A 144,179-nucleotide genomic window follows, 5' to 3' on the forward strand; every position below is an offset into this window, starting at 1 on the left:
ACAAATTAGGCAACATTTCGGCAACAAAAAAATAAAAAGAAACCTGCAAAAAATTCTTTGCAGAAAATGTTTGTATACGCAGAATATTTATATTATTGTAGGAATTATTCATCTAAGAATATCATAAGACAATACCAAGGTAATGACTCATCTATTTCGATATGAAAATATATGTAACTTTATTAAGAAGGTGAATATATCAACACAATAATAAGTTTTTAAATTGATGTATTAAAGATATGGCAAACTGACTTTCATAATTTTGTCCAACTAAATAAGTTCAAAAGTTCAATATGGTACACAAAGGTACAGGGTAATATAATATTACTGTAAACTATACAATATGGCAGTCAAGACGTATATATATATATATAGTTTGGCATGTATACTATATAAAGTATACTAGTACCATTCTGTATTTATTGCACTTTGCATCTCAAGTTTCGTAAAAATAATTATGCGTGTGTTTATTTAGTAATTGATAAACGATCTAATATTTATTTGATAGCAACTGCACAATTATTTACAACATATATGATCAAACGAAAACTCTGTGTCTTAATTTAAGATCGCAAGGCAGTGTCTGTTAGAACATTTATAGTGAACAAATATCGATAAATGTGTTCTTTGAGTAACTTGGCTATAAATATCTGTTCGCAGCTGGAGTCTATTTTACAATGCCAGAATTGGAACGAGGCGCTATGGAATATTTGTAATTACTTCAATGGTTATAGGAAACCTCTTTATGAATTATTGGCTTTAATACAAGTTGATGTTATTACAACTCTCATACATGTTAATATTATTATAACTAAAAATATTAGGAAGATACTGTCCTTAGTTTATTTTCTATTTGTTTGTGAAAGTGTTTTGATAGAACTGAACTTACAACTTGTTTTGGGCTGTCGTGTACCTTCAGGGTTTCAAAATAAATATTTAAACAGAAAAATATCAGTATTTTTACTATTTTTGTGCTATCGTGAAGTGGCAGGAAAACATTTTGTTTCGAATATTTTGGATAAAACATGGACATATAGTATATTTTAATGAGGTAAGACAATAACTTGATTTTACTACAAATACCGGTCTAAGTCATTTCAGTAAGGAAATTTAGAATCATACATAGATAAATTTTCTAATGTTTTGATATGTAAACACGTAGTTTTTTAATTCCATTAAATCTTATCAACGTAAAAAACATGATGCTGGTTTTGTTTGTTTGTTTGTTTTGTTGTTTTTTTCTCTCTCTTTTTTTGTAGAAAATGAGAATGTGCATTCAAATTAAATAAGATTATTTGAACTCTATTATACTTTATACAACTTGATTAAATAATTTTCATGCCATTCTACCTCGATATATATTTTAATTATTATAACATCACTCCTTTCAGTTATTAAACATTATTTATCTTTGTTTTTATTATATCTTTATTTTCTGTCTTAGTTTTTTCTTCTTTTTTTCAGTTAATTATTATTATTATAACTCTAAAAATTATTATTCGGGTAAGAAAACGTTTTATCTAACTATCGTAAGGTCGGTGTATCTATTCGGGCTCTCGTTTATGATAGAAATAATTCGCAAAGGGACACCTTCTTCCCAAATCGCAATATTTGACCTTAACATTGCCGGTGTCAGCAAAAAATCACCAGTAAAACACGCACACGAATAAGCACGCACACAGACTATTAATGAATGTAATTTTCTTAGTTATTATTTAATTCATAACTTTCTTTTTTAAGTTAATATTCTGTTTTATGTACCTTTTCATCTTTGATTTATGTATATATGAAAATGGTTTAAACTCTTTATGTAATTCCCGAAACCTATATCATTCACAGACATCTTACATTATCGATCAAGCTACCGTAGACGATTCAACGGAGTAACTACGAACAAATCTTACTTTAACATACTGTAAAATTCACGTGAAACAAGACAATATCACGAAAGAGGCAATTATACTTTCTTATGTATAAGTAATAGCCCTGTTTTCAATGCTTATAAAAAGTTTTTCTCACGCATTCTATTCACCTAAAAAGCTTGCTGGAAATTAAGGAGTGGTGTTTTACATAGTTATTTTAATTATCTGTGAACAAAAAATAATACATTTTCAAAATAGGGAAGATAATTTAATTAATGTAAAAACAGTTATAATAAAAGAAATCTTAAGTCTATTTTAGTTAATTAATTTTCTTTTAACCTTTACGATGTATTGCAAGGAATGAGTAATTGATCTTTATAACAAACGCTATTTGTTGGATTTATTGTCTGTTAATTTGCTTTGCAATGAGCTTTAGAGTTTTGTTTGAAACATGTATTCAGTATGTTTTGACCGCCTATTGCATTGTTCATTGCTCACTGAACTTAAATTAAAAAGACTCACTGCGAAGATTGGCGTAAAAGTCGTAGCTGAGACCCAGTGGCTGCTATATCTGAGACTCAAAAGAAATATTATCGTAATGTGTTTCAAACAACTCTGCACTTTTTTCTATTTCAGCTATTGAGCCTGAAACAAAAGTTCTCTCAAAAAGTTGCATCTGGACTTTAATAAATAATGGTTTTAAAAGAAATGCATTGGCGTGACAAGTTGATTGACACCAGTATTGAACATTGTCTGTTAAATTTTGAAAATTTTACTTAATTTGTCATTTTGATTGGCTTTAAGCATGAGAAATATAGAAATAGTTCATTTAAATGAAATAGGTTACAAGTATCTGAAATTAAGCACAAATTTGAAGATAATTTAATGTTATGTTCAGCTTTGTGCACAATTGTATATAGGTAATCAATGACTGTTGTCTTTGACCTATGAATTATCTTTACATACACTTCATCATTACATGCACATGATGATAATTACATTTTAAAATAGAATTTGGAAATGCAATAGATGTAAAATAATTTAAATCTCATCTGAGAAAAAAGATTACATTTTACAATTAGTTACAAAACAAATAAACATTAATTCACTACTAGAACAATATACGAACACTTAGTTAACAAAATATACACAGCAGTCTTCTAGCGAAATAATTGAAATAGTATTAAAATTTTTCCAACCTAATTTGTAATTCAAAGCGTTTATTTGAAACTACTTTATGATTGTATGCAACATCGTATGTGTACTGTGAAATATACGATTTATTATACGCTTTTGAAAAATGTTCATTGGTTTTATCTTGTAGATCTGTTACAAGAGCAAATCAATTATTGTAATGTCTACTCTTCAGCGAGATTGAAGTGGAGATTTAGAGACTTGTTTCGTTTAATGATAGGGGTAACGTCGAATTTGTTTGCAATATCTTTCTGTGAGTAACTTGGCTCCAATTATTTACTCGCTCCAGGAGGTTTCTGCACAATGCCAAAATTTTGATTGAAAATCTATTGAAAAGTACTATCTGCATTAATATTTTGGATTAGGATACGAGAGAGATTTATAATACAAGTAATGAAGAAAATTTGGAACAAAATTCATCTATTTTAATACTCTGTTTACTACACATTTAGCAAACACTATCTACTAATCGACCTTATTGGAGGAAGGTGAATTTTAAATAAGTTATATTTTCTCCATTTTCTAACGGCGCGAAACACTATTTCTCCTAAAAGTGTTTTTAACTTGAAAGTATGGTTCTCTCAAATCTATTTTGTTCTGTCATAAGTACGTCTACATCTATGAAAACATAAACAACAGTTTGCAACAAAATAAATACAGTTTTGAATATAAATGTCTATAACAACCAGTAAGTTCGCTGTTTGTCTTTAAATTACGTAATCATACATTTATACAGAATATGTTATTGTATGTCTTGAAAAGAACAGAATTATCTTGAAAGAAGCGCCATGTTGCTATGTCTAGCCACCAACAATAAGAACTGGGGAGGTGAAATGTAAATGTACAAGTACTTGAAGTCAGAAACTGTCTGTCTTGATTATATAAATTCTACGGAATCTTCTAAGACACGAGGCTATTTGTGCAATTGAAACAAAATTGAATTGATTTCTGCAAATAGTTTTGAAACCAAAATATATTGTGTTAACAGGAATCAGGTTGTCAAGGAGATGAGCTGTTTGCTGCGCTACCGAGGGCGACACTTTAATTGTATCTTACGCATTTTTGTTTTTTTGTATTGTTTTTAGTTCTGAACTTGTCTTACCCATTTCAAATTGTCTTTGTTATATGAGCAAAGTAAATCATTTTTCCTTAAAATGTGCTAATACCAAATGTACATTTCTATCTAGAACTTAAAGACATTCAAATTTCGCCTTGACATAGATACTGAAAAAGGATTTGGAAGTGTCTAAACTCAGACTTGCTAGGACAATATTAATATTACTCTAGAAAGGGTTGTTCGATGGAAATAGTGTAAAGTTGTATACACATGGGAAACATGGTGTCGAAATAGTCTGAAGCATTCGTCAATAGGTCAATGAAAAGTAGGAAACGATAACAAAGTCTTTTGCGGTGAAAATTTCTTTCTATTGTCGGCAAAATGAAATAAGATGTAAATACATCTTCCTAGGTTAACAAGTTACATACATTGTAATTCACATTGTTTCTTATCCTGTTCAAACAAAACCTTTTGCAACCATTTTGCGACCGAAGGCCGTTCTAAAATCAGTTTGACTTCCCGTAAAATGTACACGGAAGAACTGAATACATGTACTCGTATAAGAAGAGTTTACATTACAAATCTCGAATAAATATTTCAACTGATTTATTGCTTGTAACTTCAAACTTGATAAAGGACGATGTATGTCCTTCATCATTTGTAAAAGCTTAAACTTATCTTTCGTGAGTTATTAGTAGGACAGTTTCTAAAATAGTATTCAATAACTTTAATGCAGTGCGCTCATATATTTCAATTTTAGTGTTAAGCACTCTACAAAGATAAATGATATTTAACAATGTCATTTATATCCAAGCAAAGTACAAAATGCGTCTCCTAAGCAACGTCGGTCTTGGTTTTATAAAATTATCAAACTGAAGGTTTCAGTATCGATATGGGCTTTGCTTTGACAGGACCGAAATCAATATATCTGTCTCCAGTACAAGTTTCATCGTTTATAAAATGTTGTAACATTATAAACAGTCAAACTACATCTTTTTTAAGGAAATATCGACGATAGCTCTCTCTCTCTCTCTCTCTCTCTCTCTCTCTCTCTCAAAATAGTTTGCTTTGCACGCTTAAAGAAAAAATTGTGGTACAGAAAATCATAAGACATAAAAACAAGAAAGGTACATCCTTTAATAACTACAAAGCATGTACATGATGGTCGCGTTCAATTGATTGTTCATTTGTTTTTATTTACTAATTACATTTATTCTTTTTTATGTATTAAATTTGAATCTCTAATTTTTCCTTACCACTTGAAAGCAATTACTAATACAATAAGAACAGGATAAACTGTGCTTGCATTGACAATAAGTGAAAAAGAACACTGGACAAAAAGTTATCTAGAACTGCAACAACGTATAAATTATAAACAGGCTCCAAGCATCTCAAGAATCATAAAAAGGAAAATAGCAGCATCCCTAGTTATGATATAAAGAGGTTATTTATTCAATTGTGTTTTTACTAATTAAAGTTATTATTTGCTGTAACTCACCGTGTTTAATGTTGTATGTAGGTTTTATTTAGTAAAGTAGCACTGCATTTAATTACAGATCAAAATATTTTTAATATTAAAGTTGTCATCAATTAATCAATTGTACAATTTCATTCAAACTCTTCACAACAGTTTACCTCAATCATTAAAATACCAATATGCACTATTGCTTTTCAAAGACGATGCATTTGTTTATTATACAAATATTCATATTTATTTTTAAAAAAAGATCACAATAATGTTGCAAACACGATTTATATAAATTGCTCAAGTAAAGGTCAGTATTTAAGAGTACTGGTAAATTGTCTAGTTTTATTGACATGTCGGTTAAATATACTATTGGTAATACAAGTTGCTGACGGAAATAGAGCCTGAATGAGATAAATATGAACCGAGGCGCTAGCTAGCTTGATCTATTAAAAAGGCCCTATTTTCCTAATATCTCGTCAGCAACTTGTATAACGAATTCATAATAATGCAAATTCTTATTGACCTCAATAACTTCATACTAAAGGAAGCGCTAGGAAAAGGCACATGAAAATCAGATATGAACATTGTAAGTCTTTCTAAAACTGATCTCGCTAAAACGGTATACAATTATGCCCCAGTCACATATTCACGGATAATGCCACGGAAGAGCTACGGTCTAATCGTTCACGGATTACTACGGAGATGTGAAATTCCGTAGTCCGCTACGGTTCCAGTACGGACACACAACAGTCCGATGGATTAACCACCAAAAGCCCCCGGAGAGACACGGATTGTTACGGACCGACACGGTTTGATACGGAGCGACACAAATCAGGACGGACGCACTACGGATACATTACGGTCTGCTACGGTATAAGCACAGGTTAGTACGAATAAGTACGGTCTGATACGGAGAAGAACGAATTGACACAGAGAAGAACGAATTGCCACGGATCTAAAAGGACCTATTATATACGTCCACAACCTCATGCATGCTCATTTTCAAAATGTCTCACAAGAAAAGAACACATAGAACACGAATTGCAGGGTTCAATGATTTTGGCGGAGAGGATCCGGCCTCATCGCGTCCAATCCCCGAGACATATCAGGTCCGATCAAAGTGAATTTCTTGAAGGACGCCGGATCCTCAACAAGTTCGGCCATGAGAGCCTCATACTAAACATGAAGGGGTATTCGTGCCCATCTCGTCTGTCTTCTCTTATCTGATTAAATATGGCCTAGTAATCATTAATGAAAAATGTCGATCAATACTGCTTCTCTTTTAATTTTAAAATTTACTGTTCATTTTACAATTACATTTATGATCGTGAATGTTTATGTTTTAAAAATATGTAAAAAGCTTGTTAATTTATCTTATTATCACTCAAGGGCCAGCGTCCGAGGCTTATGAGACACTTCAATTTATTTACATATTTCCTCCAATTTCACGATCCAATGTTTGTAAAATATGTAACATTAAATGTTATTCTATTACTTATGAATTGTAGTACGATATTAATATATTTTACCTCTATGCATGTCATCAAGCAGCTTGACCACTTCCTCCGCATTCTGAGCGATTTCAATATAAAATTGCAGCCAGTAAATGGCAAAAATATCATTTATTGAATGTTCCTGCAAATATGTCTGTTTTTAACAAGAAAGTAGTATTTATACCCTTGAAAAAGTACGTGATACTTAATTTATCCGTACTAAACAGTAGTGGACCGTACCATTCCGTACCGTTTCGTGTTGCAACGCAATAAACCGTATAAGACCGTGCTAATCCCTAGCTGCCTCTCCGTAGTACAACGTATTACGATCTTGGCTTTCCGTGACAATGCCGTATTAATCCGTATTAAAACCGCAGCGTATTCGTAGGGTAACCGTACAAATACGTAGTTCTCCGTACCAAACCGTGGAAATCCTTGACTAGTTGGTGGACTACGAATCAGTACGGACTAGTACGGTTTTCGTACGGACCAATACGTATCAGTACGGTTTAATACGGACTAGCAGGGATACGCTACGGTTGATTTTTCCGTAGCAAATTTTTGTGCATGTTCAAAAATTGTCAAGGATCGCTACGGATATACAAGGACTACTTCGATTGATTACGGTTACAATACGGAGAGCTACTGACCAGTACGGGTAGCTACGGACGATGCCGGAATTAATCCGTGGCTCTTCCGTGGGCGTATTCCGTGAATATGTGACCGGGGTATAAAGGAATTGAAAGGAAAATTGTTTCTTTCGAGTGAAAATTGTCTATATCTCACTATTAAAATTGGCTATATCTCACTATTAAAATGGACTATATCTCACTATAAAAATGAGCTGTATCTCACTGTTAAAATAGGCTATATCTCACCATTGAAATGGGCTATTTATCACTATTAAAATGGGTGTATATCTTATTATAAAACTTGGCTGTATCTCACTATTAAAATGGGCTGTATCTCACTGTTAAAATGGATTAATCTCACAATTAAAATGGGCTATATATCACTATTAAAATTTACTATATCTCACTATTAAAATGTGCTATATCTCACTATTAAAATGGGCTATATCTCACTTTTAAAATGGGCTATATCTCACTTTAAAATGTCATATATCTCACTTTTAAAATTGGCAATATCTCACTACTAAAATGGGCAATATCTCACTATTGAAATAGGAATATCCTCACATTTTCACACGTGCTACGTGCTCATGAAAATATTCAAATCAATATTTACTATAACAAACAAATATCCTCTATATAGTAAAGATACATATGAGATAAGGATAATATTAAATAAACTAGAAGATACATTTTATAATCTCAATTCCTGTCATATTGTCGCAATTATTTTTCCAAGATCGAAAACAATTATTTATTTGGAGTTGAAAATCAATACGTATGTGAAAAACAATGGCATTTGTCTGAAATTATTTGAATTTATTGCTATGGTTCTTTTATTATTGTTATTTGTAGAAAAGAATTGAAATAAACCTGAATAAAAACAATTTAACTCTATATATGGTAAATTTGGTCCACGCATATAAACTCTTGAGTTCTCAAACCTAATTTAGTTCATGAAATATCTTCTCTTATCACACACATTTTATCAAGTTGGCATTTAGAATGTATTCTAATAAAATAATCAGATGTTAAATGAAAGAAATTTATTGCTCTGGTTTTTATGCCAATGTTATTTCTAGAAAATAATTAAAGGTAAGCTGAATAAAATGTTCTTAATCTCTATTTATTGAAACTTCAGTACATACACAACTCCGAAACATCAAATGTAATTTGAAACAAAAATATTTCCTTGACAATGTTTTAAGCGTTACGTTAAGATAGCACCTCAAGGATGAAATAATCGGAGGTTAACCAATACCGCAGTTTTAAAACATGACATCAGCGTTTGATACTGTTGAATTTCGAACACAAATGCAATTAAACAGTAATATCATCGTATATGAAACCAGGAAGGAAAAAAAGTTATATGCATCAGTAAATTCATCTTAACTTTTCCGTCCCTGATTGTCCACAATCGACAATTTCCCAGACAAGAAAACAATTCTTCTTGTGAAAATGATGAAACCGTATGAATGCGAAAGAAATGACGTCAATCAAGAAGGAAATATATGGCTCTGTTATTACGTGTCAATGTTATTTTTTGAAACCAACTGTAGGTTGCTTAAATAAATGGTTGTAACATAATGACATGAACGTTTCCCACGTTTTTGACCATTTCTACGTTTTTTACGTAAACAAGTACTTCGAAATATACGCTAGTATTGTATTTATTTTTCTATGTAACATATTGGTATTTTTTTCTCTTATTCTTCTCTGATAATGTGAAAAAAAGAAAACCAACATTTATTTATTGTTTTTTGTTGTTTCACTTTATACCCTAGGCGGGATGCGTGTCTTGATATAATAAAAAAAGTTATATTTTCACATGTAAGGAGGCGTTTAGCTTTAAACTACGAACATCGAGTCTTTCTAGTAATATATTTATCTAATAATGGGACTGTATGTAGTTTGATAACACTTTTAAGCCATTTTACAAAACGAAATAGTTGAATTTAAGAAAAGAATTAAATTAAATATGTTGTAAACGTCATTGCAGAAAACATTAGTTCAAATTATTTATTTTAAAGTAGAAAGCAGACCTTTGAGAACAAATAAGACAGACAACAATACTTCATTAAATAGATTTGCTTTATAATTTTTTGTTTATATCAAAGAGTTTATTAATTTACACCACTAAATAAACAGACAAATTTTGCCCCCTCCCAATCTCTTTTTGTAGAAAATGGGATTATATTTTTAAACTGTCGGATTATCTGTCTGATGACATGTCTTCATTTGCACATAACAACTGGGTTACCACACAATCCGGACTCTTATTTTCAAAATTACATGTATATCTTTTCCTTTATGGGGTAAAAGAAGGTAGTATGTTAAAAGGTCACAGTGTTCTTGAAGATGAATTCGTTAACGCAGAATTATTGATATACCATGGGCCTGTAAAATTCAAAGCATTTATTGCTCTTAAAACTTGATTTTTATTCTCTTCTGCTTGTAAGAACAACGTTCAGGGTTACTATGTTCTTGGAGGTTTATCATTATCATCGAAACGAAACGACAAAAATATTTCGTTTAAAATTATGTGATTTAAATTTGATTAACATTTTGAGAAATGATAGAAAATTAAGAAGTGTGTCAACTTATATCCAAAAACTGATGACAGCTTGCTATGCAGTTATTATGAATTAATGGACTAATAACTTTATCTATATTGAGCACTAAACACCTCTATTTTTCAGTATTATCATTTTATTGTTCTTGTAACAGTAGACATTAATGATGTTAGTATTAGGTAGAAAAGAAATACAGAATAAAAATTACCCATAATTATTGTATACTTATATATCTCAGTCATTTTTAAAGAAATACATATCGAAATGAAGAACATTTGTCTATACTTTGATTTATGTTTTTTTCATGGAAGAACGATTGAAAGCAAACATCATCTGATCAATAGTTATGTTCTAATGAAAAAATCCTTTTCATATATAAGCACTAGAAAGATAAATCCAGATAGATAGATAGTAATTTCCTGAAAGTATTCCATTGATCGGCCATTTATTATCAAGCCAAAGTCATATTTCACTTGGTAATGATAGATATTTTATGCATTGTATAAATGCCAAACAAAGGTATACAAAACGTGAACTGTAGCGCTTCTGAGGGTGATGAAGTATTTTGTTAGGTTCTAGCATGAGTGTTAATCAAACGAAATGTAATATAATATAAGTGATACCAAGGATTTATAACAATATTATTATATGCTTTTGAAGAAAAATGTTTGTAGACAAGAAAATAAAATTCATTTCTTGTCTTATCTGAAAAGCCCATTTAACGTTCATTGTAATATAATAGAAGAACTAAATTTGCGTCAAAAGCATATTTCCTAGTTTTTATGTAGCTTTATTATGATGTAAGCAGCTCTAGAACTTTCTGAAAAGGATCAAAGCTGTTCAGAATACAACATCTTAGTTAACGAATTAAATAGATACATGACTGTAGGTTTATACAGTTAAATAAAGTTGAATAAAATTATGCGACGAGCAAAATATCATCTTATTGAACGAGTTCAATAAATAAAGTTATGAACCTACACGAATATGATATTCCATTTCTCACGTACCTACAACTATTTTTCAGTTAAAATAATTATTTGTTCATTGTTGTGCCTATATTGTAACGCTAACATTTATTGTGCTTAACCCTAGACGTCATGTCTAAATGTATACACGCCCATTCCATTTTTTATCAAATTATAATTATATCTGTCTGACTTAAAACACGTTGCATTATATTTCAGAATAATAAGATGATATAAATGTGAGGACTTGAAGTATGTGTTGAAGATTATGGTAGACTACAATAACTGCTATTTTCATTTTCAGAACAAAGATTTAAAAGGAAAGCAGGCATATTAAATAAAATATACAAATATACCGTTGATGACAATATATATTTGACTAATATTTACTTACAAATGTAATGTGGTTATTTTTCTAGTGTAGTTTGTCCTTTTTAAATTAGGCGTATGCATGTAAAAAGAATTGTATTTTGTTTGCAAGTTATATAAGATGCCTATAACTTTCTACAATATAAAATAAATAATCAAATAAGTGGAGGAATTCAAAGATCTCGTATAATAATTTTATCAATGTTGCCACTACTTTTGAACACCCCAGGCACAAAAGGTTAGGACAATATTTCTCTAAAAATAGTTGTCCCAGTATCTTTTTTACCTAATAAGAAGACATTCAAAATGGAAATAGTTCAAAAGCATACACATGGGAAATATTGTGCAAAAATAGACTGAGACTGTCATCAATAAGTCAAATGGAAAATATGGAAATGTAACATAGCACTATGACGTGAATTGTTCGTTTTCTTTTTCTTTTTATTAAATCAACGTAAGTAAGGAATAAAGCTATCTGTCATTGTTATCAAATTATATGGACTCCCTCAGTGAGGTTTTTTACCTGTTCAAACATTGGATCTTCTGTTACTCAGCTTAAAGATTTTTCTTTTTAGCAAACTCGTTGGCTTAAATTGATTAGATAAATAATTGAAACTGGTCATTTATGATAAAATACACATTTGTTTCACTTATACAAGATTCATACTTTTTAAGTTTCATCAACATATTTTGAAAATCTCATATCTAGTATAACATACTATTACTTGTTTTTCCCATCGATTAAAGCCAATTTATTCCACGGATTTTGGCAATATCATATTGCTATCAATAATTGAGGTAATATTTGTAAATGTTTATCCAAATGCTTTAATTCAAAATAATCATCCCTGATGTAAATTCTAAACTTAAAATCATTTTTGTTTTCTTCTTTTTCCTATAAAGTATATTTGGAGCCTTAGGCCCAAGGGTAAGTCCCCTTAGGATGTGAGAGGTCTGGAGTTTGAGTTCTGGTCGAGGCAACTGATTTTTTTTAGTTGCTTTTTTTCAGATATGGATATGCAAAGATGAAGATTTATATCAAAACATTAATATATTGTTAAACATAATATCATATGAATGTTCAACATGAATATTATTAAACAATGTCGTTGTTTTCTCTCATCAAAATACAGAAGGCGTCTTTCGACCATCGTTACTAAGTCTTGGCTATCTGGTATCTGGACATGACCGAATGTATATCTCCAAATCAATATATAGGTCTCCAGTACAAGTTACAGCGTTCATTATGCTGTAACATTGTGAACAAACCAGATATCTCTTTTCAAGGAAATATCGGTGATTCCTTGTTCTAAGTCTTATTATATCTGGCTCTTGTTTCTTGTAAGTCTGCTGGTTGGTTTCAGTTTTTTCTTTATAGGGACATTGCAGATATTGTGGCATCGTTTTTATTTGGCAAATAGCCACTATTTGCTTATTCACATATAAATAATATTTACATAACAGATAAATAAATGTGTAAAATAACAGTTTGTCAATTTAAATAATAAAAGTGTTCCAATAACATTAGGAGATACAGAAAATAAGTAACATTTAGCATTTTTCCAAACTGAGTTGTAACATCTTGGGATTAAAAAGCTCAATGAATTTAAAATTGAATATTAAAATCGGGATTTGTGAAAATTTACTGAATGAAATTGCTATATTTAGGAAAAGCTATCAGAACAAGAATCTATATATTTAAAGTCAAAAATATAAGTCTGTGTATGTGTGGAACATGTTGTGGATTTATTTTGTTGTCCAGATATTGCAGGAGGCATATGGTGATTGTGAACGTGATAAAGACTTTATTATTAATCTTTATTATTAATACATAGAAATGGAGTGTAATTTGTACCAATATATGCATATTCTGGTTAGTTGTTCATATATTTATTTAATGTAATGTTTTAATAGTTTGTGTTTTTGTATGAAAATCTTTGTGTTTTTTCATAAAGGATATACTAATGATATTGGGAAAGTTGTATGGTTATCTGTATAACATACAATGATAAAATGGTATTATAGAAAAGTTTTGATAGTTTGCTGACATTATTTGTGTTCAAATTTCAATTCAAATTTTTAAACCACTCCTAAGCAACCCCTTTTAAGCAATACATTTTGTATGAACTGGGCAAACTTTAGCAAGAAGCGAAAATAACACCGCGGAACAATATCAGAAACAGCAGTAATATATTGATTTTGTAACCCGGCTCCAAACTGCTCTAGAGAAATAAAAGGAAAGAAACATAAATTGGTAGTTTCCAAATAAAAATAATATTTTATTAAATGAATCCTAGTGTGTTTGAATCTTTTTTATAATTTTATTTCCTTGTACATACCCTGCCTGTTAAAGTTGCATCAATGATATGTTAATAACATAGTAAACTATCTTAATATATTAACTTCTTTAAAGAAAAAGCAGTGGCACTGTATCTCAAAGACGCCGCCAAATCATGTGAACAGTCACAGGTAATGTACAAAATCTGAATAGAAAATCGTTCTCTATTACAGTTGAATAGCCGAAGCACTAATAAATTTGTTCTCCATGTTCTTGTTATGTGTCTGAAAGATTTGAAATGGTTGTCTGTTGCGACAAAATAAATTTGAAAACAAGAAAATTTGAAATGATTGGTAAACTTAAAATGAATTCAAGACAATATGTGCCGAGAACGTGTCCATTTAAATATAAGTGCGAATTGCATATTGTTCGTTCGAATGAATTTGAGGACGAACTGTCTCTTATTTTACAAATAGCAAAAATATATCTGTAATATCAACTAATAGTTATGAATAAATTGATATATATATATATAATCAATTCGTAGTCACGGTTTGTTTCCTATTTATAAAAGGATTAAACTACATGATTAAACTAAAGATTGCATATTCGCCTAGAATCTAGGTATAGGACCACTTAATGTATTAAAAAATCAAGGTGAAAGAGAACAATCGTCAGTCACAGAATCCTTCAAAATAACCTATTGCAAATATTTGTGATACATTTTAAAATAAACGTACTTTTTTCAATCAGTTAATCTGTTTTATAACTTAAATGTTAATTATTTTCATGAATTACATGTCGAACACGTTTTGCCTGTTTTGCAAAAAATATTTCCGCTGTGTCCGTATCGCCAATAAAATCTCCGTTGCGTATTTTAATGATACCTCTTGTTCCCTGCCCGAATTTGGTTCCCGTCATTAGACTAGAACGATCGACTATAGACTGGCTCATTGGCACGTTATTTATTAGGTAGATAAAATTAGATAATTATAAAAAGAATATGATATTCAAACATGGCACTATCACTTCAGTTAAACGTTTATTTTAATCCCTTAAAGCTCTGTGACATGTTGTACATCAGAAAAGCTATTTTTATTAGAAAATTTAAAAACAATGTGATTTTGTTAAATCAAGAAAAAAATGCACAAAATCAAGTCTAAAATTTCCCCCATTGCTATATGAACAAATGCATATATACTAGACGGCGCGTGCAAATATACTAGACGGCGCGTGCACGCGCCGTCTAGTAATTGTAGATAAACTAAAAAAGAGACTTATAATAAATTGAAAAAAGACGGTTAGGGCCTTGATGATATATGAGGAACACTTCCATTTTCAATCAACGCAAGCAATATTATGCTATAATGATTATATTGTTACAAATAGATCATAAATGTCAAATGCAACAAGCATCTTGTGAAGAAAAACTCCACGAAATTACTCTACAATATTAAGGATAAATATTCAAGAAACAAATAATGCGATTAAGCGTGAACTCTTTCAAGTGCTAATGTGTTATTTGTATAAAAAACCAATCATGTTGGGATAATTTGATTTTAAAATTGTCTGTGATTATGTCACATAACAGCATGATTCGCCATTTTAAAATCGACAGAAATAGTAGTTGTTTACTTTTGATAAATAAAAAAATTGAGAGAAAAAATGTGTGATGAAAGGTTAATGTCTGTCACAAGTGATAAAGGGATTGAACAGTTAAAATTTTTGATAACCTAGCTGTGCAGTCTTACAGTTTAATCTAATATCTTGCATTATTGTAAAGATGGTGAAGTAGCCTAGGAATTAAAGGGCATGTCCTCTACTTATTAAACTATGGATTTTTGGTTGGAAACCTGTTTCTTTTGTATGGAACCAATGTTGGTTAATTCCAGCAAGTGAACTTGACATATTTAATTACAAAGGTGTTGATATCATTACAGCAATTCTATTCACTTAAAACAGTGTAACTGTTACCATAAAACAAAATGCTTCATCAAAGCAATTTTAGTTACTTGTGTTAACCTATTGCCATGAATTAGAGAACAAGATCATGAAAACAGATTTGAGCCAGCAGGAAATGTAATCAGTTGAACCACACGTAATATAATGTTCATTGTACTGGTACTCAAACGCTGATAAAATAACGTTTGCACTGAGCAATTATATATATTCATTAGTACAGTGGTATTATTTCACAAATTGTTCGTGCTTTGACTTCATTTCTGAGACACATTAAACCTCAACATAATTAAATATTGAATAGCTTTCACATTTCTAGATAACACTTGTGTAGAGGATAAAATATTTCTGGTTTTCCATATACATAGTTATGAAGTTAAAACAGTACATATTCATATATGTCATCTCTTGCATATACAATAAATAAGTAGATGCACATCAATTGATAATTATCACTCGGATGTTTGTGATTTTCAGAAAAAACATGAATTGAAAGAATTCCATAAAAAAACAATATTTCATCTTGTCTTAGAAGTTCTTCCCCATTACAACAAATATGTAATAAGCCCGTTTTTTAATTCATTATTAATCTTTATACCAAACTATGTAGAAGTTGACTTAATAGAAGAATACTTGGTTAGCAATTACACACAGAACTTGAAAAAAAATATTTAAAAAAAAAACACACTAACTTAGTAAAGGAAACTTTGAAATAAAAAAGATAAGGAATATTATAAAAATAAATTCCTCCGTTATGTCTTTGAGAAAAATTTTGTCTGATGAAATAAATCAAATGGAAAATAATACGGAAACTTAACAAATGACTCCACTCACTAATGTATTGGATACAGCAAATTACGAACTCTAGAGTAATAACAAAACAGTGATAGGAATTAATATGAGAACACCAAAGGAACTAATAAACTAGAACGTAGTTCATTACAACTATCCCGTTACTGATACTATATTATACCTGAACACTTTTCCGAGATGTGAAAACTATTATTTTCGTGATTATGAATTTAATATTCATTTAGACATTGTAAATTATTAAAAAGACAATCAAGTAAGATGGCGAAGAATGTTCGTGTGAAATTTTTAAGTGTTTTCTCATTAAGGATAATCAGTTTTTTAAACAACCAAACTAAGAGCAATGGTCCAAAAAAGTATTAAACATAAATAAAAAAAGGTAATTTAAGACAGAATGCCACATTTCTTCAAATGTGTATACTTTTATCAGATGATTTAAGTTGACAACATATCGATTTTTGTGAACTGATGTTTCTGTCGTTTGTTGAACTAGTGGTGTGTGTTTGCGTTTGTTTACCCTCGCCACCAGAAGGAAACCATATGGGCGAGCATAAACTTTTGAACTAGTGGCTGAGAAGTATCTAATAGTCTAATTTAGTCTAACGTGGTAACGCTAGTCTTCTTCCAACTTTAAACAAATTACAAGTATAATTAAATGAAGTCATTGACACCTCCAAGAAAACTAGAGAAAGCATTTCCCGAATATCGTTACTAAATCATAGCTCTCTGGTAATTTACAAAGAGGAAGGTTTCAATACCGATATGGGCTCTGCTTTGACAGGACCAAATTTATATCACCAAATCAATATATCTATCTCCAGTGCAAGTTTCAGCGTTTGTAATGTTGTAACATTGGGGACAGTCCAAGCAACATCTCTTTGAAAAGGAAATATCGACAATTTCTCACACACACTCTCCTTTTCTAGCTTTTGTGTGTTGTGTAGCTGCGCTGGTTTGTTTCAGTTGTGTGCAGCAGAAGTGTCGTTAAATTGTTCCGTCAATTATACTTCCGTATAGCCATCACTTTCATGAAGTAAGTATGCATAAATGATTTATAAGTATGTAAAAAACATATACAATTCAAGTTTCTTTTAATTACATAACTAAATGTTTTATTAAGAAATTTGATTATATATTATTTATTTAAACAACAACAGAAAGCTTTATTTTAAGTTAAGTTAAGAGAAAATCATATCATATTATCTTACGTTGAGTGCATTTAATTCACAATGAAAGTAAAGTAAAAAGCAATATTTGTGTCATATGCATGTGGATCATGTATATTTTCTAGCCGATAATGGCACGTGATTTAGTCATTTTATTCATAATTAAAATTATTATCAACAATCTGAAAGTGTATTAAGGATGGTTGTTCCTGCCATTATCTAGTAAGTTTTTATAGTTTTATTTTAAGAATTTTTAATAAATTTCATTGATAATTAAGGATTTGTAAGTGTATTTTAATGAAGGATATACCGCAGTGTAGCGATTTAGTTTTAATGTCTTATTAACTTAAATGGCAAATGTCAAATGCTATGTTTTCTGTTGAATGTACTTCTTAACAGCGTTCTGCCTTGCATTTCTTGCTATGTTTCATTTATTTTTATTTATCTATTTTACTTTATTACATTAAGCAGATTATGATTTATAACTTTTCTTCTGTTTTCTAAAGATATCTTATTCTCTGTTTGTGTTATTGGTGAGTATAGGAGGTTTAGACCATTTCTATATTCTTTATATATGTTTCTTTCTTACGATATGTTAAGTGATATTAGAATCTACCTTGCCTTGACTTGCAACTTATATATCTGTTAAAATAACTTTTGTAACAAAAGATAGATGTCTGTAATAAATAACATAATTTTTATGTCGCAACGTAATAACGTAATTTTAAATCTATAAAGTATATCAAGTCGAGAGGAGATGTCATGGTGATAATGGTGTCTGCCTAACAACTTAGGTTTCTATGTTTAAGCCTTTAGGGGTCACGAAAATGTCGCCTTATTAATAATAATTGGTTTTATAATTACCAAATAACATTTAATCTCTATTCACAAACAAGATAAAATGAAAATGTTTATTCTAATATTGTGGACTGACTTGCAGGAGTGGTTGATGTTAGTCTTGCAAATATAAAATAAGCAAATTGTAAGACAGTGTATTTATTACAATAATACGGAACAGATCATCATGTACTTTAAGAAAACAGTTTTAACCTTTAGCAAATGTCTTGACAAATTCAATTAGAAAACAAATAATGAAAACATATTAAGGCAAGCTGGTTATGTCATCAGTCTTAACACAAGCATTATAATATCCAATAAAGTTATGTTCTTTTGCTCATTGAATAACATGAGGCAATTGAGTTTATTTGTATTTAACTCATTAAAATGCACATATAAACAAAACAGCCTTCTTTCTCGTTTTTTTTACCTAGTTTGTGCATCGTGTAGCACTAAAATAGAAGAAACACAATCTTCGGCTTTTCATATACCTTTGGTTATTTAACCCTAATCTGCTTGCACAAACTACTTATACCGTTCACACCAGTGCAGACCTAGATCAGATGCCTGCTTTGTTCACCATTCAGTTAGTACATATTTTTAAAATTTTCCTGCAAAAAATCAATGGTTTGGACAAGCTAATTTAAGATATTTAGCAAGTTAAGGGTTAAGATAACAGAAAAACAGTCATTTAATGTCATTTTTAACATTTACACAAAGTGTTGTGATCTGTGTGGGTTTTAGAAAATGCATGAATATTGTGTACAACAAATCAATATTGTATCTTCTAGAAATACATACGAATTGCAATGTTTCTAAACGTGAATACACACAAACATAAGTTCACCTTTGAAAACAGCACATTTGCGGACTCAAAGGCAATAAAACAGTTATAACAATTTATATCTGAAAAAATGTATATATACCAAAAGGGAACAATAATGTTATGTAAACGAGAAGATTATTCATTTTAACTCGTCCGTTCCTGATCATATATTTCGCGCAATCGACAATTTTCCCAGACAAGAAAACAATTATTCTTGTGAACATGAGACTCGATATAAATGTGAAAAAGATAAGATCTATCTGAAAAAGAAATATATGGTTATGTTTCTTATGTCAATGTGATCGCTATTTGTTATGAATTTGTTATGGATTCTTATACCACAACTGAATCCTTTGTACACAAACATTCCAAATTTCAATGAACTATAATATCTATATAAAACTATACAAACTAAACAAATATTTTTGTTTTACGTTGCATTTTATATGGTATTTGACTTGTTATTTTTTGTTTGAATTGTATGATAAATTGGTGCAAGGGAAAGATAAAATGGCAATTGTAAATCGTAAAATATTATACCATAGGCAAGAGGCGTGTCCGTATAATCAAGTTAATTCTGTTTTCAGATGTAAGGAGTTATTTTGTTGTAGACAGATAATGTTTTAACCACGATAATCGAGTTGCTCTAAATAAATGACTTATAAAGCAGTTTGTACGTATGAACACCAGATGGTCTGCAATCAAAATGACGCAGCAGAGCTATATCAAGCTTCACTCTATATCCCGCTTGCGTTGTTCGTGACTTCATTTCCAATTATCAAATAAGTTTATCTCTATTTCAAAATGATCATATAAACACGAACTTGTAATCTTATTTATCTCAGTTATTTAAATTTTCTTTGTTGAGGAAGTACTTATCGAAATGGCATACATTCTTTGGTGCCTTAAAGCATATATTACTTGGAAAAATCTTTCATTGGCGAGTGCAAATCTGCTATTTGTTTGTTTCTATTGGAAGTATTTACTTTTAGAAATAAGCAAGCTAAAAACTTAAATATAGAGAAATAAGTAGCTATAGCTGTAGTTATAAATAGTTACTTCCTTACTTCCTGAAAGTATACTGCATTGCCTGGCAAATCATCGTCATTTAGAAGTAATATTTCACTTTGTAATAATATATTCTTTAACATCGTCTTAATGCCGAAAAAGCTCACAAAATGCGAAGTTTATCTCTTGAAGATAGTGAATTGAGTGAGTTTTATGATATTGTAGCATGATTGTACCCCTTATAATCAAAGGGCCGCAATCTCTGTGGTATTTTCTGATCTTTGCAATCTAATTCGTACTGTATATCTGTATGTATTTTCCTGTATAAGTTTATTTTTATATACTATAATTCATCTTACAGGGCATCGAGATGCAGCGACTGCGTTGAGATTTTTTTCTATAACAGTTTAAATTTGATACATACGGAATTTTGCATGACTATAGTTGTATCAAAAAATCATTTATGTTCATTTTTTATGACAGCCACACTTTATCCTTGCGTATCGTGGCTACCTCTTTAAAAAAAAGACACTTAAAAAATAAGTTGCCTCTACTGGGATTTGAACAAGTCCTCTCACATGTAACCCCTGCACCATAGGGAAGTTATACGAAAAAAAAGGCCTGAATAAAATCAAATGATTATAAATTTAGAATTTCCATTTCGGGTTTGTAATCCTTATTTTGTTCACGATAAACCTGTTGTTTAACACTGCTGTAAATAATTTAGCGAAAATCTTCTCTCAACTCGACAGTCAGATTTATTTGTGTACTACGCTCTATCGACATCGCTAAAATAACATTTTCATGGATTAAAATGATATTCATCCGCGTAATTTGTGATTGTGCAATTATTGACAATTCGATTACCAACGCTACTTTTAGACTCTGAGTTGGATACTTGTAACAAAATAAAACTATTTCTTTCTTTTACATCGCATGTTTTAAGCTGTTTTGAGAACTACTTGTTGTTAGGTTTGTCGTGAAATTCTGTGTCAGAGATTGAATGTCAGAATTGTATTTCCTGATCTGCGATCAAATAAAATACAAAAACGGATTGATAATGATATTGCCCTTATTTGATCTTAAGATTATTTTATGTTAAGCATTTGGATGAGATAAGCAATGAATACTTTCTTTGCTCATATTGTTAGTTGATTTCGATATTGTATATTTTTATGTGCAAAGTTGGTGTAAACTGTAAGCATTTTGAGTTGTTATGTAATATTTCAAAGTCAGAGCTGTCTTAGAAGGACAGGGAATCGGTTAAAGAGGGCATTTAGGACTGACGCACATTATTCATTGCCGCTCATTTCATTTCAGCCGAACCTATGACATTTTCAATTTTGCAGGGCGACCTTATTTTTTATTACCACTGTAAGCGATAAATCTTATATGCTCGCCGAAACATAATTCATTATTTTTGTTATGGACTACATAGTATCAATATGTTGATGACGTATCAATTGTTTAATAAACTTGCAGTTTTTAATGTACTTTACCTAGTAATATTCAACTAGTTTAAATGCTTGTTTATCTTGTCATACATCTGCCTTAGTAACAAATACATCCAGAATGAAAGCTGGCTTTATTATTACGCTGAAGTTGCAATTAAACAATACATGTATTTCCAAATGTTGTTATGGCATAACGTTAAATTGTTCTCCTTATTTTGTTCAAACAATACCAGCTGCAACTCTTTGGCCATTTTAATTAAACAAGGTTAAAAAACAATAGTCAGATTGAAGAGAACAACCATTGCAATGGTATTTTGGTTAAAAATTTTCTACAAAATACAAAGTAAATTATGCAAGTTCTTGAGTAAAACAAAAAAAATCTGGAAACAAAGTGATCCCTCGGAAGCATTAATCACAACAAAATTACATAAGAATTGCAGACTCGGTTTGATTGAGTCTGTACATGAGGGATAAAGAATAAGTGCAACATCCCTCACGCCCCCTAGTAAGTTTACTTTATTACATATCTAATGCATAAATACATTTGTATAACGAACAACAAATCAATCAATCAGTCATAACATAACCGAAATACATTTTTTTACTGATATCTTTACTTGATCATACTTCATATGAACAAATAAATTTGAAATCATTTAAGAAATCCATTATCGTCTTAAAACTATACAAAACGTCGTATTCGAATTTCCCTAATAAATATCTAAACATGTTCTTGTAATAAAATGTAAAATGAATACCATTAAATTCAGAAAGTTAAGTAAACGTCAAATCTTCCGTCACTATATTTACTAAAAGAAGTTTTTTGTTGTTTTGGGGGCTTTTTTGTGTTGTTTTTTTTTGTGTTTTTTTCTTCTTCTTCTTTTCAATTTCATAATTCAAAATGCATTTAAACATTGTAAATCATTAAATACACTATCTACAAAAAGCTTTCGTGTGAAATAACATTTTGTTAGTGAAAAATAAATTGTGTACCGTAATGTTAAGACTTTGAAGGTCTTGTATTGTAATTCTCTTGGGAACTGAGCACTTTCAACACATAGAAAATTGTTACTGTTGCCACTATTTCTAAAACACTCCTCGCACTATACACAATGAGAATATTACGTTGGAAAATGTGTTTAAAACGATTTTTTGAAAAAAAATACATTAGAGGGACGATTCAAACAGAAATAGTGCTAAAAATAATACTCACGGGAAATAGGGCGACAGAATAGTCTGAGCCATTTGTCAGAAAATCAAATGAAAAAGTATGAAATAATATCTAAGCGTCATGCCATGAAATGCTTCATTTCATAATGGGCTTAATCAAATAGACACGAATAGGATATGGAGTGATACTCCGTGTAAAATTGAATGAATTGAAAAACACGATGTCCCTCAGTGTGTTATTTTAACAACTGATTGTTTCACAGATCTTATGCTCCCAAGCTTGAAGCTTTTTCTTGTTTAGTGAATCTTTTTTAGGAAATCAAACTAAGAGCGTCTGGAATGACCAGAGGTTTTTACATTGAACACTTCTCAATGTCTTACTTAATTTATATGAATAAAAAAACTAAAAATAATAAATACATACGTTTTCTTGAGTTTTATTTTGATTTTTTAGTTTTAGTTAAATATTTGAAACAATCGGAATTACGTTTTAACAAATTTGATCCTAGACGGTATATTTCACCGATCTTTGTGAACTAATGTTATTTTCATATTTCAAGATTTTGGTTTTGCAAAATACTAGTAAATAAGACCGCATTTGATTAATTTGATTCAAAGTGAATCTATAATTCAGTGTAATTATTAAAACAAAACATTATTGCAATGTCCTTGTAAATCTACCAAGCAAAATACAGAGGTCGTCTCTCGAACATCGTAGTCTATTTGATATTAAACAAAGAGAATGGTTTTAGTACCTTACTTGCTTTGCTTTGACATGACCAAATGTACATCACCGAATCAATATATCTGTCTCCAGTACAGGTTTCAGCGTTTTGAATGCTGTATACAAACTAGATCTCTTTTAAAAGGAAATATCGGCGATTTCTCACACACTCTCTCTCGCTTTTCTGTCTTGTGCTTGCGTTGGTTGGTTTCAATTATTTGTTCACAGTTGGAGTGTCTTAAAGTTATTCTATTATTTTACTGGACGTATAATCATAACTTCCGTATTCATATAGAGTATTATGTGCATAAATACTTTATAAATATGTAAAATATCAATTTGATAATCAAAATCTTCATTGATAAAATATTTAGGCGGAGAAGATATATTATAATTTATAACAGTGTATAAGGCTTTGGTAATCAAAAAAGAAATCCAGAAATTAACAGATTATAGATTAACTATTTGTAAAAGGCAGCGAGGATGATGTAGTAATAAATTAATATAGTTAGAGGATATGTTTGCACCACAGGAAGCCGTACTATTGTACGCTTTGAGCATTTTTAATAATATGTAAGTTAAAGAATTACTGCTGGCGTTTTAACTGCAAAACATATAGTGTATTTATATATAAAGTGTTCTAGATATCGCCCAAAAAACAACAAGGTTATTCAGTACCAGCAAACATCATCAACAATAAAATATATTATATGAGTGGATATGTAATAACCGTAACATTTCTACTCGTATTCTGGTAAGTTGTTTATATATTTATACAATATTGTGTTTTATTGTTATTTGTATTATCACATTTCGAATCTAGTGTAATGATATGGAGTAAATCAATTTGTTATTATTATCACAAAAACTGACTGGGAATGATATTTAAGAAATAACATCGGCCTGAGAGGTGTATATCGGCTATTTAACACCGGTTTGGAGTTTTGATGCGTAGGAATTGACCACGAAGGCCGTAAGCCTGAGTGGTTAATTTTGTCGCATCAAAACGACAAAACCGGTGTTAAATAGCCGATATACACCTCTCAGGCCGATGTTATTTCGATTCTAACACGATAAAATAAGGAAAATCACTAATGTTATTTTTCAAGCGGAAATTAATCAACTTACGATGACGTCATTACGCTGCTTACGGATTGGCGCCGTTTTGTCAAAATATTTATTAACTGATATGGATCTAATATGTGGCGTTAGTGTATGTGAGATATTATTTCGGTATTGTATGAAAAGAAAACATTATACGAACTATGAAAAGAAAACATTATACGAACTGAAAATGTAACTAAAATTTTTTTTATTGTTGCTTTAAAATGCTTTGTAAACTATACAATCGAGGGTGAAAACATAACAGCGCATATACAAGTAGTCCCTAACCGGTGTTTATTGGCAGTTTAACACCAGTTTTTTTCCTTCTTTGTCTATAGTGACAAAATCACGTGAGTGTTAGAATATACTATTTCTTAATAGTAGGTTGTTTTAGATTTTAACATAGCTTTTGAAATATTATTTTTAGAAACAGGTAACTTATAAAATAAAAGAAATTACTAAATCAATACAGCAAGGAGCTTCCCTAAAGTTTATTTATGGTATTAACATTATAGTCTGTGTTCTTTAGTCTTTTTGTTCTTCTTATAATAATACTAAATTAAACTTTTATTACAGAGACTGACTTTGTATTTACATATTTATGTATGTATATAGCGTTCATAATGCTTTTCTTTTTTGATAGACGGGGAACTGCAGAAGAATTTTCCTTTATAAAAAACGGCCAAAAATTATAAATGTAAAAGGAAGAAATTACAATCATTATTTACCATATAAAAATACTTAAATTACTCTGTGTTTGGACCTTTTATAAAAGTCAAGTTCTTTGTATGCGTATTAATATTTCATGTTGCAGGACAGTTGTAAAATGATACGTTCCTAAATCATGAGATAAGGTTTTAAAGGATAACATGTGAGAGATAAATATACATTTTACATTATAAACATATAAACAAACAGTGGTGATATACTCTTCAACCTTATATGTCAGTCCGATTATTTTTACAAGCACTTCAAAACAAGGAGAGTTGGTTAAGAAATGAAAGCGTTAACCTCTTAATTCTGTGATAGTTGGTTTAAACCTTATTGCTGTCAGTACGTATAAAACAACTGTTTCCTGAATGGAGTTCAACTGTTGTTCAAAATTGTTCAAGATTTCACAGTCGAACTTAAATCAATATATTCCAACTAAATGCTCTTTGTTAATGCGCAGTCTCGATCATTACATGAATTGCCGGGGGAGTAGGGTTTGCATACTGCAGTGGCAAAGCAAATTGTTTAAAATGTAATACAGCGCATTTGTTTTCACTGAACCGCACCATCAAAGTAATTCTAGAAAATAGCGTTGAACAATGGCCTCGATGTTGACAGATCTAATAAGAGAAGGAATTATGAAAACAGATTTAATCTGGCTTGAAATGTAATCAGTCTGAACACACGTAATTGGATGCCCATTGTACTTGTATTAAAATACTAATGAAATAACGTTCCGGCAAAAAATGATAGTTAATTTAACTCATTCTTAGAGATGAAACATTTGATTCACCTGACATGTGTTCATTATTCTGGATTTTTTTTCAAGTCAAGTCAAATAATTAAATGGCTTAAACATTCTGCATGTCCATACTAAATATTATGATAGGCGGTTAGATTTAAACATAAACCACTAACACATGTACAAAACAATACTGTAACTATTGGTGTGTATGACATAGTTACACAATTACAAACTTATTTAATTTTGGCTATTTATATTAATACTAAAATAACGTTTTCGCTTAGCAATTATATTAAGTCATTAGAGGAGTTGTAGTTATTGTTTTACTTGACAAATATCCATTATTTTTCTGTTAAAATAACGTTTGCGCTAAGTATTTTATATTGACTCATTAGAAATGAAAAATGACAAAATAAGCAAATGATGAAAGCAAGTGTATGTTGTTTAGACATTGGTCGTGCCTTAACTTCATTTTCAGAGACGTAAATATCATCAGCATAATGAAATATGACAGACAACACGTGAATATAGGATACGATATTTCCTACAAAATGTGTACCGTATGTTTTATTACGATAGTGTTGAAACAATACCATTTAGAATAAATAGACAAGTTTTCTGTCTATTGTCAATACATTTAACAGTTATTATCTTAATGTGAATATCTTTATACGAGTTAAAGAAAATACATATTTTCTAGTTACCTAGCATTTCTATTAATTTCTAAAACAAATGACCAAACTGTATAAACTTAATGTTTGTATAAAATTAAATGTGATGGGCAAGTAAAAATATTTCATACTTTCCCCTAGTCGGAACCAGTATTTACTAAATTAATTGTATCCTATTTCTTTAAAAGATTCTCCTATCTGTACCAATGTACTAGCATTTATAAACTGAGAGTTATGGTATTTGGCAGAACATGTAAAACCGTATGTGTTACTATTTATTTATTGTAGGAAAACTATAATAAATTGAACGTTTGAACAATAAGAATGATGTAAGTATTACAACTCTAAATTTGTTTTTGAGAATATGTATGACTTCATGTCCAAAACTGCTGCAGTTTTACCAATAGTAATGCTTCTGACTTCATTCCTTGATACAGTGAAGTTACGAACACGAAGGCACTGGAACAATTTATATGAGAAACGTATAAACGAAACCAAAGGGAAAATAATGTTATATTTACTAGTAGGTAATTCATTTGAATTCAAACAGTCCTCCTGATCATATATTGTCCACAATCAACAATTTCCCAGACAAAAAAGAAACAAAACAATTATTTTCGTGAAGATGGAAAAAACAATATAAAATGTGAAAAAGATTAGATATATATGAGAAAGCGATATTTGGCTCTGTTTTATATGCCACTGTTTATCTTTTACCAGTTTCTGTTGGACGAAAACACCACTGTCAAAACTGGTTTGGCAGCTGTGTACGAGTCCGGTAGAATCAGTATTGTTCTCAAGAATATTTATGTAACCTCTTTATTTCACGCAAAATTTTCAAGTTTTTTTTGGACAAAACTCTGTAACTTCAAGTCCAATAAGGATTTGATATAAAATTCTGGACTCTTATAAATGATAACGAGGCTGTATGGGGTTCGATGTGCATTTGATTAGGATCTTTTGAACTCGTGAAATGAGAACGAGGCTAAATTGATATGATTGGATCCTATAATGATTTCTACTGAAACATCACGTTGTGCAAACGCTGAAAGTTTATTTGTTATAAATTATGTGTGAAATACAGATTGCTATCATATATTACTATCACCTTTAATTTGAACATGTATAGTCTCTGCCAGATGATATCTTAAGCTTTTCGTTGCATTTTGTATTTTGTTAACCTTTTAATTCACGTAATTATTGTATTGTACAATGAATAAAAGGGAATGTAAAAAATCTATTCTTGAGAAATATGTAAATATCTAAGAACTGTATAATCAAATTGACTCTGTTTAGAACCATGGTTATTACCTTTTTTCTGAAGATATAAGGAAGCGTTTTGCAGCCTGATTACATTATTCTGCCATTATACAAATAACCGCTTAACTATTTTAAAAGTTTACTTAAGTGAAACAAGTTGTAGATATCGTTCCTAGCAGAGTAATTTGAAGTCATAAATAAAATGTTAGTGTAACAATTTGAAGGGTTTGTCTGATTTTATTTATAAGAATGTGGTATGAAAACTAATGAGATAAAAAAAATAACGCTTTATATGCCAGAAATTATATAAATATGTAATGTATAAACATGGCCTAGTCCTAACAATAATAGGCATACTTATCCGTTCGGAATTTTTTTTGCTATTACTTTTTACTTCCTTTTTTCTAGGAATTATTTCTCGATATGATATACAAAGCTTTTCTTTATTTGCTGCTAAGAAAACCTATTTATTTACCAACGAAAGTCTGCTCGAAAGTCTTGTTCTAATAAAAGATTTCGTTTTTATATGTAAGCACTACAATGATAAATTAATCCGTAGAAATAAGTAGATATAATTGTTATCATAAATAGTTATTTCCTGGAAGAAATGCAGTCTTTATCGAGCCAACGTCGTATTTCACTTTGTAATGATAGATACTTCAGCATTGTATAAATGCCAGAAAGCTCACAAAATCCGAAATGTAACTTCTGAAGATGATTAAATATTTGTGTCTGATTCCAGAATAAGTGTGCGTTTCTTTTTAATCAAACAAGTTGTTGTAATAGAAATAACAATAACAATGAAGTTATTTTATTATTAGAATATATAGTATGTTTGTATATGTATTCTATTATATATACTTGATTAGCTGATAAGCATGTGGCTCAGAAAACAACGAACACTTTCTTCTTTTATCTAGAAAGTAAATTGTAACATAAAAATTATTTCTTTTAATTATACGATGTAATGCACAATGTTCTTCATAAATTCCAGCAAATAAAACTAAGGTTTTAATCGAAAAAAAATTTGCATTTAGTTGCTGTCACATTTTTGTATATTCTTACTGTGAACAATACAATTTCATGTCATGATAAAAAGTTTTATTCCATGATAACTTTTTTGTCAACTTGTAGTTTTAAAATCATACATACGTAACCTTTTTATTGTTTATTTGTATTCAGTTTTTTTTTCAATATTGTTTTTACTCTCTATAAAAAAAATGAGCATGTCTGTTGTTAATTAGCAGTTCATACAAATGAAGTCTTACTACCATTTTAACGCTATGAACGTGTGGATTACTGTTAATTCGTCGTCTTCTTTCTTGCACTATTCAAGCTGATAACATGTTTAGCTAAGAAAAAAAATACATGTGATAAATAGTGTGTGTAATGTTAACGCAATTTCCGATCTTGTTGCGAAATGATACTTGCATGATAACATGCTATTCTTCACTTATTTTCTTATTTTGTACTTGTCTAGTTATTTATCTTATCATGCACGTTACAAAGTAAACTGTAAAATCATTTATGAACTCAGTTAACTAACATAATTAGAACGGTGGTCAATATTACCAGCTGTTTCTATATTAGATATTATAACTAGTGTAATGTCAGTTTGTAAAGCAGTAATAACTGCAGCGACATGATGGCGCTAAATTCATTACATAAATTGATATAATGTCCTAGAATCGGGTTTATTTTGGTGCTTTTTAATTTTATGATATCGATCTAAAATATTATTGAGAACAAATGTATTATTGTAACTAGTATAAATGCATAGTATACCTAATGGGAACAATCCTGATAAAACATTCTGTAATTTTAACATAATCATAAAAATCAACATGACTCCATTTCAAACATTATAATAAAGCAGTTGGCAATTTAATTATTACAGTAGTAGAACAAGCGTTTTACACGCTCTTTGTAGATCCCAGCATTTAAGGTAGTACACCCCTAATGGGCACTATAAGGAATTGTAAATTTGACAACATAGGACAGTTATATGCCTTAAATGTCACCTGTATGCAAAATTTAAAGAAAATTTACCGTGTGGTTTATGAGTTATGGACATTTTTATGAACTAAAACTTTGCCATTAGAAGGGATTTTTTCAGAAATAAGGAAACTCTAAATAATCTATAATATCATCATTATGCAAAACGGTTTCCTTTTGCTCATTGATAAGAAATAAATAATGACATTTAGGTAACAAATTAAACAAGCAAAATGATTGTTTTTAAACGAAATGTTTTTAATATGTATAAAAATGTAACCCTACCCCACCCACTTTTAACACTAATTTGACCATTTCCCTATGTAAAAAGCCTCATTTAAAATATCCCTTAAATTTTCCAAAATGAGGGGCTATTTTCATAGTTTGCCTAAATTTTCTTTAATGTATATTGGTTGGTCTTGCAAAATATAAAATACTTTTACCGTTTAGTTTTTATTTTATTAAACTTTGAAAATATCTGGTATCATATTTGCTATTAAATTTGGCATTATTTAGTATATAAATACCTACAATAATTATATAATTAAAATAAAACACTTTTTTCTTCCATAGGGGGCCTGAGAGATTAATAAAAAATGTTAAAAAGAAAAAAAAAGAAAGAAAAAAAAATGCCCCTTCTGGGGTTTGAACCCACGCCCCCTCAGTTTCAATACACTTTACAGTGATATTAGCCTATTTGAATACTCTTCAAAGTGGAGACAGTGCATTAGGGGTGTACTACCTTAACCAAAGTGTGCGTATTTTGCACAAAGATCGTGTCCCACACGACATTTACTTTAGATTATTGAATGCCGAGTAAGATGTGAATCTGAATTAAAATAGATTTTTAGATTTTTTTTAGGTGAAGATGACATAGTATTTAAAACGACTTTCATTATCAATATCATGTTGAAGGTTTTGCTTATTATTGCCATTTTTTTTTCAAATTTTAACACTGAATACTTCTTCTCCGACAGTAACAGATGATTTATATCAAATGTGTATCATTGATTACAACTTTAAATGCATATTATAACTCTAGTAATGACATCTGCCTATCAACCCCGGGTCCGTGTGTTCAAACTCCTACTTGTACCACGACTATATATATAAGACAACGGTAAAGGTTTTTCAGGAAACAGGCACTAGCTTATTACATTCACAACACAGCACAAATAAACATGTTAAGATGTTGTTAACCAGATTTTGGTTTTCTCACATTTCCAATTTGTTCAGTAGACAATTATTTTAATGAAAACACTTAGCTCTGGTTGATATTGAAATAGAACAGATGAAATAATAAGGTCGCACGAATACATGCGTGATTGTATCGGTTAAAACAGATTTATTTTCTCCGTATATACATTAAATGCCAATCAAAAATTAAAAACACGTACATGATGACACATTGAACACAAATACAAATGTAAAATAATTAAATTATAATATTGCACAATAAACTTTAAGGAGGAAATACTCTTGAGTACTAAAATAGTCAACTTGTATTTTATTTTGATAATCTATCAATTCAAAAGAGTGATCGGTACGAACTGTTACATTTATACAGATAATATATTAACTATACATAATATAATTATACTTAATATTTTCTTCATTCGAGCAACTTACTGCATGTATGTATAGACTGTGCAATAATGTTTGCCGTCGGGAACATACATTTTTAAACTTGTTTGAATTACTATAGAAAGTATTTCGATATCAACCTGAGATTTATTTAAAAAAACTAAAACATACTGTACTATACGAAACATTTATTTTTGTGACTTTTAAGTTGTTATATGTATATTTATTGATCTTGGTTATACGACGTAAATACATGAAGATGGTTTTTTTATCTATTAACAAATCCGCGAGGAGTTTCCTCTGACAGAAACTGTCAAATGGAATACTGATTCTTTTCTTTAATCAATAAGTTTAATAAGCGTTGTTCTCCCTTGGCGATCTTTACTCTCATGGTTTGTGTTTCCTTGAAACAATATTTTTTTATTTAAACACAATTATTCATCTTAACTTAATGAGCAAACACTGTAGGAAAATAGTTTATTCATTTGTCTGAGAGCAAAATAGAAGGAAATGTTTGAGGCTTTTGTCAATATTGGGGGTCACTTAGACAAGTAATAACTTTCACAAACAGCACAATAATTGCAAAATGAACTAAATCATTTGATGGAGGTCCGATATTTGTTTTCTTGTTGTCTTAAAGTACGAATATGAAGAGGGGTTCCGTGATTTTTCTAAACTTATTTCCTGCCAGACTTAATAAAAAAACAACTCAAGTTAGGCATTGAAACTTCATTTTATTTATTCTTTGTCTGCGACTTGTTTAAGCAACAGTGTTGGTATAATTTTTGCTTTCTTCTAAGCTAGTGATGCTACAAACGTATTAAATTTACTTTTTTCATTGTCACACATAAACAAAGTAAATCAACCCGTATAAAAACTTTTCTTAATATCTCTTTTGATTCTTTTCGTATATTTTTCTTTTTTAAGAAATCTTTACGGCTTACACAGTATAATGATTAAACCTGTCAATACCAGTGCCAAAAACATGCAAATGAGTAATTTGTAATAAAAGTATCTAAAGAATATTTTTTTGATATTCTTCATTTCAATGAATTTTGAACAATACAAAGCTTGAAAAGGAATAATCTTATTGTTTTATGCAATACATTTTTATAATAATCTTCATTCGTTGATTTACTACATGAAATGATCTAATTGACATAAAATCTCTTCGTAAAATATTGACTAATCTTGTATACAATGACGATCCTTTGAATTTCAGGAAAGTAGTGCCCTTATATGTGTCAAAAATATTTTACGACATCAGTAGGTATTTAATCGTGTCCATCGTGTGCTATATAATGATTTATATCATGACATTTTCATTTTAATTCAAGCTAGGTAAAATCTTGATTGTACGATTCTATGAAAAGATATCAGTTCAATATCCCCTACTACAACATTGTTTCTAATGTCATTCATTTTATAACGATTCGTGAACCATCGTAAATGTAAACTAGAAAGGATCATTCCATAATATTTGAGGCTATTTATTACTGGTGCATTGTTTTGTGCCTTTATTGCCATTTCAAGTCGTAGTTTCACACGCCTGACAAGCTTGTATTAAACTTATATATTAACACCCAATTATGAAAACAAATCTTTCTTTAGTTTCCTAATGTGTAATGCGCGTTTGAAATTCAAAAGCAATTCTTTATTATAATGATCTGTCTTGCACGTTCTGTTAGTTTTGTCTGTGTAAAACACTGGGAGAAGTAAGGCATTTTGTCGCATCTTGGATTGTCTAGCTGGAAATGCCTCGTAGACGAATTACAACGAAATAAAATTGATATTTTCTGCATCAAAGCATTATTCTAAGAAAAAAAAAACAGACCATCACTGAAGGTCTGTTATAAAATCAATAAAAACCCTTAGAAGTCTTGAATTATAGTAAAGTTATGTATTCATATAACATTCTTGTCGGTTACAAACGCAATACAAGTAAAATACTAACTATAGTATGCATATATTTAAAGTTTTCATCAATTCCAGTTTTATTGTCAATTGTAAGTATGCAGTAATAAGATGGATAAAATAATAGTAGCATTTGCAAGTTTATATTAACTGATTAATTTTGCACCTTCCACGATCAGATAGATTTATTCTGTTGCCAACTTTGGATTGTTTGCCGCTTATCGTCCAGTATTCTGTAAAGTACCCTTTAAGGTGTTTGGACAAACCTCCTCCCAAATGAATTTAAGTTAAGAAGCAGAGGCAGAATGGAAACCGTTTTATCTAATAAAATGCCCGTTTAACACGTTGCAATATCAGACAATGGCAAAATAATAATGCAGGCAGTACTGTGTGAGAATATTATAATGGTCTAATATTGGAATAGAATTGAATTATACAATCTATATTGTTTATTAGCAAAAATGAGCTTGTTATCCTTGAAATATATCTTAGTTTTGAGCTGAAAGGTGTCTCACGATACTATTGGTGTAATATTTTTATATAAAATGTTTATATAAAAATATATATTATAATATGTAAAAGGTGTGCTAGTTAAGTCACAATATGCACCAGTCAAATTATTAATGTTTCGTGTGTTATGTCAACATGTTTTAATTTCCATGTTCAGTGGTCATATCATTGCAATATTTAGTTTTATTTTTTTCATTTTTTATGAAGGTTATACTATTTATTAAAAAGCTGATCAATTAACACTGGTTCAAAATCTTCTTTGGTATTTATAAAAGTAGTAGACTAGCAAGGAAAAAGACCAACTTTTAATAATTTGTGATTGATGCTGATTCTGTAAACAATCTTTAACCATTAACATGAATAGCCGTCTTAACCCTAAACCTTATGTATTTCTTCAAGATAATGAAATTGTGCTGCTTCCATGTTTGGACTGCCGAGCATAAATCAATTGAGGATATTAAGAAGAAAATAAAAAGTTATTCAGCCAATAGTGGTGGTAGAGAGTGGTTTTAATTTCCGTTTATATTTGGAGTTGTCTGGTCACTTCTGGATTTTGAGTTTAAATTGAAAATTATAAAAAAGCAGACAAATTACTATCACTTTTGTGTTATATATCAGAAATTACTACGAGAACATCTGCGTCAGTCGCATCATGTTTTAAATATTAAAACATTTTGTCGAAATCCGCACTCTTAAACGAAAGTTTGGAGGAAACTTCAGGATGTTTGAAGCATCAGTGGTAAATTAATAAAAGGATCTAATGGGCAATGTTTTCGACTTTTTATTTTCAGGTAGATAGCTTGATTGGATTTCAAATGCAATAGACATCAAGTCATGACACAGTTTTAAAGTAAGTAAAAATTTCATTTTTTATTTAATATATACATTCTTTATGTAATCGGATTTGAACGTTTATATGAATAAATGTGTATACTAGAATGTATGTATAGACATATTACTATGATGATATCTACTTACATAAATGAAGAAAACTTAAGCAAATAAACCTGAAACAGAAAAAGAATAATTCCAAAAATGCAAATATGAAAGAAATATGTTATGTTCGTAAATAACATTAAGAGCCTGTGGTGCATCATTGCTTAACGGTTAAAACCCTACTCAAAACAGCGGCCTGAACATTTTATTCTGTTTACTTACAATATTTATGTGTGCGAAAAATAATAGAGATATTCTATGTTAATATTCTTTAAAGAATCAACTCTTAAATTAGGGATACAACACAATTTTACAGTTTATGAATATTATATAAATACCGTATTTGATATTGCTTTATACATGTAGTTTATACAAACAGATTGTGATACCAGACAGTATCATTTCATACAGACTCACACTTTACTCTTCCCGGAATGATAACATACTTTTCAATGCCTGAATTTACAAAAGCTTTCGTATTAGTCGTCCTGAAACCATAACTCAAGTGAAAACTTGCATATTCTAAATTGTTGGTCAAATCAATGGTGAAAACAACACACACTGCAAGAGCATTAGTCGTGTGTGAAAGCACTGCATACTTACTACAGAGTAGAAAATGAGATAAATATTAATTGGAAAATTTACATGACCTAATTAATGACATGTGTAAGATACAATCAATTGTATCATTACCATAATTAGAAAATACAACTATACAATAGTACTGTGACACAAATAAACTACAGTTGTATTTCAGTAGTAAATTAAGTTATATTAAAGAGGATTCGGGTGTGAGTTAACAAATGCTAGATTTAGATTTATCATACTAAACATCATTTGCAAAGAATGTTTCCATGTTCTGCTCACATGTTTTTATGCCCCCCCCCCCGACCAAATTTTTTGAAAATGAAAATGATACAGTTCAACGCAGAAACGCACTATAAGAATTTAGCACTATTACTGATAGTAACTGATATATGATTGAGAAAAAAATCGGTCAGGTCACATGGCAAAAGTAAAATCATCTTAATAATGTATGTATATACAGTCAATCATATCCAAGGGAATAATGTAATAACATAGTACAAGAAGTTTATTTCCAACCCATCATTGAAATGCAACAAAAATAGGTCACAATCATATTTTCACACATGACGTACTGTGGTGAAGAAACAAAATACTGGAAATAATGTAAGCAATATGATGATTAGAATATTGTCTCCAAATTCAACTAAAGTAATCAACAGCAATCCGTAGAATTCACTAGCTTTATAACCTTTATAAATTGTCTTTATTTGCATCTTTTCCCACTACATGAATTATTGAAAACATACATTTGAAATCAGTATTGTCTGAATGTGTGTATGATAAAGAAGTTTGAAGATATATAATTTAATTGAGGAAGAAAAGAGATGACACATAGGCAAATACAATTGTGCTAAATCGTCTTAACAAACTCGCTGCGACAAACGATTCAAATCGCAGCAAATGATTCTTCTTGAAAACTGTAGTCACCTTTTGAAAGATTCTTCATGTGCAAATGAAAGCAGCGAGTCACAGTTCGATTCCATCATTCCCTTAGAACACTTATAACCCTTAGAATTGCCTATTCATGGACGAAGAACAATACACCATCTAGCAAGTAAACGGTAAAGTTAATTGTTTGACTGCCAACATGTCATGTTAATACATTTTTGTAAGCAATTACTTGAAATATAGTTTCGTTTATTTTACAGGCCATTTTTAAATATCAGATAAAATGAAAGAAAGAGTTATATTGAAATTAATTAATGAATTAAAACTGCTGCGACGATAATGCAATAAAATTTTAATACTGCATGAATATATAATTGATTTTCTAAATAGTGGAAACATTTCTACAATTTATTAATTGCGCAAATCTTCATATCCTACGTAACGGTTTATTGAGTTATAAAATAAATGAAAAATGAACTTATTTTTGATGTCTTCTAGATGAGCAACTTATAATTTAATATAAATCTACACAGCAGCAACTTTTTAAACATACGTGATACATAGCAGAAGACATTCTGGCAAAATACTGCATGGCCTTTCACAATTATGCAAATACCGCGCATACTTGCCGCCATTTAATGAGCGTTCTACACAATTTACAAAGTTGTAATTATACCTGTTACACACTGTTCCGTCAATCTGTTATATAATCAAATAGTTCTATTTTTCTTGTGTAATTCAGACAATGTAAGCTTAATCTATATAGACTATACATAAAAAGACTTAAGACGGGCAAGAATGATCGTCTCCTTGACATGAACATCACACTATTAGCTAGAAGTGTTTATTTTCAATAAGATTTATGATAAAAAGAGTTAAAATGTGAGCAAAAGATTTTTTTTAAAAGTCTATGGAATTGAATTTTTTTGTAGTGCATTTTACTGTCATTTATCACAGATATGCATTTCTTTCTTTAAATAAACAAAGAAAATATTGTATCAATTATAATTCTGAAGAAAGCAATCAAGTTTTCCGACACTTCAATGCCATACAATAACTACTACATACTGGTAATTTATTCATAATTCAAAAAGGCAGTCGTCATGTTTTCTTTAATTGAAACATTCAATGTCATTGCAGGAATAATAAAGTCCTATTGTATTTGAATTAACATTATAGTAGATACTTGAGATATTTCAGAAATAATCACCTAATAGAAATGGTAAATAATGAACGTTTAGAAATTCTATTTATTTTTGAAAGTTAACACGAAATTTTGATAAATATCGATTTTGTAACTGGCTGCCAATAAAAGTCTGACTCAAAATTCAAAAACTTTTAAAACGTTTCAAGTTTGATAATTAAGCTGGTTTGAAATATAGCTCAAAGGTCAATCATTGACATTCTAGGTCGAAATTTGAAGCTTATAAAAATTAACTTGATTTCAATATTCGATTACACTATCTGTCAGATGCCAACATCTTCATATTGATTTCAGCTACATGGATAATCCATAAAATGTGCACAGATATCACCCTTCTGTTCTTACCCGAGCCAATTGGTCTATAGGAGTCAATTATTTATTATATATCACACCATTAATAAATATTTCTCTCTATAGACAGCTTTTAAACAATAAATATTGTGTTGGAGTGGTCATAAAACATGGAACGTGTTGGCGTTAGTTAGGTCATAATTTATGTTATATATGGAAAAGAAGACAGCCAGACAAGATTCAACAGAATCAAATGTTACCTATTTTAGTAACGAAATTGTTATTTCTGTTCTAACTCAGCCTTGTGTCGGTAATTTGATTCCATAATTCCATAATTTAATTTAAATATGTCCTTTACTTATAAAGGACATTTATAAAGTGAGATGTTTATTAATAGAACAAATGCACGCTTTGGGTGCGTTTCATTGCAATACGTTAATAGTTTAGTTTATTAGTTTATTTAAGTCTCATCCATTACATGTACATATAATACAAATATACATTCAATAAAACTTAAAATACATGTAAATTGTCATTCTTATAAAGAATTATAAGAGACCATATGTATGTTGTTACAAACATGTTACAAGTATCATAATATACAATGTTAGATCAGATTGAACCTTACACAGATGGGTATTTTACATAATCATATATGAGCAGTCCAGTAAGATCAAATACAATACATATCTGAGTAGTTGTTTGACTGACAATATTACTTAATTATTAGATAAGAACTTTAATTTGTTACAATACTTTAAAACAGCTAAGATGTTTAATTCTTTACATTTTAAAATATCTTTAAAAAACCCAGCTAAGATCTTAAATTCTTTTAAAAAAAGTGATATCTCTAAAAGGCCTTTAAAGACGTTAATACATAAGGAGAAGTGCAATAATGTCAAATGACCTAAAAATTTCTGAATTGTCGAATGGTAGCCCCCATGTTATCAATACACGTTATGTCTGAAGTAACCACGTGATTCAGCAATCCTGGGAAAGAGAGAAGTTATTTGGCTGTTTCTATTCTGACTGAAAGAATACTTATTAATTCTGAGAAACCTGAGCCTTGCTTTCAAGTGTATTTCAGTTTGTGTTGATATATTTATGTTCTAGAACATATTTTCATGATGGCTAGGTATAACGTTGATCCATTATTATATTGAACATATACAACCGTATGTCCGTTACCACCCATTAATTGATGCTTTAGATGCTTAGAGATAATGAGTTTGGGTCAGCGACCAAGTTGTTTTTTCACTCTAGCATGAATTTGTTCTGAATTATTCGCGTTTAGGAACTCAGAAAGCATGGCTCTTGTTTTACCATAAATCACTGAGAATAAGCAATCACGCTGTCCTGTGACAGCATTTCTTGATTTTATTTTTTTGCTTTATAAAGATTGTGCTACTTTTCGTAGAAAAATCCTTCTTTACACCACAAATAACAATCAATAATAATCTAATGGAAGTTTTCCTTTTTAGATGTGAGCCATAGAAAGGCAAACCTTTACAAAATAAATGGATAAAGATGTATTCACAAATGTTATTTGCTAAAAGCACGAATTGATCGGTCAGTTATTATCACTCCTACGTATGTACTGGTCGATATAAATGCCCCCAAATCTTCCACATCAGACTTGTTACGTCTGAATTTGAAATTATAATTGGTGCCCTGACTGTCGTTCCTATAGCAAACAAAAGAGCGAGAGTTAGAGGCAAAAGGTTTTTCTTTCTTGTTATTTTTCTCTTCCATTTAAATCCTAAAAATGAACATTTTAATTCAATTTTCGAAAAAGACAGCAATTTGTAAGTTTTTTTTATTTGATTTAGAATAATGATGTGAATAGTAATTATACACACTGAATTAAAGAAAACATTCCAGCAAAATTTCGAATTTGTTTTAATGTAACTTTATAACTCTGGTTTTCTCATATGTGTTAATATGTGATTATTTATCTTCATTCAGCAGAAAAAATCATTTTGGTGTAAGATAACAAACATAAATTTGCAGTTTGTAAGCAACTACTTTTTCACTTGTTGTTTGCGCATACTGGTCTACATGTAGTTAATTTGCAAATTCTTTCTTGTCATAATTTGCATCAAGTCTCTCGTAATATCGATATTTTTCCAGATACAAAATTACATTGAAGTGTAAGACACGTTCAATATATTATAATTTCTTTGATCTAATGCATAAGGGTCGATAATGTCTAGATTTATCCAAGGTTTAAACATATTAAACAATCACAATTTAGTTTGATGAATATTTTACTATCTCAATGAACCAAATAAAACTTGAATTGTTTGATATCATTACCATTTATAGTAATACTTTGAATTTAAAGGTATAGACAACATTCATCTTCATAAAGTCAATATTATACGGTATTAAGGTAAATTAAGTGATTTTGTTATTGACAGAACAATCATTTGTATAAAAAATGATAAAGGTCATAACAAAATACCTGAATTGAAAATATAAAGATATTAATTTGTAAATTTCCAAGAAACGCCTGCGCAAATTCAACCTCGCTAAACCAACTTAAAAATAGCAGTGAAATATCACGGTAATTTAATGTTTACTTTAAAATACCAGAGCGTTAAATGAAAAAGATAACTCTTAAAGAGACTAAGGCTTTTTGGCATGATAGGACTGGTTTGTTTTCGAATTGTCTGTATCATTTAATGTTATTCTGGACTAGCAACTTGTATGCCAAATTTCAGATTATTAGCTGACACCTTTTTCCGGAATAATCAGTTTAATTGTGCAATAAGTCCTAAAATTGAAAAACGGTTAAACGATTTACTCAAATCGAGCTGAAATAGTGTTGTTTTGTTTCTAAGTATATTTCTATATCATCTTTTACATAATTTACGGGTGTTTGTGTCCCAGTTGAACTAATAAGACTTTCAAATTCCATGGGTTTTAATATTGTTGTTGTTTCTGGTGTCAGTGGAAGACGTTAAAGAATGTGGTTGTTTTGTTTTTGAAGTTTATATTTAGTAAACAAGTCATAGATTTACAACTTGAAATATCAGCTTGGGCACGGAACTGATAAATTAATGTATAAGTAATCTAGAATTCTAACAAATATATTCACCCTGTAGGAATCACAATTGATCGAAACTGTCAAGTATTTGCTTGACTGGTTTACTGAGATTGGGAGAAAGAATAAAGTTCAACATTTGTTTCAATAAAATAGAATGCTGTTTTTCTTCTACAATATGAGAAGTGATGCTAGACAGATATTTGATCAATAAAACTAATTTAAATTATAAAATATATTTAAAACGGACAAACTTTTATTATGCATTTTTGTTATACCATCATTATTATGTGAAATAATAAAATGATATAAAATCTTGTGTTATACACACTTAGGCAATTGTAAGATTACAAATGTAAATTGACAATCTAGTTAAAACAAAAGGATAAAAAACTGGGTTACATTTGTAATCGATCAGATGCTAAGCAAAGGGCACCCGGATCCAAAGATGACAAATTTATTCTTACTGAGCTTGCTGTTGCAATAAGAATGTACTTTAAGAGATTATTTGTTTGGGCCTTTATTGAATGAACCTTGATTCAAAAGAAGCACATTTTTACGAGTAAGCTACATGTATCTGAATGCATACTTTTACTGTCCCGATGAATATAAAATATGCAAGTCAGTGATGTGATGCAATTGTACTATCATCGCAATATGATATATTTTAGTAGATTTTATATTCATCGGGACAGTAAAGTAAATTGCTGTCAAGTAAGTTTTATGAAAAAATAGAAACGATCCATCTTTTTTTTCTATAAAATGATAAATTGTAAAAAGATTCGCCTCTCTTCAATTTTTTCCATTAAAATAAAAATATGTCTGCTCTGTTATGATTCGTGTTTATATTATCAGTAAGATTTGAAAGGTCAGAAGAAATAAAATCTCCGATTAATTTACTGTAAGCAGCTGGGATAGTGGATATAGGTTTTTTTATGGAAAAGTTACCAGTGAAACATTATTGTGCCCACACTACATTTGTGGTGTATGCCAATGGTTCATTGCAATAAAATTGTTTTGCTTTTTTTTGACAGTGAAGTTTGGCATTATATCCATGTAATCCATTGTAATATTTAAAACGACACCAGAATTTCAACAACTGATATTATACGACTCTTTAAAATTGTCAATAGAATTTAAAAAAAAATCTCTTGCTGGAATTTCATATTGGACAATAATTTAATTACAATAAGACGTTATTGAGCGGAAGCAATCATGAATACGAGACAATTCTATTGATTTGAAAATAATGAAACAATGTCAATCAATGAAAAAAAAATATAAATGTTTTAGGACAATTGATTTGCAGGAAAAACGTATATTTAGTTAATATTTTTCATCTTCTTTTTTTCTTTGACTGAGTACAAGGATTTTTTTCACAAGAACCCACATGTTACCAATATCTTCAATATCTTTAATTAAATCACTGTAAAAAGGGGACAGTCATTTTGTCAAGATTGCTTACATACAAAAGCAAAATTGTATTAAACACTTACAGTTACGCTATTGCGTGCCCCCAAAACACATCTAATTTACATAACAAACACATAACATTTTTACAGTGTAATTTGAGTTTTCTTTTATTTGATTTAAACATATGATGAAAGAATAACACTTCATCAAAATTGAGCACACGATTGTTTAAATAGAGCGAACCAGACGTGAGACCAAAACTGAGACAATTTTGTGTTCCTGGCTTATGACTCCTTCACATTCTGGTTAGCAATGCGCTGATAAATATTGGCGGATGAAGCGCGAGTCATGAAATTACTTAAATTTTGCCATGAAAATAATTTTTATTAATGTCTTAAGTCTTATACTAAAGATAAAACTGTCTAATGAAACTGTCTTAAGTTAGTTTAATGTTGATCTTTAGTCCTAGGACTTAGGATACTTTCTATGAAACAATACGCTGATTTAGAAAGGAAATAGAAGCTTGTTTTGCAAAATTTTAATGGATGTGTAAGATAACAAAATTATAAGTCTTTAAGCAAAAAATAAACGGATGCTGAAGTTTTCTAAAGTCAGTAACTTTTAAGCTGTTTCTAGATCTATTAAAAGATACATTGTTTTACACCCTGTATTTTAAGCCTTAAATTACACTGATATATTGCTATTTATTCATTTAACACCAAAGATAACAACAAATGTCTTTTTGAAGTTTTTTTATATACAATGTCAAAATAAGAGTTGATATGCACAATGAAGACAGGTTTCACATTTTACATAGAAGCATTCAAGCGCTCTTTCCAATCTCTAAGAAGTATATAAATTTTTGGAAAATACGCTTTATATGTATGTACGGATTCAATATCCTCGCCATCCTTATCGTATTTAAGTTTAGCTTATCTACATTAGGTCCCCTGAACACGTATTGGAGATTTGTTTTACAGACACTTATATACATTAGGTCCCCTGAACACGTACTGGAGATTTGTTTTACAGACACTTAAAATGGGGAGCTTATATCAGAAAAATAATATACATCGGTAAAGAAACAAAAGTTCGAGAGTATTTAACAAAAAGAAGCTATACGAGATTACAGAAATAAATCCAAACAAAAGACTAAACTTACCAGTGAAATTCGAAGAACCTAGACAAGAAAAAATCTAAGTGGACAGAACGGCATGCTACCATAACTACACAACTAAACAAACATATAGAGACATGATACTCGATTACAAATTTGTTTTATTAAGAGATGCCACTAATATGAAGAGTCATCTAGTTTCTATACAAACCAAGGCAATCCACTTTAATATGTCTTCTGATTTGGACAGGCATGGTAGATTTCAATCAAGGATTCCTCGTCTTGTAATTGAAACACTCGGGTTAGACTTGATTTAATTATTGTTGAGTATTTTATCCGGATGTGAGGTCTGGGTTTGATTCACAATGTAATTGAAGCAGCTGCTTCTTGGCTAATAAATCAATTTCAATGATTGTTTTCTTTCACTTGAACATCTGATGCAAAGTTCTCATAGACAAATTTATAGCTTATAAAATTAATATTACTACATAACTTATTCGATAAACTAGTGACAGTTCCGCCAATATAACTGTGTTTCGTTCAGAAATGCAGGAAATGGAATTCCAGTGATATTAAATTTGAGAGAAAACAATTATAGATACGAAGACATTTTAATACACCAGAGCTTAATGGCTTCTTAATTATTTTAAAATTTGAAACTTAGGTTGTCTTATAATGAAATTAAGCCGAATCATTTATTTAATTTATTGGCCAATGAAAATATTGTAATGATTAATGCATTAATACAAACGTACTTTAAAGAAAATTTGAAATGTGTCCATAAAACGCGGGTCAACAGTCTATTAAATTGTCTGCCTACGCACGGACAATATGACAGAAGAAAAACGTGACAGTGAAACGGACAGACAAGGGGAAATATATACCCTCGTTCTAGTATAAACATATTTTGATCCATCAAACTGCAGTACAGATAAGCTGGCTATCTGCCACTATGTTAAACATACCAATAAAAGAAATTTAAAACGTCGCATGATATTTAATAATAACTTTCTGATTGAGTCAATAGTAAAAGTGTCATTCGATGATTGTTTTATTCCTTTCATATACAATGTACTTAAGCATAATATTCAAACGAATCGGATAGAATATTGCCAAAGCAAACATACTTAATGAGATCTTCCTTTGTCAAAAGGAAGTTTATAACGTCTCTGATTATACACATCATTGCCCATTATTTTGCCTGATGGTAACAAATAATCTTGTGTTGATTGCAAAACTTAAATGTCGTGACTGCATTGTGAAGATTCAGTTTTACACCTGACTAAATGCAATATTCTTTGACAGAAAAAATAACTTTTGAAGAAAAGATTATACATGACTGAACATCATAGTTTATGTTTTATTTATCCATACTGTATCCAATGACATTGACTGTATCCCCTTATAACGTTGAGTTAAATATAACAAACAACGGGCATTTACTGCATGCAAATCATTATAATTTGCACCATTCTGAGTTCATTTGTATTCTGGCAAACGTTAACGAATATCTAATACCATGCTGACATGATGTAACGTATCTTGGGAGCAGTTAATCGATAGAATCAATTACGTTTTATTGTGAGGGGAGGAACACATTTACACATTAACAAACGCCCAGGCAACTTTGTCACTTTCTAGTTTTTGATATATCAAGTCTGTTCTCGAACCGCTTTTTGATTAATTATATAACGTTTCTTATAAAACAATCACTCCTTTTTTATCTCATATACAATTATTGTTTTTGTTAATGTTTTTTTTAATTGCACCAATAATGGACCATTAAATGAAAGTATTAATAAACATAAGAGTAAATAATATAGGCGTAAAATGCTTTCAGTGCTTAGAAAAATCTAGAAAATAAGCATAAATAAATGAAAATTTAAGGAATTTAACGAATTGATTGGAAAACATACATATTTTAAGTATGTTTGTTCGAACAAATAGGTTGCAGTATTTTACCATAACTAATATGCACAACAGGTTTGTTGTGTTTATATAAATGTTTAAGTAAAAAATGAGGTAAATTCATTTTGATAATAAAACGTTAGCACATTGTTGATCTTTTGTTCTATATTTTATGCAATTGTTGTTCGGATTGTGTCACTTTTATCATCATATTTCTATCTCGTTCACTAACGGAGTAAGAGAGACAGAGTTTTTTCTATATATTTTAACCTGTTATATGTAATATCAGCTGATATTTGCCGGTTTAAAATGTGTTCCCATCACCCTGACAACATATTATAAATTGGATGCAGCCCTTTAATTTCATTTAAGTTACACGAACCCAGAGGCATGCTGCTTTATAAATAATACTCCTTAGAATTGAAAGGTTGTGGGCGCTTTTCTATTATTATTTTCCAATAATTCTCATTAAACCACGTTATACAATGTATTTTTTTAAGAACATCAATGTAATAGTGTCTTGTTTTATATAAATATAGATCTAATAAACCGTTCATTATACAAGTATGTAATCTTATTTACTCATTGGATATAAAACAATACAATACAATATGATATGATATAATGCAATTCAATACAAATAACTTTATTGCAAAACAAAACATTATTACAATGTTTTTAGCAAAAGAAAAAAAACATAAATATACACTTATACATATGATACACTTATACATATGAAAATGAGATCTGACATAGGATGAATTCATGTGCATCTTTGAGAATGGAAAATGGGTCATTACATTGCGAGTGTCAGTGCTTTTTTCCTTTTTCAACCAAAGGCGCTTTAAACTAATAGATACCATTCTCCTTGAATGAATGAGTTTAAGGCATGTAATATTCCTTTTTTATGATAGTATAATGAAAATATGATTCGATATTTGTTCTAAGTTATCATACCAATTCTATGTGAATCCCTTTTGGGACAATGTCCGGTCGATTGATCTATTATTCATGCAATCACCATACAATTTTCCTTTTTGCTCTCTACAAATTATCGCATTCCATGAAAATATAAATTATAAAAATGCATTTGCACCAATAGCTTTTATTTCTTTATATCTTTGCAATGCTTTTATCAGATTGAAAATAAATTGAAAATGTCGATATTCTTGCAATGAATATGAAAAACAGAGAATGTATTAAAGTAAACAAATATTCTGCAAGCGATAATGTACTAGTTATTGCAAAATACTGTTATATACTAAGAGATGAAATTTGATGTGAATTGCTTTTCATACAAAATTTGATCAATTTATTTATTATTTACTCATCATAACATAATATTATTTCATTTTTTCTACAAAGTATCGCATTTAAAATTTTTCTGCTTGGCAGAAATTGAAATCAGATTGAAATTCGAGTGCGAGGCTCCTGAACCTGATTATTGTGCAAATGTTTATGCATTTTGCGACGTGAAATAGCATGGTCATTTCGAACAGTAGTTATACCTTTAAACATTATTACCAAAAGAAGCATAATTTTACCATTTGCTGAAAGTTAAAAGAGTTTGTATTGTAAAAGAAACAAAAAGTGTTTAAGTCTACGAAATGAATTAATTATTTTAAAATATTTTAAAACAGAATTGAAAACTATAGAGTTTAAAGAATATATTAAACGTAATTAAAATTATAACCACGTATTTGTCTGTTTGTCATATCTGCTCATCATATTTTAACTCCAGTCATTCTTATTACAACAATGTAGTACTGTCTTTATAATTGTGACATCGTTACAAATACAATATGCAATCAGCGATATGAAACAAAAGCACAAACAAATGAGATTTTGTGAGGAAATTATACAGACAATACTACGTTCTAGCCTCCTGATATTACCATATTGTGATTTCCTTATGAACACACAACCAAGGGAGGGATTCTGATGGAAAGCCATTGCCATTTTGATTTCATGAATGAACGATTTCAGCTTCACGAATTCATGATTATAACTTCACAGTCACTACATTTATTTTAACTTCGAAAATTCACAATTTTAACTTGTTTAGTCGGGAATTTGTGATGTTGCATGACGTTATAAAGTCCTTGTATCATAGTTTGGAGACCTTTCTGTTGAAAATGTGTCATGGTTAAATCGTATACATATACATGCACAGTGCGTTAACTGGAGTGCGGGTATTAGTTACTCGCACTCCAAAGCATGCCCATTGATTGGCTCATTTTTGCTGGGGTTTACATATTGTGACGGCAGAGAAAGGGAAAGCGACAGAAATGTCATATTCAGATGTTCGTTCATTGGTTCATTTTTGTCGGGGTTTCATATTGTCACAACAGGGAACGTGCTTTTATGTTTGACTATGATACAAAAGAGAAAGAACACCAAAACACTCGGCAATCTGATTAATACTCGGGGCTACGCCCCCTCGTACAAATCAGATAGCCTCGTGTTTCGGTGCTCTTTCTATTACTTACCGGCTTTGATATGTATGAGTATTTAAGGGAAAGACCAAACAAAGACTAATGGACTTTATTTGGAGGTTTATTTGTTCTTTTTATTCAATGAATGTTTGTTGAAGTAACCTTTATGTACAAGGTGATACATATTTTAAAGCTGTCTTTAACAAAGTTTGAATGTATATTATATTGTGTTTCTTCATTATTATTTCACAAGTATTTCCCATCAACGAAAATTGTGTACGAAATTTTCAGAAATCTTACATACGAATGCATGAACATTATTTATTCAAACTGTACTGAAAAATGCTGATAGCTAATTTGAACAGCTATCTAGCACTGGTGTTCTATGAGGAAACCTGGTCTCGAAGCCACGGTCCCTATGTTGAGATACAGTCACCTTTATCACTAGGTCACCGCTTCTTTAAAAATAATCGGACAGTTTCACCATACGCCTTGAGTACTCTAAGAAGTCGGAAATAATGATTTCCATTCAGAAATCATGTCCATTCTTCTTTTTTCTTGATTGCTTCATTGTCCATTATCAAGGCCAATCCCGACGATTCCGCCTTATTAAAGGTGATTTGCATAATGCTGGCTGACATTTAGTATGTAATCACAGATAATTGGGAGTTAAAAGAGAAATTTCTATCGTATTAGCGAAGTAATTTTTTCTGTGATATTGAATTGTAGGAAAATTAGGGGTTTTACGTCGGTTCCGGTCAGACTTTCATGTTTCAATTAAACTGCGACTACTGCTGATGGTATATATATTTACAGGAAGTAATCATTTTCTATAGAAGCTAGGCTATAATTTAATATTATAAGAAACGAGTTTAAGTGTGAAATGCTACGTTATGAGGCTCAAAATAGCAACTCGTCTGATCTTAAAATAGAGACATTTTTACAGATGTGATGTATTTTCAGTCATTTTCCTGTCCTTTAAACGTCTTGGGGAAAGGATAAAGCTTATAATGTTTAATTATACCATGATAACTTATATAGTTTTTGTTTTGATTTGACGTTGATTTTGTCTTCCTCAAACAATTAAGACTTTGCATAATGATTATACTGGGACAGTTATAAAGTACAATTTAACCGCAGTAAGTTAAAAGGATCCAATCATCGACTAAATTTATTTTGCTGCTCAAAACAGCCCCATCTTGTATATCAGAACAAGTTGTCACATGTCATTAATACAAACGATGGCACCGGGTGTATTTTCTCGGACGTATGTTCTTACGGCAATAGACTATAGTCCTACCTTTTATACATATAAACAATTAATTTGGTCAAAAGTTTAATGTAAACATAAATTAAAATGCTACTCACTACTTATAAAAGAAATGAAGTACCATAGAAAGAATTAAATACATACATTTGCATATGTAAACAGCCGAAGCTTTAGTTAATAATACAAAGATCTAGTACAAGATTCAGACCTGCAATAAGACTATTGTGCAATTTATCCATAGATTAGCGATTCGTGCTTTCATTCTTTGGCAATTTAACTTAATCAAACAGCGCAATAGTTTTCATATAAACGCACTGTACAATTACGTAATAATTACCCTAGTACAATAAATCAGAACTTACGTAGTAAGCTGTACCATTATTGGTAGCAATGTCCTTAAGGAAATAAATGCCCCTCGCTATGTTGACATACCGGGATCAAGCGCAATCATTGTTTTTTGAACACATCTATTGTAAGTGAATTCTATTTTAATTTTTATCATCCAAGCTCGTAATATCTAATTCGCCTCAGTTATTGAGAAAAAATATGACTATACGTTGTTAAAATATATATTTTGTAAAAAAAAAAAATAAGGGCATACCATCTTCTGTTTTAATGAAGGTAAACGCATGTAATGGCAAAATCGCACAAAGTTTATGTGTTTTGTAAATATTTCAGCGACATAATGATAGGTTAATTTCAATATGAGCTGTATTTGCCTGGTTAGAAAAGCTAACCGCCTCCGTGTTCGAGAGTTAAAATCTGGCGTGGGTTCGATCCCCGGGAGATGCTTTGGTAGTTAAGCTCGGAGGAAGGTAGTGTAGTACTGGTGTAACTTTATAGGAACGATGGTTAGGAAACTATCCGCCTCTATGACTAAAATACTATTGGGAAATGACGTAAAATGAAACAAACAAACAAAAACAAAAACTTATTTTTGATGCATGGTTTAAAACTAGTATAATGGTGAACAGGTGCTAACAGACAGTGTTACATCGCTTACATAGTAACAGCTTTGTAAGAATCTCATTCAAAACCGCTGGCCCGCCAACTTCACGCCGCTAGACCGCTGGGCCGCCAACTTCACACATCTTTTCGTATGATATATAAGTTTACAGTTTACATGAATCTACTTGTGTTTTTAATTCAACTGTACGTAATGCGATGGGCGTTGATATAATGACTCTAAAGTATAATTATTCTGTTTTTATCCATGTCTATTTTGTCATTCTTTTTTTACGATCTTAAGTGCTTGTTAACAGCGGAATACATTACTGTTTCATTTTCTGTGCAACATATCATTTCATGCAACCTATCGAGTTGTTGCATAATCGCATTAACTAACGTTTTTGTTTGTTGTTATTATATAGTTTAGCTGATTAAGTAAGTGGATAGGAATTATGTAATTATTCAAATCTGACTCTGTCTGATATTCATACCAATCATAGCATAAATTCCCGACATAATTCTCACAAAGCCGAGTCTGTTAAAAAAATAACATCAACGTATATTTAAAATCAAAAACATTATTATTTACTAATACAATTTACAAGGATGAATTATGATTACTTTGATTGTTTTTTGTTTTTGTTTGTTGTTTTTTTGCCTTTGACATTTTTCGTTGTTTTTGACTATTCTACTTCATATTAGCTTCCCTGTTATTTAGTCTAGAAATAAATCTATATTGTCAATATAGATGTTTGATTAATATATAATATCTAAAATTATATCTTTACTATTGTTTTACTGTAGTGAATCTCGTTTAAATGTTATTTTAGTATCTACATAGCCAAGTGGTCTAATTTTCAATATCTATACTACAAACAAACATTCTCATACACGTGATGTAATAAACGTTTCTTTATTCATTAAATTAAAATAATGTTAGTAAATGTGACGTAAATTTTCTTTTTCATTTTGTTTCCATGTTGTAAATATTATGACATTTCCTTCATGTTCTAATTTCGTCTGCTGAGAGTCTGTATCATCTATACAAATGACTCTATAACCGCCATATGAACTCATATGTAAATGTTTCTAAATTCATTAACATTTCACAATTGCATGTTTCATTGTTGAATTCTGCGCAAGCCGGTGCAAGACGACATGCAGAAGCTTGCATTAACCAATTTTGTCAATGAACAGGCTGAATCAAACCTGGTCTTCAATAAAGCAGTTTTAGGCATTCTTTAAGGTTTCCATTTTCGATCATCTGATAAGGTGACACTATGACACAATATTTAAACTGTTGTCCAGGAGATTCTCGACACATAAAATAAAATGGCATCTTTATAAAGTTATCAAAATATGCAACATCATATTCACTCTTGTACTTGTAGGTAAAATTTTCTTTTCAACGATAAAAAAAGATACGCATTATACAATTTTACCTCTTTCAATGGTCAATGTAATGTTGCGGTAAATGACCAGACGATAAATGTAATGATTTGAAGCCGTGCCTTATTTCTATTTTCAACATTGTTTGTGCTGTACAAACTGATCAAAGTCTAAAAACTATCAAATATTTTCTAAAGAAATCCGCAGTTCCTGTAATTGGATCAGATATTGGAGACAATATTGTTGCCTGCTAATCAAGATATGCCAGGGGAACAATAATTAGAAACTGCATCAATGTACTCTTGCCGATGATAGGAGATACGTGATTGTTTGTTGTTGTTTTTTTTATGAAAAAGAACATGTAATACACTTTAAAATCTTTCACTACAGATAGATTTAAATAATTTAAATTATATATCGAATAAATTGCTAAATGTGTAAATAAATTGATAGATTAATATCAGTTTGTTTTAGATTAAGGCAAACATCTTATGATATGTTTTACACGTTTTAACAAACAAACAAACCACTCTAATTTTCATCGCTATTAGACACATTGAGTAGCAGTATTGTATACATGTACATTTTTTTCTTAAGAAAGTATGTCAAACATGTTTTTTATAATGCTGTAATAATGGACTTAGGGTATGTGCTGAAAGATAGCAAAATGTAAACAACTTTGACTTCCATACAAAAAATACCTCACTTAAAATGTACTAATTGGCTAAAATCAAAAGTAACTTTAGCAACCTTTGGAAACTAGATCGTGACATAAAAAATGAAAAATTTAAAAAAAAAAGAAGAGCATTTCCATGGCTTAATAGACCTTTGAAGAATAAAAATGATGCACTGACTATATTATAACTATTATATGTTGGGGATCAGAACCTGTGCTATGGCATTGTAAGTTATTACGTTATTGTATTACATTAATGAAAAGTATGTGTTTACATTACTCCCATTGCTTCAATACGCTATAAGATAAATGTATCAATTTATTTTTTATTTGTAACGATCCACTTCTACATTTTTCATAATTTTTATTAAATTACCTACTTTTATATTGCAAAACCTATCTGGACACGTGTTCTTGCAATCTTGATGATATAAGAATTACCGTATTCTATCCCTGAACATTTGGCAGCTAGAGCATCAAACATTTTAAATTAGTTAATTCGACAAATAACATCTTATTTATGGAGGAAAAATGCAAATAACTTGCACTATTTCTGTAATATACAGATGTGCACAAGTGATCGTACGTGTTATAACCATCTTTAATGGCACGTTATTATGATAATTTCTTTGGCAAAATATCATTTATATGTGTGATGTTACTTTTGGGATTTTCGATATATCTTCTATCCAAGAATACAGAAACTTTACATTAGGCAGACTCTGTTTTGTTAGTGCTGTAGAATTACGCTTTTATGACATGCACATTAAATATTAATTACACATAAAATGATAGGATGGTAAATGAATTATAGAGAATTAGAAAGTTATATTTCTTATGGAAGTATATACATAAAAATCATAAATGTATTTAGAGTTGCGTAAGTATGTATGTTAAACATTACAATAATTCCAAAATGGTTTGAAATAATCTTTAGGTATATGTACAGTTAAGAAAATACACAATAGTTAAATGACTTTTGTATTAGTTAACAACAGATCAGTTGTTATTGAACCCAAACTACTTGTTTCAGTAAAATATGCACTTGATATTAGATATCAATACATGTTTCAACGTTTTACTCATTCCGCGTAATCGATCTAAGAAATGCCATTTTCGTTCATAAAAAGTAATTCCAGAATTAAAGACGGGCTTAACATCATTGGGGACAGTTTTCCAGACATATTAACAACAGAAATTGCAAATAACACGTGTAGTTTGTAAAACGAAACAAGTCTAAGTGTTCTTGAGAAGGCAATAATGAAACTTTTTGCCATCTTGTTTAGGCATGTTCATTTGTATAAAAATCTGTAAAAATTGTAAAATAAACGAATATAATCATTCACTTGAATACATATATTAAGTCATTACAACAAGTGTGCTCCTTTTACACAAAACAATATGAATACATAAAAGAAGAACGTTATTATAGAAGTAATATGTACACATCTGCAGATTTCTTTTCTACATGTTTAACACTTTTTCTCATTTCCCGATGTCAATGAATTTTGCTTAAGACATAGCATAGCTTCACTATTTTATGGCGAGACCATTTTCATTTTTTTCACTGAAACATTCGTTGATCGCCAATTATCGTGATATCATCCGTATATTGAAACTTGTTATTCGTTTTTGTTTTGCATCTTGAAACAAATTTTGTATTTCAGTTTGGCTGAGGGCAATATTCTAATAAAGCACAAATGCTGATGCATGGATATTTTGTGGTTATTATAAAAACAAGGTTGATTCTATCTACAAATAAGGCTTCTTGTGTAGTATTGATTGAAGCTTGAAGCGACGCCGTGCCTACATTTCCGCTGTTCCTTTCTGGGAAACATAATGACCTTCTTCAAGAAATGTAACATTTTCATTTCACAAATATATGCATTCATTCTGGTTTACAATCATGGGAGAAATGTTACTTTTGTCGACTTCCTGTAAGAATACAAATACAAGACGAAACAAATGTGTTGTACAAGACTGATATAAATAGTCATATTAAAGGCATATGTCAAGCTCTTATAGGTTTTTCTGTAAAATCCCAGCGTTATTTGATACCAATTAATTAGAATGTATGCTCGTTTAGAAGCTCGACACATAATTTACTATTCGATTTATATGATAATAGGGAGTTATTGGAAAATACTTAGTAGACGAAAATGGTAAATCATCCTATAGTAATGACATGATAATTGTGTCTTCAATTGGCTCCAAACCATAAACATCAGACTGCCAAAATACATTTATTGTTGTTATTATCATGTACATGACGGTTTTATTTCCTTATGTTATATCCCCCCTATAAACTTTAATCACCGTCAGAATACATAAGTTGGAATACATTACAAGATTGTATAATTGATAAAAAATAACATTAGGTCCGGCATGAAAAATATTTTCTTTCATACACAAATCATGCAAATGTGTACTAAAATGCAATTTTTGAAAACATTATTTTTAACATTGAATCTACTTAATTTATTGACTCTGTCAAAGATCCATCATATCATTATATAAGTAATTTATAATTTATCAATTATGAAAAAGTGATACAGACAGCAAAAACAAGGGACATATCTACATTGGCCAATGCAAAATTCATATATGATATTTTTTAGTCGTTGAGAATTTCCATAACTTAAATATAAACATCTGCATCTTAAAGAATACATGGTGTATAAAAAGGAATATAATATACTTAATTTCAAAATATACATAGACAAAAAGAATATGTTTCTCCTTTACAATAGAAGTCATCTGTGTTCACTTCTTGCCCAGGGATAATTTTGTTGGTATGTTTTTAAAGAAAGCAACATCTAAAATCCGGTTATATTATATTGTTGTTATTTGAATTATTGATACGTCATTATATCTACATAATGAACATTGACTTGTAAACATGGTAGTTTACAAACAATGTTTAAATAGTAGTTTTTGTAGAAATTAATATCTTGTACAAAATCTAATTTCTTTGATAGATTTTTCTATTTAAACAATGAGCATTTATACATAATCTGATTACCATTTTTTGAAGACTTTATTTAGAGGATAAATCATTACCTCTAATATCTATAGGTCCAAATATGTATTTGTAACCGGATCATTTATCTAATATTAAAATATTTCTTTGATTGTATCTACATGTATATTATTTGTGGGATACAGTTCATTGTTGACAACTTAGAAATTGGTATTAATAATAATCTCAAACAAACAGGTACAATTTGAAAAGTTAACCGTACGAAACAGAATTAAGGTTTTTCTTTCTTTCCCGATATTCATAATATTTTCTATTCATGCAAAGGGAATACCCTTTAATTACGTTATAATCAGCGAAATGTACATTTAATCGTTTACTGTTGATATTTACATGATATTTCCATTTTGAAACAAGAGTAGGTAGGTTTTGACACATTTAATTAATTTTGTTAAATCAAATAGTTCTGACATGTAAGACATATAAAAAATGTCTGTAGCACTGTTTTATGTACAATAATTTTTTTTTTAATTTTTAATTGTGATGATATTGTATAATCATTGTATGACCCATTCTGCGAGGGATTCTCTGCGTAGAAGTATCCCAGTACTGCCACTTTCCGATCAGATAACATATTTTTCTACAATAACTGACAGTGAAATTATAAAACATTTTTTTCTGTTACAATTCTGCAAATATCATCATTTCAGCTAATAAATGCAACATTTTTTTGAAATTTTACCTGAATTATTACCTGTATGGTAAACAAACCATTACTGACACATTTTTCTGTTCTTCCAAATTTCACAACCACTTTTCAATAAGTTAACAAATTGCATACTCTACCACATAAAAATTGTCATACACTGTTATATCAACCAGTTATGTATTTTGAAGAGATTTTGAATAACACAACTTCAAATAAATGGTAATAAACCATTCTAACATATTTGTAATGCCATTTTTCAATTTTGATATCCATTTACAGTCGTAAAGCTGTCACAATTGGGGTATGGATGTACATCTCAATTTGAATAAGAAAAATGATGTTCTTGTGAAACTTTTTGGATCTTAGGGTTTATATGACCCCCGTCTAGTGACAGCTTACTGAAAAGTTATCAGAGAAAATGTTTATCTTTGGTCAAGTGACTGTTTCTTTACTGACGTATTATGTTCCAAATAAGAATTGTACGGTAAAATATATACATATCAAGATTATAGCTTTTGTAGTTCAGTATACATTATGACTTAATGATAGTGAAGGACTGGTATAACTTAATATCCATTTCTGCAGACAGACAAAAAACTGAGTCTGTAAATCAATTATTTTTAGAAAATTATTGCGATTTGTAACTGGGTAAATTGAGGATTAGTGGAAAACAATTATTTTACATATTTTGAGCAAAGTAACTGGTTATTTGTTTTTTATCGCCATAATTGACATTGTTGCTGATAAATGTAGTCAAAGTAAACACTCAAAGTAAACATAAGATGTGCTTACAGTTTGGTTGCATAACAAATAAGGTCAAAAGTAAAGAATTTCTAGGGATGATTGAAAAGTGGTTGTGATTAAAAACTGGCAGTATGTGGATAATTTATATGGCATCATTTTGATTTGGTGATTTCATAACGTTGAAGCATGGATATCATATACGCACAAAGAAACTTAAAGAAATAAAACGAAATATTCTAATGATAATTATGTCGTTGATCAATGTAAAAGTCTCAAAAACAAATCAGTGACTACGTTTCAATTCAAGCTTGATGCATTTTATGAATTATTATACATTTGAGATAAGTACTGACAATTATTAAGTTACATTGACTCTATTGCTTATATCTGCTAGATATATTATATGTTTGATATCTCAACATTGCATGTTTTTTAATGACACACATTTTCCGTCTCAAAATTGGTCTATTGAAAACCATATGACTTAGATTATAAAATGATATTTTCTACTTATAGACATTTCTCTTTATCATGACATTTAGTAATTTAGAACTGTATTGATTCTTGTACAGACACTGTTTTATTTTAATTTTGATTGATAGAGTTCTAAGGTACAAACTAGATATTCTTGAAGAATAATCACACGTGATTAAAGTGCAGGAAATTATGCCGGAAATGAAGGGAAAACTATTGTAAATAGAGAAAAATTGTCTAAATTTGCTAGATCTAGAAAAAATAAGTTCTATTGTAATACAGGTCACGATACATTTGTTAACATACCTTCCTGTTTTGTATTTGATATTCATAAAGTGATTTTGCCACTAAACATGATACAATTTAATCATGTGCTGACATAGATAGGAATTTTTCTTATAATTAACTTTACTTCTCAATTTATACAGTCACTCCAGCTAGGATTCTTTATAGATAACTTATTATTACAAATAACATTGCTTTATTGTTCATTTTTCAATAGAAAGTGTGCGGAAAAAACACCTAAAGAAAGAATGACTGAATAAAAACATTACCGTACAATATAATTAAGTAATAGTTTTCACGTTATTATTGTTGAAACTAATGATTTTTCATTAGTGTCAACACTAATAGTAGATTTATAAACATTCCGTTATTATTTAAGTATTCCAGGTAGGCACATTTCTTACATTCTCGAGTTAATGTCAGAGATACCCTCGTAAACATCTCGTTAGAGCACAAATTTCAGCTAGAAACACAATGCTTATTCTTGGTGTATGTTGCAGAAAACATTGTTCTTATTCGTTTTCATTCTAAAAATAAAATAAAACACCCAACCACATTGATCCCCCGCCCTCCACCAAAAAACAACAACAAAATATTGCGTTCCTTTTCCGAACTTACCGTGTGACAATACAAGAACTGTATATATCATCACATTAATGACAATACAAGAACTGTATATATCATCACATTAATGACAATACAAGAACTGTATATATCATCACATTGATGACAATACAAGAACTGTATATATCATCACATTAATGACAATACAAGAACTGTATATATCATCACATTAATGACAATACAAGAACTGTATATATCATCACATTAATGACAATACAAGAACTGTATATATATCATCACATTAATGACAATACAAGGACTGTATATGTATCATCACATTGATGACAATACAAGAACTGTATATATCATCACATTGATGACAATACAAGAACTGTATATATCATCACATTAATGACAATACAAGAACTGAATATATCATCACATTAATGACACTGTATATATCATCACATTGATAACAATACAAGAACTGTATATATCATCACATTGATAACAATACAAGAACTGTATATATCATCACATTAATGACAATACAAGAACTGTATATATATCATCACATTAATGACAATACAAGAACTGTATATATCATCACATTGATAACAATACAAGAACTGTATATATCATCACATTAATGACAATACAAGAACTGTATAATTATATCATCACATTGATGACAATACAAGAACTGTATATATCATCACATTAATGACAATACAAGAACTGTATATATCATCACATTGATAACAATAGAAGAACTGTATATATCATCACATTGATAACAATACAAGAACTGTATATATCATCACATTAATGACAATACAAGAACTGTATATATATCATCACATTAATGACAATACAAGAACTGTATATATCATCACATTGATAACAATACAAGAACTGTATATATCATCACATTAATGACAATACAAGAACTGTATATATCATCACATTGATGACAATACAAGAACTGTATATATATCATCACATTAATGACAATACAAGAACTGTATATATCATCACATTAATGACAATACAAGAACTGTATATATCATCACATTAATGACAATACAAGAACTGTATATATCATCACATTAATGACAATACAAGAACTGTATATATCATCACATTAATGACAATACAAGAACTGTATATATCATCACATTAATGACAATACAAGAACTGTATATATCATCACATTAATGACAATACAAGAACTGTATATATATCATCACATTAATGACAATACAAGAACTGTATATATCATCACATTGATGACAATACAAGAACTGTATATATCATCACATTGATGACAATACAAGAACTGTATATATCATCACATTGATGACAATACAAGAACTGTATATATCATCACATTAATGACAATACAAGAACTGTATATATCATCACATTGATTATCATCACATTGATAACAATACAAGAACTGTATATATCATCACATTGATGACAATACAAGAACTGTATATATCATCACATTGATGACAATACAAGAACTGTATATATCATCACATTAATGACAATACAAGAACTGTATATATCATCACATTAATGACAATACAAGAACTGTATATATCATCACATTAATGACAATACAAGAACTGTATATATCATCACATTAATGACAATACAAGAACTGTATATATCATCACATTGATGACAATACAAGAACTGTATATATCATCACATTGATGACAATACAAGAACTGTATATATCATCACATTGATGACAATACAAGAACTGTATATATCATCACATTGATGACAATACAAGAACTGTATATATCATCACATTAATGACAATACAAGAACTGTATATATCATCACATTGATGACAATACAAGAACTGTATATATCATCACATTGATGACAATACAAGAACTGTATATATCATCACATTGATGACAATACAAGAACTGTTTATATCATCACATTGATGACAATACAAGAACTGTATATATCATCACATTGATGACAATACAAGAACTGTATATATCATCACATTAATGACAATACAAGAACTGTATATATCATCACATTGATAACAATACAAGAACTGTATATATCATCACATTGATAACAATACAAGAACTGTATATATCATCACATTGATGACATATAAAGTTAAAAGATTTCTAATAAATTTATAAACGTGGATTAAACTTATAACTAATAATAACTATAAACAGTATATCGGACAGCAAATAGACCAAAAAATGTTACGTGTACTCCATAACCGTACGGTGTTTCTAGTTTTCGACTGATTTGGCGTGTACATGATTTTTATTGCATAATGTTTAAGTAGCTACAAATCCTGGTCAAACCAGGCAATCAGTTATGACATCTAGTCTGTTGTTACCCACTTTCCATCTTATATCATATTTTTGTCATCATCTTCATAAATATATTTCAGACTTAAGTGCGTTGTATAAATAGAAATATTTTGAAACTGAATCTGAGAATTTTAGCAATTATATTTTGATATTGTAACATTTCTGTCCACGATGTTCTACTAATACAAAATCTTTATACATGTAATCTGTTGACAGCAGGTGCAAGGTGTTGGTGGGCAGCTGTAAAAAGTTTATGTAGATATTTTACTGCTCCCTCTGGATCATTGATTTCAATATTTTAGTGTGGAAAATTAACCATTACTACAACTACTACTCGTAGAGTTTTGCTATTTTCACTTACTTATTTTTTGCTCGCATTGTTCTCGAGGGGTCTCCTATTTTCAGAATATTTCTCTCTTAACTAATCGTAGCTTGTTCAACATTTGATTTATCACTTTTTGTTATTTCTTGCTGCTTGAGCAGTTACTGAAAGAGGAAACTTTACCTAAATTGTGCATTGTTCAGTAACAAAGCAGAAATTTGACCAGTTCGTTGATAAAGATTGAATTCTCTCATATTACGACATGACACACTGCAATAATCAATGTCAATGCCTTTTTGAACGTGAACGTAATATTCATGCACAACGTTGTAAAAATTGTAGTCTCTTGTGAAATGAACTTCACGCTGAGATGCACTTTAGTTGAATAAAAAGAAAGGACATTATTTTTAATTATATCTCTTTTGCAAAGAAGTGTTATTGTTTTATTTCTCTGCAAAAAGGGATCAGGAAGAATATTATAGGCTATGATTCATTTATTCACGGAGTGATGGATTTATGTTGTAATAATTCTTCATAAAACGAAATGTTTTGTTTTCCGAAGACAATATCATACAAATTAAAGAAAAAAATAGGATTTCAGGAAAAAATTAAAGTAAGTGTTTGGATTTCTACAAAATAGTAGAGGGCTTTCAGATGTTGAAACGGAAAAAGAGGGATGAAACTATAAAACACAATACTTATGAAAAATAAAAACTGAATCACGTTTCAAAACTCCCATCCATTACTATGAAATACATAGTTAATTGAAATGATCATCTGAAACAGACATTTTAATTCCATTTTACACTGGTATCTTGACGCTTAATACATAAAAGGATGAAAAACATTCTTGGTAAGAAAAAAGAAAAAAGAAACAGTTTTTCACGCAGGTCCTCATCAAATTGTATTCGGCTTAAAATACTAGCGTACTAACAACACAACAAAGACAAAGGCGAATGCTGGGGCTTATATGAACGACACAACTTCATACAAAAGATGAAAAAAATCATGCGGTGCTTTTCTCTGAAAAGTTTTATATGCTCATTGAAATGGAATTGAAAGATTAAAAATTGAGCTTTGTTTTAATTAAGTTTTTCACTAATGAGAAAAAAACAAAAATTGCGTCTCTGTTAAATTTTAATGTTTGAAAATCAAAGATAATTTTGCTGAAGATAACATAGCAAATATAAGATTTTATTGGTCGCAAATGTCTAAAAAAAATTACACAACATGTGGATTAATTTTGATGGAACAGAATTAATGCTCGCTTTATAACAACGCGGAAAACAATGGTAAAATGATATTGACTTTTAGTAATTTCTGTCGAAGGTCAGATTGACAATCGAAAGAAGTATTCTTAAATTAAATATTGCCATTTCAAATCCTATCTAAATCAAATAACTTTTGCATTTTATTCAACTGAATGGGCGCTTTTTCCACAAAAAAAATCCCTTCAAACATTCAATAAATTAAATAATTGCAAATATTATGATCTTCGATCTAAATGTTTTGGCGCCAGCTGTCCTGATGGTTATAAAAATTGCTTTGAAAGATTTGTAACATTCTAAAATTGCCTTTCATTGTAAAAGACCTTCAGCAAAGCAAATTGCATGAAGGATCGTTCACGTAATATTGCTTCCATGATGTGGTATAACAATTATGCTCCTTTTGACTCGCTTATGCAATAGTTATTAGGGTAATAACTGACTTATGATTCATTCGAATGCCTTGCACTAATCTATACATTGCATTTAGCTGTTATCCAATCCCAACTGTGATTATATTTTATGTAAAATCTTTCGAGACTTCTTGATTTGTTAATCATTTTCTTGTTTTCTCCTTCTGCATTTGGGATATAAATATCTTAATTCTGTTGCACACACTATATATGGAATACATTAAAGTTTATTGAAATAGTTGTACATCAAATTGTTTAAATAATGCATTCACGTGAATAGCTATATTTGAATTTATGATGTTATTTTATAAATGATTAAATAAATGATTAAATGCTTATATGCGTATTATTCAAAATAGTGATGTATTTACCGCGAATGAATTATATGAGGTTATAAAACATTGTTAAGTACAATGTTTAATTCTTCTGGACAAGTACACGCTGTCAAGCCAATATTGGACGAGGCGATATTGGTTATGTGGTTTTAATGACATTTATTATGTTAAATACTGTCTGAATTGTTGTCATATTTTATAACACAAGATAGTGGTTACAGTTTAGTTTTTATTAATTATTTTAATAAAAGACACGTGCTAGTTGTTGATACACAATACAGAGCACATCGTTGATCCTTGTGCACATAAACATGTTGCTGTGGAAACACAGTTTGTAATGTTACTTTGATATTGGTTGCTGCATGGAGACAGTTAACACGTCTGTACATATATTCTCTATGATTTCATTGAATGTAATTTAAAACGTTTTTTTTTTCTTTTTTTTCAGCATCTACGCCGTCTGATCAGATCAAACAAGACTTTTGATTGACAATATCTTCATACTTCATATAATCTTATATCACGTGGTACCGAGTTTCTACAGATGTAGACCTCACTAAACTTTATTCAGGTAAGATGCTTAGAAAATAAACATAAGATTTTATTTCCATAGAAAAAATATAAAATTGTAAAAATATTAATCGTTTCAAAATTATTTATTTGCGGAAATATTTCGTCTGTTTTTATAGAATTCTCTTTGCCACTTGCAATCCGAAGAATCTTTTGTAAAGAAATGTAAAGATCGTTTTAAAAAGCTAATGACTGCAAAAACAGGTCCATCGTGCAATAACAAAAGAACACTTGTTTATGAAAAAAAAAGAAGAAGATTATTATAAGTTAATTCTAAACATGGTTTAAAAAAGTAAGACTAGACAGAAATAATATAAAAAATGAGATAAGAAGGAAATGTCATCAGTCAATTTAACATAACATTCTTGGTCTGCAATGCTACATTTCATGAACTGGTGGAAAGTCATTCCATAAAATACGTATTTTGCTGATTTACTGGCTTTTTGTACTGAAAATTACATGTTGTAAAACATAATGAACGTAGATCAATGATAAAACAAGATATTGCGACATGAGATTTGTAATGAAGAAATAAATGTATTAAAAGTGAGTGATTAAATTAGATGACAATGACTGAGATATAAAATATAAAGATAAGCGTAGATCTTATCATCTTAATCTTTATTGCTTCCACGTGCATTAATAAAGTTGATTGTTTTGTGCTGTATTAGTTGTAGATTTTAACTAAATATTTTCATATATTCTTATATTTTACTCACGTGAGGTATACAATGATTCCAGAGTAAACTAAATAAGGATATACATCAAAAGTTTATGAAAATGTTTTCTCATTGAAAAAAAAATCTTTATGATAAAAGCGTGTGGAAGTTCATCGTGTTGTAGTCAACTGTGTGGTAGTTTACAGTGTAGTAGTTCACTGTGTTGTAGTTCACTGTGTTGTAGTTCACTGTGTGGTAGTTTACAGTGTAGTAGTTCACTGTGTTGTAGTTTACAGTGTAGTAGTTCACTGTGTTGTAGTTCACTGTGTTGTAGTTTACAGTGTAGTAGTTCACTGTGTTGTAGTTTACAGTGTAGTAGTTCACTGTGTTGTAGTTCACTGTGTGGTAGTTCAATGTGTGGTAGTTCAATGTGCGGGGTAGTTTCCAGTGTTGTAGTTCACTGTGTTGTAGTTCACTGTGTGGTAGTTCACTGTGAGAGGTAGTTTTCAGTGTAGTAGTTCATTGTGTGGTAGTTCACTGTCAGTGGTAGTGTTCTGTGGTTGTTCATAGCATGGGGTAGTTTACAGTGTAGTTGTTCACTCTGTGGTAGTTCAAAGCGTGGTAAGTCACGGTGAGTTAGTTCACAGTTAGTTTGTTCACTGTGTAGTAGTTAACTTTGTGGTAGTTCGTGGTGAATTTCTCTGAATGAACATCAATAATGAATGATACAAGACTTTTTAGATTTTGCCAAAATTTAATGAATATTTTATATTTCAAATTGAAGTTAAAGCAGCATGCCTCCACATTCATGCTATTTTTCTTGAAAAGTTTGAAAAAAGATATCAATCTACAAATTGCAAACGCCACTTTCAATCAACGTTAATTACTAAAAGAGGTCAAAGATAGCCCTTACTGCATTAGTAACGCAGTAGAAATGTGATGATTAATACCAGTCATTAATCTCTTATAACATGTCAATTATACTAATAATGGATTCACGAATGCTTTTTTTCATAAGCTCTGTGAATGACATCATATTGCAATCGTTTCTTGTTTTTCTGTTATGGTTCTAAAACAATTAAAGTGTTGTTTTTTTTAAGCCACCTTTCAATGTTTTTATACATTAATGGCAACTGTACTTGGTATGTTAATCAAATGCATCGCATGTGACCCGTGCAGCAAGTAAATTAAACAATTATTCAGCCGCCGATTAACTCCAATTGTACCTTACTTTCAAGAACTAACCTTTCCATGAATTTAAGGGGTTTTTTTGGGGAAAGAGCAAAACACCAGTTCAAAGCACTTCTCTATTTTATACTACGAGACAATCAAACATTTTAAATTGATTTATTGGACAAATTATCGCTCATTCTCTAGGAAAATGGATAAAAATAACTACTGTCTCTGTTACAAAGATTGTGCACAAGTGGCCGTAATGAATTTTGTGCATCTTTGATAGCAAGTTATTTTGATCGATTTGCTGGCACAGTAGCGATTTATTATATAATGTACCCTTCTGGGAATTTCGCCATGCTTTCTTTTCCACATTGTAATGCGTCATTTTGTGATGTGAAACATTGTGAGATTGTTGAAGCCCGGTTCATAAGGTCTATAAACAAATATCGCATGTCTGTGATTGTTACAGAAATTTAATATAATTATCCTAAAAAAACTTTTGTTAATGTACGGATATTCAACTCATGGTACTGTATTCAGTACTGACAACGCGTTCCTACTAGACCGCAACAAATAGGACCAAAACTTATCCACATTTTAAACCCAATAATTCACTAAAAAACATAGGAAATATATAAATGCAACCTGATGTATACTTGAGCTTGTTAGAAATGAAATTTTTAATATTGTTTGATTTCACATAGCTTCTTTATTTGCTGTAAGAAAAAGTCTTGCACGTTTCGCCCGAATAAACTTTATGCAAAAAAATTTAACAAGTATTTTAATTTAAAACTTCCAAACGGGTGCGCGTGAACTCATTATTCATTTCATTCTGCATAAATTTATGTTCCCTTTTTCAATAAAATCTAAAAAAAAGCTTCACTTTCCTTCGTTAGGTTAGATTTTGCTCTCAAATTTTTGGTACAAAACTTTATAAAACGTATGTATTTGTAGGCTTTTACACTCATATGAATAATTCAATAAAATCAGATAACGAAAAATCAACGGCAATGAATGTACTCCCTATTGGTGTTGTTGATTACTGTTTGAGCATTATTGTCGTTATAGAAATGAAATCCGTTCTGACCTAAAAATAAATGAGCTAGCTCACCTCTTTGCATTCAAATGGCACTGTCAAAAAATTATGCTTTGAAGCCACAAGAGTACCGAAAGGTAGCTTCGCCCGTAAGTACACTTATGCCAAAAAACGTCATAGACGTCATATGTTTCTCAATAATATGAAAAATGGCACATAAAGGTTGCCGCAGTTGTCAAGGACACGCAAAAAAAATACATGAGGGAAGTTCGATTTGACTTTTTTACAATATTGTGTGTTCCTTCTCTTTTCAATTAAAACTTGACTCAATTCAGGAGAAGTTTTCACGTTCTTTTTGTCGGGGTGTAGATTCCGGATTGCTCTGCAAATTTTTTGTATCAAAATATTTATTTGAGACGTGAAGTTGTATCTGTAAGGTAAATAAGGCAAATACCTGTACCATATACTGAGTACTGACATATGCAATAACTTGCTTATTAAAGTCTGTCGTTATCTGTCGAATGTCTGCCTTTGTCTGATTTATCTGTCGAATGTCTGCCTTTGTCTGATTTATCTGTCAAATGTCTGCATTTGTCTGATCGAATGTCTGCCTTTGTCTGATTTATCTGTCAAATGTCTGCCTTTGTCTGATTTATCTGTCGAATGTCTGCCTTTGTCTGATTTATCTGTCGAATGTCTGCCTTTGTCTGATCGAATGTCTGCCTTTGTCTGATTTATCTGTCAAATGTCTGCCTTTGTCTGATCGAATGTCTGCCTTTGTCTGATTTATCTGTCGAATGTCTGCCTTTGTCTGATTTATCTGTCGAATGTATGCCTTTGTCTGATTTATCTGTCGAATGTCTGCCTTTGTCTGATTTTTAAAGGCATCAAAACGGAATGGGATGTGGACTACAATTGTGTAAATGATATGAACTTACTTTTTGAACAGTAATGAATTGTCGTATATCCATCTTCATTGCTTTGTAACTATGTGTCTCGGTATTAAACACTATGTGGCATTTAAAGTGAACTATCTTTGTAATGTCCTTGTCTAAACAATAGTCTGGCTTCTAAATAGTATAGCAAGGTCTTGATTTGCATTATGGAATATTTCTGTAAATGTGTTATTGAAGTTCACACTTGGCAGTCTTGTGACAATTATTTGCTTTGACTGCTGAAACCAGAGTGATTCTGTCAGCTAATATGGTTTGATGTGTTTTAGATAGAAGCTTGTGGCGATATCATGCTAACGCTTCCGGTGACTAAAAGGTCATTTGTATGCTTTGTTCACTTAAATCATTCCTGTGTTAAACAGGAAATAAATGTGGTGTCCTTTTTTCATAAGAATGTTAATATTCCTTGTAATAATAAACGTTTCAATGTTTACATTTGGGTTTTTTTTTGGTTGTATTTGTTGCCAATTAATATATCCCTAATATTATCCACAAACCTGACAATCAATTTACTGCACAATTTATATGATAATTAGGAACTACTGGAAAGAAGATGTAAATAGCAACTCGCAAACAGAAAATTGTTTATTGACATATTTACCTCAAACTGCCGGAAGCTAAGTCTTACATTAAAATCAATACAAGTTCTGATCCCCGGAGGGTAATGGAAACGAAAGCAAATTGTTGAAAATCGTAGACTGTTTATAAAAGATAATGAAAAGTGCATCATTTCTAAGGCCCCCGGCACCGGTTTAAGATCCAATCCCCAACACTGAATGTGTTGGAATCAATAAATTTTTCCATAGGTTGGAGTTTGGTTTTCCGGACCTAAGTTAAACTAAATGCCAGTGTACATGGTGACGTTCATGAGAGATTATGCAAGAATAACTACATTAATTAAGTAATTCAAGCAGTTTTGTAGGAATGTGCTTTTGAAAAGATCAAATCCAAATTATAAAATGTAATTGCAATTTCGCTAAATTCAAGAGGTAGGACAATACTTTTATATGTTCTAGAACCCATTGCATCATTGTTTAATAAGTTTTATCCAATTTATGTCAACATAATCAATAACAAGTTCATCGAACATAGACTGAACCAAAAATGTTTTGTAAAGATTCACTTAACAGAAAATAGGCTCACAATGTGTAAACTATGAGTAGCTAATTTCAAGTTTAATTACAGTTCGTCTGTCACCTTATTATCGGAATCTATAAGATACAGAATACTTTGAGAATGTTACAAGAACAACAAGACCATATTAAATAATTTTCTATCTATAATAAAGTCTTGCATATTCCAGGAATAAGAAATAAGAAATCTTAACCTCCATGCTTAATAAGAGGTGATAAAATAAATGCAATGAATGCTTGTCTGCCAGTCTGTTTCTTTTAAAATTGAAGAAATATATGTTTTGATAAATTGTGTTGGTTTTTTAGCTATTTATATTTAGAATTATATGTAAGCATATTTTTATTTTTATTCTATATCAACACTATGTTCTCACAGCTATTCTTACGGCAAAACTATGTGTCTCTAAATTGACATCATTTTTTTATACACATTACGTCACGACCTTTGACCGGTCGTTCTTAAAACAACTGCAAATATACAAGGCAGTAAATTACACCTGAGTTATGTTTTATCGTAGGATAATTATGATATACGGGCAAAATTGTGTAGATTGTTTTTTAATTTTCACCTTTGTAAAGCGTAAATAAATGCAACAAAGACAGCAATAGTGATTTATACACGTAGTTCATAATTTTGCTGGTATAAATGAACTAAACTAAACATGTCTGATTCTATAGAAGAATTTTAAGCTTATCAAAGGTTAAATGCATTTTTAGATTTTGCCGTCTTAATCGAGATGACAACATCTTTTCCCAGATTACCAGTAGATTTTCACCAAACTTTACAGTAATGATATTATTATTATTATCATTATTATAAACTTGTTTTGGCTGCATTTATCAAATAGTTGTTACTACAAGTTGTATTGTCTGACATAAACATAGTATTTTTTGAGGTATGTTAAGAATGGAAATTTTCATGAAGAGTTTTCATTCCAATAAACAGAAATCAACATGACTTTAATATTCTTACAGTTTTATGTTAGTAGTTTACTTACACAGAACTTAATTAAGATCAGATATGCAGACTCAGACTACGTTTTAATATGTTTTATAATATAATAGACCTTAACAAAGATATATAGCTCTTAGTCCTATGAACAAAATTAACCACAAAAAAAACAACAAAAAACAAAAACAAAAAACAAAAACAAAAAACCACAACAGCCCACATCTTCCCATCTCTAGAGTTTAATGTCTGGAGATAAGATTATATGTATCATTGTCTACTGAACCTTACTGAATTCCAAATGATCCTAGGGTCACTCACTTTTGTAACAAAAATAATGCTTTTCTTTTTTCCAAAATATTTTCTGAATTCAAAATAGTGTTGGTAAATCGGTATTGTCCATTGTCTAGTAAGCCTCAAACCCAAAATATAACAGTCATGGAAAAAGACACGAATCATTCACTGTTCCAGTTTACTAAGAACAATTATTTACTCCAACCTTCTTGTCTAAACTTTATCAAAACATATCATGTCATATATGTAATATAAAATATCAACCATTATTCCGCTAAATATTTTTTAATGGACTTGTCCATCTTTCTGTCTGAAGATGACCATTCATTATTGTATTGAAAATTTCAAAATATGTACAAACGTGCCAGCTGATCTTAGACTGCAGTGGTCTCATGTATCCTTAGCCACAAACAGGCTTTAGGTTAAAATGGTGTACAGCTATATTTGATTACAGATTCTTTAAAAATTCATAAATCTATTTATCACGGTATTTTCACTGTCTACGGTAATTTCTCAAAAAGTGTTTTCTTTTCCGAACATGAATATTATATATTAACAGAATCAAAAGTCCCTTATTTAATTTGCTGTTTAAAATGGCCTAAATAATATTTCGCGCGTGTGCCGCTTGCTTTCATAAAGCTTAACTAACATCATTTGATTCCACTTATCACGGTACGAAACAATTCATGCGCCAATTTTAGGTTTTATATACTTTAACTTCTATAAATCTCTGAAACTCAATACGTCCCTTGTAAAAATAACTTACAAATTAAATTTACGTGAAAGCAGCGAGGGTTTAATGTGTTTATAGATTTTGCTTTTGGTTACTTTGTGATGAATACTAATTCGATTATTGTGAAGAGTGTGGTGTTACATTGTACGGGAAGGTTGGCGAGGCAATCGTTCATTATGACATTCCATAATAACATGACATGTGCTAGTGTCTCTCCAGAGATCACATTGTCTCAAATTTAAAATGATTTACATTTTATCAAGATAAATAAAAGAATAATGTCCCATATGATTGTCGTAAAACTTCTTTTAGTACTTTGTGTTGAAACTGTTATTCTTAACATTACCACTCGAGGAAGAAAGACACTATTAACACTTTTTCGAAAAGATATATGATCGACAAGCCAACTTAAAAACTACTTGTAAAGGTACTACTAGTATATATATATATATATATATATATATATATATATATATATATATATATATATATATATATATATATATATATATATATATATATATATATATATATATATATATATATATATATATATATAGATTACCTTTGTAATATCACGAAAGTCAGTGGTCCAAGAAAAACTTGCTACATTACTTTGAGATAGAAATAATCGTCCCTCAACGCTGAAGCTGGGACTTTGGTATATTTCATGTGAGGAGATGTTCAGCTAATATAAGTTACGGAAGGCCGTAGTTGTTTTCAGGTGGCCGCTTGCGCCTGAAGTAATGCAGGATGTGTATCCGAGGTGCAGTAGTTGTTTTCAGGTGCCCTCTTGTGCCTTAAGTAATACAGGATAGGTATCCGAGGTGCGGTAGTTGTTTTCAGGTGCCCTCTTGTGCCTGAAGTAATACAGGATAGGTATCCGAGGTCCGGTAGTTGTTTTCAGGTGCCCTCTTGTGCCTGAAGTAATACAGGATAGGTATCCGAGGTCCGGTAGTTGTTTTCAGGTGACCGCTTGTGCCTGAAGTAATACAGGATGTGTATCCGAGGTCCGGTAGTTGTTTTCAGGTGACCGCTTGTGCCTTAAGTAATGCAGGATGTGTATCCGAGGTCCGGTTGTTGTTTTCAGGTGACCGCTTGTGCCTGAAGTAATGCAGGATAGGTATCCGAGGTGCGGTAGTTGTTTTTAGGTGCCCTCTTGTGCCTGAAGTAATGCAGGATGTGTATCCGAGGTGCGGTAGTTGTTTTCAGGTGGCCGCTTGTGCCTGAAGTAATGCAGGATGTGTATCCGAGGTCCGGTAGTTGTTTTCAGGTGCCCTCTTGTGCCTGAAGTAATGCAGGATGTGTATCCGAGGCGGTAGTTGTTTTCAGGTGGCCGCTTGTGCCTGAAGTAATACAGGATGTGTATCCGAGGTCCGGTAGTTGTTTTCAGGTGGCCGCTTGTGCCTGAAGTAATGCAGGATGTGTATCCGAGGTCCGGTAGTTGTTTTCAGGTGGCCCGCTTGTGCCTGAAGTAATGCAGGATGGGTATCCGAGGTCCGGTAGTTGTTTTCAGGTGGCCGCTTGTGCCTGAAGTAATGCAGGATGGGTATCCGGAGGCCGGTAGTTGTTTTCAGGTGGCCGCTTGTGCCTGAAGTAATGCAGGATGGGTATCCGGAAGGCCGGTAGGTTGTTTTCAGGTGGCCGCTTGTGCCTGAAGTAATGCAGGATGGGTATCCGGAAGGCCAGTAGTTGTTTTCAGGTGGCCGCTTGTGCCTGAAGTAATGCAGGATGGGTATCCGATGAAGGTCCGGTAGTTGTTTTCAGGTGGCCGCTTGTGCCTGAAGTAATGCAGGATGGGTATCCCGAAGGCCGGTAGTTGTTTTCAGGTGGCCGCTTGTGCCTGAAGTAATGCAGGATGGGTATCCGGAAGCGCGGTCAGAGTGTTTTCAGGTGCCGCTTGTGCCTGAAGTAATGCAGGATGGGTATCCGGGAACGTAGTTGTTTTCAGGTGGCCGCTTGTGCCTGAAGTAATGCAGGATGGGTATCCGGAACGTAGTTGTTTTCAGGTGCCCGCTTGTGCCTGAAGTAATGCAGGATGGGTATCCGAGATCCGGTAGTTGTTTTCAGGTGCCCGCTTGTGCCTGAAGTAATGCAGGATGTGTATCCGAGGCCGGTAGTTGTTTTCAGGTGCCCGCTTGTGCCTGAAGTAATGCAGGATGTGTATCCGAGGTCCGGTAGTTGTTTTCAGGTGCCCGCTTGTGCCTGAAGTAATGCAGGATGTGTATCCGAGGAACGTAGTTGTTTTCAGGTGCCCGCTTGTGCCTGAAGTAATGCAGGATGGGTATCCGAGGTATTCCTCCTGGCTCAATCTGGCAAGTTGCAATATAAACATGACTTAAAACACACAATAAAGAAGAATTTATCGTTCACATAAAATACACTATATTTTATGATTGCAGGCAAGGAGATGGCCGTTATGTTGGATCCAGTATGAGGATATTCTTTTGGTTCATGGTCTTACTTACATGGACTACCGGTATGGTCAAATCACAAGGTAAGATAATAAATAAAGACATGTATTTACATTTTTACATAACTTTCTAGCCTTCTTGCTCAGCTTATGAAAGTTTCTTTCAGTTTCACTAAATTATGAAGCAAATTATTCTTATTTGAAATTTTATTCATGCTACAATGTTTATTTTTATATTGTAGTGTAAGCTTACTTTTGCGTTTAAAACAAACTATGCGACTTACCTAGAGTATATGCTTAGCGTTTAAGCAACGCCACAAAACTGAAATAAAGTTTTCATGCATTTGTATGTTGGAACGTTTTTAGATACATTTGAAACATTCAAAAGAAAACATGAGCAAATAGAAATGCTTATTACTATCAATATTTTATATAAGAAAAAACATTTTGTAACTTGGTTTTATAGGATACATGGATCCAAATATTGAATCTGACTCCTGCACAAGTTGTGAGCACAAGTATACAGTTCGAGGGGCAAGGAAAGGTATATTTACGTCACCCGGATTTCCAGAGGACTATCCAGAAAGGACAACATGTTGTTACTTCTTCCACGCCAAGGAAGATGGCAGAGTAAGGATAGAATTCGACTACTTTGATCTTGAAGCGTCCGATAATGAGTAAGATATAACCGTTTGTTTTGTTGTTGTTCTTTTTTGGTGATTTATTTACTGTACATCATGTCAAGTAATAGAATTTATACTTCTCTTTATGAAGTCGACGTCTATGCCCTGACGTAGTACCTTGTATCGCATTAAAGAGACTCAACTAAAGTGTTTAGTTTTTTTTACAAGAAGGGACTGAATACATTTTTCGAGATTAATGTTCCCTTTAAAGCAGGTCTAGACCACTAACTTGACTGTTAAATTTCAGATCATTCGCTCACCCCGTTTGTTTCCAATATTAGTATTCTAATTGTGCAAAATTGACCACAATGAAATAGGGCAAAATACGATTTTCAATTTATTTCTATGTATATTTCTATATAATCTTCATTTCTTTCTCTATGAAAAGCCCGAGTATATCTATATAAGAAATTCAAATTTTATGTTATTAGTCTTTGGACCTCAGTTGAATTCCTTTAAGATGTTGCTTTAAACCGTGTAACAATTATTGAACATCACCTCCACTTAGTTAGAGAAGATAACTCTGTCGTTACATCATTTTACAACCTCTCTCAAGTACATTCTTGATGGCTTAAACAATGTTTAACGTTTGTAATGAAAGTTCTCAACAACTAGACAGATATATTGAGATAAATAACAATATAAATCAATCTATCCAGACTTTTTAAATTAACATATCTATTTTCTTTCTCACGAAAATAACACTGACGTGTCAGATCACGAAATGTAAGAAACTTTCAATAACCTTCATTCTGTTTTTGACATAACACCAACAATAGATCAATTATTGTTTTAATAGTTTCCATGCAAACACCAAAATAATACATTTAACTAAATTGAAAAAAATGAGGATTTAAAAATAATTGAACATTTGTTATATATAAAGATGATTTATTGTTTTTACACTTTTATACATAAAAACTGAAACGGGATGTCTTAAATGATACATATTCAATTTTGATACAATTTCTTTTTTCCAAATACAATGATATTTGGAAATCAGACAAACGCAATAAAATCGAATGCTTAATGTTTGTGAAATTCAAATCAAGCGCAATGAATTTAAAAGAGTGTTTTAGAGATATTACCAAACTTTGAATGAATGGAAATTAACGGAAGATCTAATTGCTTAAGAGATTCGTTCTATTTTATCTTGAACTTCTGTTTTATGGACTGATCAACAGTTTATTTTGCGGCTCGTTTTTATCTTTCTTGAATCGTGCTCTTGCATATCATTGTATAATAGAAAATGTTTTCCGATGAATTACTTAAAAGCTTTTAAAAAATTAATGCTATCGTAATAATTACTATGAAATAATTTGATAAATTGAAAAACTGTGCGGAATTTGATCTCATTTTTTTTTCTGTGACATCAGATAAAATATCTCTGACCTCAAATATTGTCTTTCATTTAATTAATCACCTGTTTTTAAATTATTCGGTGTTTGGAAACTATGGAAGTGTCGTTTTCAAATATTACTAAAAAGTATTAATTGTTTTGAATAGCAGAATAAACTCTGTACACAATCTGACCTTATGAATTTAACTGTTTAATTGAACACAGCATGAACGGCGCGAGGGGCTTCGGGGGTCATTATTCATATTCTCTAGCTAGAAGTCGTCATGAAACTCATAGTATTTTCTACTGATGTTTTTACATTTATTAAAAAGGAGCTTTACTGAGGTCCAATAAGCCTAAAAACATAAATTTGAAAGTTTTCCATAGGACAACGTGAGCACTTACAACGGAATATGTATGCAAACGATAATATGGAATTAGATTTCAAATTGATTTTGGTGCGATTCCAATCCCGATTTTAGTTTAAATTCGTTCATACGTTTTTTGTTGTTGTTCTTATTGTTCTTTTCTCCATTATAGGTCGTATAACACAATAAAAATGATAATTCTGGGAAAAAAACGGAGTTAGCAAATGATTTAATATATTGCACGGAAGTTGTTGATTCAGACCATCATCAAACTGTTGGGAGGGGGGAATTAGTCCAATCATGGGGAGAAAATGTTAGTCCAATCAAGGGGACAAAATGTTAGTCCAATCAAGGGGAGAAAATGTTAGTCCAATCAAGTAAAAAATAAAACCTCAGTAGAGTCCTTTAAAGGTTTCTCTTATTTTCTACTTGAAAATAATAAAATTTTGACATTGTATTAAAGGTGCAGATACGATTATATTGAAATATCAAGCATCAATTCGCACGGATATAAAGAGAAGCCGAAAGCGCTTTATTGTGGTAAAACTACCCCGCCCGTTTACATATCAACACATTCCAAACTTGACGTAGTGTTCCATTCTGACGTCACTACAAATGCCAAAGGATTTCTAGGACATTACGAGTTCCTCGATAAAAGTAAGTTACGCAACTTACAACATATTGATATTTTATATTAAATGTTTCAATACAATAATTATAGATAATAAAATATAATAATATCAAAATTTAACATGAATTTTTAAAAACAAGCTGATTTAGCATGACGCCTTCAGAGTGAAAAAAACACTTTCTAATCAATCAATCAATCAATCAATCAATCAGTCAAGCATACATAATCAACCGCAAAAACTTGAATGTTATAAATACCCCAAATATAATATATATGTTATAGGGATATTTAATTTTTTGACATTTCTGTGAACATCAATTATTATTTGACAAATTTCAAGTTCCTGTGCGTCACCTTTATTGTACATTTGTAATATTAATGAGGCTACACGTATTTTCAGTATTATGATACGTAATCCCATCAAAGTTATTTTCTTATACATTAATATTTGCGTTAATGTCCATTTTATTTTTATTTTATATCATATAATTTGTATCACCAATTTCTACTATAAACTGGTTTGAAATTTTAACAATTTGTGAAAGCAATACATGTACCATTAATAATTACAATTTATAAGTTTGCTCTGATTTTCAGACTGGCACCCATTTCCACCATCAACTATCGGCTGCGGTCCAGGCTATCTAACGGGTCCTGGAGGTTCGATAATTTCACCAAGACACCCAGAACCGTACCCGTCTGAGGCCGGATGTACGTGGGTCATACAAGTAGAACAACATCAAAGAATTCTACTTAACTTGTTGTCAATGGATATAACAAATAGTGGTACGAATTTAAAGTTATCTAAGCCTTACATAGCATTCCTATTCAATACAAAAAATTCCTTACCACGCTAAATATCTTAAATGGGTTCGTTCATCTTCTAGTCTGGACAAATCACTTTTAGGGAAAAAAAACCGTCAATTACCGTTAACAATAACCACTAACAAATACTTTAAAAGACGATGGAACAATGGCGTCAGGAAAATGTATGTAATATATAACCCCAATTTGCAAACTAGAAACGAAATATCTATTTCAAAAAATATTAGGCTTGCGTGAATTATCTTATTTGTATTTAATTTGTATTGCCGGGCAAACGAAAGAAAGATAACATTATTTGTTCTTCATTTAAAGAATGCCTCGTTCAAACACGAAACAACATAAATTGTAATACATATTACAGTGACGTGCACGGACACCAATCTCATGATGATATTTGATGGTTTTGTAACACCGGACAAGGATCCTCTCAGATATTGTGGTCAGTTAGAACAAGAAGCTGATGACCGCCGGGAATATCTCTCTCAGGGTGACAGAGTAGTTATAAGGTAAGTTTTTATAATACTTGTAAATTATATCTAAACGTGATTGTAAGAATTCATATAGATATAGTTTTAGAATTCATATAGATATAGTTTTTATTGTGTTTAAAGTATATAGGGTAATGGTGTAACCTCTTAATTAAGCTATGAACATCTAGAAAACTGTGTTGTCAAAATGTTTTCATATTCGTATGGCCACAAAAAAAGGATATCATAGTTTCTATGCTATCTAAAGCCTTTGGTAAAACTGCTAAAGCACAAACACCTACTTCTGTGATGTAAAGACTTTGTTAGATTCAGCTCAAATGAAATAATGGTGCGCTGGGAAAAGCCCTTAAAGGAAATATATTTTGTGAAGATGAATATATGAATCATTTAATAATAATAATTTTTCTTATATCTTTATTTGAAGAAGGTAGCACTTGAAGATATATCATCGTAACAAATAACATATCTTATTTTAAGTGTGGCCTTTTGAACAATGAAAACAGAATGAATATTACATAACAAAATATTCAACAACTTAATACACGGTTTAGCAATGATTCCGTGCACTTTCCACTTACTTTGTCCGAAATTCAAATAGTATTCTTTGAAATCGTAATGCTTAATATCATGATATGACCAAACATTCGAAAGATAACAGATGCAACCCGGATCGCGTGCCAAACTATAACTAAATTTGAAATTATCAATTCCATTGACGCATGCATATTATATTATATTTCACACAAATGTACCAAATGAACTTTCAGCGTGTGCCAATACAAATGGATCCTTTCCTAGCATTGTAGAATCGTTTTCATTTTGCCAGTTGATAACATTTCACAAATGTAGTCCATCAAACTTCACTTTTCATCTTCCGAATCCAAAAACGCTACACCAAATCACGATTGTACTCCCTCCAAATCTTGATTTCATTTTCAGAATAAAAAAAAAACAACATTAAATCCTTATGGTACTGTAAGTAACAAAGTTCTGTCAATATGTCAAAGATTTGGTGGTATGAAATAAAAATGCCATTATACATTGTTGAATACTATAAAAGTACACATATGCAAACCTATATTAATTTGGCTAGTAGGGTGACATCTGTGTACTCATCCAAAATAATTCAGTATTGAACACAGCAAAGTGTATCATGATATTGATGATTAAATGATGATTTATTTAAAGGTTCATTTCCGGATTGACTAATCCTGGAAGAAACAGTGGATTTGAATTAGTCTGGACAGCTGTAACTCTAGAGAAATCTGGTAATTATAAAATGTCACAAAAATATACATCAGCTTTTAGCGACATTATTTATTCCTGTACTCATGTATCAATATATAAAATGTTTTAATTTTACAAGATTATACGTATGCATCGTTGGCGAGAGGTTAGTGAAAACTATTGACCCATACTTTACGTATCTTACCTATCGTAAATGGACTAGTCTATATTTTAATATGGATTACTTGTATCATCATTCTTAAGGAAAATCTAAAATATGTACTGACTGAATAGCAAATAGTGCAGACCATCCTCAGATGAGGTGTACCGGTTAATATTGGTCTGCACTGATCTCATCTACCAATGCATTAGATAGGAAAGTCACTGTAATATCGTAGGCCTAGCTAAAATATCGTTGAATTAACCGTTATTCCAGTAGAGTCATTGCCTCCAGTACAGTGTCAGATCAACATTCACATATATGTGCATTCTATAGTTGTAATAGCTCATCATTTGAATTTTGAATGGACTGTAATAAATTCAAAATTGGGTAGTTCCATTGGATAAATTCAGCAGATTAAGGGTTAAAAATGTACTTCAAACACTGACTTTTCTGTAAAAATATATGTGTTTTATATATTTACATTTGTACATAAATGAGTAAGTATGTCTATAGTGATAAATAATTAAATGAAGACTGGAGAAAAAAAACATGTTTTTCTTGTATCACGTTAATTATGTTATATTTTTTTATATTTGTCAGGTGATTGTCAGGGTTTTGAGTGTTCTCGTGTGGGTACAAAACGATGTGATAGGTCGCTAGGACAGGAACTATGCAATGATCAACATTTTTGTATCGACAAGAGTTTGAAATGCAACGAAGTCCCCAACTGTGGGGTGTCAGACGACAGCGATGAAAATAAGTGTTCGTGAATATGCATCTTAAATTTACTTATTTGGTCATTTTCGCCCATTTCTGGCCTCGATGATGTAATGAATCTTTTTTCAGAGCTTTGTCTCAAATCTCTGAATTGCCATTGGTCAGTTTACATTCTTCACCGGCTTCTCACCAGTCAAATACCTAATTAATTGAGGTGATTTTTATCTATCCTTGGAACCAAGGCAAAGGGTTTTACAGTGTTCTCCCTCGGGTTCTGTCTTGGATCTGCCATTAAAATCGGAACCTCTTGATTTTGATTTATATTTGCTAAAAGTTGTCTGTTGATACTTTACTTTTAAGGAACTCGTATTGCAATTATAAATTACAATTAGATCTATTCTAACAAGAAGTTATTATCTAGTTTAATTATGTCATCATATCTGTAAGATTTTAGAAACACCCCGAATCAAACCAATACTAAACAATGGGTGTAAAATTTCTTGCTTAAGGAAACAACGGAAAATAAATTACATTGTTAGTGGTTGAAATCTACTCTCTATTGTCATATCATATAAGATTTCCTTGATATTCCGATGGAGATATTAATATTTTGATAATTGACATGTAAGACAGAGTAAGTTTCAATAAATAATCAATGTCTGAAAAGAAAAGAAAAAAAACTAAGCAATTAAGTCATCTAAATGTAATGGGCTCTTTTTATATGGCAATTTTACCGTCATTATATATTCTTTTATTTATAATTTCAGGCCTCAGTTACATAATGCGATATGTGGGAATAGTAGGTGGATGCTTGATTTTAATAGTTATTATCATAATAGTTGTCTTCTGCTTTTATAAAAGACGCTGCAACAGAGACCGCGTGAAATACAGCGTTCCAAACGAACAATCGCTTACACATTCAATGACGCATTCCTTCATGTCCACACAGAGCTCAAGTGTTCCAGTACGTTCATTGGAGCATAGCCCTAGATCATCTTGTGTAATGTACACTACATCATTTACTGACTGTGGTATCAATGATCACGTGACCACACCCAACCACAATGGTAAAAGTAACAGTGGTTTAAATAGTTTTTCACATTCGAATTCACTGCAGCTACCAGAGCCTAATAAAGATACAGAGGTAGGCGATGATCAAGCAGCAACTTTAGATGACATTAAAGAAACCAGTGCATCATATAAAGGTCATAAGAAACGACCGTCATATCACATGATGAGGGAATTATGTTACGAGGACGGAAATATTGTCCTTGCTGAGATATAATAACATTCACATCAAGCTAAAATAAATCATATTATTAAATTTCTTAAGGCGCAACATTCTGCTTTACTCTGGTAGAATTCAGGCAAAACGATCAATTCATTTTTTGACCTCGTTCTACTTAGCTTATCAGACACCAACGGCACTTCTGTCTTTAGTGATACTAATGTTTTCATTATACAATGTACCAGCCTTTTTCTTTAGATTGTCTATGTACATTATTGCAGACAGAAGATATGATGAAAATGACTTTACATGGATAATTTCTAGAAAAATCTTTCAATATTTTGAGTCTGACATTTTAATTTACAAAAACATTTCAACACCATTTTATGACTATATTTCATGAAATACAAAGTCCACTTAGGATTGGGACATACTGTACAAAGAGTAGGCGTCCGTTTGCCTTTTTCTTAGATATGATTTACATAGATACTATGTCGTATTACATTTAATTAAATATCATTACATTTTTACAATGTTTTACTATGTGTTTTTTTAAACATTGACTTCTGTTATACAAATATGTACAGCAACATAATTTAGGAGACAAATAAGTTGGTTGTTGGGATATTTTCTTGTGAAGTATTACTTTGGAAAAAGCTGATGTAAGCAGGTGATTGTATGTGTAAAATGTATAACTCGTGTTCTTTCAAGGAACAGGTTAGTTTTAAGACCGAACTTTAGCTGAATAAGAATTGTTTTGATATTCATATTTAAGTAACAACATTTTCCCCACTGGCAAATATCGTTGTACGTTTATATGATTGTCAATCACCATGTTTGCATGTACGCTCCCTTGTTTAGGAGTACATGTATTTGACAGTCTGCAGTCGAGTTGATAATTAGTTACCGTGCTGATTCTGCTCTTATATAACAGAAAGTAAACAAAATACATGAAAGTAATGTTTAAATCAAAGCCGTACACGTAAAAGCAGTGTCCTTGATTTTATTCTTTGAAATTGATAATTACACGTACAACAAGTTAATTTACTATTTATCAATTAATAAGTCACTCATTCGTATGTATCTGGTCCGTTTATTGTTAACCCCTGCATTACACGAACCAAAAAATTGCAACGCCTTTGCCACCAGTATAGAGCAAGGTCAGCCTGTATGTCAGCACACTGACCATGTTTTATACTGTTGGCTGACCAACTTCAAAATTCTAATTGCACTTTACCTAAAATTGATAATGAACTGTTTTAAAATAGAAGTTGCACAAATTAATTAAGAAAAAGTCAGGAGGTGAAAGGTTAATAAATGACAGAGTCTCTCGCTGATTATTCCAAACATGCTTGTTATTTCATATCAGTTAGAAATTGACATTGATCATATACATAAAACAGATATGCACCTTTCCATTACCCCTCATGAACTCTACAATTTTCATACATTTTTCCATCTCTGCCGAGGCATCTCCCCTTTTCAAGATTTTGTCAGTTGTTGTTTTAACCCCTTGAAGAAAACAATAGAAAAATCACATATCATCTCTTTTAACCTATCTAATTTCAAATAAAAATATGAAGAGTTCATGTACACATTGGCCCTGCCTTTACCGTACATGACGCCGCAAGGAGATGTATATATGTCTAACTACATGTACATATTTGCGCGTGTTTGAATTCGTACAAATCTCAAAGATACTTGTTCAATGTCATAAGAAAGAAGTAGATCTGAATTTAGTCAGATTTTGACAAGTGAAATTTAAAAATACATGAATCATTAGTTTACGAAGCAGTCAGGGCGTAAATACTGAACCAGTGCGAAAATTGATGATTCCATGGTATACTATACTGACCAATTTTTGAACACCGTATAGGGCATGCTATATTTTTAAAATGCTTAAAATATATGTTAATGTATGTATGCATGTACAAAAGATGTACACGTGTTTGCCCAACTGTTATCATAATATGAAAATACCAGAGATTAATTCAACTTACTTTTAAAAGGGGTATATATATAAAATGTTTATATGCTACAATTGTTAACTTTAAAGTATACTCTGTCTAATTTTCTGTACATGTTAAATACAATAATAAAACTTTGTATTATTCAACTGTGTGACATTGTCTACTTTTTCATGCATAAATTGAATAAAGAACTGCTGACAACATGAATTCGCGATAGTTTTGGAAGACATCATGCATGAGCTATACAATAATTGTTATCAAGTTTATATAGTATACTATTATTCCAGTCACATAGAATCTACTTGACATTGCCACAGTTGCTGCAATTAGTTTTTCTTGACCTTGTCAAAATAAATAAAATCTTTGAGTATAAGGCTGTATTATAACCGATTTTTTGGTGCAGGATTAAATTCATGTTTTAATTTCCTTGTGAACTATTGTACGTACAAAATGAAAAAAAAACAAACATAATTTTAGTTTGAGCCCAGAGTAGAAGGGAAATAACTGTTCGATAACTAGTCTGAAAGAATGACTCTGATTAACTCCCCTGTCCATATAGTAATATAACTTGATTAGATTTCATTCACTAGGACCTGACCTCAGGCTAGGTTTATATATTTTTCAGATAAGGAATTTTCATTGGTCAATGCATATTCTGTCTAATCACATACATATATATACCTATAAACCTTAGTAAAAAGGTGTACATAAATAAATTCCTTAATACATAAGGACAAATATGGCAATGAATTTTACTAATTAGACGAGTTGTAACCACGTTTTTGATCAATAAAAAGAGGTATTCATACACGGACAATTTTAACAATAAAATACGTCCTTTGTGAAACAACTGGTGACAGTACTGCAGTGTACACACTGTAACATAATATAATGTAGCATTAGCACATAACATGTATATTATATCATTTGTAAAAAAGACTTAATCCATTAATTTGAAAACTGACACCATTCGTGCTTGTTTTATATATCTTTGATGACTTAAAATATTTATTGAGCTAACATTTTTTAAACATGTTTATAAATCAAATATCTTATTGGCAATATGCAGGTACCATGTCTTGACTGTTATATTGCATGTACGAATATCCAGTCAATTGACATATTTTCAAATGGTGATAAGGAACCGTTTACTCAAGGCTGCAATTTTCTGTATTATAATTTTAGTTTTTACTAAACATGGGTCTAATGACAACAACTACTAACTTGGTTAGACGCACACATTCCAGGCTGCAGTCCATCCACAGTTAAACCATCAACATCTATTAACATCAACATTATCAGCATCTATATGTACATGTATTCAGTTATGTTTTAAGTCTCAACAACACTGTATATGTCAGATATGGCAACTCCCCAGCATTGCTCGTGGAGGGAGACCTCTAGTATGCGTACCTCTGTGCTAATACTGCTAGAAGCGGTTACCTTAGTACAACCACCATTATTCTGTTATACACAGTTCCTATCAGCTTTTGAAACCCAATATGGTGTGTCGCAAAGATTCAAACCACACAGACACAGAGAAGATTTCTAAGAGAGTATTACTATCAAGTTTTAAGGATATTTGCATTATGTAAGTGTAAGTGAACTAAATGGCAATCATGTATTTTTCTCCTGCTCAGCTCATCAATTTAATAACTTCAGTAACACACCGATGTAAATTTTGGTTTTGACATTTGTATTTACAATTCCAGCATCAGTTTTCAAGCTCGTCAGCTTTATTTGACAAATGAGGTCACTTTAAGTTGTTATTGTTTTATTGAGCTTGTATTTTCTGAAGATGAGACAGTCTATAAGCTAGCTGTTTTGTTGTCTCATTGGTCAACTCACCACTAACAGCTATTGCTTTAAATCATACAGTCACTTAACAGCATGCGAATCTTTATAAAATTTTAGAATATGTATAATTTAGTAAATATAGTTGAGACATTTCTTTTTACGTTTGTATTTAATATACATAAACAACAAAGTTTAAATATGCGTAATTATTACCCACTCCAGACATGTTAAGTCATTTTTTGGTATACATATTTTACCCAAAAATGTTATTCATGAGTTCGTTTGAATATTTTTGCGGGCAATCAACAAGAATGCTTAACTTCAAGAAAAATCACAATTACACTGGGAAAATATAAATGGGTATTTACAAAAAGATAGTTGTTCTTTATTCTAGTAATATAGTGATAAAGTTTTTTCCTTAAAAATAACAACAAAGTAACATAATAAAATTTTCATTAATGCAAGATCTTTAAATATCAATAATGTTGAAATTTTTTAACAACAAATATTGTATATAAGTTTACAAAATGTTCTTTACCTGGTAAATTGGATTCTGTAAAGAAAGATTGTATAAGTTTGCTTAATGCTCTTACCGTAAATTGGATATTTGGTAAAAACTAGATGATACTGTGGTAATGTATGATTGAGTCATAATTTTCATCTTTGACCTTTATAATAAATTCCTGACCTTGTAGCCAAGGTGAGAAGTCTTGAAAAGATATAGATTTCTATACATTGTTTCATTTAAGTATGTACATTTATATATTGTATTTAACTCAAAGTTCCAACACTAAATGCGCAGTTATAACATTAAGTCAACACAAACTAAGAAATTCCAAGTTTAAGCTTGACCTTGATCCTAAACCACAGTCTCCCTCAATAGAAAATTCTTAGTTTGGTCCTTAATATTTTGCTTTACTGAATAAAAGAATGCTCTGAAAAACAGATTCCATCATCTGCTAGAACAAAAAGTGATTAGCCTGCACATCCATGCAGTCAGAAAAGGCTGGGGTCAGTTGAGAACTCAATTTTATACCCCTAAATATTAAATGGACTAATCCAAAAAAATTAAAAGCCAGCCAAAATTTGTTAATGGTGTATTTAGATATGTGTATTATGTAATAATAAATCAATCTATAGCAACAGATTAATTCAAAATGAAACTTTTATACTTTCAAACAATGTGGATTTAATTCCTAAAATAATATTATTAGTTAAAAGTTACTCTTGTTTCACGAGATAAGTTTCATAGCTCACCCTATAACTATAGAACAGTGTTTTTGCAACTTTTTGTATGGTTATTGTGAATATTTCTTATTGCCAATTTGCCACTGGATTTCATAGTAACAATTTATCATTTTCTCTATGATAAATCAATCTTAAGATTTCTTGTCATAACACAGCTACAATATAAAGACAGACAAAAAAATATTCACTAAATATTTACATACAGTGTCAATCTTCAAACCATTCTTTCTCTCAAAAAACACACAGAAAAATAAAAAGTTAAAAATATTTAATTACAATCCCTGATTTTAAGTTAATAAAGGCGTCAATACATGTTATTTGATTTTTAATAGTTTAATTATATATGACAATGAATAAAAATCACAGGATGTGAAATAGGTAAATCATTAAAATGATTTTTATTCTGCATTTAATGTATTGTAACATTTTATTAAAAGAAATATTGCAAGCAAATCTTTTTAAGGTTATACTACACTAATTTCAGGTTAGACTACAAAAATTTCTTCCAACATTTTATACATTAAAAAAAGCTAAATGTTGAGCAAGCAAATTCATAAGGACTGTTTTAAACCCTTTTAATGTCTGTATACAACTTAATATTATTCTTATATATTTCACTGGCAAATACTGGGTACATACTAATTCTATTTATATTGAAATTCTGCAATCAAAAGGATTAAGAAATATATATATGATGTGTACAACAGGGTGAAGGATAATCAATCCTTATAATTAGTAGTCATCCTCAATATGAAAAATCAGCTGCCATATGAAATCATGGTGCAATTTGTAACCACAGAACTAATATTTACACAACAAAACATGAAATCACATAATGATAACTTTAATATCATAATGATAGTCTAAATATAAATTTTTCAGATTGTAAACCACACCGGAAACATGACATCACAATGGATAATGCACGGAATCAAGAATTGGCTATATATCACCTAAAGCCATCAGTAACATGATATAACAATATAGATATTAACTTAAGGCCATCAACTGTGTAAATTATTTTTGCACAACCAACTACCCATTACAAGAAATAACAACATTGATAACAAGTTTAATAACATGATATTGTAATCATAAGATTATAATAACAACGACAACATTTTCTTTCCATAAAGAAATCTACAGTCAAACTTGTTTTGAAGATCACTCCTAAAAAACACCATGACTGAATAAAACAAAGAGTAAAAGCTGTGATTACCTTACATCTGATATTATACCCTCTGACATTAACTCAAGACAACAATGATTCTAAATAAAGATCTAGTGGTCTCTGTAGTGTTTACATGGCTTTATTTTGAATTGACCTGTTGACTACTTGACCACATATCACCAATTGATAGATCCCTATTCTAACCTTTAATTTGAATAACAACAGATTTAGCAACAAACATGGACATGTGCTCTTTTGTTAACATATATGCTGTGGTAAAATTCTTTTTGTATCCACTAATCTGATAATTAGAATTAGACAGGTCAGGGATCTATGTACATATGAATAAATCAATCATTTTGACAAAGTTAAAGATCAATAGAAACTGTGTTGTTTATGTATAGAGTGGTAACAACCACACTGTGTGAACAATGGACAAACAACAGATCCTAATAGCTTAACCTAATGAGTGCTATGTGCTCCGGTGGTTAGCAAAAAAATCTTCTTATAGTCAGAAATTTGCAAACTAACCTGCTTTAAGAAAGAAACCGTTAACAAAGATTGTGCATGTATTATTTTTGTACAAAGACCTGAATGAAAATGCAATCATCTTAGTACTAATATGACATGCTTTTGTAATGAACTGTACCTAGAAGGTACATACAGGTGACTTCCATTTTTAATATTGATACATCTTATCTATTACATAATACACACTTTTATTTCATATTTCACATAAAGGATCGGTAATTAGAAGGTTGTTGGTACATAAATTTTGAAATATTCTAAATTCAATCAAGGAAGGAGAAAATCTGCAATCAACTCTGTTTTTGTTTTAAAAATGAAAATAAAGCAATAAATAAGGTAACAACAAAGTAACAATACATTAACTTTGACAGCAGTCATTATAAACGAGCCAATCTTCAGTGAAAGCTTTTGTTATGAATAATGAAAATACTATATATATCATATATAGAGAATCAATATTACTGTAAAAATGTCATTTGTAGTAATCTGATCCTGCCAGCAGGTCGCCATTGTTCACATATTATAATACATGATTGTCTATGAAAAACTTAAAATCGAGGATCCAAACAACAGGCAAATAAAAATATGATAGAATTAAAAGCAAATAATTTAACAATAACTGCAGGAGCAATAGTAATGATGAATAAAGCTACTTTAAACATAAATTGTTGTAAAGATTTAAAATTAAAGCAGGATAAGCATTTAAATCACCTAGTTTCATTAAGTGTATATAAATAAACAAGTGATGTATTTTTTTTCTAATGACATTTTATTCAAATAAGATAAAAACTACTATGTGTGTTATAGCAACTTTCACTGCAACTGGTTTGCTTCAAGCCTTCAACATGTAGGTAACTGAATGATTTAATTATTTATTTTGTTAAAGCTTTAGTTATTCATCTATGAATGCATAAGTATTTAACAGATATATTACAGTTAATTTATGTAATGCACAATGTCTAACAAACATTATCTGCACAATGTCTAACAAACATTATCAAAGACCAAACAAAATAAGTATTTCCACGCTAAATATCTTAAATGGACTTGTCCATCTTTTAATCTGGGCAAAACCATTCAACATTTTTAGAGAAAAATTTTAAACAAATTATAATAGCAAACAGTGTAGACCATCATCAGATGGAACTCAGATATGTAAAAAATTGTCACTATAATTATGTGCAAATAAACTGCTGTCATATGAAAAATAGATACAAATATTTTCACAAACACATGATATCTTTTCAATCAAACATCATTTAAGTATACTATGATTAATACATTGACATAAATGTATGATATTCATAAACATAGCTTTGTCCCATTATAATTTAAAGAAAAATGGTATACATCTTGTAAAAAATGTTATAACATGCATGTCATGGTTTGAAATGAGTTGGTCCCGACATATAATATACATATAGTATAATATTGATAACTAAAAAAATATTACTGGGTCTGAGGTCATGAAGAAATTTAACAGAATAAAATTCAAATCCTATGAATCTGATTGGTCAGCAACTACCACAGACTGTACACTGGCCAATGAAAATCCTGAAGTTTGAGATACCATTTAGATAAAGGTTTTATAATTTTGAGGCAAGTCGACACTTCACTAAAGCTTCATGTGCTACATTTTACCTAAAACTATTTGAAAATTTGGACCTCAATGCAAAAATATGAAATTGTTGTACTTTGTATGATGCAATGTTATCTTTGTTTGTAGAGCTCTGTCCTGGTTTATTATCTGTGAAAATATGCCTTAAGTTGAGTGAATAAGTTCATTTTCACATCACATAAAAGTGGAAGATCAAATTTTTATGCTATATATGAAGTGAACGACCTAGTTCAGTTTAAAACAAGTCCAAACAGGACGATTCAAAGTAATGAATGACTTAAAGGGACTTTACTGAGGCTCATAAAATTTGATAATCTTACAATAATAAAATGGAAAGAGATGAAGGAGAACATACTTAGAATAAAGTTGAAAATCAATACTAAGTGTAAGTCTTAGCCTGCCTTGAGTTAGAACTGTTAAAACAATTTATAACAATTATTCTGCAGAAGTGAGAAAGTTATCTGAAATTTTAGATTAGAGCTACATCAAATAGTATAAAAATCTCGAAAAAAAATATTTCCAGTCCTATTATGTCAAAAAACATCAGTATAGTCCTTTCAAGTTCAGCTTTTTTCTTCTGTTTTACACATGACACCAGAGGAAGGCCTATTACAATGTAAAGCATCAGATTTCTTGAACACAAGTCATCACAAAAATGTCATATGTAGAAGGCACTAAATTACATTGGAATTTTCTGCATGATAACTGTAAAATTTTTGATAACACAAGTTCTTTCATTAACAGAATTTAATTCTAAACTAGAAATGTGTCCATAGGACACGGGTGCCCCCACCGCGCCACTGTTCTGTCAATCTTTATACTAAGTCAAGGGAAATACCTCTACAAATACTGGATAAATCCACAAGCGAAACCCCAGGTGCATATCTAAATATGCTGAGCAACCTGCCCATAAGGTTTAATGACTATGTCAAATCCTTTTTGAGTAACTTGCGACACAAGTTGAAAATTGCAAAAATTTTCTAAGTGAAGGGCAATAACTCTAAAAATACTAAATAAATCCAGGCGAAAATACCTGGTGCACAACTGCACATGCTGATCAATATTCCTGTAAAGTTACATGACTCTAGGTCAAATACTTTTTGAGTTACGTGCGACACATGTTGAAAATTGCAAAATTTTACTAAGTCAAGGGCAATAACTCCAAAAATACTAAAAATATCCACACGAAAATACCCAGGTGCACAACTTCACATGCTGATCAACATTCCTGTAAAGTTTCATGACTCTAGGTCAAATACTTTTTGAGTTACGTGCGACACAAGTTGAAAATTGCAAAATTTTACTAAGTCAAGGGCAATAACTCCAAAAATACTACAAATATCCACATGAAAATACCCAGGTGCACAACTACACATGCTGATCAACATTCCTGTAAAGTTTCATGACTCTAGGTCAAATACTTTTTGAGTTACATGAGACACAAGTTGAAAATTGCAAAATTTTACTAAGTCAAGGGCAATAACTCTGAAAATACTAAAAATATCCAGATGAAAATACCCAGGTGCACAACTACACATGCTGATCAACATTCCTGTAAAGTTTCATGACTCTAGGTCAAATACTTTTTGAGTTACGTGTGACACAAGTTGAAAATTGCAAAATTTTACTAAGTCAAGGGCAATAACTCTGAAAATACTAAAAATATCCACACGAAAATACCCAGGTGCACAACAACACATGCTGATCAACATTCCTGTAAAGTTTCATGACTCTAGGTCAAATACTTTTTGAGTTATGTGCGACACAAAAGTGAACGGACGGACGGAAGGACGGACGGAAGGACGGACGGACGGACAAGGGTAAATCTAAATGCCCGCCACTAACTAGGGGGCACAAAAAGAAAGAAAAATGCAAAAAATATTTACCACAACTTTAATTACTTCACTAAAATAAAAATAAACTTAATTTCACCACTTATGCCTGCAAACTTATTAATATGAACTTACTTATATTGCCTCCAGATATAAAAAAAAATCAAACTTTTAAAAAGCATGTTTATAAGAACTGTATCAATATTCCTAACTTTGCAGAAACATTAAATGTATAATGCAAAATAAGATAAAACAAATTTATTATCATCAAAACTTTGTACTGTTACTAATGGAGTCAGTATATGGAGTATTTCTGAATATTTGACCAGTTATAGGCAATTTTCAAAACACTAGAATCTAGAATAATTTATAAGTTATCATAAAAATTAACCCATAACAGTGGCAGTGCTACTTTAAAGCACTAATGTATCTATAAACTATAATCACTCTTAATGAATTCTTAATAATCACTAAATTCTTACATGTAAGATAGAATGATACAAACTGTCGAAATGTTTGACTATGAATTAACAATGTGATCTAAATGACAAGACACAGGCACTTGACTCTATATTATATTATTACAAGGATAACTAAATAAAAATTTTATATGTTAAGATATGCTATTTTTATTATTCTCCCTGGATATATTGGTAAATTTTCTTGTCACCAGTTCAGAATTTATCTGGGCAGAGTGTTGGAAACGCTGGAGCCACTTCTTGAACCATGTCAAACTTGCTCATTTCTTGGTACTCTTTAAAATAGGCATCCGATGCTAGACGACAAAACATCAAAATGTCAATAAATTTAGAAAATCTTTTCTGTGCTTCCTGGCCATAATTTATACGTAAAATTTTCATGAGAAGCTCAGTCAAATCTGAATGAATTTTTTCCACTAATGTCGGATTTTCCAGGTCTAAGCGATCTGAACAAACTAGTGACATTGCACACAAAAGTGTTTTTTCTTCCTTCATTAGACAAGCCTTTTGCCAGCGTTGAAAAATCTTCGCCTGAATTTCTATCAATTCCCGGGAAAAAATCTTATCGGATGCTTCCTCAATATGAGCTGGAAGTCCATTCATTTCCAGATAGATCTGTTTCTCATGATCATACCCCTCGTGCATTAGAATAACAAAAAATTCACAGTGACCTACTTTCAATAATGATTCCTGATCTTTTACACTGATTGTCTGAAAGCCAGGAATTTTATATGCAAACTTACAATACCTCTCAACAATATGAGCGCAGTTATTTGCTTCTTGCTTAAACAAGCTCCAACGGCCATCTAAATCAATATTATACAGCTTCAGAAGCGTGAAATACTCCTCCTTTGGTATTGCTTTCAATGGTCCAATCAATTTGACTTTGGCAAGGTAGCGGTCATAATGTTCATCAATAATTTGTTTTCTACCCTCTGCAGTCTTTCCTCTTTCACCAAAATGTTCAATAGCATCCATTGCTACTGTTAAAGTTTCCAACAATTCTTTCTCTTCTTCAGTTAAACTTTCTGTTAAACTTTCTTTTTCACTGTTTTGACCCAATTCATTCATTGAAATTTTTGCATTGGTTTCATTTACTTTCAGTGACAAATCTTCGACTTCAAATTCTGCTTCATTTTTAACATCAACATCATCCATATGCAATTTTCCCTCTAGTTTTTTAACTTCCCTGATTGTCTCTGTACGCTGGGAATGTGTATAGCGTCCAATTTTAGACTTCTCCTTGGACATACCAACTTCCAAACATTTCTTCAACCTGCAACCTGAGCAGTTACCTCTACTTTTATTACCAATGGTACAGTTATTGTTTTTCTTACAGCAGAACCCACCACTACGCAAAAGGTAGCGACGGAAAAAGTTTTTACAAGCTTCACATGTATAACATCCGTAATGAAGTCCTGAGGATTTACCTGAACATACTGCACATGGAGGATACTTTAAGGCATTTTGTTTCCAATCTTTTACCGGTGTTCCTGAGCTAGAAGCTTGCTCTCCATCTGCTACAGATGTGTCTGACGAGATCACCTGAGACCAAAAACCGGCATTAGAATCAGAAGGCTCATCTAAACTTTCAGATAAATTTCCATTTGATTGAGAATCAAGCAATGTCAAGGATGCCAAGTTATTTGTCTGACTGTCAGATTGTGACTGCGGTGATGAATCAGAACTTGAACCAACACAATCTGTCGGAAATTCTGGAGAAGCATTTACACCATTTTCATTGGCTTCAATGACATCAAGTGATTGTAGGATATCTAAATCATGAACAAATGTTTCAGCATTTCTGTTGTTTGTATAACCAATCAAAGTTGTTTTATTTTCAATATCTGTTCCTTTACCTGGTGATGGAATACTAAATGGATTCAAGTGTTGCTGAAAGGTTTCTATGTCCAGGTTATCAAGTCCTAAATCTCCTTCTGCAGACATTTTGATTGTCATGTAATTTTACTATCAATACTGAAAATTAACAAAAAATAATCAAACTATTTACAACAATCTTAATAATTTTTAGTTTCTGTTCATTTAATACATCTCACAGGATTTAGCAATTTTAAGAATTATAATTTTAAATGTAAATGTATTTCATCAATTTCAAGTCATAGTCACATATAATTTCTATTTACAAAATAAATCTTTATCTTATATACAAATTGATATAAACTGTAAATTAAACAATATCAGTGATGGTGCTAGCATTTCTATTATTATTAATATTAAATTCATTTTAACAATTATGAGTTCACACACATTAAAAGTAGAACAAGAACTACCAAGCAGACATTTTCACAGCATCTTTATTCATTCTCAGGACTTGATTATAAATCTATAATGCTTCACAATCTTCTCCTATTAAAGAAATAGGACAGACAAGTGAATTATTATATACATGTAATATATGCACTGCACATCAGATGTGACATCAATAAACCAAAATTGATGATGACTGGAAAATAATCTCTCTGCTCAATGTAGTTAAACATATTTATCAATCATCAATTCTCTTTTTATTAGCATGACAGAGTGGAAATAATTATATTAATTTTTCTTGCATTGTAATATAACAATGGAGATTATTCTAATGCTTTGTAATTAATTAATCAGTCAGGGCTTCTGGCCTTCATGAATGTATTCCTGCACAATTTTGAACCAGAACGGTGCTCATTCCATGCATTATCATTCAAAATTGATATCTAATTCCCACACATCAGCTAAAGGATAATTCAGTATTTTCTAAGATCACAGAGAGGAAATTTTCAATTAAGAATTTTTTAAGAATTTGTGCTCTAGATTTCTAGGTCTTTGAAAGTGACTTCATTATTAATACAGTTCAGCTTCATGTGTATGGCGAAGTTTCAAGTGAATACCTCCACTAGTTGTGAGATAGGGTTATAATTCATTAAAAATTCATGCTAGAGGTATGACTCTCAGTGATCAAAGAACATAATATGAAGTATCAAATGTAAACCTTCATTGGATAATGAGATATGATGTTACACAATATAACAATAATCAAGCATAATAATGGCAATGCAGAGGCTTCAGTAAATAGCTAGGATAGCCTCAATATTCTTCAAATACAATGTAGTGCTAATTATTCATTAGATCTTAAGTACTCATCTTTCATATTATTTATTAATTAATCTCACAGGAACTGGAATATTTTCTCACATTTAGCATATAGTAAACTGATACAATCAGTTTGTATATATTGTCATCGGGAGAAACAAAGCTGGTATATTTTACTCCCCACATTTATTTATCTGGAATATGCTGATTTTAACATATTTTTAAATCATATATCCTGCACAATGCAGTCAGTCCACCTGACAGGTTTTCTTGGATATATACAACTAAACTGCATACATAAATTTCTCCACAAGAGACCAACTGCTAATCAAACCAATATGATCTCTGACTCTGCAGGTGTAAGTCACAAATGACCATTCAACCTTATGTATGACATTGGCACATAGAAATGTCATTAATTTTTTTTTCAACCTACCATTGGTCTGAGGTCAATTGACATGAAGTTCAGTAAATTAACAATGATTTCTTTTCTAGAATGATTTAATAACAAATCTTCTAAATTTTACTTCATTATTTTGCCTTTTGTTTATGAGAAAACATTGTTATCATGTTATTAAGTAATTATTTCATCCATTATAGACATGTACATTAGCATTTGAGATGAGAAAAAGTTCACTCAAAGCAACATACTAATGTCTACCTTAACTTTGCCAATATTTTGACATCTGCTATATATTAGGTCTTGTAAGTCAATTCTTACATTGTAAGTTATTGTATCAAAATTTTGTAATTAAATCTCAGCCTTTTTGAAACAGGTACCCATGTATCTAGTGCAGACCAAGATCAGCCAGCACCTCTGTCCCTTCTGATAATGATAAGCATACTATTTTCTATTTTGTCACTAATTATGTTTAACTTTCTCCCTTTTAAAGGTGAATGGTTGTGTTGTTATCATTAGTGTCCATGCTCATTTATCGTGACAGGAAGGACTAAGTGCAAGTTCAAATTGTCATAAAACCTTAAAACCCTTAATTAGGCGGGATTTAAATTGATTAATATAGAAAATATTCAGCTGATCTATGTTAAAATTTCACATAATATATGTTTAGGCCTTTTGAGTATCAGTGGAGCTCCTTTAAATCCCCATTAGTTCCTATAAAGCCTTCAAATAAAGACAACTAAAGGCTATGAAGACTAAAGTAACCTTAAAGTATTAACAATCCTTTATTGCTTTATTTGCTTTATTACAAATTGACCAATAGCTGGATTTAAACAAACAAAGTCTGAATTATAAATGCAATATGACCTGTACAAGTCAATATTGACATTGACAAGTCACAAAACAGAACAACTACCTGTTTTTTGGGCAAACAAAATGGCTCCACTATTGTTTTAAAGGTAATAATACAAGTTAAGCCAATATTAAATTTCAAGCCTCAAAAATGCTTTTATTTTTATTTTCAAAGCTTTTTATTTTTGATGTCCCAAGTGCTGTAGTTTTCAAAATGCTCCTTATTAACTAATTAATGGAACCATTGTTTGCTTCTGTTGCCTTTTGTCATAGTGGTTTAGTGTTTTGAACCAATGTTAAAATACTATTGTTTATATTTTGCTTCTTTAATGACACATTATTTTACATTCAGCACTACTTTCTTCAGGTGACTAGCATCCAACAATCACTAAAACCATTACTGAATTGTTTCAAAACTCATGCTTACCATTTACAAAAAATGAACAATTTATTTGTTTCTCAGAAATAAATGTGGCTTTAAATATGAATTCAAGCATTATTATAATGCAGCTTTCAGAGTAAAAGATTTAACAGAATATTCAAGCAAAACTCTTACCAGTTAGTTTAGCTTCTCATTAAAGGAAATGATGACTCTGCATATCAAATTATGCCTATTATCTTGTAGCCATTTAGTTTCCTGAAAATGAAAATAATAACATTCAATATTTATAACAAAGTAAATTGGGAAGTCAGCAAAATAATGCATGTATGCATGAACAGTGTATGTACTGCTCAATGTAAATTAACAACTATAGCCAGAATGATATACAAGAAATAATTGTATAATATTTATATTAATTTATATAATTATGTAAGCATGAATCAGATCAGATGAACAAAATAGCTAATCTACAGAGATGTTGATAAGTGTCCTAACCAGCTATTAAATTTATTTAAAATCATATAAAATTTGAGCATCATGTTAAGAATATTGGATGACAATAAAAAACATATTATTCATTAAGAACTTTTTGAATAAAATTACATATAAATATAACACACAATTTCACACACACCTGGACAAATAAATAAGAATAAAATTGAAGAAAAATCCATCCTAAAATCATCACTTACTGATATACATTAATAATACGGTATTCACCAAAAATATTATTATATTCACCAGAACAATATACATGTACGTACATCTAGCATTATGTTTCACTATTGGGTAGTATTTTTTCACCATGGTTACCTAATGACAACAAAACGATGGAACAAATCAATAAATAACATAGTCAATAGCACTCTTTGATTTATCCTCCCCCCACACATTGTCATAACAAACATGTAAACAATTGTAAGCTGATGACACTTTACTGTGAAGATTGTGCAACCTGACAATACTTTTTAACAATTGGCTGTTTAACTAATGAAATTCAGAAACTGAAATCTTGTCATGTTCCTATTTTCTCGAGAAGCAGGAAAAATCCAATACATATACATAAATATATCTGATTTAACAGTAAAGTCCAAGTATTTTTTGTATAATATTAGTAGATACTGTCTGACAAAGGTCATTATGCCTTAAGGGAAAGACCTATAGATTCAGCTAACTTATCTTAAATAAATGTTAACAAAAAAACATCACAATCTAAGGTTCAAATCTATCAGAAATAACAATATAAAGTTAAATGTTGTAACAATCACTGACAGAATCGTTAATGTATGACTCTATATACATTAATTCAGTTTAGATTTTTGGTTGTACCTTGGGTTTGCCTTAAGTTCCCGAGTATCCCTATTTTGCTTTATGCAACTTACATTGATCAAATAAGCTTACTTCAAACCACTTGCCCCTCACCGCTGTGGGTTCGAGTCCCGACAGGGACTTTGGATTCTTTCATGTGAGGAAGCTATCCAGCTAGCTTACGGAACGTCGGTGGTTCTACTCAGGTGCCCGTTCGTGCCTGAAATAATGCACGGAAGGGCACCTGAGGTCTTCCTCCACCAGTAAAGCTGGAGCGTCGCGATATGACCTATACTGTGTCGATGTGACGTAAAACCCAAAACAAAACAAAAACAAACAAACAAATAAGCTTAAGTAATATAGTTGATAATTAACAAAATATAAAAACTTGCTCATTAGCAATTACAACAAGAGCTGGCAAAACGCTTCATACAGTTACCTCCTCCAATTTCATATTTTTATTAAAATTGTGCCACTTACAAATTGTAATTAATCAATTTTTACTTGCACAATCATCAAAAAAAAAAAACAACACTTATTGTGATACAAATTTTGCTACTAATACGTCTTTTTTCAGGTATTAACATATTAAATTATTAAATGTCAGATTATAAAGTGAAGTTCTTTATTGATAACCTACTTATAATCTGCCTTTATACCTTTCAACTTGTTTACAACAAATACTAATTTTTCGTATTTGGTATTGAGGTTAATAAGTCAAAAATCACACTCAGTGACGTTCATATGAAGAATTTCAAGCTTTGCCAGTTAATGAAGACATACAAAACCTAAGTCCTGTCATATTGCCTGATTTCTGCCATTCTGTGTCCTCGCCCTTCAAAAGTCAAAGGCAAAGACACGAAGGCACATTAATATGCTGACTAATCGTGTCTTCGACTTGGTGCCAACAGGAAGACACAAATATATTTTAGGCAAAATAACTATGTTTTTATAGGTCTAGACACAAGATCTTTTTTTTGTAAAATTATCGTGTCAGTGGGTAGAAATCTTTGTATTGCTGCCTTTATTTGTTGTGTTGTTGTGTCTTCGCCTGAAAATTCGATACTAAGGTGGTGCCAGAGTAGAAACATTAATCCTTCATAAGCTAGCTTGATAACTATCTTAAATGCTATATGGTAATTCAAAGCAATCACCCACAGAGGTGATGGGCTAAAGTCCACGAAGTCAGCAACTTTACACTATAGGTCATAGGTCTGAATAAAATTTCCTCACTGTATTTTTTCTTGCATGTTAACTACATTGTACATTATAGGCTAGCCATGAACTCATATTCATCATTAGATCTTTTAATTGCTTTTCTCAAAACTGGTAAAATGATTGTGTCAAGCTGGAGGAAGAAAATGAAAAAGTAATTTTAAATAAACAATTGATATAATCATATCTTAAATCTATAAAGTCTAACATTGTTATATTTTTTATCTTTCTTTTTCAACTGGTTAACACCTTATACAGTCCAATTCTTTTAACCTTTCACTTTGCTATACAGTAAGAGGTCAGCCTTTGCAACGATGTAGCCACACCTTATTTTTCATGGAGGCAAATAAGGAGGGTCCGGGCATACTCCCCCAGAATTTTTTTTTATCTAGAACGTCTCTAGTGTGTTTTGGAGCACTCTGGGACAAGCTTTTTATCACTCTGAATCTAACCAGCTTTATATCATTTTACTAAATTTTACATTTATATCTTGGAAAACTAACAAGAAAACAAATTTATGTTCTTTACAAGATTTGAAATGCATTTTGTTTAATCTATCTATTAGCTCAGATTCACAGTTTCATGAAAAGGTCAAGGCAGTTCTTCGGTTTCCAGGAGATTCCCATATTACTTTAAGATCTCATTATTGCCAAGTGACATTTGTTTATGAATATGTATCAAAGCTAGGCCATTTAATCAACCATCCTTCATAGATGATCTAGTACTTTCACAAGAACATGACCCAACAGGTAAACTTAGTATTAACTGAAAAATCATGTGAATGTTTGGATAATACGCTTTATCACTGTTCACATACCCCTGCCGCTTTTTGCGACTCCATAAAAATAGTATTGCACGGTCATGGATATATTTTGACATGACATCATTCGCTTGATACAAACAGAGCGTAATGATGCGCTAAACTATCGGTGCGTCAAAAAAATAGGATTATTTTCATTGTAAATAATTCTTATGTTGGTTATGCGATAAATGTAATATTATATTTGTGTAGATTCATTACTTAATTTATTAAACTTGATGAATACAACAATATTATGAGCATAATTTAATTTTATACAACACGTTCAATTTGAATTCAGTATTGAATCTACACTCATTCAATAGCCTTTATTTATCACATATTTCAAAACCTTCTGGGAGGGACATTGGATTTTTTAACATTTCTATATAAATTTTTCCATCTTATGAGCTCTGTTTTGTAATGACTCTAATAGTGCTGTTTCTAAGCTAATGAGATCATTCTCGCCGGGTTATTATAGTGAAGTAATCAAGTCAAAGTTTAATTGTTTACAAGAATAGGCGTAATGTGACGGACTTATAATGCTTTTATGCGTGCCAACATGCAGCACTTGGGTTTGGTAGGTAGTGATCAACTCCACTTTGGAACAACAAGCATTACTTGTTTCATTCTGCTTTAACTTATATTGAAGGCTTTTCTTTTCTTTTCTTTACTATTATTTACAAGTATAATATTTAACTACTCAAATTTTAACGGAGGTAACTGCCTCGGTTTGCCTCAGTGTGGCTATGGCGCTGCTTTGCACCCGAGTATTGAGTCTGGCAAACCTGAATATCAGTGCAGTCTTCCCAAGCCCTATGCTGCTACTGCTTTTCAACTTGAAATCAAATAAACAATAAATGCTGAACAAGTCTATTTAAGAAATTCGGAAGGCATAATTATATACATGAATAAAAATAAAAAAATTACATCAGAGTTATAATCTTTAACTGACTTTGACCTGTACTAACCTAGTCACCTTAAACCACAATAATAAATAGTGATAAAGTAATGAGATCAAGGTCACAACTATAGATAAAATGACATATGCACAGGATGACTCAAAAATACATTCAGATAAAATGTACATCATGTGTGGATTACTTAAAGCTTGATAGTCATTAATGTCACATATGAATCTATTCTTTACAAAATAATAAAGTGTTGTTTTTTATTTTTATTTTTCACCCAAATTATTCCTCTTCATAGGAGGGTAAACTGACCCTTACCATCCTAAATATCTGAAACCATTGATCATTTTAAGGAAAGATTTCAAAATAAGTATTAATTGAATTGTGATTGTGATGCGACAGCATGGGTGAACCATCTGAAAATGTTCAGGATGGGTGAATTTAGTCACTGTTATATAGCTAACCTGGACATGCAGGCAAAATACTTTACAAGGCAATATTTATTTCAAGATTGTTAAATTGATAAAGGCAAAAAACAACCTAAAAAAATACAACAAATGTCTGCTCAAATGTAAAAAGAATTTAAGCCATTTCATTCATTTAATATTTCACATTTTGACTCACATTTCTTTGTCTAAATATAGAAATGAACATATCATGGTACATGTATAAATTATGTTAAAATTGTTAATTTAAAATCTTTAAAGGATCTCCATTGAAGTCCAAAAGCCTAAAAACATAAACTTTGAATTTACAGCTGGATATTTCCTGTAATAGACTGAAGCAACTCCATTATCGTGTAATGATAATCTTCATTTGTATCATTTATAAATTAGTGTAGTCTTTTTTCAATGTTGCAAAGTTAATATAGCATTATATACTGCTGCACAAAGATCACCAAAGATCATTGACATTCATTTAACACTGCCTGGCATCCCTGAAAACATTAACAACTATGGCACAAACATTAAGGCATCATTATAGCATTTGATGGAAATATTGCAACCACAAATTTAGTGACCACATAAAGTGCATGCTTTATTATGAAAACTGGACTAATAACTATAATAACTGTTAAATCAGATAATTAATTCTGCAACTTAAAAAAGTCTGCCATAAATTACTGTGAATTACAGGCTGCATGACATGAAAATATCTCTACCACCCTCAATAGATAAACAGATGTATCTAGGTTTATAGATCATTTAACCATTTCCTATTACCCATACTGAGCCAGATTTAGGTGTAACTGCTGAAGAGGAAAGCAAGGATCATGAAAGATATAAACAAGTACATTAAGTTGTTTTCCACTCCTTAACAATTAACACATATCTATTTATAGCTTCCACTTCAGAAATCTATCCAAGTATAAAGAAAGTCTATATTTAAAGCAAAAAGAATATTATTTCTTAACAATACACGTTCAATCTTAATCTTTTACTCCGATATTGATTATTATCAATAAAACTGGCTTCCAATCAAAACTATTTTTATTTTTAAACATTATGTGGATTATCAACAAAACATACCTGCCCGCTGGAATATCCATTTTAGTTTTAGTGTTACACACACTATCATTGATAAAACTGTGACGTTTACAGTAGTAACATGGTTTACATTACAAACATTGCAAAATCAAAGCATGTGACCATTTGTAATCATTTCACAATACTTAAAACAAAATAAATAAATGATAGCCTTAATGCAGGTATACCTAATAAAATACTTCACGGTCACTGTCACCGTCACTGTTCTATGTTTTACTTCACATGGTTTATTGATAAGATCGGTCAATATCAGTTAACCATGAAAACTTAATAGCGTATAGAAAAGGACGTATACTGTTTACAATGACGTAGCATAGTATATTTTCACACACAGTAATTTGCATATTAAAGGAACAAGTTTGGTATACTATAATAGGGTAAGGCCACCTGGCTGTTAAAATTCTTTTCGTTAACAATAAGTTATATTGACATAAAATTACACAGTTCATAGCAATTTTAAGTACTTTTTTGATATGTCTACTTTATTCTTAAAAACTTTATATAAATAATAAAGCAGGCAATATTAATAGTAAAAACTGTTTTGTTCCATATAATTTTTAAGTTTTGTTCCATATATTACAAACAAAACTCTTATACTATTACAAAAGAATGTTGGAAATTAAATGATAATTTACAGTCCAATTTCATTCATTTCCTATACCTATATCCCCAATGACTATAAAAATTCATTATTTGGCTAAACAATTCTTTCCACAATTCACCTATTTCACGACTTCAAGATGCACTGTCCTGTTCCCACCAAAAAAAATGGTGGTAATTTAAACAATTTTTGTGCATTTTGTGACTATCTAGAGGCTATATTGACAACATAATTGGTAATGATTTCAAACTCTTTTTGTTAATTTTAAAATAGGTAAAATGAACAAGTACGTTACATATACTGTACCATAGAACTTTTTTATATTTATAATCAATTTTTTGCAGAAAAAAATTGTCATTTTGCGACTTTCAAACTGATGTTATAGCAACAAATCTCCCGTATTCAGAAAATTTTAAATAATAAAAAAACGCTAGAAACGTCAAAAACTAAAGCAAGCGTTTGTTTTAATTGAACTGATTATAGGTCCTGTTTGGGTACAGAGCCTTGCTTTCTTTAGACTAGAAATGTGTCATCATGCCACGGATGCCCCCGCATGCAGCCAAAATTTCAGATGTTATAATATTTAGTTCCAAATTTGTTTGCACAAATTATTGTTTTCATTTAAAGTTCAAAGCCCTTAAAACTTTTCAATGTTAACACAACCATTTCCATACAATGTTCAAGGCACTGAAATTATTCAGTCTTAACCTTTTGAAAATAGCATATTTCATATTTGTAGCCAAAATAATGGCTACATACATTTCCACAAAAGTATGAGTGCTGAAACTGAAAGTTCAAAATTTTTTCCAATATTCAAGAAAGATAAGTTTGTCCACAATCATTGAACCACGACCAAATTCAAACTTAAACTGCCTATTCCTAAGATGTATCTATATTATTTTCAAAGTGAAAGGGACATAACTCTGCCAAAAAATCATCGAACCATGACCAAATTCCAACTTGACCTGCCCATTCCTTTGACATATCCATATGTCAAATTTGAGTTGAATATGTAACACTGTTGGGTAGATAATGAACAGAAACTGTAAATTTCATATTTTTTTCAAAGTGAAAAGGGCATTACTCTGTCAAAAATTATTGAACCATGACCAAATTCGAACTTGACCTTGGCATTCCAAAAAAAATATCCATATGTCAAATTTGAGTTGAATGTGTTTGTACCGTTGGGGAGATAATAAAACAGAAACTGAAAATTTCATATTATTTTCAAAGTAAAAGGCGCATAACTCTGCCAAAAATCATCGAACCATGACCAAATTCAAACTTGACCTGTATTTTCTCATGACATATCCATATGTCAAATTTGAGTTGAATGTGTTGTACCGTTGGGAAGATAATGAACGGAAACTGAAAATTTCGTATTATTTTCAAAGTAAAAGGGGCATAACTCTGCCAAAAATCATCGAATCATGACCAAATTCGAACTTGCCCTGTATTTTCTCATGACATATCCATATGTCAAATTTGAGTTGAATGTGTTGTACGGTTGGGGAGATAATGAACGGAAACTGAAAATTTCATATTATTTTCAAAGTAAAAGGGGCATAACTCTGCCAAAAATCGTCGAACCATGACCAAATTCGAACTTGACCTGTATTTTCTCATGACATATCCATATGTCAAATTTGAGTTGAATGTGTTGTACCGTTGGGGAGATAATGAACGGAAACTGAAAATTTCATATTATTTTCAAAGTAAAAGGGGCATAACTCTGCCAAAAATCATCGAACCATGACCAAATTCGTACTTGACCTGTATTTTCTCATGACATATCTATATGTCAAATTTGAGTTGAATATGTGGAACCGTTACTAAGATAATGAACGGAAACTGATGATGACGGAATGACAGAATGACGGAATGACGGAAGGACGGAATGACGGAAGGACGGAAGGACGGAACAGGGTAACACTATATGCCCCGGCCATTACATGGCGGGGGCATAATAAAAAGCCCGGTCCGCTGGACGGAATTGTCAAATTCACGTTAGTCCATCACATAAGCCACAGCTAACGCTGAGACTCTCAACAAAGATGAATATATTCACTCAATGCCCCAATGCTCTCTGAGGAAAGACTGTCATTCTGCACACCTTCATAAGTAGCAACTGTTGTAACAATATATTAATTTAAGAAAGATAATGGTGTGAACATTGTGATTAAGTTCAGTGAGTGTTTTGGACTGTTAGATATTTCATGACATTACAATACAATGTATATATAAAAACGCGTTATATTACACGTTATATTACACGCAAAGATATTTCAAAATCTCCTTTCAGAAATGTCAGTAAATTAATTAAAATAATCAGACAAGCCACACAAACACGAACATTTAGTAATTTAATTTAATTGCAAACGTTTCGGCTATATGCCTTCATCAGTGCAAAACATAATAATTTTTTTTTTTTTTTTTTTTTTTTTTTTTTTTTTTTTAGTAAATTAATTAAAAATTGTTGCATATAACACGTTTCGCAAAAACAGGCCACCAAGCCAATGCTAGGGGAATATCTCGGCCAAAAATAGGTTCTGAACAAGACAGCTTAAGCTTTTCATAACTTTCCTCCGTTGAATCTGTACAATATATCGCAATATATAGTTATATATATAGATCATTTTAAAAGATATTAATTTATACTGTATAATTATGTTATGAAATATTTATATAATGATTAAGTCGAAAGAGTCAGAAGGCCTGTATGTGCCCCGACCACACTACCCCCTATGTTTTTATCACTTTTTTAGAACTTTTAGCGCATGTGATTTTTTTCAATACAGGATTGATTTGTACGCACGGGCGTACAGGAGTACGCCTAGTTACGCCCCTGAATCAGTGATCACATGTGTCACCTTATGATAGCCAATAGCATGTTGCAGCCACTGTGCAGCAGGAGACACAAAAATGATAAACAAGCCAAAACACACTTTTAATAAAGGGCCATAACTCAGCCAAATATCACCAGATATGATGGAAAGTCATTTTATGACCTTTACAGTAGTAGATAAACAAAATCACTGTACCCTACCGGTATATTGCTAGTCTAAACCATTCAATGTGTACCCTGTCTTGCAATTACAAGCACATGTTACTTCCAATCACTGTTACATGGTAACCTTTATTGGGCACCTGGATACTTAACTTTCTTGCAATTACTTGAAATATTTCGACCCGAGTGAGGATCGAACCTACAGCCGTGAGGGACCTGTGATCTCAAGTCAGCGACCTTAACCACTCGGCCACGGAGGCCCCCTTGCAATTACAGAAAATAGACTTGTTTATATACTGTTGCCTGGTGTGACTTAAAATCAAACAAAACAAATCAGTTCCACTTTTATTTTCAGTGAACCTCTAGAATAATTGTTTGATTTTATTGACCTGTCAATTGCATACCAATTACACGGTCAATGCCAGTGAATTTTTTTTTCAATTTTCAAAACAACCTGTGGCTTTCTGAAGGGGATATATAGAGCGATAAATCAGAAAAGGGGGGAATCTGAAATCAAATTCCAACAACTGAGAATGGAATTTACCCACACATTTTATAAAATTTTCAATTTCAATTCAATTTAACATGCATGGTGCATAGCAGAGGCTATCAATAGGAACAGTTTTCTATCTTCTAGCTGATATAGGTCAGATGTTGTTGATACTCATTGTTAGGGCGAAAAAGAGCCAAAGACCTTTCATATAGTCGGTAATCACTTAACTGACTGTGCTATAATTTGTGGAATGGAATACAACCTATGCATTAAGCTTGTGTTCCTTTTCAAAATATTAGTTATATACTCTGCATATTAATAATTTAATTCTCATAAACTACAATGTACACGGACAAAACTGAAGTGGGATCGAATATTTAAATAAGTGCTCTAACGTATTCATAATGGACTAATTACCAGCTAGTACAATTACGTCATAGCTTAAAGTCATACATTGTACATGAACATATGATAACAAAATTTATCTACATGTATTGCCTGGTATCACTATACTTTGTCACTATGAACTATTTTTAGAACAAAATAGCTTCCTGCTCCATAGTAACATTAATACATGTACTACTAAATGTGAAAATTCCTATTGATGATCGTAAAGTACAAATGATAAAAATATTTTTAGATTTTTTTTTTGTCAGTTACAAAATCTCCATGTTTCAAGAAATTTGCTTTTATGTCATGAAACACTTATTAAACCTTCTTTTTCTTAACACTTGGTCATTTAGGAAAATGATGTCATTGACATCAACAATGAAAGTTAAAGAATAAGTGATAATGACTATTGTCTGATAATGTCAAATTCCTTGTGGAGGAAGACCTTGCGTGGGCCACCTGAGTAGAACCACCAACCTTTTGTAAGCCAGCTGGAAAGTTGCCTCAGACATGAAAGATTCCAAAAGTCCTAGCAGGATTCGCTCCCACAGCAGTGAGAAGCCAGTTGTTTGATGTCACCCACTATTATCACTTAACCACTTGACTTAAGGAAGTACATGTAAAAATAATCATAGTGTACAGAATTATAAATAGGTTGGTGCTGTGAATGAAGAAAGTTTATCTGGCCAGTCGCAGGAATTTATTGGGTGAGATAGATGAAGGCTCATTAACTGATTTAGTGGTCAATTTAAATGACACAATACTTGGTTCACAATTGACACAAATTACTGCAAGATCACCATGTGATCAAGTGCTGTAGATGATTGATCAGAAAATGTATACGCCATCTTGTTATCAGCGAAATGATACAAGTGACAGGATAAATGTATTTATCCTGTCACTTGTATCAATTTCGGCCCGATAACAAGGTGCTGTATATTTTTACTGATCTACGGCACTTGATCACGTGGTTTGCATGTTTGCCGGACTACTTTTCAAGAAAAAATATAAAAACTCTCGTTAAATCTTCTGTGTGTAGAATAACAAATTTTGGAAACGTTGATTAAACTTTGTGTGTTTATTTTATTTCACTCTATAATTTTTCAAGCGAAAAACAATTATTTTAAATGTGAATAAATGTAAAACTTAACTCGTTTGCGACATTAAAATAGCGTACTTGATTTGATTGTTTTGCACGTGCTGTTTGGCGCTGCATTGTGACGTCACGTAAACAATACTTTAAACGTCTGTACAGCGTTAACGACTGAATAAAAGATATTGGTGTTCGAATTCATTTTCTTAGTTAGACCATTTTCTTTCATTCTAGATAGTTTTCACAACAAAATTCGACAAAAAAAAATTGTTTTTATTTATCACATTTTTCAAACAAAATGGCGCCCTCAATGTGAAAATACACAGGGAGATAATAAGAACGGCGAGTGCATTGTTGTAGAATAATGCACGCTTCGGGGCTTCATTGTTTATATAGAAACATTTCCGATAGTGTGATTAAAGGTAGTTTGCCTAATACAATTCTTTAATAAAACGGTGACAGGATAAATAGAATAATAGATTGGTGCCGTGGATGGAGAAAGTTTATCTGGCTCTGCTCCGGAATTTATTGGGTTCGCCTTCGGCTCACCCAATAAATTCCTCCACCTCGCCAGATAAACTTTCTCCATCCACGGCACCAACCTATTATTCTCTATATGATAAGTCAATTTAACCATAATTTCAGCACAAAATTAATACACAGCTTTTAATTTAACCATAATATCAGCACAAAATTAATACACAGCTTGATTTGTGTAAAAAGAGAAAATGACATCACAGAAATGTATAACAAAATGCTTAATGAGTTGTGGTACATGTCACATGAGCTATTAAAGGGCAATCATCTATCGAAATGACAGAGTTATCTAACTTTGTCAGCAACTTACAAAGGCCTTTATTTACAGTCAAAAATGCCTTTTTCAAATAGATATCCATTTGATAGTAACAAAGTATCTTTGATGTAGACCTTACAAAAAAGACTATGCTATTGCTTGAAAATGTATATAAAAGGCATGTTGATCCAGCAGCATGTTTGCAATACATTCAAATCATATTTGTATCTCAGCTGACCTCCATCTCATTTAGTGGTCAATTTTAATAACACAATAATCAATATACGGTTCACAATGACACAAATATTGCATGATTTGAAATACATTTATTGTATAAAAAAAAGACTAAATAAAATTGGATAAAGATTTTACACACAAAGACAGTAATAATTTTTCTTCATTTCAGCATCAGAAATTTACCTGTGTTAAAACTCAATTAGATACAAGCGGAATAGCATAAATATGTACATGTATGTATGAAAGGACTGACCTATTTTTTTTTAAATAAAAAAAAAATGACCACAGCTAATAAAATTATAATAATGAAAATAAAGAAATGCAATATCACAGGTATTTTGCAATGAAACCTGTTGCCATGACATATATATAGATACAATGTATAGAGTGGGTGGTTTAATTGAGCGTAGGGGATGATAAAGCATTTACCCATATTGAAATTAGAGACTGTAACTAAGTAGTGAAAGCAGTTTTACCTGCCCATGTGACTAAGATTTTGAAGTATACATGGTTTTTCAAAAAGAGACTGATGTATATAAAGTTTACAGCTGTCCGAGAAACAGCACACTTCAATGCTGGATGGTAAATGAACATTTTCTATATAAAAAGATAATTTGAAGTACAGGTTACATAGTCCTTGAGGCCTTGACCTTTTTATCTAAAAATGGATGTGGTAGGCAGAACTTATCAAATTACATCAACATACATGTATTATGTTTCAAAGTTAAGAATTACAGCTGTCTATAAATAAAAAGATAATTCACATAGAAACATGTTGGAACCCCGCATGCAGCCAAAATTTATAATAATATTTAGTGCACAAACCATTTTTTCATTCTTCAATGTAAGTTCAAGGCCCTTGAACTATTCAATGTAAACACAAATCCTTTTTATACAAAGTTCAAGGCCCTGAAACTATTCAGTGCTAAACTTTTGCAAAATGCATATTTTTTGCTGAGATAATGATTAGAAATTGTGAATTTTTAAATCTTTTCCAAGTTCAAGGGAGATAACTATCAAAAATCATCTGAATATGACCAAATTTGAACTTGACTTGTATTTTCTGGTAAAATACCAGTACAAAAGTTAGAGCAGAAACTGAAATTTCTTATTTTTTCTAAGTTCAAGAATGATAACTCGGACTGAAACAAATTTGAACTCAATTTGTATTATCTGGTTAAATATCTTCATGTGCGATTTTGACCTTAATATTGTAACATTTTGACGTTTTTACTAAGCTAGGTTTTAATAAAGATTATCTCTTACTGAAATGATTTTAGTCTTAACTATCTATTATGTTATTTGTTTATATTGCGACAATATATTTTAGTTTACGATACTTTACAATATACGTTTGGTATACGTATTTTCAAGAAACGTTTGATATCTTATAATATAATAATCGTCTCAGTGATTATGATCATTCTTATCAGCCAATGAAAATAAAGTCATGCTTGAGCGATCATCTCAGCAGGTATAAATACGGCGATTAAAGCAAAATTACACAGTCTGCAGAGGAATTCACCGGGACCAGGTTACTCTATGTAATTGAAGCCTCGCTTCATACATAGAGGATAATTTCGCCTACCTAACTGAAGCCTAGCTTCATAGGTAGAAAAGAAGAATTGGCCAAAATTATATACCCTTGTTTATCCAATTGAAGCCTAGCTTCATGGATATAGTGTCGTTATAGTTTAGTTGTATTTGACTCTGGGTACTTATAGATCTCCACATTTCCTGAAAGCCTCGCTATCAGGGAATTGGTAACATATAGGTATTAAAAATCCAGAGGTATACTAATAACAAATAAGTTTGTATAGATAAAATAGTTGGAACTTTGTTGTAAATCCCTGCCAGCAGCTTATTTTTCTATCTAAAAAGAAGCCTCGCTTCATAGATAGAGAGATAGTTGCTGGACTATAGGAAATTATCGGGTTGTAGCGTGATATCTATAGCTTTTGAATTATTTCATAGTGTTATACATGTTATATTGTAAACATATTTACTGTATTGTGACTTTTTATAATTTAATAGTGTATTTCGGAGTGTAATTCAATCTGATTGTTTATGGTATATGATAATTTCATAATCATTTGTGTCTAATCAAACGGCAGGTAGCCCAAAGAAAAATTTATTATATATTTGTTGTATATCCGCTCGGTACACGTTACAATATGTACATCAGTGTTTTTTTTCACTTTTGGGGGAAGGGGGTCGGTGCCCATTGGAGGGGGAAAATGCAATAGGAGGGGGATTTTTATATGGATCTAAAATATTGATGTGTCACATGATAAACTTGTTGGGATACCAGGAGTAGCTCCCCTTACCTAACAGTAAGTCTTACAGGCATAAAATAAAGCATTTTTCGGCAGTTAGTTGCAAAAAAATGATATTCATTGCAGGCAAACTTGGGCTGCCATATTATAGGGGGAAATTTCAGCTTTGAGGGGAAAAAAAACATACTATTTAGAGTGGGGAATGGGGAGAATTTCGCCGAATATTTTGGTGAAAAAAACACTGTACATATATAACCACAAGTAAGATTGCAGAAAATTTCAATTTTTTTCCACTGTTCAAGAAAATTAATTTTGTCCAAAATCATCGAACCATGACCAATTTAAACTTGACCTGCTTATTCCTATGATTTCAAATTAGAGTTGAATGTGTACAACTGTTGGGGAGATAATAAACAGAAACTAAAAGTTTCTGATTTTTTCAAAGTTCACTTAGAGAGATAACTTGGTCAGAAATCATCAAACCATGACCAAATACAATCTTGATCTGCGTATTTCTATGACATACCTACATATTAAATTTGAGTTGAATATGTACAACTGTTGGGGAGATAATGAACGGAAACTGAAAATTTCCTCTTTTTTTTTCAAAGTTAAAGGGGCATTACTCTGCCAAAACTCATCAAACTATGACCAAATTCGAACTTGCATTTTTCTATGATATATCTGTTGAATGTGTGCAACTGTTGCCAAAATCATGAACGGAAAATGATGATGACAGAGTGACGGAACAGGAAACACTACAATGTATATGCCCAAGCCATTTTATGGCGGGGGCATAAAAAGTTTATAAGTCTTTTTTAGCTTTAAACCTAAATTGAGGGGACACATGACCTTCAAGACATAATGATTGTGAAATATTGGGATATTAGCAACCAAAGAACTGTAGACACAGGTGTCTTAAGGCATTCAAATTCAACAGAATTCTGAAATATCTATTAATCAAACTCATCACGGTTAATTCACAAACTTTGCTAATGTCAGGGGAAGTAATCATTGCATGGAATTTATCATTTAATATCACACATCCAGAAATCTCCAGGCCAAGTTCCATGTGTACTATTATAATTATTTTTTGCGTAACATCAATAGTTGAATGATCTTAAATGGATAAATACTGAATTAAATAACTTGTAAGTTTTAAAGTTTGACTAGCCAAAAAAAAAGAAAAGAGAAAAGTAATTACTTTTGAAACTATATAACAGAACCATGGTGTAAACACATACATGTAATCAACAGATGATACCATTTTTTTAGAACAAATGTTACAAAAAGGGGTGGTCATGATTGTGATTATAACTAAAAATTTAAAAAATCTGGTGTATAGCTTCTGAAGCCTTCACTTTTAAAATATGTATCAAAATTAAAACCAGGAATTAAATTTGAAACATTGATTTAAACAAAAATATACTCGTTAGTAACAACTAAAGACAGCACTGAATGACAGTTATGGGTATACTGTGCTCCTCTTAGTTAACGGTACTTAATGCTTTGAAACATGATAGAAAACAACAAATGAAACTTATGGTAGAAAAATTGTCATAAGCTGTAACATATAGGTATTTTCTGCTGTATGGCACAAAGAAACAACAATATTTTTAGTCAAAATTAGTTTTATTAGGCCAGACATAGACCATACGTCAGCCATTTTGAAAACAGTATGTCATCATTAAAATCGCGGTAATGGTGTTTTATTTCAGTTTTTTCATGTTTCAGTTAAAATTTCTAGATGTTATTTTGCATAATTTTAAATATTAAAAGTATCTTTACATTTTAACTCAAAATATATTTATTCAACAAACAAGAACATTTAGAAAATGATGATTGTTTCAGACATATGCACAAATTTAACAAACTATTGTTGCTTTTTGCAGAAGTTTGTAAAATGTTGTTCTGTTTTACGTAAAAATCTATAAATTTAAAATATTTTGCACAAAAACTTTGTTGTTTAGGTGTTTGAATAAAATATGTCAATTCTGACGAATTTTGAAACTGGTGACATGAAAATATGCCATTACCCTGAAATAAATGATGACGCAGAATTAGTGTTGTTGAGTATTCAAAAAGAATGTCGGACGTTTCACTCCCAAGACATTTCACTATTGAGACGTTTCACTCCCAAGACGGTTCACACCTAGACGTTTCACTCCCAAATTGTAATTGTATGGACGTCTCACTCTCATTTTTTAAAATGTTTATAATATTAATTTAGGAAAGTTAACAAATATTTTTTTCATTTAATATTTAGGGAAAATTAAATTTTATGTTTGATTCAATAGATATTGAGGGGATTGTAAATAAGAATTTATGAATTTGAAGGAAAAAAAAATGAAATGTTACAGAATGTGTAAAAAATATAATCTAAACAGTACAGTATAGTATCTGTTCAGAAGAGTAAATTTTGTTCTGTTTAAACAATGTTTTGAATTATTCATGTTATTATGAGTGAATATATTGGTTTCAATGAGGACATATGATAAATTATTAGAAGATTACTCAATTAATTATGGGTTGAATGATGGGAGGTTTAAATGAAAGACAAATTTCTAAAATTTTATTTTTTAACGACATGAGAAAATTCTATTTATAATAGATTAAAAAAGATAATAGAATAACATAAAATGAAAATTTATTAAATATATTTATTACTTTTTGTAAGCCTAAAACTATGAAATGCAAAAATGTGTATAAAATCAATTATTCTTTTAAATTTTTTCTTTATCAATTTATCAAACAGTAGCCATTAAACAAACTTATGTAATTGTGGTGTTAACAGTAATGTTGTCACCTAATTATTTATATAAACACTGAGACCATCAACTAATAGTTTGACATCACTATTACATGTAAATCAGTTGTATAAACACTGCAATTTAGCATCAACAGTTTACTAATCAGTTGTTTATTGTACTATCAAAATTGTTTTCAGACAACAGCCAAGTATAAAAAAGGTCTTCGGAACAAAAACTTCTCCAAAAGTTTGTATTAAATATATAACAAAAGTAAAATAATATTTAATCAGATAATATTTAGATATAAATAAAATATAAATTATATTAGATGATCCAATCAAGCAAAAAAACTAAATAAACTTTAACAATTATGATATACATCTTAAAGTACTGAGACAAAATGATATCCCCTTTAAGTTTTTAATCTATTTTTATTAAATTTAAGGTATATTTTAGTATATCACAAGTGTCAGAATAATTTTGGCATAACAAAGGAGTGAAACGTCTTCAAGACATTTCACTCCCATTTGGGAGTGAAACGTCTTGGTGTGAACCGTCTTGGTGTGAAGCGTCCCAATAGTGAAATGTCTGTCTACCATACAATAGAGAGAAATAAGAATCCCTAAAGAAAGCTCAACGCGGCACAATTGAACATGTTGCAGGCTCGGTTTGATTGAGCCTGTGAAGTATTTTTTGTTAAACATAAAATCTTTTAATTATCGATATTGACAGGGGCTTTTTATTATTACGTCTGCTACCTGGCTTATATAGTTTAGAACAGTCTATTTTGATGATAAGCTTGATGGTCTCCCTTTTAAAAAGAGTGACTTGTTTCGTTTTGCTTGACTGATTTTTTGTATTCATCCGCGGTTATTATAAATAAGCTGCTCAACTAGTTTTTGGTACAGTGATTTATGGGGGCCTCCGTGGCCGAGTGGTTAAAGTCGCTGACTTGAGATCACAGGTCCCTCACCGCTGTAGGTTCGATCCCAGTGTTTTTTTTCACTTTTTGGGGAAGGGGGTCGGTGCCGTTTGGGGGGGGGGGGGGAAATGCAAAAGGAGGGGGAATTTTATTTCTTCACAAATGAAGAAACAAAACGAATCCAATGCATATTTCAAATACATCACTTACCACTGTAAGATTTACTTTTGTTTGACATTGTTTTCTTTCCAGTGAGTAGAAAAGGGGAGCAACTGAGACTTGCAACACAAGTTTAAAATACGTCGCTTTTTCTTAATATACGGATCTAAAATATTGACAACAGAATTTAAAGAGTCGCATGTTAAACTTGTTGGGACGCCAGGAGTAGCTCCCCTTACATACCCGGGAACAATTTAGTAAGTCTTACAGGCTTAATATAAAACATTTTTCGGCAGTTATATGCCAAAAAATGGTATCCATTGCAGGCAAATTTTGGCGGCCATATGAGGGGGAAATTTCGGCTTTGAGAATACTCACGTACTCAACCTATCTCGTACCTAGGTCCGTGAGCACCACAGGGGAAAAAAACATACTATTTTGAGGGGGGGAATGGGGCCGAATTTCGCCGAATATTTTGGTGAAAAAAACACTGGATCCTCACACGGGTCGAAATCTTTCATGTGAGGAAGCTAACCAGCTGGCTTACGGAAGGTAGGTGGTTCTACCAAGGTGCCCGCTCGTGCCTGAAATAGTGCCCGGAGGAGCACCTGGGGTCTTCCTCCACCAATAAAGCTGGAAAAAAAATCTATGAAAAATCTCGGCAGGACGCTCTAGGATGACCCGACTTGAGTGAACGGTCGCCCATATGGGCTTTCCGGAGGCGAACTTAAATAAACGCATAAAAAAAAAAAAAAATTTTGGTACAGTTTGTTTGTATGACACTTTTTTTGTGGAATGTTAAATTTTGATATTAATTTTGGCGATCTTTCATGTCTTTACTTCGGCCATTTTGAAAAGTATATAATATTTTTTGTGGTTACTTTGCTTCCCTAGGATACAGTTTGATGTGGACTAATTAACCTTCTTCAGAGGAGTGTCCCAGTTGGGAAAAAACGAGAAAACAATGGGCGGAACTAAATAAAATGGAATTCATGGAATTTTTAAAGAAACCGATGAAAACATGCAGAAGTTACTTTTGTCTACTTAAACTGTTAAATACTTAAAATTGACATGAAAACGCAAACCTGCACTATGCAGATTATAATTAAGTCTTAGCTATTTAAACTACATACCAAATGCTTGAAAATGGTGCTATATTTTTTGCAAAAATAAATACTGGTAAACAAATCGAAAATGTTGACAGTGACAGCCCTCCAATAGAAGAGTACCGTATTAGGAGAAGATAACTCTGAAATAATTTATCGACGGTCTCCGGTCATGGACGGACTCCGGAGAGAAAAACGTCTAGTTAGCTCTTTAAAAATCAACCTCAAGAAAACATTTTAGAAATAGAAAAAAATATTCCACGCGTTTTGTAATAATTTACATGTTTCATGCAATAAATGACTGATTGGGCAGTATTTATTACAGCATGTAAGTGCACAGCATGCAAGGACTGATTATGATCCTTATATGATAATACTAATTTTGTGATAATTTTGTTACAAAGTGTCCTGCTACATGTATGACATTAAATAGAAAGATATGTGATTTATCACAACAGATTTATAAGCAGACATAGGTTTTTCACTGACACCATAGCAAACCAATGCTTATGAAGCACTCGTAAGAAATTAATAGGAATATTAGTGTGAATACCCCCAAGTAAAGTAATAAGGCATCAGAACCAGTGGATATGTCAATTATCTCTTGCTAATATGATTACTGGTTGAATCTGATATAAATATACTGTCTGGGTAGCAAGCACAGGTATTGCTGTCTGATATAAATATATACTGGCTTGGCAGCAAGCACAGGTATTTCTGTCTGATATAAATATACTGGCACAGGTATTGCTGTCTGATATAAATATACTGGCTGGGTAGCAAGCACAGGTATTGCTGGCTGATATAAATATACTGGCTGGGTAGCAAACACAGGTATTGCTGTCTGATATAAATATACTGGCTGGGTAGCAAGCACATGTATTGCTGTCTGATATAAATATACTGGCTTGGCAGCAAGCACAGGTATTGCTGTCTGATATAAATATACTGGCACATGTATTGCTGTCTGATATAAATATACTGGCTTGGCAGCAAGCACAGGTATTGCTGTCTGATATATACTGGCTGGGTAGCAAACACAGGTATTGCGGTCTGATATAAATATACTGGCTGGTTAGCAAGCACAGGTATTGCTGTCTGATATAACCTGGCTAGTTAGCAAGCACAGGTATTGCAGTCTGATATAGATATACTGGCTGGTTAGCAAGCACAGGTATTGCTGTCTGATATAAATATCCTGGCTGGTTAGCAAGCACAGGTATTGCTGTCTGATATAAATATCCTGGCTGGTTAGCAAGCACAGGTAGTGCTGTCTGATATAAATATACATGCTGGGTAGCAAGCACAGGTACTGCTGTCTGATATAAATATACTGGCTGGTCAGCATACACAGGTATTGCTGTATGATATAAATATACTGGCTGGGTAGCAAGCACATGTTTTGCTGCCTGATATAAATATACTGGCTGGGTAGCAAACACAGGTATTTCTGTCTGATATATACTTGCTGGGTAGCAAACACAGGCATTGCTATCTGATATATACTTGCTGGGTAGCAAACACAGGTATTGCTGTCTGATATAAATATACTGGCTGGGTAGCAAACACAGGTATTGCTATCTGATATATACTGGCTGGGTAGCAAACACAGGCATTGCTATCTGATATATACTTGCTGGGTAGCAAACACAGGTATTGCTGTCTGATATAAATATACATGCTGGGTAGCAAACACAGGTATTGCTGTCTGATATAAATATACTTGCTGGGTAGCAAACACAGGTGTTGCTATCTGATATAAATATACTGGCTGTGTAGCAAACACAGGCATTGCTATCTGATATATACTTGCTGGGTAGCAAGCACAGGTATTGCTGTCTGATATAAATATACATGCTGGGTAGCAAACACAGGTATTGCTGTCTGATATAAATATACTTGCTGGGTAGCAAACACAGGTGTTGCTATCTGATATAAATATACTGGCTGTGTAGCAAACACAGGTGTTGCTATCTGATATATACTTGCTGTGTAGCAAACACAGGTATTGCTATCTTATATATACTTGCTGGGTAGCAAACACAGGTATTGCTGTCTGATATAAATATACATGCTGGGTAGCAAGCACAGGTATTGCTGTCTGATATAAATATACTTGCTGGGTAGCAAACACAGGTGTTGCTATCTGATATAAATATACTGGCTGTGTAGCAAACACAGGCATTGCTATCTGATATAAATATACTGGCTGTGTAGCAAAACACAGGCATTGCTATCTGATATATACTGGCTGGGTAGCAAACACAGGCATTGCTATCTGATATATACTTGCTGGGTAGCAAACACAGGTATTGCTGTCTGATATAAATATACATGCTGGGTAGCAAACACAGGTATTGCTGTCTGATATAAATATACTTGCTGGGTAGCAAACACAGGTGTTGCTATCTGATATAAATATACTGGCTGTGTAGCAAACACAGGCATTGCTATCTGATATATACTTGCTGGGTAGCAAGCACAGGTATTGCTGTCTGATATAAATATACTGGCTGGGTAGCAAACACAGGTATTGCTATCTGATATATACTGGCTGGGTAGCAAACACAGGTATTGCTATCTGATATATACCTGCTGGGTCGCAAACACAGGTATTGCTGTCTGATATAGATATACTTGCTGGGTAGCAAACACAGGTATTTCTGTCTGATATATACTGGCTGGGTAGCAAACACAGGCATTGCTATCTGATATATACTTGCTGGGTAGCAAACACAGGTATTGCTGTCTGATATAAATATACTGGCTGGGTAGCAAACACAGGTATTGCTATCTGATATATACTGGCTGGGTAGCAAACACAGGCATTGCTATCTGATATATACTTGCTGGGTAGCAAACACAGGTATTGCTGTCTGATAAAAATATACATGCTGGGTAGCAAACACAGGTATTGCTGTCTGATATAAATATACTGGCTGGGTAGCAAACACAGGTATTGCTATCTGATATATACTGGCTGGGTAGCAAACACAGGCATTGCTATCTGATATATACTTGCTGGGTAGCAAACACAGGTATTGCTGTCTGATAAAAATATACATGCTGGGTAGCAAACACAGGTATTGCTGTCTGATATAAATATACTTGCTGGGTAGCAAACACAGGTGTTGCTATCTGATATAAATATACTGGCTGTGTAGCAAACACAGGCATTGCTATCTGATATATACTTGCTGGGTAGCAAGCACAGGTATTGCTGTCTGATATAAATATACATGCTGGGTAGCAAACACAGGTATTGCTGTCTGATATAAATATACTTGCTGGGTAGCAAACACAGGTGTTGCTATCTGATATAAATATACTGGCTGTGTAGCAAACACAGGCATTGCTATCTGATATATACTGGCTGGGTAGCAAACACAGGCATTGCTATCTGATATATACTTGCTGGGTAGCAAACACAGGTATTGCTGTCTGATATAAATATACATGCTGGGGTAGCAAACACAGGTATTGCTGTCTGATATAAATATACTTGCTGGGTAGCAAACACAGGTGTTGCTATCTGATATAAATATACTGGCTGTGTAGCAAACACAGGCATTGCTATCTGATATAAATATACTGGCTGGGTAGCAAACACAGGCATTGCTATCTGATATATACTGGCTGGGTAGCAAACACAGGCATTGCTATCTGATATATACTTGCTGGGTAGCAAACACAGGTATTGCTGTCTGATATAAATATACATGCTGGGTAGCAAACACAGGTATTGCTGTCTGATATAAATATTCTTGCTGGGTAGCAAACACAGGTGTTGCTATCTGATATAAATATACTGGCTGTGTAGCAAACACAGGTATTGCTGTCTGATATATACTTGCTGGGTAGCAAACACAGGTATTGCTGTCTGATATAAATATACATGCTGGGTAGCAAACACAGGTATTGCTATCTGATATATACTGGCTGGGTAGCAAACACAGGTATTGCTATCTGATATATACTTGCTGGGTCGCAAACACAGGTATTGCTGTCTGATATAAATATACTGGCTGGGTAGCAAACACAGGTATTGCTATCTGATATATACTTGCTGGGGTAGCAAACACAGGTATTGCTGTCTGATATAAATATACATGCTGGGTAGCAAACACAGGTATTGCTATCTGATATATACTGGCTGGGTAGCAAACACAGGTATTGCTATCTGATATATACTTGCTGGGTCGCAAACACAGGTATTGCTGTCTGATATAAATATACATGCTGGGTAGCAAACACAGGTATTGCTGTCTGATATAAATATACTTGCTGGGTAGCAAACACAGGTGTTGCTATCTGATATAAATATACTGGCTGTGTAGCAAACACAGGTATTGCTGTCTGATATATACTTGCTGGGTAGCAAGCGCAGGTATTGCTGTCTGATATAAATATACTGGCTGGTAAGCAAGCACAGGAATTGCTGTCTGATATAAATATCCTGGCTAGTTAGCAAGCACAGGTATTGCTGTCTGATATAAATATACTGGCTGGTTAGCAAGCACAGGTATTGCTGTCTGATATAAATATACTGGCTGGTTAGCAAGCACAGGTATTGCTGTCCGATATAAATATCCTGGCTAGTTAGCAAGCACAGGTATTGCTGTCTGATATAAATACCCTGGCTGGTAAGCAAGCACAGGAATTGCTGTCTGATATAAATATCCTGGCTGGTTAGCAAGCATAGGTATTGCTGTCTGATATAAATATACTGGCTGGGTAGCAAGCACAGGTATTGCTGTCTGATATAAATATACTGGCTGGGTAGCAAACACAGGTATTGCTGTCTGATATAAATATACTGGCTGGGTAGCAAGCACAGGTATTGCTGTCTGATATAAATATACTGGCTGGGTAGCAAGCACAGGTATTGCTGTCTGATATAAATATCCTGGCTGGGTAGCAAGCACAGGTATTGCTGTCTGATATAAATATCCTGGCTGGTAAGCAAGCACAGGAATTGCTGTCTGATATAAATATCCTGGCTGGTAAGCAAGCACAGGAATTGCTGTCTGATATAAATATCCTGGCTAGTTAGCAAGCACAGGTATTGCTGTCTGATATAAATATACTGGCTGGATAGCAAACACAGGTATTGCTATTTGATATAAATATACTATCTGGGTAGCAAACACAGGTATTGCTATCTGATATAAATATACTGGCTGGGTAGCAATTACAGGTAAGAATATACTGGCTGGTTAACCAATGTAGATATTGCTATCTAATGTTATGTGTATTCTAGCTGGGTAGGAATCACAGGTTTTGTGATTATATACAAATATACTGCATAATTAGCCAGCGCGAGTGTGTAAAGAACTATAAATAGTTTTAATTTTGAGCACAACATCTTTTTCCACAACACAAGTTATCTCCCCAACATTTTGGAGGTGTCATGCATCTGATGCAATGTTGGAGTGAACACATTACAGCAACATTTTCCACATTAGGTACTGGCTCTTAATTGTAAACTAATAACGAGATATCAGAGACTGTGGATCAATTCCACAGAAGAGATACATCATTTTCATTTATGTATCTATACAAGCCGTATAGGGCTGAATGTCTTCTTCATATGCAAACTCATGTTTGTTGTCCTTGCAAAGCACTTATTGGAAAGCTACTATCATCAGCTCTATGGCAAAATAACTAGTAGGCAAATAGTTAATCAACTGTATGCAAATGCGTTTGTTCATGTTCCTGGCAGTGGTTATGGCATGAAGCGACTCAAGAGCTGTCATTAAACTGTACAACTGAATTGATCAGCCACATATTTCAATGCAAATTACTATCAACATCAACAAGATGGTTTATTGTAACTTAGACACTGGTTGTTGTAAGCCAAAGCCTACTGGGTCAAATTTTCATAAGAATACTCTCAGTCTTCCCCTTAAAAACTGGCCCTGGGACAAGCATTATATTTCATCATTAGGGAGATAATACATTCATTTTTTTGTAGGTTCTTGACATTACACTACCACTCCACTGATTTGTCAATCTTATGTCTCTAGGTTAATTTTTTTTTTTTGGCTACATGTGCCCAAATTTTTAATTAGTAAAGAGCAAATACTACAAATACTGAATAAATCCACAAGAAAACCCCAAGGTGCATAAGTATACATGCTGACCAACATTCTTGTAAACTTTCAGGCCTACAGGTCAAATACTTTTTGAATTACATGCGACACAAGTTGAATATTGTAAATTTATACTAAGTCAAGGGCATAACTCTAAAAATATCCACACGAAAATACCTAGGTGCAGTACTACACATGCTGAGCAACATTCCTGTAAGGTTTCATGACTCAAGGTCAAATACTTTTTTAGTAACGTGGGATACAAGTTGAAAATTGGAAATTTTACTAATGCAAGGGCAATAACTCTAAAAATACTAAATATATCCACACAAAAATAGCCAGGTGCAGAACTACACATGCTGATCAACATTCTTGTAAGGTTTCATGACTCTAGGTCAAATATTTTTTCTGTAACTTGCGACACAAGTTGAAAATTGCAAATTTTTACTAAGTCAAGGGCAATACTAGTAACTCTAAAAATACACAAGTTGAAAATTGCAAATTTTAACTAAGTCAAGGGCAATAACTCTAAAAATACTAAAGATATCCACACAAAAATACCCAGGTGCACACTACACCTGCTGAGCAACATTCCAGTAAGGTTTCATGACTCTAAGTCAAATATTTTTTGAGCTACGTGCGACACAAAAAGAGAAAGGACGGATGGATGGAAGGAAGAAAGGACGGACGGAGAAGGGTAAATCTAAATGCCCCTCTATAGTGGGGGCACTAGAACTTCGCAAATATGTAGAATCATGGTTCTTTGACACTGCACTTCTTACTCACCTCTATTAAATTGAAAATTCAATGAGATATCACCAATAATTTAAAAGTTATACTCCTGATAATCAAAAATTAAACAAGGAAGTGTTATAGTTCTTGGAGACTGCATTTTGTCTCACTGGTCTATTATTACTGTGTGAAGTTACAATGAAAATCCTTCAATACATTTTAAGTTATTCCCAAAACAAGAGTATGAAGGGAGGAAGGAAGGAACAATAAGGAGCAACAATATTGTTCTCCCTTTAGGGAACAGAAATTTAAGCTTCTTAACTAATTCTCCTGGTCGAGTTATGGACGGGACAAGAAGTGTGACAGACGGACAGGAAGAGTGTTATTCTATATTATAACCCCTTTTTTCTTTGAAAATTTGGCATTTCAAAGTCAGGACATCTTTTCCACTAGATAAGAAATTGACACTATTTAACCATGTACAGATGAAAGAAATATACAGGTAGTATTAATATTTTAATCAAAATCTAAGAACAATTGGTATACATAATGAATATATAATTTAAAATGATAACTATCAAAACAAAAATATTTAACATAGCTCTTCAACTCTATCAATATGTTTTTATTATGGTGAATACTAATTATTTAAAAAAATTGTTCACTTTTCATCTTTTTGTCGTAATTGTCATTACTTCATTTCAGTTTTGTTATATTATACTAATTATTTAAAAAAATTGTTCACTTTTCATCTTTTTGTCATAATTGTCATTACTTCATTTCAGTTTTGTTATATTTTTCTGATTCTTCCAGATCATTGATTCCAGCACATTTAGTTTTGAAAGATTTGAAAATGGTTTTAACTTTTTAAGTTGTTGTAAAGTGAACAAACAAATCAATCTAACCTAGTCACTTTATTTTTTTTACAGAAATCATTTATGATATAAAAATTATTGGTACAAAAACAACACAAATCCGTAACAGATGAAGGAATGTGTACACAGTTTATATTGCACATAAATTAATTTATAAACACAAGAACTTTCTTAGTCTTTTAATAATTTACCAAGCCTCTACACGTATTTATGGTAGGTAAAAAACATAAAATACATTAATGTTTGCCAAAGACATTGTGACAAACAAAAACGATCAAAAATATTTGTATTCTTTCTTATTTTACAAAATCATCCAGAAATACATCAGCATTTCAAGACCAGCTACTATGCCGTTATATGCAAGTTAGCAGAAGGGATAATATGACATTCCACATGCTCATAGACTTGTTAAATCAATACAATATTACCCGGACCAAACTAGCTACTGGAAAACAATAAATCTTTCTTCTGTATAGCATGTCATCTTTCAACCATCAGGGGTCACTGCCAAAGTCCCATATCAAAGCTCATGAAGCAAAACATACATACACAATGAGAGGACTTTATGAGGAAATTGGTGTTTATTTATAACGAAATATTTTGCAATTTTTATGTCCAGTGACAGTGTTCTTTTGATATCAGAAAAAGTACAAATAGGTTTAGAGGCTTTAAACATATGTTTATCAAATATTCTTTATAACAAATGTATCAACTGAAATATAAACAAAATATTGCTGGAAATTCTAGACTTTTCATACAATAATAATTTCCAGAAAATAATTATATTACACATACATTATATGCAACATATTTTCTTTTTTTTTCTATAACTCTTTCTGTAATGTGAGAAAATAAAAAATCAATTTACTCATTTTAAGGAAACTTTACACAAAAATTTGACAGTAAAATGAAATTATGTGTCTCCAAATAATGTTTCAAAATGACAGAAATTGGTTTGTGTTTAAAGGGATTTTGATTTCTTCTTTTGCATTTTTCATTCATTACTCTGTGAATGTCCTCAAAATAAATACACTAGGCAGTCACAGGAACAAAACTTTTCTCCTTATAAGGACAAAATGGTTGTTTCCTAATTTGACCCACGTGGGTCAGGTTAGTACGTTTAGATTTAACAATAGTTGTCACAGTGAATTCTGGAAACGTTAAAGAACATTTTAAATGAATGACTTAAGACTTGTTCCAATCATACAATATCTGATATTGTAACTTCCAAGGTTTGTTCAAGTTACATGACTTGTTTTAAAACTTTGTTTAATATATATATTTACAGGTCAAACCCAAATTATATAAAATTTATACAGAAATTCATGCTGAGACTTTAAAAATGTCATTTTAGTGTTATGTATGCAACATATTACATGTATATAATTTATATCTGACCAGTTGGTATTTCCAATATTATCATTGTTCTATTTTTAGAACATTAACTACATGTATGTACTAGAACTTTCTTAACTGTTGTAGAAAACTCATGCATTATATTTAGATAGAAACTTCTGGAATGTTCTTTATTGTTGAAGTTGCTAGATTATGATTACTTTAGAACATAATAGACCTTTCTGGAATTTTCTTAGATAATATATATAAAGTGACATTTTTCATTACTTTTACCTTTTAAGTCATCAGTGATCTTTGAAGTCATCAGTTACCTTTAAGTCATTAATATATTTGGAGTATTATTCAACTTGGATATTAAGTGATTTATTGGAGCTTGGATTATTTTAAAATAGTTAAATTTATTCTTGTGGATTTTATTGTGGGAATTTATTCTAAAGTGTTCTTGGATTTAACTGTGCAGTCTTCGAATTAACCCACTCGACCGACGACTCGCACTCGACCGACGACCGAGTCGAGTAAATTTGCGGGTGGTCGAGTGAAAATTCCAAGCTGGTAGCCCGTCTGGTCGAGGGCTTTTTTCATATCCAAATTAGGAAAATGTTGGAAATATGCAGAGCTCCAGATAGCAATGTTTTGGCTTTATGAAAATACTATATATTTCTGCTGAATTGGATGGAAAACTAAAAGTACTATTGTCAACACTGCTTAAGTTGAAACAAAAGTAGCAGGAAGTGACATCGAGTAAAAAGGGAAGGTAACTCTTGGGAGTTTCTGAAATGAAATTATTGATAAAGTTAAATTTGGTGTAATTATCGTAGGACTTAACCTAATATTCAATTTGTTTAGACATATATTCTAATGTTTTTGCTACAAAATAAAGAAAAATGTTGTACTTGCCAGCATATTTCTCCCTTGCCATCTGCAGTTTTGTACTCAATATTTTTGTACCAAGTTTACAGTTACGGACAATTTCCTCAAAGACTAATTCTTTGTGTATAAAAGTTTTAATTCTATTATATTTATTTTTCATTAATTCTAATTTCAATTATAAATAATCAAAACCAAAGAACGACACTAAAATGTAGTCTGTATAAATAGAGCATGAATAAAGCCTCATGCTGACCTGATGTAGCTGATTGTAAAAGAATGTGACACATTCAAACAACAACATGTCAGCAACAAAAAAATGAGTCTTGTCATTAATTTGCTGTGTAACCTAAACAAACCCTAGTCTAGGGAAGCCTGCCTTAACAGAGCAAGTTTTGTAATATTTCACATTGAATCAATATTTTATTATATAAGTCAGTCTGATTTATGTAAAAAAAGAAAAGTTTAGAAGGCAATGAAATTTGATAACAAAACAATGCAAATTCTTTTTATAAATTTTACCCCAGAATTTTCATTTTACTCTAGATTTTGATGGGTAAACCACCTTGGCCCTAAAAATTATTTGCAGCTTTATTGAACCTAAAACGCTTATGAAATATTATTGATTGTTAGACATTTATTAGGCATCATCTCATGCTTCACAATATGTCTCTTCTCTTGTATTTTGAAGGCACTAAGCCAAAAAGGAACACACCAAAAAAAAAAAGTAATACGAAATGGGAATATAAATATGTTGTCAATGCATGTATCAACCGACATGGTTACAGTAAACGAGGAGAAGAGTATTTTCAGTTTTTAAACAATTTTTTTCAGTGTGACTGTGGACAATGCCACAGAAATATCAAAATATCTTCTTTTCATAATTATGTAGTTTAAACTCTTCTTATTTACATAATGAAAGGAAGAAAAGTTGATTAGTTGATATTTTGATAATGTTAAATGGTATATAAAACATATAGAAAGTGTTATTTTTGTACAAAATGCATGCAAAAAATACCATTTTGGTTCGGGCTAGTTAAAATGTGTTCGGGCTAGTGAAATTTGTAAGCTGCCAGCCCGACTGGGCTAGTGCTGATAAAAAATTAAGGCGAAGACTGACTGTGCTATTCAAAAAGGGATCATTCCAGGATCAGACTAGACATTAGATTTTACATTTATATTTGGACTTCAGGTATTTGTACACATAATTTGTTGTTTTGATTTTCTTTATTAATTTTTATGTAATAAATTTGTTATTGTTACAAGTTTGTTGCTGGCTTTTCTTTCTCGTTACGCCTGGCTCGTAACATTAGCATGATTTGAGTACATAAGCTAATTTTTAATATTTTAAAAAAAATTTTGTCATTAATTTGCCTGAGTATCCCTTTAAATCTAAATATCTTACCCACTCTTTTACCCTTAACACTAATAAACACACTTGTCCATCTTTTAATCTTCAAAAAAACATTCATCAATTTTAGGAAATTTTTAAAATATGTACTGATTAAATATCAAACAGTGAAAACCATGATCATAAGGCATTGATGTATTGTACACTGGTTGTATGGGTAGATATTAGTTACAACAAGCAGTTCGTCAATTTTTATGAGAAATAAGTACAATGTATCAAGTTTAGATTTGAGTGAAGCTAGTGGTAATGCACTCCTGTGAGATTTTAGAATATTTCTATTAAACAATGTTTGACAAAAACAAAGCCAGGAGTACGTCCTAAAGTAGCTTGCATTCAACTTATGGGGGCTTACAGAGTACTGTTTATATACATAAAGTTAAAGCATCAATAGATTTCTCAATTAACTTAAATCAACTTCAATTATATTATATAATGTTCTTGTTGATGATATATCAGATTAGAGTACACAAAATAATTATATCAGATTAGAGTACACAAAATAATTATCACAGTACTGCATAAACATCACTATGTCTTCCTCTATGACTGAACAGTTGCAGGAACAACAGGCTTCACTGGCAGTGTTATGTTTGGTAAAATATTGCAGCTCCTAACTATATCAACCTTGTCCTCTAACTGGAACAAATCATTTGTTGTATTCCTCATATGGTGTGACACGTCCTGTTAATAATAATAAATAAAAATTTGATGTTTTATTTGTTTGGTATTAACACTGATTTTTACACATGTTTGGTCAGTCCATGTAACCACCTTTCCTGGATAACTAACCTGTTATAACGATTTTCTTTAGAAGTGACTGACTACTTATCCCACACAAAATCTGAATCATGTCGGGAACAAATGACTTAATGTCCCAGATCAAATTCACCTCACCTGGATCAAACCAGCAACCCCTGGATTAAAAATCTGGTGATTTCTCCCTATAATAACTACATAGATGTGAGGGGTAATTAAGTAAAATGATGTAATTATATTTTCAGTTCTTATAATGTTTTCTTTTCATACAATACCGAAATAATATCTCACATACACTAACGCCACATATTTGATCCATATCAGTTTATGAATATTTTGACAAAACGGCGCCAATCCGTAAGCAGCGTAATGACGTCATCGTAAGTACACAACTCATTCATAAACAAGCTGACATTATTTCATATATACAAGAATGATAAATGGGGCACTGATGTAAACACAATACGACGTAAGTTTTTATTGTTGAAAACTTGATAAAATAACGTTCATCTTATTATTTATTTTGTTTAATAATTTCTATATCTTCGCAACAGTAGGGTGCGAAAATCGAACAGCGTTATATGAAAATCGGCACCGGAAGTTATTTCCACTTGAAAAAATAACATTAGTGATCTTCCTTATTTTATCGTGATAGAATCGAAATAACATCGGCCTGAGAGGTGTATATCGGCTATTTAACACCGGTTTTGTCGTTTTGATGTGAAAAATTTAACCACTCAGGCCAATGGCCTTCGTGGTCAATTCCTCCGCATCAAAACTCCAAAGTAAAAACTTTAAAGAAGAGACTGATGTGTAACTAAGGTTAATAAAGTTATAAATGGGAACAATGCGAAATAAAGTTATGGGATATGATCTCTATTTTTCATAATACAAATACTTACTTGGATAGCTATATGTGACTTCTGAAGTTGAATTGTCAGATTATGTAAACCAGTGGCAGCCTGTGTATAACTTTGATGTATTGTGTCTACAATATGCCTTCTTAAAGCTATATTTCTCTCACCTGTAACCACAATATTATACTGTTACAGAGATACACCAGTTATAGCAATATCACAAGAAAGCTTAAGAATATCTCTAAAAAGTTGATTCAGATCATGTGACTTTTCTTTATACATGTATATAGAAAATAAGCTACAAGACACAGGAAACAGTTTACTATTTTCACTGCTTGATAGTAGAGCAAAGGCTATATTGTTTTTGTTTCTTTTTTTTCAGAGGGAAAATTCAGAGAAAATTGTTGCTAAAGTTGTTTTCTTCAAAGGTGATCTTTACTGATTATCTTGAATGTATATGTGTGTAAAGTTTAAACATAATTCTTTTACTGGTTCTGGAGATGGAACTGACATGAAAATATTTACCAGGAATTTTCTAATTTCACAAAGGGATACAATTCAATTGAAATTCGTGCTAGAGTTATGGGACTTGGACACAACCAAGCTACTATGTCCCCCATCCCATAGACATGTGTGAAATTTCAACAGACTATCTACAGTTTACAGTGAGATTGGAAAATACAGGCAAAACCTTACCCAAAATTGACACATCAATGGCAAGGTTTGTAGGGTAGACCTATCATTTATCAAATAGTCAGCAGAATGAGTTTATGCAAACAATCTTGGTAGAGGTCTACTATCCACAAATATCTGATATGTCTATATGCAAAAATATCAATGCGTTATTTCTTCATTATGGGCTTAGTGGCAGCAGAATGTAAGATTAAAGCCAAATTTGACAGACAGGCATACAGTAAAAGTGGAATGTGGTCTGGACTTAAATATTTTGGTGAAATTAAACCAATTTCAAAAGTTTATACAATATTAACAAATAAACATTATATAATATATATATATATATTACAAAATTTAATTCCTAATAATAAAGGATTTTAGTTTTATATTGAACAACTGTCTTGAAATCGATTATTATCTTATTACTTACTTAATTTTCTATTCAGAAGTCTGAAATAAAAAGAAAAGAAAACTTGAAAATAATAAATATGGCACAATTAAAGGCTAACTTGCAAACTGAAAAATTCATTTTAGTTTTTTAATGAAAAGAAATAACAAGATAATGTCATAAAGAAAGTACTTTAACCTTTTCCCTCATATAGACGTGTTTTGACGGCTTTTCGTCCCCCCCCCCCCCTTTTGAGGGCTCAAACAGTGAAAAAATGCCCTATTTTGGCCCCAAACACTGTTTTTCGTTTGAGAAATGTTGTTAAAAAAAGTGACTGTTTGGGGGGTTTGAAGGGGGAGCAGTAGTCCCCCTCATTGCCAAGAAAATTTTGGGCATGTGACAGGCTTAAAATGGCCTCAGGGCGATCTTAAGGTAACGTGTAACTGATGCTGAAAAGCCTTTTACTCTATTTCAATTCATTGAGAAGTTGCAGCACTTTGAAATCAGTTTTGATGGAAAAAAACAATGCAAAATAGTGATTTTTGGCAATTTTGAGACGTCCCCCCATTGCCATGGTAACAGGAAATTTACAATTGAGCATACTGTTACAGAGGCTATTGTCTAGTCAACATTTGTGTTTCATCAGTATTGAAGTATTTTCATAGTTTTATAGCAGTTTGAACTTGTTAGAGGTGGCTTTTCAATGAAAACGGCCATTTTTCGCAATATGCTCATTGGGTAAAAGGTTATATATATTAAACAGAAAATATTTTTCTTTGTGAAGAAAAAATATACATATTTAGCAAAATCTAGGCACAAATTAAAAAATAGGTTGAATTGATATTACATAAAATTGCTGGAAAATTGTAACTATAGCTATTTAGAATATACCAGCTATATACTTACGTATTATATTTCGGTTTTACCTCCTTCTGCTGTGAAGGTAATGATGGTGATTGTGGTGATGTTAAGTCAGTCGTGTCCCCTTTCTCTGATGTATTCACTGTAGAAAAATATCAATTTGCTTTATTTTCCATTATAAAATTATACAGGTATATTACATCATAATTATATAAATACTAAAATTCAATCATTTTGTTGGATTTGTAATCTACTCAAAAAATTTTAAGATTGTGTAAAACAACACCATGGAAATTTACTTAATAAATTGGTGGAAGGAAACTAAAAGTGCCTAAATCTTCAGGCATTATAAAGGGAACCATTACATGTAGGAGTATATTGTAGGAATATCCTCTGAATTACCAAATTACTAACCATCCCAGAAAGTAACATGTTTTAATTACCTTTAAATGAAACTTTTAACATCAACTTTGACAATGTAGAAGTTTTAATAAATCTGAAGACATATATTGAGCCAGATAATATTATGAAAATAATATCCACTTCTCTTCCAGGATAAAGAATGCACAGCTTTTATGTAACTAAAATAAAACACAAACCATTGAGTGGTAAGATTTGGCCTTCACTTGTTACAATTTCAAATTCTTCATCACTTTCCGATGCCTCGCCAGACACTATGACACCAGTGTTAACTGATACTTCGCCATCCTTGTGAGACACTATGCCACTTGTGTTTCCTGTCTTGTCACCATCTTTTTGACTGATTTCTTCAGTCAATCCACTTGTGCCAGCAGTGGCTGTGGTCTAAAATTACAATTATATAATATTAAACAACACCACATATATAAATAATTTGTATATCAGCAGATAAGTGGAGGAACAATCATTGTGTATGGGGTACAGTATCAGACTCCAGTGGTTTTTTTTCACATTAAGGGGAATGATGACATGGCCCATTGAGAGGGGAAAATTGTATCATGGAGGCAGAAAAGGGGAAATTCAGAAACACAATAAACAGCCTATTTTAAGTGAAGTTTAATATAAATACTATTATTTCTTTACATTACAATGGCCTTCTCTTTCCCACTATTACAATTTACATTATTATGATAAAATGGATCTCAAGAAAAAAGGTACTTGTAAAAATTAGTTACAATGCATTTTTATGAATAACTGGTATCAAATTCAAATGAGCTTACAAGTAAATCTTTAAGACGTTTTAGTACACTTTAAGCTCCACATGATATCACCTGTATCATGTTTATTTACTGCATTATATAAACCCTTAACTGAAACTTCCAGCAATAATAATTTAACTAATTGAGTTACAGAAACTCAACAAGATGTCATTCTGATATAAAACAGTTACATACTGAAAACTTTTATACAGAATTTTAAAAACAAGAGCCAAGTGAACAGGGTAATGCTCCCCAAAAAGGTTTTGGACACAGAAAAGTATATCTTTTGTAGTTTCAGAGTTATGTCCCAGACAAAGTTCAAAGTGTGATAATTCCAAACATAGGCAAGGCAGAGTTACTGTTCTTTGCACTGCACATCTACTCAATGGGATCTAACTACTGAATGGCACACGACACGTCGTCTCAATGTGATGATCATTTCTGTGAATTAGTTGTAAAATCGGACTTCAAATAATGAAGTTATGGACCGGACATGATTTTGCTGCTTGAACCACTGGTGACATACATGTGAACTCTCCCACTTTTAGCGGGAGACTCCCACTTTCTGCAACTATATTTTCAAAGACTTTTCTTAAAATATTAAAGGGGTATTTTTACAAATTTTTTAAGAAAAATCTCCCACTTGATCATCGAAAAAAGTTCACATGTTTGTGGTGACAATGTAGTCAGCTATAAACTTGTTCATGTTTCTTTTGACCTTTATTAACTTTGGGCTAGAACTTTTGGCTAGCAATATCGGCCTGTACAGTTAGCCACTGCCTTAAAATAAAAACAGTGATTAACATATTTTTCAGTTTCATATTACTTATGTCATCACTGATATATATACAATATTTAGCTCCATGATGTCATGATTCATGAAACTGAAAACCGACTAATCTATATCAGGGTCTTTCAAATTAAATGGTCTGGAGTCGGGCCAATTGTACGAAAAAAGATGTCTCGGCTGATACACGTAATTAGGTTATTTACCTACCGTGATCTGATAGTACATCCCTGCTAAAAATCCAAGCATAAGATAATGTTTTGTTAAATCGATTAAAAAATTACTGAAAATTAATCATGGATACATTATATCATCAGTTTTTACTTTGAAAAGTATAAATTTTATAGATTTGGTTTGAAGTGAGGAAGTTTTCTTTCCCGGTGTTAATGTAAAAATCTACTGCTCTTATTCGAAAATAGGTCAGAGTTTCAAAAGCTTTTTAAATTTATGCATTGTTCAATGACAAAACTGAGATCAATTTGACAGAGCAAAAATGTTATTTAATTGTATCATGTAAAGATTTTATAATATTTCACAATGTTATTTACAAATATTTGATATTTAATTAATTTAATTTAGCGCTGTATGTCAGCAAATAGTCTGAACAAGCATTCTATGTTTTCAACAGATCAAGGCTTTTAACCTGGCATTACTTCATGAGAATTTTGTGAAAAATGGCTATTTTCATTGAAAAGTCTCCCATTACAAGTTCAAATTGCTATAAAACTATAAAAACTGCTTTAATACTAATCAAACTTAGCACACGTATTGACTGGACCATTGCCTTTGCAATAACATGCTCAGGCTTTAATTTCCTGTTACCATGGCAACGAGGGGACATCTCAAAATTGCCAAAAATCATTTTTTTGTGTTGATTTTTTCCATCAAAATTGATTTCAAAGTGCTGCAACTTCTCAATGGATTGCAGGCCCGTCGTCACGATTTTGTGATTGGTGCGGCCAATTTGATTGGTTTTAGGTAGAATCTAGGGGGGTACGGGGGCATGCTCCCCCGGAAATTTTTTTATTCTAGGATGCTCTCAGGGGCGTTTTCCCGTATATTTGGCACAGTATACAGCCTGCCGCTAGTACATGTTATAGTAATATGTCAACGATTTTTTTACAGATTTAAGTGCGTCGTAAGTTTTAAGGGTGAAATTTAAGGTTCGCATGACGGACGGACAGGTGTACATAAAAGATGAATACATGTAATTGATATTTGGCAAATGAAAAATAAACAATAACTGATGTTATTTTAATTCTTTAGATGCATTTTTATCTGATGATTATAAATAAACAATTAAAAGAAATATTACAGTTCGTGGATTATTGTTTAGCATTAATCACACAATGGTATAAGCTTAAATAACAATCAATGACATGATGGAAGAATAATTACGGGTCAACAATTTTTGTTTAGCAGTAACTTTTATTTTGTTAACAATAATCTTACACAACACAGAGTCTCATATTATGTAAATTTTCCAAAAATACATCGCCGTCGTTCTCTGGTAGTAATGAACTCATCGGCAATTACACGTAAGTTGAGTGAATCTGTCCTGTACTTATGAATATGTAACACCATTAGATTGTTCAAGAGTACTTGAGACATTGTCGATCTCAGGTATGTCTTAATTCTTCTGAACGCCGAGAATGTCCTTTCACTGGTAGCATAAGTAGCAGGCATTACTAACAAAATTATTAACAACACAACGACCTCAGAGAAAAGTGCTGACTGTTTTGACGTAAATTTCAAAATGTCAGGTAGAGTAACAACTGGTACTATTTTCTGATTTGTCAAAATGTGAACGTAGCAGCTGAATCTGCATATATAACATGTCTCGGTTAATATCGTTACCACAGAAATCTCAAACAAAACCAAGTTCTCTAGTGTAGTCGGTCTTCAAAGGTCGTGCAGCCTTTATAAGTAAATTCTCCACGTTTTGAAGTACGCGATATCCCGGTTGGTCAAATCTATCTTTAACCCAGGCGATGGCAAGATCGATTGCTTCAAAATACCTAGGCCGGAACACTGCACTGTAACAGGGTGGTAGCCAACACCGTGCCCCATCTCGAATCGTGTGGGCGCCTTTCTCTTTCTCAATCTCACTTTGAAGTTTAATCCATAAAGAATCAAATCTGTCGTCTGACCTCATGTCTATCAAACTATCTAGAGTCCGCTTTGCTAGCCGCTGACCCTCGGATGCTGACAATGAAACTTGTTGAGGAGATTTGCTGAGGTTGTCTGTCAATGCTAGGATGTCGTGTGCGAGCATTACACCGAAAAAGTACTCGAACTTGACTTCGTAGGACTCCTACATATACCAATTGTGTCCAGTTTTTACTTCGCGTCATGTTTGTATATTACCGCGCATTGCATAAGGGGCCAGTAAAGTGTCAAATTGATAATCAGCGATGCGTGTTTTTTTTTTTTTTTTTTTTTTTTTTTAAATAAATGATACATCAATTTTTAAAGAGAACTACTTAATAATTTTTGCTACATAACTATTCATATGACGAAAAAACTGGCTCAATGGGTATTTTCTGCTATGTTTTTCTAAGTGAAAGGCATGGAAAATTACCAATATTTTAACATGCAGCAATAGATAGAAGATTTACCTTTCAAATGGTATATAATATTAAAGGATAAAATGTACATCCATTAAGTTTTATTTGCTACAAAATGCCTAATTTTTCACTTTTTGATAGGCATGAGTGATATTTCAATGGAGTAGCCTGGAACCCCGTTGTATCGATCTATTTACCCATAAATCACAACTGCATTTTAAAAGATTAAAATCTCCCTGAATATTAATTTTGTATCATTTATTTTGATCTTTTTGCTATAATATTTACATGGCAAATATCACTGATATATACTTTTTAGCTTTGGAATATACGGATATTTACAGACATGTCAAACAGTTTGAAGAATTAGGTCACGCCATTATATCGATGTATTGTGACAATCGCTCAGTTAGCCAAAGTTTGGGAAGCCTTAACCATCTTTATGTTAGATATTTCGGTCAATTAGAAACATAGATGTCTGTTTTAAAATGTCAGCATAAATTTATGAACTTTTGACAGACAGTAAATGTATTTTTAATAAGAACACATTATTTATAAGTCTAATTATTATCTACAACGTCTTATGGTACTGGAAACATGTTTTTGATCATTTTACTGCACAAAAATAAATGCGAAAGATTTTCTTGACACTGTTGTAAATGTTAACAATCAGCAGGTGACGTATTTTGCAAAAAATCTAAAGATTTGTAAATAGATCGATACAATGAATAGCACGATACAATGGGGTTCCACTATATATTATATAGGAGCTGCTTATCTCTGTCTCTGAAAATACATTATAATCTATATCTTCCTTCTCGTTTAATAATTTCCATACTTGTATGATATCACCTCTAAATCTTCTGTATGCCAAAGAAGGAATTTCCAGAATTTTTAATCTTTTTTTTTTTTTTTTGAAAGACACTGTCTTTATGCATAGAACTGAAGGGGCGGGGTAGATTTGGATATATGCATAATTTGCTGTAGCTGAACATAAACAGACACAGTCTATACCTCACGATCTAATGATTCATTTGGGCCAGAAAGCTCATCTTCATCCGATTCAGATGCTTCGCCTTCAACAATTATTTTAGAATTTTCCATTTTTTCACGTCAGTATATTGCAGAGGCTTGGACACAATCTCATCTTCTCGGCCCTTTCGTCAGTTATTATTAATAATAGCCGAGATATTCCGATTGTTATTTTTACAAAAATGGCCTGCAGGACAGGGCGGACCGTGAGACTAGGCGGACCATATATTGGGACAGGGCGGACCGTCACTCGAGACGAGGCGGACCGTAATTTAAAAAAAGTATTTATATGTGGACTAATGTAATAAAAGTATTAAATTATTGATGTTTTTGTTCTTCGTTTTAATATTTCAATGCATATATAAAAGTAAAAATATAAAATAAATTTTAAAAGTTCATGTGTAATTGAATATTAATTTGCTGAATGGACGATGTCACTCGAGATTTAATTGTGGATGATTTTGGTATTCTTTATAATATTTCAATCTAAACCTTTCTATGTAACATATGAAACATATATATACTGAACCAAAAAAGGAAACTTTCGCAAAGTATCATGTGCCAGTTGTCAAGGGTACCACATAGATGTACACACTTGTATATATGTAGTAGCTCGTAAAACTCGTTTTGTTTGCAAAATCGGTCAGCTAATCCCCGTATAAAAGCCCGAAATGTTTATTCAACGTAAAAATCGAGTTTCAAAAGGATTGAAAAACTGTACTAACATATCTACATTCAAACTTGGAGAAAGTTTCTTTTTTGTTTCAGTATATTAGAGTAGTTTAAAAAAAAATTCTCAAGAAATTATTTGTAACTGCGTCGACTTACGCAAGTGATAATTGACCAATTATCGGGATATAACAATGTTATTGTTTGTATAAGGCGCTAACGCTGCTAAAATTGATAAACTTTATTAAACAATTAGACACATAAAAAACATATTTTGTTGTACAATACACGAAATAACAATGATAACGAATAACATCACATTAAAATTATTTGCAATTCAACACAATAACAAAAAAATGAAGTGACATATTTGAAAAACATCTTAAAAAAATCTTTAAAAAATCTTATTAAAATTTACATAATAAGCACAGACACATGAAATAAAATGAACACTGAAATAGAATTTATTAAACAATAAGACACATCAAAGAACTTTTAAAACTTACTGTATTTTATATTTTTAATTGAATATTTGAATTGAAATATCAATACGAAGAACAAAAACATCATAATTACATTAGTCCACATATAAATACTTTTTTAAATCACGGTCCGCCTCGTCTCGAGTGACGGTCCGTCCTGTCCAAAAATACGGTCCGCCTAGTCTCGAGTCACGGTCCGCCCTGGTACGGTCCGCCCTGTCTCACGGTCCGCCCTGTCCGTAATTCACAAAAATGAAACCGGAAACTGCTCAATCGAAGTGAAAGCGCGCGGTGTTTTGAGAGAGGTAAAGAGGGGGTAGTCACTAAGCTCATAATTTGTTTACATTAACTTACATTTGTCTTATCGCATAGAATGAGACATGGACAACGGTAAAAAGGATCTTGATTGATGTTTGTTCTTACCAAAATTTAAATGATTAGCCTAATAATCTGAGAGTAGAAATAATTTGAGCCGCGTCACGACAAAACCAACATAATGGGTTTGCGACCAGCAGCCTGCGCATCCGCGCAGTCTGATCAGGATCTATGCTGATCAGGATCTCTACTTGTAATATGGTTGGTAAGTGAACAGCATGGATCCTGATCAGACTGGGCGGATGCGCAGGCTGGTCTGTCCATGCTACTCGGAAACGCACTATGTTGGTTTTGTCGTAACGCGGCTCACTTGTTTTGTCTGTTTTTTAAAGTTATCTAAGAGAACATGCGTCATTTAAGAATAAACACCACCTGGGGAATTCTAGTTTAAATGGCCATGCGGAAGCCCATTCAAGGCAAATCAATACTTTTAAACAATATATTTGCAGACAACGTGGAAAAGGTTGAGAAGTTCATTTTCTTTGATAAAACCATCTTAACATTTCTTACTAATACTAATTTATATTCAAATTGAATAAAAAAAGGTCCCTAGAACTGCTATGAAATTTTGAATAAACATGAGATATGGTGTTACCTTCAGGCCTATATTCCTATTAAAAAGTAAAGTAAAAAATGTAATATTGAAAACATGGTTATGCTGGACAAGTACCAGTAACCTACACAGGTAACTTTGATTATTTGTTAAAAGGTAAGATTTGGGGCCTGAAACTGCCAGGAAACCAGTATATAAATTCATATAGTCATCAAATTTTTTTTTTAATTAATAAGGTAGTCATTCTGTAATTTAAACATAATATTTCATTGTAATAGCGAGCTCGACGAGCTGGCCCGAAGGGCCTGCTCGCAAAGCGAGCTTTAGGGTAACGCGAGTACCTGCTAAGTGATGGTTTTGAAAACTTTCGTCCGAAGTACTGAATTGGACACATCGCAACCTTTCGAATTTAATGATAACGATAAAAACTGAGGAATTCTGACTGAAAACGGATGTGTAGACTGGTCACCCGCGCACGTTAGACTGGTCCCCTGCGAACTTCTAAAAAGTACTTGGATGGGAACCATAATAGGACAGGGAACCAGATTACCGCGCACGTCTATGGGAACCATAATTGGACAGGGAACCAGAATAACGGAAGCTGTGTATAAAATATCGAATGACAGTTTTAAAACGGAAAATGTAAAATGAAAATTGAAGGCGCCATTTTATTTGAGAAATCTGATAAATAAAAACAATTTTTTGTCGAATTTTGTTGTGAAAACTATCTAGAATGAAAGAAAATGATCTAACTAAGAAAATGAATCCGAACACCAATATCTTTTATTCGGTCGTTAACGCTGTACAGACGTTTAAAGTATTGTTTACTTGACGTCACAATGTAGCGCCAAACAGCACGTGCAAAACAAACAAATCAAGTACGCTATTTTAATGTCGCAAACGTTTTAAGTTTTACATTTATTTCACTTTTAATAACCTTTATTTCGCTTGAAAAATTATACAGTGAAATAAAATAAACAAAGTTTTATCAACGTTTTCAAAACTCGTTATTCATTTAACGACAGGGGCGGAGCCATATTTAACACAGTACGTGTGACGTCACACGCACTCGTCACTGCATTTGAAATAAAAATGAGCGATTATTTCATACTTTTTGTGTCGCCTTGAAAAGGTGACATATAGGGATTACTTTTGTCGGCGGTGTCGGCGGCGTCTGTGTCGGCGGCGTCGTTGTCGGCGTCGGCGTCCCCTAAAGCTTGTCCGGAGCATAACTCAGTCACTATAAGTCTGATTGACTTCAAACTTGGTATGCATGCTTCTTTCAATAACCCGAAGTGCAGTGCACAAGGACCAGTACTCTGCAGTTCTTATTTTTTGAGTTATTGCCCTTTGTTAATTTTCACACTTTAATTTTGTCCGGGCCATTTCTCTTCAACTAAAAAAGCTATGGACTTGAAACTTCATAGGATGATAGATCTCATTAAGAAGAAGTGCAGTGCACAAGAACCGGTACTCTGCACTTCTTATCTTTTGAGTTATTGCCCTTTGTTAATTTTCATACTTCATTTTTGTCCGAGCCATTTCTTCTAATGTATAAAAGCCATGGACTTGAATCTTCATAGGATGATAGGTCTCATTAAGAAGAAGTGCAGTGCACAAGAACAGGTACTATGCATTTCTTATTTTTTTGAGTTTCTGCCCTTTGTTTATTTTCATACTTTAATTTTGTCCGGGCCATTTCTCCTTAAGTATAAAAGCTATGGACTTGAAACTTCATAGGATGATAGATCTCATTAAGAAGAAGTGCAGTGCACAAGAATAGGTACTCTGCATTTCTTAATTTTTGAGTTATGGCCCTTTGTTAATTTTCATACTTAATTTTTGTCCAAGCCATTTCTCGGAAAGTATAAAAGTTATGGACTTGAAACTTCATAGGATGATAGATCTTATAAGAAAAAGTGCAGTACATAAGAACTGATACTCTGCATTTCTTATTTTTTGAGTTATTGCCCTTTGTTGATTTTCTCACTTTATTTTTGTCCTGGTCATTTCTCCTCAAGTATGAAAGCTATGGACTTCATAGGATGATAGATCTCATTAAGAAAAAGTGCAGTGCATAAGAACTGATACTCTGCATTTCTTATTTTTTGAGTTATTGCCCTTTGTTGATTTTCTTACTTTATTTTTGTCCTGGTCATTTCTCCTCAAGTATGAAAGCTATGGACTTTAAACATCATACTAAGATAGATCTTATTGATAAGAAGTGCAATGCACAGAAACTGCTGCTCTTCACTTATTATTTCTTTTAGTTATTGCCCTTTGTTATTTTTCATATTTCATTTTTGTCCTGGCCATTTCTCCTAAACTACATTGTTCACAAGGCGACACATCCGACTCACGGAGTTCTAGTTCTTGTTAAAAGTATATCGAGCTCGCTTTGAGGCTTTGCCTTTTTCATATTAACACTTATTAAGTTAACAGGGTTGTAGCATGTGGATGGTGGAAGAGGGGAAGGGTGGTAGTGATGGTCTTTGACACATGCGGAATAACTGTGTGTTAAAAAAGATAATAAGGACCCTGTGAATATCAGTGATCATGCACAGGTATATATTGTTGTATAAAAAATATTATATTTCGTGCATATTTTCACTGAGTGAAAAAATCTTTCTTCAGTTCTATCACAAAAAGATGATTCAATATACAAAAGCTTTGAACAAAATATAATTAATTGTATATGGAATTTTTTAGATGATGTCTGAAACATGATAGAATCATGGGAAAAGCAAAAAAGCCTCCAAGCGCCAGTAAGGTAAAACTTTTAAGTATAACAGAGGGCCAAAATATTTGCTTTTAATTCTGTAAATGCTCTGTGGCTTAGTGGTGAAGGTAAATAATTGGTTAAGGCAAAAAACTTTAAACCACTCGGCCCTCAAAACTGTGGGTTTGAATGTCGCAAGGGACTTAGAATTCTTTCATGTTAGAAAGATTTCCAGCTAACACTTAGGGAAAGTCAGTGGTTTTACTAAGGTGCCTTCTTGTACCTAAAATAATGCATAAAGGGACACTTGAGGTCCTCCCTGACCAGTTGCCACATGATTTTTACAGTGCCAGTGTGACTAACAATCCAGCAAAACAAACTTTGAATGATAGCACTGACAATTGTATTATGACTTGACTATGCCACCATTAAGCTCAGCCCCCCCCCCCCCTCCCCCCCCCCCCCCCCCCCCCCCCCCCCCCCCCCCCCCCCCCCCCCCCCCCCTGCACTGTAATACAAGTCTGCTCAAATTTAGCTGTTGATATTGAATTTTTTTCAAATAAAAAACGAAAAAGCAACCAAACTCAAAGAAGGGTGTTCAAATAAAAGCCCGGGGTCAAAATTGGCCCCCCCAGGGGTCATTGATTTTCCCTATATGCAATGTTAAAAACTTATAACATAGATCTATCTTATTATAGTAACCAGCCCAGCAGAGCTAAGGTACTTATTTTAGCATTGAGAACCGGCTTCTTATAGTTGTGATAGTTGGTCTAATGCATGAAGCTATCTGATGTAAGAGTAACATCAACGCTGCGCACTCGTGGGTGACTCTCATTTATAAGATTTGGCCCCGCCAGGGGTCCATTTAGATGGCTTTCTGGTGGCCGGTTATGGCAGGGTATAGTAAAATGACTTAGTGAAGGAGTTCTGGTTAAGAACCAAGGAGTAGAGCTAGATATTTAACGGTGAACGGTTGTTTCTGTATGGGGTTCTGTAGTATAACTGTTAATAAATAAAAGCTGGGTCCCCAATATGGCGCCGCCGCCGGTGGGTGTCATTGAGAGTGTCGATCATCGATGTAAGCATAAAACTTAGAAAACAAATTCTTCTTTTTAGAAAAATACCAAAAAATAGCTAGAGTTTACATGAATATTAAGCATGGAATACATCTTCCCCAGTATAGTGTCTATCAGAACGATATTGTTCAGAAATAAAAGTCTGCTTGAGCAAGATCCAAGCAATGAGCCGATTCAACCTTGGACATTAGACCATATTCGCGTGGAGTACTATGTAGCGATTATAGCCAACAAAGATACAAAATAACTGCTTGTTGAACCGAATACGAGACAGTGGCTGCTAGAGGCTTGTAATATTAAACTGAGGGAAGGTTTGTATGTGTATGTCTTCAAAGTTGTTCAAGATAAATGAGGGAGTCGGGGGCGTGGGGGGACGTCAACTGAGGTGGCGGCTTGGTTGTCATATAGTTGTGTTATTTGAACTGGTGATGTGAACCGTGGGGCTATAGCAGTGCTCAAAGACTTATGATAAGAAATTCTAATTATTCTTTTTAAAGATCAACAATTAGAGAGCTACAATGTATTAAGGGAAAAAGTAATAGAAGAAGCCTCCCTCAAGCGGTTTCACCTCATGTATGACAAGATCTTCAAATGGGTGGGTGTAGCTATTATTATGTTGTTAAATTAAAAATTATGAGCCCGGTTGGCAGTTTAAAGAGAGCTAGGCCCGTCAATTTCCTGGGGGGGTACCCCTACTTATACAGTCGTGAGGCAGGATGGCTTTCGAGGGCCAGCATGTGGCATTGGGCCCTTCTTGTTAATGTGTATTGGCTCTTCTCGTGTAATTTTCATAGTTATTTTGTGTCCGGGCTTTATTTCTCTCTTAGTGAAGACGTCATAGGTGTCTGGTGATATATATAAGCTTATGGTATTTGTCGTATTTCTGTCTTAGATGGGTTTTAAGCTGCATGTGGCGCCAGATTATAATAGGGGATGAAATAGAGAGGGGACAATCATTGAAATAAGAAAATAAAAGAATTTTTATACGTAGTAGCCGTCATAATATTCCGTTAGAAAGTAACAAATAACATCTTTTTACTTAAACATAGTCCAATAGAATCTATGGCATATATATTACTAGTAGCTATTTAACTATGAATTTTGTAACACAACATTGGTTAATATAAGGAAATATATGTTTTGAGTTATTGAAGTTTAGATATCCTCTCAAAAAGCTTTGATTAAGAAGTAATTTGTATAATTCCTTATAAAGACTAATATCTGTATTTTTCAACAAGGAAGATAAATGCTCGCTAATATTATTTCAGTTCGTTCTTGTACAATGTGTATTTAAGCATGTAATTGTGACATGGATAGGGATTTGCTTTAGGTGTGAGTATAGATTATATAAGCGTATTATGTGCAAGTGTAAAAACCCGTCCTGTACCTACTGATTTCTGTTTTGAGTTATTGCTATTGTTCATTATTTTTCCTATAGTTAACTTATATCTATTGTTTTTATTCAGGGAGCGCATTTACGTCTCACTATTAACTTGAGCCAATAGATAAATACTATTGAGTTTTGACAACTCTAATAGGGATGATTATAGATATAACTTCTGTCAACATAAAAGAATGTAAGAAGTATGTGATCAATTAGACTACATAGAGACCTTTTAAGTACTACTGGCTACTGATCCTCTTAGTATATTAAATAACAGTAACAGTAAATAATATACTACTTTATGTGTATATTCTAAGTTCAAGAGTAATCTGAAAATGGGCTAGAGTTATGACCTTGCAATATGTATGGGAATGTACCAATCTGTTGAAGATGTGAGGGTCTCCCCTTTTATATAATTGATTGTTCTGATGTTGGTTTTTTGTGAATATTTGAACCTTGCTTTGGTGGATTCGTCCGTCATGGTGGTTTTAGGTTTATAGCTCATTAACGCTTGGATAGGCTAATTAGATAGGGGGCTCATCTAACAGTTAACAGATTACAATAGTTTAGAAGAATCTCATAAAGAGTTGGCATATACCTAACATCCTATTGTGCCTGAGAACCCGTTGGATACATGTAGACAATAAGTAGTAATATGAGAGTAGTGAGTGACCTAAGGAAATATTTACGAGCATCCTCTAATTAGGATGGAGACAATAAAGATGATGTTAACTTGCACCAAAAACCTTTAACTCCAAGAGCTAGGACACGGGCCGCCGGGACCCGCCTGGGGTTGGCAAGTTTCGGTCACGCGGACCGTCAGGCGTTCCTCCATCTAGTCTCGTACGTTCTCGGTCTAGCTCTTAGCATGTCGTGTCGGTAGCATAAACTTAAGATTCCATTATAGGGTATCGCTGTTCGTACTCAGTGTTTCATCACTGTCAAGATAGAGATGATTAGTATCGGATTTTGTGAGTTTTAGAAAGACTCCCCTACTTGAAGTTTTTCGGGGTCATTAATGTCAGA

At 31.7% G+C, this 144,179-nt stretch overlaps 3 protein-coding genes across 11 annotated transcripts; 1 reads left to right on the plus strand and 2 right to left on the minus strand.

Annotated features, from left to right (window-relative positions):
- The first annotated feature begins 654 nt into the window (after positions 1 to 654).
- LOC132716339 (membrane frizzled-related protein-like) lies at positions 655 to 82,611 on the plus strand. 7 transcript variants are annotated; one of them, XM_060699590.1, is made up of 11 exons: positions 655 to 1,051; positions 35,134 to 35,192; positions 63,354 to 63,476; positions 72,811 to 72,905; positions 73,288 to 73,498; positions 75,675 to 75,868; positions 76,440 to 76,628; positions 77,029 to 77,173; positions 78,344 to 78,423; positions 79,146 to 79,307; positions 80,030 to 82,611. In XM_060699590.1, the coding sequence occupies exons 4-11, from the start codon at positions 72,842 to 72,844 to the stop codon at positions 80,545 to 80,547; spliced, it is 1,563 nt and encodes a 520-aa protein (XP_060555573.1). In that variant the 5' UTR covers positions 655 to 1,051; positions 35,134 to 35,192; positions 63,354 to 63,476; positions 72,811 to 72,841; the 3' UTR covers positions 80,548 to 82,611. The 7 variants fall into 7 exon arrangements, with proteins under 7 accessions (XP_060555573.1, XP_060555574.1, XP_060555572.1 ...); XM_060699591.1 differs by having other exon boundaries at positions 35,138 to 35,192; XM_060699589.1 differs by lacking the exon at positions 655 to 1,051 and adding an exon at positions 24,022 to 24,602.
- A 3,328-nt stretch (positions 82,612 to 85,939) lies between these two features.
- LOC132716340 (vitamin D3 receptor A-like) lies at positions 85,940 to 115,612 on the minus strand. 3 transcript variants are annotated; one of them, XM_060699597.1, is made up of 3 exons: positions 115,489 to 115,612; positions 96,029 to 96,109; positions 85,940 to 93,110 (listed from the first exon to the last, which is right to left on the minus strand). In XM_060699597.1, exon 3 carries the CDS (start codon positions 93,090 to 93,092, stop codon positions 91,329 to 91,331), a length of 1,764 nt encoding a protein of 587 aa, XP_060555580.1. In that variant the 5' UTR covers positions 93,093 to 93,110; positions 96,029 to 96,109; positions 115,489 to 115,612; the 3' UTR covers positions 85,940 to 91,328. The 3 variants fall into 3 exon arrangements, with proteins under 3 accessions (XP_060555580.1, XP_060555582.1, XP_060555581.1); XM_060699599.1 differs by lacking the exon at positions 115,489 to 115,612 and adding an exon at positions 101,802 to 101,937; XM_060699598.1 differs by lacking the exon at positions 115,489 to 115,612 and adding an exon at positions 101,617 to 101,792.
- Positions 115,613 to 126,737: 11,125 nt separating this feature from the next.
- On the minus strand, positions 126,738 to 136,030 carry LOC132716341 (biogenesis of lysosome-related organelles complex 1 subunit 3-like). The gene is made up of 6 exons (XM_060699600.1): positions 135,878 to 136,030; positions 130,931 to 131,135; positions 130,377 to 130,473; positions 129,513 to 129,532; positions 128,453 to 128,574; positions 126,738 to 127,475 (listed from the first exon to the last, which is right to left on the minus strand). The coding sequence occupies exons 1-6, from the start codon at positions 135,965 to 135,967 to the stop codon at positions 127,335 to 127,337; spliced, it is 675 nt and encodes a 224-aa protein (XP_060555583.1). The 5' UTR covers positions 135,968 to 136,030; the 3' UTR covers positions 126,738 to 127,334.
- Positions 136,031 to 144,179: the final 8,149 nt, after the last annotated feature.

The sequence above is a fragment of the Ruditapes philippinarum genome, unplaced genomic scaffold (assembly GCF_026571515.1).
Source record: "Ruditapes philippinarum isolate M1 unplaced genomic scaffold, ASM2657151v2 ctg81_1_1_1_1, whole genome shotgun sequence".
Lineage (NCBI taxonomy): Eukaryota > Metazoa > Mollusca > Bivalvia > Venerida > Veneridae > Ruditapes > Ruditapes philippinarum.

What these genes read in the sequence shown, in the direction of transcription:
- LOC132716341 (XM_060699600.1), bottom strand. Translation starts at nt 135,967, where the DNA reads ATGGAAAATTCTAAAATAATTGTTGAAGGCGAAGCATCTGAATCGGAT. An exon ending in ATGAATCATTAGATCGTGAG is followed by an intron (nt 131,136 to 135,877) that starts GTATAGACTGTG and finishes TTGTAATTTTAG; the next exon opens with ACCACAGCCACTGCTGGCAC. An exon ending in CCAAATCTTACCACTCAATG is followed by an intron (nt 130,474 to 130,930) that starts GTTTGTGTTTTA and finishes ATTTTTCTACAG; the next exon opens with TGAATACATCAGAGAAAGGG.
- LOC132716340 (XM_060699597.1), bottom strand. Translation starts at nt 93,092, where the DNA reads ATGACAATCAAAATGTCTGCAGAAGGAGATTTAGGACTTGATAACCTG.
- LOC132716339 (XM_060699590.1), top strand. Translation starts at nt 72,842, where the DNA reads ATGAGGATATTCTTTTGGTTCATGGTCTTACTTACATGGACTACCGGT. An exon ending in CTTGAAGCGTCCGATAATGA is followed by an intron (nt 73,499 to 75,674) that starts GTAAGATATAAC and finishes ATTGTATTAAAG; the next exon opens with GTGCAGATACGATTATATTG. An exon ending in TTACGAGTTCCTCGATAAAA is followed by an intron (nt 75,869 to 76,439) that starts GTAAGTTACGCA and finishes TCTGATTTTCAG; the next exon opens with ACTGGCACCCATTTCCACCA.